At 45.1% G+C, this 144179-nt stretch overlaps 2 protein-coding genes across 3 annotated transcripts; both read right to left on the bottom strand.

Moving 5' to 3' along the window:
• Nucleotides 1-3747: 3747 nt before the first annotated feature.
• On the bottom strand, nt 3748-5505 carry GARIN4 (golgi associated RAB2 interactor family member 4). The gene has a single exon (XM_052654224.1). It carries the CDS (start codon nt 5503-5505, stop codon nt 3748-3750), a length of 1758 nt encoding a protein of 585 aa, XP_052510184.1.
• A 5624-nt stretch (nt 5506-11129) lies between these two features.
• On the bottom strand, nt 11130-69552 carry ATF3 (activating transcription factor 3). Of its 2 annotated transcripts, none has more exons than XM_052653820.1 (4): nt 69424-69552; nt 17395-17638; nt 13973-14080; nt 11130-12570 (listed from the first exon to the last, which is right to left on the bottom strand). In XM_052653820.1, the coding sequence occupies exons 1-4, from the start codon at nt 69495-69497 to the stop codon at nt 12373-12375; spliced, it is 624 nt and encodes a 207-aa protein (XP_052509780.1). In that variant the 5' UTR covers nt 69498-69552; the 3' UTR covers nt 11130-12372. The 2 variants fall into 2 exon arrangements, with proteins under 2 accessions (XP_052509780.1, XP_052509781.1); XM_052653821.1 differs by lacking the exon at nt 69424-69552 and adding an exon at nt 23803-23980.
• Between the last annotated feature and the right edge of the window lie 74627 nt (nt 69553-144179).

Consider the following 144179-nt stretch of genomic DNA (forward strand, 5'->3'; position numbering starts at 1 on the left):
GGAAGATCCCCTGGAGAAAGGGAATGGCAACCCCCTCCAGTAATCGTGCCTGCAGAATCCCATGGACATAGGACCTGGCAGGCTACAGCCCATCGGGTCACAAAGAGTCAGACATGACTAGGTGACCAAGCACCGCAGCACAGGCCCTCCACTGCCAGGGGCCTGGAGCCATGCTGCCTGGATGAGACACACCCTCATTGCCCAGGCCCCCTCACCTCCTCCAGCTCACAGCGCTGGGATTGGCATTAGGCTAATTGTGTTGTACAAAGGGAAAGGGTCCCGGTGACCCAGCCTCAGTCCTGGCTCCCCTCATTCAAGAGCCAGCCTGCAATACCAGCAAGTGGCCACAAGGGGCTCTCTGGAGGTGCCTCTTGGCCCAGGGCAGGAGGTCACTCGTGGGCAGCTCTTTCCTGATGAAGCCTTGGGGGGTCTCCAAGTGCTGACGCCCCACCATCCCTCTTGGCTGCCTCATCCTGATGTTTTACCCGTAGCCATCTGTAAGCTGTTGTTTTCTATCTTAACCCAGTACTCTCTGCGTTCCCATGAGCCTCTCTTCTGGGCACCCCCTCTACTGATCGCGGCCACAGGGGGAGGTCACCTCCGCTTTTGTCAGTTCCTCTTCCTTTAAATGAGGGCCACACCTACACCATGAGCTCCCTGTCTTTCAGGATGTGGGCTAGGAAACTGTCCCGTTCTGTCTCCTCAACACCTCCTGCCTGCCCACTTCTGCCCACACTGCCTGTTTCTGCCCCCCAAGTTCAAGGCTCCCTGACTCTGGCCAGGATCAATGCAATGGCTTCCTGGAGAATTTCCTGTCTCCAGACTGCCCCCTGCCCATCCGCTTTCCACCCTGGAGCCAGAGAGATGTAACTCTCACCAGGCACTGGCTTTTCAGTGGTCCCCCAAGTCTCGGCCACTCAGACAGTACTCCAGGGCTCCCCAAGACCCAGCGGCCCGATTCTCCAGCCTCACCGCCCTCCTCTCTTGCCCTCCAACCAGCTGCACTGAAATACTTGCGGTTGCTCAACACAAGTGACATTGCAAGCCTTTGTACTTTGCCCGCAATCTTTCCCGTGGCCTGATGGTCTACCCACCTCTCTCCCAGCCTCCCCCACCTTTACCTTTGTTCCTCATCCTTCTTCCACCTGGCAGAGCCCTGTTCATCCTCAGAGCTGCCAGTGCCCCTGCGAGGCCTGCCCTAAGCCCCAGCTCCTTCCCATGCCCCAGCACCCCTCCTCTGAATAGATCTTGTCCCCCAAACACACATCTCTTGTCTGTCGCTCAGAGTTGTGATATTTCCTTATAGCTTGTCTGGCCTCCTTCCCTGTCTCTGGACCTCCCTATGGGACCGGGGTGGCATGTTGCCCGAAAGCTGTTGCACCTAGGTAACTGGCTCTCTGCACCATCACCTCCCACCTTGAACAAGTCCTTTAAATGCTCCTGAACGTCCCCTTTGCTGATCTGCAAAATGAAGAGATGTGGGCTTCGGAAGGGGGCACATACGTGAAAGAAGCTAATAAACAGTTGAGGGCACGTGGTTTTGTTGCGTTTTCTTCCTCCAGACTAGTGTTTACCTGCACTTGCCTGTGTGGAAATCATAAGATCAAAGGAATGTGGATGTGATCTTTTTTGTAGTTTCTCCACCTTGAGTCCAGGGGAAAGCTGGTGAAGGGTAAACCATTAATTCTGTCCCCTCCAGCAGCTCCTAGTCTTCTCAGAAGCCCTGGGTTAATGATTCTGAGGTTGTTTTCCTCACAGGGTCAATTTGTATCTAATCTTTGGCATGGTGTGTCCTTTCTTTCTTAAGAAAAACTTGACTCATCCTGGGGTCAGGAAACTTGTTCTGCCAGGAAACGCAGTGCATGTGTGTAGGTCTCAGGCTGTCTCCCTTTCTCATCGGTGGCCCCACCATCACCAAGAGCCCACTATCCCCCGGCAAACAGAAGAGACCTCTCCTCTCCCCACTCCCCACGCTGCGATCTGTGGAAGTCACAGACTGAAGGTCCGGGAAGCTGTCGCCTAACAAATAATCTCCTTCATATGAGATTTAAGGATTTGGTGTTGGAACCCCAGGAATAAAAATGTCCCTGAAGCTTGTGTATGGAGAAACCCTTCTGAGCCTAGCGTTCAAGAGTTTAATTAGCAGCTCAGAAGGACTGGATTGCAGAAAGAGGAAGCTCCATTCAGGAGTGGACCCTGGAACTCCAGGCAGGAGCCTGTTCATGGCTGCAACGCAGGTCACGCCAGGGGCTAGCAGCTTGGGAGCCAGACACAGCCATGGAGTTAAGGCCAGCTGTGGGTTTACTGAAGTTCAGAAACGGATTCACAGAGTGTCCCCAGCCCCCACTTCTCAATCCGGTAAAACTGATGCTCCTCTCTGTGGTTTTGGAACGTGGTGGTACGAATGCTGGTGCCTCGGGTTCCTGTGCTGCTTCTGTCTAAGGCTTGTTTACTTGCCTCCTTGCCATCCTTCAGACAGGACTTTGCATAAAAGAGTGGGCTGGTAGATCACTATTCTGCAAAGATCCTGTTGTGCGACTGGAGCAGGTTACCTTCTCCGAGCCTCAGTGTTCTCATCTGTAAAATAGGCATATCGTTCCTTCTTTTTCTAATAACCAGAGTTCTTGTAATTTACCTTAAATAAATGCAAGGTGAAGAGACCAGGCATTTCAGACAGATCACTTTTGTGCATATATAAAAGTGAAAACATGAGGGAAAGGCATTGGCAATAATTTCACAACTGCCGCAGTGATTGTAGTGATCCAACTTCAGAGATAGTACAATGTGAAAAACACACCTATGTACCCACTCTCTTGCTTAAGACAGAACAGTTCCCAGCAACACTGATAGACTTGGACCCACCTCCTTGATCTAGCCTGTCCATCCTAGAGAACACTGTCCTGAATTTTGCGTTTATTATTCCCTCACTTTTGGTACAGTTTTATGAAACCTACCCCTTATGCAATACATTGATCTTATTTCTGAATGGTTCTGTAAGTAGATTACATCCCATTCTTTGATGTCTTTAAAAATCATGAGAAGTTATCTGTGATAATGTGTATAGCTCCATTTCTCACTATTGAATATCCCACTCTCTTCCTATCCTACTGTATTAATCCTGTTGATGGAAATTTGGGCTGTTTCCAGTGTTTTGCTATTAAATTATTTTGCTATAAACATGCTCATAGTTGTTTCTTAGAACACGTGTGTTCCTCCTGGGTATATACCTGGGAGGGGAATGGCTAAGTCTAGATGAGAGTCCTCGCTGTTCTGACTGCCAGCAAACACTGCTGCACCTTATTTCTGTGCACTGAACAGCCAGAGGGGATGGGAGTTCTGTTCTCAATTTGTTTACAGACCTGCAGGGGTAATAAACATTTATAGAAAAGATAGGGAGACAGTGAAGAAGAGTTTCCCAGGCCACAGTCTGACTTTCAGCCACGGCCCTGAGCAGCAAAGCCAGAAAGGAATGGAGGCCGGACGGGGCACCGCTGTTGGCACTGGGCATGTGTGTGAGGTGGGGCTGTCCTCGAGTGGACCAGTCTCAGGCTCCGGCTCAGCTGACATCACAGAATCCACTGTGACGTCACAGTCGGGCTTCGGGACCTGGAAATGCAGAGAGAACGCTGCAGGCCACTTTCAGGTTGTATGGTTCTTTTATTTAACCTGCAGTAAGGAAGCTGGCATACGCTCGCCAGGGATATTTCCCTGAGCTCTGGTCCCCTTTGCAGCTTCCAGCTCTGGGTCCTATTGATGAGCTGCAACGGTCACTGTCTCCGTGGCCTCAGATGTCACACTCCCAGCGATTTCCAGCCCCTGGCCACTCTCTGCCGTCTCCACAATGGCCTCCATTCTTTTCCTTTCCACCGCCTTCGCCAAGATGTCCACATCTTTATTGTGTGACAAGGCCACTGTCTTCGTAGTGAGATTGGCTCGGACATTCCTCAAGAAAGAGCTGATCCTGCTGAGTCTCTTGTTGGTGGAAAGTGAACTCCCGGTAGACAAGCTCCTGGCCGATTTGTGCGAGGTCCTGGACTCCTTGGTGATGGGAGCGTGGCTGACGCCTTTGTGCACAGTGCCCCGCTTGCTGTCCCCCGGGCTGCCGTGGCCTTTCTCCTTTTTGTCATCCCTCGTGGCTCTCTGGCCACCTGAGGACCGGCTGGCTGTCTTCCGGATTGCCTTGTCCCCCACGGTCTTGTGGCGGCCTTCGGCTGACCCGCGGGGATGCGAGCCCCTGAGAGCGCGCTCCTTCTCGCGGCGTTCCCTCCTCTCCCTTCTTCCCCTGCGGGCCTGGGACACTCTCCGGGGCCTCTCTTCCTGTTCACTCTCTTGGTCTTCCTGCGGCAAGGCTGAGATGAGGGTCCCCTCATCCTCCTGAACGGCTTTTCCTTTGGCAGTCTTCCTGGTGGCCTCCGCTCCAAACATAGTCATGCTGGCTTCTGGGGAGAGGCTGGTGGATGTGCTGGAAGGGTACTCCAAGTTTTTGGCACCATGAGCCAAGGCCGTTTTCCTGGTCCTCAGGGAGGTTTTGGCAGCACCTGCCATGGCTATGTTGCTTTTGCTTCCTTCTGGGCCCTTGGTGACGGTGACTTCAATGGCCATGCTCCGCTCTTCAGAGGCATGGGACTTGGTCACGTTCAGATTGCCCTCTGTGGCATCTGCTGCGGCCACCTGCGTCATCACCCCCGCTGCTGACTCTTCATCAAGCTCCCTGGGTTTGGTGTTTGCCATGGCCCCATCGGGCATAGGATCGGGACTGTAGAAGTCCAGTGGGAGGCCCTCCCCGCCGGCAAAAGCTGCAGAGGTGGCCCCAGACACCTCGGAGCCCACGTGGAGGCTCCTGACGCTTACCTGGTCCTGATCGCCCCGGCCTTGGAAATCCATGGCCGTCGGGCTCCTCCTGTCCTCCTCGAACACGGGCATGCAGATCATGTCCCCGGCTGGAATGGCATAGGTGCTGCTCTGACTGTCCACTGGCGGCCGCAGGAGGTAGATGAGCTTCTCCCAGTAGGCGAAGAGGTCTTCCCGCGAGTCCAGCGGGGGGCACAGATGCAGGTAGCAGGAGCGGCCGGTGGCGAACTTCAGGCGCAGCTGTTGTTTCTCGCGGTCGTGAATGGAGATCCTCACGAACTTCAAGGGAAGGAGCCTGGTGAGCTCTAAGGTCTTTGCAGCCTTGCGGCTCTTGGCCTTGGTGGTCTGGCCACGGCCTGCGTGGTCGTCGCAGCCGGTGGCCGGCCGGGCCAGTAGCATAACGTCTGGGAGGGGGAGGAGGGGGCTGGTGGATGCGATGCCCACGGTCACCATGCGGACGCGGTTGTGCACGTCGATCACTTCTCCCCTCTTGGTGATTTGGATAAAGTCGCTCTCGAAGATTGGGGCATACTTAAATATGTCGTACTCACCCTTGTGCAGTTGCCGCTGCAGTTTGCCCATGGTGGTGTTGAACAGGCCTGCTCCGGCGCCGCTCTGGGCCGTGTGATACGGTAGCAGAGACTCCCGGCTCATGGCTGGCTGTGATCACGACAAGCTGCTCTGGCGAGACGGGCCCCTGGGTCTTCCTTTCCTTGGCCTCCTTGGCAGAAGAGGGAGCCGCGGTTTCCTGTGTCACGCAGACGGCTCCACGGCAGGTCCCCCAACCCCACCACACCCCACAGAGCCTCCCAGAGGCAGGAGTGGGGGTAAGGGTGTGGGTAATCGCCGTGAGGATGCTGCAGGGCGCCTGGACCCCAGGCTGAGTCTCTTCAAGTGTGTTGCAGAGATATGGTAGGCCCCACTCAGCCTCACCTCGCTTCTGCTTCTGGCTTTTTGTCTCTGCGAGAGGCTGTGAAACTGCAGTCCTAGTGAAAGAAGTGACCACTTTCTCAGCCGAAACTCCCTGTGCAGCCATATTTATCCTGGCTATCCTTTGTGACCTGTCACTGTCTCATATGCCTTTGTCCCATCCCTCAGCCACCCCCTCCAGGCAGGGCCACCCCATTGCCCTGCATAGAGGACAGGTCCACCCTGCCAGGGGCTCAGGCATGTACCAAAATAAAAATGTCTACAAATGGGAAAGTTTTGTCTGGTTCTCTTTTACTCTCCCCCAAATTCGGCAACTGGATGAAGCCTATAGGTATGTCAGAGGATGGGATGCACTTGAGGCATTCGAGCTCATGGTTTAATTGTATCGAACAATGTAGAATTGGCAGTCTCAGTCCTTAGTCTGTCCATTTATAAAATCTCAGTAAATGTTGATGGTGATTTTAATAATAACATTAAAAATTGCTTCTCCAAGCCCATGCAGTGTTCTTCACGTATGCTCGTAAGAGTCCATTGAGTTTGGTACTGTTGCTACTGTTCCCAGCTCACAGGTAAAGAAACTGAGGTGCCTTCTCTTAGATCTGATGGTAGCAGAGGCAGTATTTGAATGCAGGTCTACCTGATTCTAAATGTTGTTTAGAATCTTTGTTCTGAATGCTATAGTACTTAGCCTCACAAACAATGCTTGGGCCCACCAAAAGTATTCACACTGGACTGATTTAACTACCTTTACGAGAAGATCTGTTTTTAGAATTTGCATAATTCTATGTGTGTATATATATTATGGAGAGAACCCAAGGCATCACATGGGCTGGTTTGGCGATTGAATTACCTGAGAGATCGCCTCAGATCCTCCCCACTTTCAGTTCAGTCACTCAGTCGTTTCTGACTCTTTGCGACCCCATGGACTGCAGCACGCCAGGCTTCCCTATCCATCACCAACTCCCAGAGCTTACTCAAACTCATGCCCATAGAGTCAATGATGCCATCCAACCATCTCATCCTCTGTCATCCCCTTATCCTCCTGCCTTCAATCTTTCCCAGCATCAGGGTCTTTCCCAGTGAGTCAGTTCTTCACATCAAGTGGCCAAAGTATTGAGTTTTCAGCTTCAACATCAGACCTTCCAATGAATATTCAGGACTGATTTCCTTGAGAATTGACCGGTTTGATCTCCGTGAAGGCCAAGGGACTCTCAAGAGTCTTTTCCAACACCACAGTTCAAAAGCATCAATTCTTCTGCACTCAGCTTTCTTTATAGTCCAACTCTCACACCCATACATGACTACATGACTACTACTACATAGCCTTGACTATGGTTTTTTAGGCAATGTCCCTGCTTTTTAAAATACTGTCTAGCTTGGTCATAGCTTTTCTTCCAGGGAGCAAGTGTCTTTTAATTTCATGGCTGCAGTCCCCTCTGCAGTGATTTTGGAGCCCAAGAAAATAAAGCCTGTCACTGTTTCCATGGTTTCCCCATTTACTTGCCATGAACTGATGGGACCAGATGCCATGACCTTAGTTATTTGAATGTTGAGTTTTAAGCCAGATTTTTCACTCTCCTCTTTCACTTTTATCAAGAGGCTCTTTAGTTCCTCTTCACTTTCTGCCATAAGGGTGGTGTTATCTGCGTATCTGAGGTTATTGATATTTCTCCCAGCAATCTTGATTCCAGTCTGTGCTTCATCCAGCCCAGAATTTCACATGATGTACTCTGCATATAAGTCAATAAGCAGGGTGACAATATACAGCATAATGTACTTCTTTCCCGATTTGGAACCAGTCTGTTGTTCCATGTCCAATTCTAACTGTTGCTTCTTGACCTGCATGCAGATTTCTCAGGAGGCAGGAAAGGTGGTCTGGAATTCCCATCTCTTGAAAAATTTTCCACAGTTTGTTGTGATCTACACAGTTATGGGTTTTGGCTAATCAATAAAGCAGAAGTAGGTGTTTTTCTGGAACTCTTGCTTTTTTGATGATCCAAAGGATGTTGGCAATTTGATCTCTGGTTCCTCTGCCTTTTCTAAATCCAGCTTGAACATCAGGAAGTTCACGGTTCAAGTACTGTTGAAGCCTGGCTTGGAGAATTTTGAGCATTACTTTGCTAGTGTGTGAGATGAGTGCAATTGTGCAGGAATTTGAACATTCTTTGGCATTGCCCTTCTTCTTTATGCTTGTGCAAAGAGCTCCTGCATGGAAATCTACCTCTTCGCTCTCAGCACATGTCCTCCTGTGGTGAATTGGGGGATGGGTAGCCTGAAATGTAAGCTCCAGTTCTAAGAGTCTGCTAGGTGCCCTCCTGCAGGGTAATATCTCTCTACTGGGCAGAAATGGTTTGGAAGCCTTGACACCTACAGGGAACATGTACTATTAGACACCCTGTCTCACTGCCACTCTCACAGAGCTAATCACAGAATAAGTAATTTCTAAATTGTGACTTGAAAGTTCTGAGAAAGGCCCCTGCTCCCAATTCTCTTATCCGAAGTTTGATACAATGCCTGAACTCCCACCTTAGGGAGTCATACCTTGAGGATAAGGGCTATCTTTCCATTAAAATACACACAGATGCCCATCAACAGATGATTGGATAAACAAAATGTAGTCTATCTATGCTGTGGAATACTATTCAGACAAAGAAAGGAATGAAGTACTGATACATTTTATGACATGGATGAACGTTGAAAGAGACATGGATCTCTCAGTGAAAGAGATCACGTATTATAATGATTCTATTTCTACAAGATATCCGGGAGAGACAAATCCATAGAGACAGATACTAGGTCAGTGGTTCCCTAGGGCTGGAAAGAGGGGAGAATGAGAAGTATTGGATTTTTGGGGGGGGGGTGATGAAAAGTTCTGGAGCTTGATAGTGGTGATGGTTACATGGTATTGTGAATGCCACTGAACTGTACACTTTAAAATTGCAGTTGTGAATTTCATGTGTATTTTACCACATACACACACACACTTCTGCTCAGAAGCTTTATAGTTAAAAAACATAGCTTTCAGCTTTAGAAAGGTCACCTGTGTGACCTTGGGCACACTACTTAACTCTCCACTTCCTCATCTGTAAAATGGGGATAATAGTTGCTGTGAGGATTAAATGAGATAATGTAAAGTATTGAGTAGCATTTCTCAGTAAATGTCAGCTATTATTAACATCAGTCTCAGCTGGCCCTTTAAGCCTTGGTGTGAATTCCTTCCTGACAGCAGGTTTCGGTAAGACAGAGAAGATTCTGTGGTTAGAGCCATGGTGAGAACTGAGAAGGATCCTCACTGGGCAAAGCTGGCCTCCTCGGAGGTTTTTCCTCTGGCAAATCCATGAAAACACTACTCCACTGAGGAACTGCTTGAACCCCACCGAAGAGCATGGGATGCAGAAGACAGGAAAAGCTCACTGTAAGTTTGGATTTCAGGTTTATTCAAAGCCCGTGGGAGAAATTAGGATAAAGATGGAAAACAGTTAGCATTTTAGCTTCTGGCAGAAAGTGGAAGCTTTGATCCCAGAAACCCTGTCCTGGGCCAGACCTCTTATGGCTCTTATACTCGGAAGCAAGTGTCAGGCCAGATCTCAGGGAATGACACGGGGACAGGATGAGGGCAAGAGACAGGGCAGGGTGGGCTCTCCATGCCTGGCCAGTGTGACATTACCACCCCTGCAGATGACGGCCCGAGGAAACGGCCTTGTTAACCAGGCGTCTGACTCCAGCAGAGGTCCCATCCCAATTTATCCTCTCAGAACCCTCACCTCCCCTAGCTGCTGAGTGTGAAACAAGATGAACTAAGCAACTTGATGGTAAATACATATTAACCCTTTTTTTTAAAGTGGAAACATAAACTTGGTGACAGACAACAAAACTATTTTTAATGCATTTGTTCAAAGAACTTACAGTTCCACTGATGATTTACAGTGCGCTTCTCAGATCACTTTTTCTTGCAACAGCCGCCTCCCCCTTCCTTCCGCTCTAATTCATTGCTGTCCGTGGCAACTTTAAAACTGTCTTGAGTTTCCTAACAGCTGATTGGTGGCACAGGCAGGAGGTTAATGCAAGGAAATTCTTCCCCCTCCACCAAAATAAAGAAAACAGACTATCTCCTGAAAGAAGCGGTGAATGGTACTTCCACCAGATGCTCTGTACAGATTAGGAGCTGCCCCTGAGATGTAGCTAAAACAGCAAAATTAGGATACCTGTGTCTCAGGTGATAGTTTAAAGAAAACAAACATGAGTTCAAAGGAGCAGGCTCCATCCACATGTATGAACAGTCAACAAAGTCAGGATCGCTCTGTAAAACGGCACTGATGACAGAGGAGCCAATTTTTATTGCCAGCCTGTGAGTGTCGGGTGTGTGCACAGGGCAAGAGCAAGGCACCGTGATTCTGTTGGAGACCTAAAGGAATCACATGCTCCAGAGATTCCAGAAAATTAGGTGGACTATTTCCTCTGAATTATCACACCTATCAGAAGACTCTTGAGAGTCACTTGGGCTGCAAGGAGATCCAACCAGTCCATTCTAAAGGAGATTAGCCCTGGGATTTCTTTGGAAGGAATGATGCTAAAGCTGAAACTCCAATACTTTGGCTACCTCATGCGAAGAGTTGACTCACTGGAAAAGACTGTGATGCTGAGAGGGATTGGGGGCAGGAGGAGAAGGGGACGACCCAGGATGAGATGGCTGGATGGTATCACGGACTCGATGGACGTGAGTCTGAGTGAACTCCGGGAGTTGGTGATGGACAGGGAGGCCTGGCGTGCTGCGATTCATGGGGTTGCAAAAAGTCGGACACGACTGAGTGACTGAACTGAACTAATCCTGTCTGAAATTATACTCTCTCTTCCTCCCCACCGTCCTTTTCCAAAATTTGAAATGCTTATTTGCAACAGTGAGACACATATTTGGACATTACAAGAAATGTAATTCGAGTGAAGCCTTTACGAAGAGTTCTACCACAGATTGTAAGGTTCAAGTTGAACAACAGGTGTACATTTTAGGCCTTTGAATATAGAGAAACAGGAAGTTCAGGTATTCAGATTTTGTATAAAATTTCTATCCTAGTACCCAAAGTCTAAAGGATATACTTGCTGCTGTGTCCTAGTGTTTGTCAATGAGAGATTGAGCATTAAAAGCCAGAAATTGAGGAATAGGATTGAAAGTCAAAAAGCCCACCAAGTGGCACCCCAGAGAACAAAGAAGAACATTTGAAGAATAGTCAAAGCTCAAATCACCCCCTACATCACCGTCTCCAAAGGGGAGGGGAGGAGAATGGTCAGAGCTCAAGGACCAACTGCTTTAAAAGAACAGAAACCAGCACCACACTTTAGTTCACCATGTCTTGGTTCCAATATTTATTATATTGACAAGTTAAGAATACTAGGATAAATAAGTAATATTTTCTCTTACAGAAAATTGTAATGATACTACTGAGTAGGATTAAACACTCTGAGGATTTCACAGAAACGTCAGAATTTAAACAGACAGTAGCCAGAGACCTCCTGGCCAGTGTGAGTCGACTTTCTCACAGCTATCAGTGCTCTGGGCCAGATTTCCACAAACATCTGCATGACAGAAACAATGCCATTAACATCTGATAATGCTAAAGCCTAGGCATCACCTGGCTTCAAATGCGTGTCCACTGAATGTGGTTTTCAGTTGCAAGAACAGGAAAAGTGGAATATTCTTTGGCTCTTCCCGCCTAGAAAAAAATTCCTGACCTAAGTCACTGAGCAGAGACTCCTAAGCCTTTGGAAGCTGGACTCGTGTTTCTGCTTTCTTCCTGTGACCTTATAACTGAGTTTGCAATAGAGGGCCCGCATTAATGCCTGAGAGCCAAGCGGAAGAGGTCTTTTCTGTTGGCACAAAACTGCACTCAGCACTGCCCAGCCCAGTTCTCTCCTGCCAGAGCTGGCAAGCCCTTCTGGCCACCTGAACACTTAGCAAGACACTGCACGTGGCGACAGCCCCCCAGACTCTCAGAAACCAGGTCTGAGCTAAGTCACGAAAAAGTCACAGCGGTGTCGTGCGGCACGAACATCAGTAGAGCACAACGCCTAGTTTTGAAACAAACGCCTTGCACACAGCAACTCCTGTACAGAACAGCGTATTTGCTAGAAAGCACAACCCTGGCCATTGCACAACTTCACGAGATGCCATTCTCACTCCATGTCCCCTACAAGTGACAGTGGCGGCAGCAGCGGAGGAGGTGGCCCCACCCCACCCACCCAAGGTTACAGACACTTCTGCATGGATGCTAATGGTGGAGTCCTGAATTTTGCAGAATCCAGATGCGAGGGAGGCAGGACCCTAACTGGGGGTCATCTGGAGAATCCAAGGATGGCCGGGATGTTAAGGCTTAAATCCTGGAGTGGAGGCAAAAGATGCCCTTGCCCCGGTCCAAAGTCCACTCTGGAGTAGAGTGGAAAGGCCTGGCTGAGTCACGGAGGGCACTCCCACCTTGATGGTTCTTGCCTGCTGGGATTCAAGAGGTGCATAGGAAGTCAGATCTCCAATGGCTTCAGGGTTTCGGATGTAAAAGGAGGATCGATGAGGACTCCCCAGTCGCCCCATACCACGGCTGCTTAGCCCTGCAATGTTCCCTCCTTTATCTGTTGGATAAAAAGGTTCCTCTCATCTTCCGGAGTCCGCCCGTTCTGAGCCCGAACAATACACGTGGGCCGGTGCAGGTTGAGCATGTATATCAAATGCTGCTTCTCATTCTTGAGCTCCTCAATTTGCGCCTTCAGCTCAGCATTCACGCTCTCCAGCTTCTCCGACTCCTGGGGCACAAGCAACAGAGGTATTAGGAAAGGAGCCAAGGGAACTTTCCCAGTGGTCCAGTGGTTAGGACTCTGCTTCCACTGCTGGGGCCCGGGTTCGATCCCTAGGTGGGGAACAAAAGTCCCACAAGCTGCCTGGTGCAGCCAAAAAAATAAAACAAGGAAAGGAACCAAGGTCCAGTGAGGAAGGGGTGGCCTGCTGGTGGCCCCTGGATGGCAGAGGCAACGGCTGGAACACATCGGGGCTCATCAAGTAGGGAATGGCCTGCAGAGGAATGCCGTTGGCGCCCTGTTATGAAGCCCCACAAAGCTGGGAGAGCAGCATTAGCTTTGAAAGAGTCCAGAGCTTGGAGAAGCCTTTGAACTCAGAGCTCCTTCAGAGATATACTTGAGTTTCCACTCAAGGTGGAGGCAGGTTGTGATCCTAATAGTAATGGAACAGCAGTAGAACCAACCACAGAGACCTCCTTTCTAAGAATCAAATAGGCCATAGGCAGGTCATCTGGACCTGAAAGGACCTTGGGGGCTGGAAAGAAATCCAGACTCAATGGTGTTTATAGTCTTATACGTTTATAGTCTGATTTCACTGAGAAGCTCATCTCCACAGAAAGAATGTACGTAGAAATAAACAAAATGTCTTAATTTTCATTGACACCCCCTGATGCAACCTGTGGAACCTGAGACATGTGGAACCCAAGTGAAGACTCTGCCCTGGCCTGTCCTCACTTGGGGAAGTGGACACGGCCGCTGCAAGGACTGCACCAGAGCCCCGCTCCACCTGCCCGGAGACACCCCTCCCACGGGTGTTTCTCCCTTCTGGAAGGGGAGCCTGTTGAACGCAGCTGGGAGCACAGACTCTCAGCTGCACCGAGAAGGGCTGCAGAGTTAAGAACCAGATAAGAATGCAAAGAAATGTAGCCTCTGCCTGCGGGGCAAGGAGATAACTTGTTTGAAGAGGTTAATTAAAGGCTTTTCACAGTGAGCCAAATGAAAGCTGGCAGCTTCCTTTTCTCAGGAAAAATGGGCGAGCGAAGCCCCTTGAACTGGACGGACATATCCGACAGCTTGGAAGTGTCTGGACATGTATGGACTGACTGAGGATGAGTGCGGGCATCAGATGACCCTGTCGTTTTCAATTCACACACCTGCATCTTATACATCCAGAGACATTTATCTTACTAACAGCTTTACTACTTCCTTGTTCTGCAATTGGCATTTCTGCCACCAGCTACAATGTCCTTCCTGGGAGAGCACTTCTGGGTGGAGTCTTTCAAACTCCTCTCTGCATGGGACTGTGAGGTCAGAGGGGGCCAGGTGTGAGAGAGGAGACAGGAAGGGTGGGGCGTGAGGTCAGAGGGGCCAGGTGAGACTGACGGGAGGGGCGAGGCAAACAGGCACTCACTTTCTGCAGGCACTCTGTCTTCTCCTTCTTCTTGTTTCGGCACTTGGCGGCTGCAATCTTATTTCTTTCCCGTCGCCTCTTTTTCCTTTCATCTTCTTCAGGGGCTACCTGTAAAATTCAAGAGGCGCAAGCTTAAAGGGAGGCCAGAAATTCAACCCACCTCAAATACACTGCCTTTTATTTCCGGCTAAAACTGACAAACCAGGACAGCCTTGAAGAATCTAGAAGTAAAGCTCTAGACTTTTGCACGAAACCTTAACACACTGCACATACTCACACATGCATGCACACGCACACACTCACACTTAAGAATGAATAACGGAAATCAAAGAACTGTTGAAACTATATTGGCAATACTAGTAAACTAAAATTTTACCTTTTAAAAGCATTTGGATTTTAAAATAGGAGTTTGATACTCAAAGTGATAACTACTGGTAGTAACTGTAATCAACTAGAGCAAGAAACAGATTTTGTTCAGTAAGTACGGCCTTTCCTCTAGAATGACCTCAGGAGCATCACCTCGCCACTCACTCCCCTGCCTCTCTTATTCATATTCTATCCATCTCTATCATCACCTGGAGCATCATCATAGCACCTCCTTCCTAAATTCAGAGGAAGCCCACGCAACTCCTAGAGAACAGGAACCCAAGCCTATTCCTCAATCAAAGAGGCATCATCAGCCCATGGCTTGGTGCCACCTGTGGGTGGAGAACTAGAACCATCCATTGACTCATCCAACAAGTATTGATGATATTGATCTCTCCCTCTGAGCCCCACCCTGAGTCAGCCCTGGGATCCTCGGAGATCCGGCCTGGGTCCGGCTTTAGGATCTGGTCATCCATGGACGATCACTCTGACTTTGTCTGAGGACTGATGGGGAATCAGCAAAGTCCAGTTGCTGGACTGACTCAAAGACTGGAGTCCAGCTGGAGTGAACTCACAGAGGGCAGAGTGGGTGACGGTTTAGGCCACTAATGTCAGGCCTCCATGTCACTTGTCACTGCTCCAGACAGCTGGAAAGGGCATGGGAGCCCCACCTCAAACGGAAGAGATCTTGGACCACCATGATCACCTCATATCTGACTCTCGGTTAGATGACGCTGACTTAGCTTAGGCTGAGATGAAGGCTTCAGAACATAGGGAAACCAAGCCCAAGGGGGAAACACAATGAGAGGCACTTCTACCCTTTATGTCTTAGATCCTAGAACCACAGGCAGACGCTGGGTTTAGACTAAACTGCCTGTGAATCTCAGCTCCACCACCTATCAGGTGTGAGCCCTTGTGCAAATTATTACGCTCTTCTGAGCTTCGGTTTCCTCACTTGTAAAATGGGATCAATCATCTTACCTACCTCATAGGGTTGTGATGAGGGTCAAATTAATGTCAATAAAGTCCCCTGCATAAGGTTTAACTTATGGTCAGTGGTATGGAAGGCTTCAGTTATCATCAGTAACTTCATCACAGATTTCTTCATCAAGAAATCAGCAACTCTAGTGTCTCCTTTGCAACTAGCTCTGCAGATATTTTTGTAGAGGAAGGATTCAAAGTTTTCTCATAAGAGGAAGTACTTGAAAGTAGAGCAAATCTCAAGAGTCACGCACTGTCAGGCACGGAGAAGCCTTTCTAAGGGCCATGTAGTTCAACCCCTTCACTTTTTAAAAAGAATTTATTTATTAAATTTATTTTTGGCTGTGCTGGGTCTTTGTTGCTGCAGGCGGGCTTTCTCTAGTTGCAGAGAGCAGGGGTTACTGTCTGTTGCAGTGTGTGGGCTACTCTTGTTGCAGAGCAGGGGCTCCAGGCACTCAGCTTACGAGTCTAGTTGCTCCACGGCAAGTGGGATCCTCCCAGGCCAGGGATCGAACTCGTGTCCCCTGCATTGGCAGGTGACTTCCTAACCACTAGACCACCAGGCAAGTCCCAATCCCCTCACTTTATGGACATGGAACTAAGGCAAAGAGTGGCCAAGAGTATTGTGCTCAAGGAGGACCAGGAGTCACTAGCTCATGGCGACCAGACTAGCAGGCTGCAAAACTGGATGTAAACCCAGGCGTGTGTCTCCTTATCCCACATCCTCTCTGGGTCACAGCTGCCTCGTCACCCCAGGCTGCCTTCTCAGAGGGGGCCGAGACCTGGGGAGGAGGCTCGCACTGCCCAGACACACAGGATGCCCACAGGGTTGTGAATTACAGTCACCACTAAGGAGACCAGACCACTCAATTAGACCATTAGGTGCATCCTCTTCCCTATAGAAAAGTCTACTTGTTAAACTGATCAAAGATCAGAAGATCACTGGATGAACACAGAAGCAGAGTGGATGAGTGGCTTTAAGGAATGTTTCCGTAAGCAAGAGGCCTGCTTCTTCCTCAGAAGAGCCCTCCACACATCCTTCTGAAATGCTTTCCTTCTTTCCATGGGCCCCACTACTTCCAGGCTATCCTGTTATCTCAAGGTATTTTTCTAAATTAATTTTTGTTGGAGTATAGCTGCTTCTGTTATTTCAAGATATTTAATTAGAAAAAAATTGTTTTTAAATTTTTTCCTTGAGGGTCCCATGTTTCACCGTACACTGTTCAGTGTTGGACTGGGCACCAATGACTTCCTCTGAGGTTAATTAGGGTACAGCCAATGTCCCTAATGATGTCTTATGAATACATCATCATATAGCATCATCCTGCCTACCATTCACTGGATGCTAACTCTCAGCCGGGCCCTCTGTTAGACTCTTAACAAATGCCATCTTATTTAACCCCTTGGATCATTTCTACGGAGGACATTATTACCCCTTCCACCTTTCTTTTTAGAATCATAAGAGACCCCCCCTCCCCAACTTCCTTTTAAACTCAGTTCTTTTCTGGCTAGGTCTACTACCGCTTGCCCAAAGGCAGTGATCATGCCAGGTAAGTGAGTCAGAAACACTCCCATCTTGCATCCAGCAGGGCAAGGCCAACAGAGCAATGGAGAACTCAGCTCTGAAGTCCTTGAGAGCCCCCCCAGCATCGCCAGCAACCACCTCTCAAACTTCTCAGCATGCCTATTACTCCAGGCATCTTATAAAAGGTTGCCAAGTGGAGAACTGCACAGGTGCCAGAGACAGAAGTGAATGTCGGTCAGAATCTGTACCAAGGCAGTGAGCATGGCTGGCTGGTCCTTGCTCCACAGTCTGGGTTCTTACGGTGTTGAAAACCATCACCGCACTCTCTGCTTCTTCAGAACAACTGGGCACAGAAGGTAATCTCGTACGGATTCATGGCTTTCCATACCCTCCACATTCTGGTGGCTTCCAACACTATCTCTATCCCTGACTCTCCTCTAAACTCCAGACCCAATATCCAACCGTTACCCCCTGCCTACAGCATGCCTGGCGCAGGCGAGCTGTGCGACAAGTAAGGACAGGAAGAACGGCCACCGCTGGGAGGACCCACCTCGGCTTTGGTGACTGACATCTCGAGGGGCCTGCCGCTGACGGTGACGGAGTCCAGCGCCGAGGACATCCGGTGGCAGAGGTGCTTGTTCTGGATGGCGAACCTCAGCTCTTCCTTGACAAAGGGTGTCAGGTTAGCAAAATCCTCAAACACCAGTGACCCAGGAGGGGACAGGCAGGGGACGATGGCAGAGGCACTGACTTCCGAGGCAGAGACCTGGCCTGGGTGTTGAAGCATCATTTTGCTGAAAAGACACATGGAAACCCAAACTACTTCAGGGATCTGGGGGCTTGGGATCAAGTCCTCCCACCCTCACCCCCGCACCTGAGACCTCCAATACCCAAGTCCCACCTCCCCACCTCCAGAGGAAGATCCCATCAGCCCTTGGGCTTCTGCTTTGTTTTCATTTTGTGCCATCCTGTCTTAAGTAAAACAGGTTCTTAAAAAACCCAGCTGTGATGTGGATAAAATGCTTGGTTGAAGTTTATAAAGGGTGGTGTTTCAGGCTATTCTGAATTCACAGGAGCTATTAGTGTTGGCTGGTGTGCATATATGCAAATATAGCCTCAAACAGTCCTGAAAGAGGAAGAGCATTAAAAAAAAATCAGAGACTCTTATGTAACCCCATCTGCAGTCTCTTTTATAAAAGAAACTCGGAGGGTATTTGAAACCAAGTAGAATCTATCTGTGAGTGCTAAGTAAAAGCAAGGAGCGGGGACCCTTGAGTTTAGGAAATCTATCTCTGAAGCCTCTCCCTTGGGAAGTCGGATCCAAGTCAGTGAGAGTAAGGACAGTCACGGTCGGAGGTGGGTTTCTTCACCCTAGTTTAAGAGGAACTGGGTGTGGGAATTCAGGTCACCCCTCAAGGTTAAGGTTGGTGAAGCAAAAGACCTCAAAGAAAAGTGAGGCGCGCAGAATGTGGATTTTTTTTTTGAGGAAGTGTTCAGCCCTGTGATGGTTGGAGGGGAGTGGACTGGGGACACAGGGGGCTGGGACTGGATCTGGCATTAGGGAGAGGTGTGAGACCCAAGCTCAGCCTCCATCTGACAATCATCAGGGAGCTCCTGCCGCACCAGCGCAGAGTCCCGCTGTGGATCTTTTCAGAACCTGACCCTGGCTCTGGCTGCTCCCAATGCCTGCCGATCGCTGGAGACCATCTGATTGAATACATGAAATTGGTGAGAGGCGGTCAAATCAAATGGCCTCTGAGGTCCCATCTATCTCCATTATTCTACAGCCCAGGGAACCCCAAGGGAAAAGGTGTGGGGAGTGGGCAGAAATAATAATGGTTCCATGGTTCCAGTTTGGAACAGCCCTCTGTAAATCTCTCCCTGCCGTATACTCCCTCCAGGAGTGGCCAAGCCCCTCATCCCTGCAGTCACTTCTCCAGGGGCAATGAATGTGGGAACTGTCAGGGTGGGCGGTCCTCTTGGAGTACGCCTCTCTGTGTGGGAAGCTGCGGTCAGTAGCTACATCCCACCAGATGAGAAGCCCTTTGGCAAGCTGCTAACGTTTCACAAGTGCCTCCCTCATACCAGAAACCTCACTTCACCTTCATGAGAACCCACTTAGGTCCCAGTCCCACTGCAGAGATGAGGTGACTAACATTTAGACAAGCTAAATGATTTGGCCAAAGTCACAGAGCTAGTAGGCGGCAGCATCAGGATTTAGAATGAAGTCTGACTCCAAGACTCATGCCCCCACTTTATAGAATATAGAATATGATTCTCTATGTTACAAAAGCAAACAAAAAGCCAGAGCACAGTTTTCTTGGTGGTTAGGAGCAGGTGTGGGGAGGGGGTGAGGGCCCTGGAGCTGAACGGACAGACAAGGAGACGAAACAAAGGGCTATGGAAAGCTTGAGATGAATTGCTGAGCTTTCTCTGCCTGGGTGCACACTTGGGCTGCCCCCACATTCAGGGAGTATGTGTTAGGGCATCTTTTATCCACAAAATTCCCAGACTGGGGTCAGAATGTCAAGACTAGAGGCCCATTTCCTCCTCTGTCATCATCATACCTCCCAGAGTCTTCTCTCTCCCCTGTGAGAAAGAAGGCTAATAACAATCACCCTATTTTCCCAGAGAATTGGGCAAGGCGTTGACGAAAGAATACCTGAATATGCCCTGGAAAAACATAATGCAACTAGGAAATATGTTATTACCAGGCCTCCCAGGGATCTTTCCAGCCCAGGGCTGACTCTGAGGGGGTCCAGGTAGATGGGTGGCTCGTCACTCTCTGATCTCAAACACTTAATGAATAGAACGCTCTGACCTCTACATCCCCCAGTGGATCCAAGATCCACTGATGGAGGCAAGAATTCCAGGTCAACAAACACCACCATTGCCGACTATTCAAAGAAACCCAGGAAATGTATGAATTGACTAATTCTCTCCCCAAAGCCATATGTCATGAATCAGAACTGATGCTTTCCTATCAATTTAATCCCATAATCTTAGGATGTTGGGAGGAGACTTTTCTGGCAGGTGTTAAACTCTCTGAGAAGCCAGCTTTCCAAAGCCAGAAAGACTTAAGAGCCTCCCAGGCAATTGTGTTTTCCCTACCTTTCCAACTTTATTAAAAGCCCAATAGTTCAGGAATGGAATTCAGAGCTACCACTGGGCTGGCCTTTGTCTGGAGGACTGCACGGCTCGCACGGAGGCAGTTTGAATTCCACTGCAGTTGAGTGTAGTTCCATTTCACCTCCCAAGTTTATTAATGAGCTTTCAGGGCTTGGCATCTGCTCTTTGGGATTTTTTCTCCCCTTCTTAGTGTAAAGTCAGCAGTCCTGATGAAAGAAATGGAAGAATGCCAATGGTATGCAATGTTTTTATGAAAAGCATTGGGTGGGCTTACTTGAAGATGCAGACTGGTTGTGAAAATGTTTAAAAGCTTTTCAGAAAGTAAAGCAATGGTATCTGTAGAGATTTGGGCTATTCCTGCACTCGGCTCATCTTCAGTTTCTTGAGATACTTTCTTTCAGTGTCCTATCTTCTGCCTTTTCATACTGTTCACAGGGTTCTCAAGGCGAGAATATTGACGTGGTTTGCCATTCCCTTCTCCAGTGGACCACGTTTTGTCAGAACTCTCCACCATGACCTGTCCGTCTAGGGTGGCCCTGAGGCTGGGAAAGACTGAAGGTGGGAGGAGAAGGGGATGACAGAGGATGAGATGGTCGGATGGCATCACCGACATGAGTTTGAGTGAACTCTGAGAGTCGGTGATGGACAGGGAAGCCTGGCGTGCTGCAGTCCATGGGGGTCACAAAGAGTCGGACACGACTGAGCGACTGACCTGAACTGAGATACTTTCTCGTTATTTATTGCCTCGTTCTCTTAAAAGTGTGATAAGCCTAGACTCAAGGCTGTGTCCCTGAGAAGAAAAATGAAGGTAAAGCTTTGGTTTTTCAGAAAGTTGAGACCCTTGAATATCTCCATTTGGAGAAAAACATTTCAGAGGATTTTCTGAGCTGACTTTCTATATTGATCTTAAAATTGTCCAGACTTGTTACAAAGAACCTGCATTTGGCTTCTGCATCATTATCTCTAGTCAAAAATCGTGTCATATCATCAGTAGTTTCATCATTTTCAAGAAAGTGAAACTTTACTCATCTATGTCTCTAACTGGAAATCCAGCTCCCAGATTTTATTTCCTAGTAGCTGCTACTACATTGAATTTTCACTTTTAATTTTCATCTTTTTTCCACTAAGCACTACTTGTAAAACAAGTAGAGAGCCAGTTCTTCCACTGACTTCCGATCTTGGTCTTTCTCCGAGCCCACTGGAAGTAGGTACACACACACTCCAGTTGTAGGTGGAAGACTAGGCATCAGGACAGAGACGATGCTTGCAGGCCTACGTACTACCACTCACGCGCTGTGCTCTCAGGGATATGCTTCCTGGGCCTCAGTCACCTTGTCTGTAAAAGAGAGACCAGTACTGCCTGCCCCAGTCCCTTCACAGGGCTGTCAGGAAGATCAAACACGAAGGTGGATTTACACACATCCTGGAAAGCCATTGTTACTGTGATGTGATCCACGTTCCCTCATTTCAGGGGGGTGGGGGTGTGGGTTCGTAAAGTTCCTGTTAATGAAATTAGGTCCTATTAACCAGAAGTTATCCGGAGCCCTCAAGACACTCAGCTCAGTCACAGCTTCTTTCGCACTCTGATTGACCTCAGGGCTCTTGACAGATCATTTACACCCCACTCTTTGCTGGCACCAGCTCGTCTCCACTGGTCTTAAGTACTTGAGAAATAGCCAGCTCTCACACATGAAGCCATTTCTGGTTTCTGTGGTGTCCTGGCTGCATACTTCCTCCTTCCCAGGTCGAGTAACACTTGGAACCACGGACCCTGTCCCCTGCCCAGCCCTACTGAAAAAGGAGGAAATCATGACCTCTGTACAAAGGGATAGAACACCCAAAACCAGAGTCATTTAGGTCAGATCTTCATTTTGCAACTGAGTAAAATGGGGTCCAGAAAGGTAAAGTGACTTGCCCAAGGTCACCATAAAGCTGGTGAATGGCCCAGCCCAGGCCAAGCTGTTGACCACACACCTGCTGTTCATTTTGCTCCATTCCCAAGAAGGCAAACGGAGAAGAGAGCCAATGGCCAGGTAGATGAATGGTCAACAGTCCAGGGAGCCTGTGCCCACCAGAGAGGAGGCTTTGATAGGATTAAGACAGGGAAGGAGTATGGGGGGGGGGGAGGGGAAAGAATAATGGAGGGAAAAGACCAAGGGGAGAGAGAGAATGGTGGGGTTCAGACAAGAAGAATCCAGAGGCTGCCACAGGTGCTGGGTGCTGTATTTTATTTACACCGCGTGCCTGGAGTGCTTCCTGCAGTGCTGTCTCTGAAACCATTTAGACAGTAACAACTGCAACCCACCCGGGTCTTCATTCAGATAATCCTTACAGCAACAGCTTACCTGTTGCAGTGTTATTCTACAACAAATGGGAACTGCCAAACAAGGGGACAGTCATACCAATTTCTCCTTCATTCAAACTGAAAGACTGGGAGGCCCCCAAACAGATGCGACTGTCACCCACACTGAAATAGATGCATTCAGAGGGCACCCACATTTTCTAGTGCCCAGTTTATTTTTTTTCTGGCTCTATTAAGGGGTGAGCAGCTCCTTCATAGGAAAGGCAGCCTACTGTGATTTGGTAATTAAATTAGGGGAAAGGAAACGGTTAGGAGGAAAGGAAGTAATTTGATGAGATGAAAATGGCGGGGAGTGGGGGGGCGGTGGGAGCAGAGAAGGAGAACCATCCACTGGAAAGCACCTTGGGAAGGGAAGAGATGCCCCGTACAGAAGTCCCTTTCCCCTCACTGCCTCAGAGGTCGGCCAGCGACATCCAAGCCCCCTCATTCAAGTCCCCTCCTAGGTCGCTTTTCTTTTAGTTAACACCACTCTAGAATCTGAAAACCTTTGTCCAGAAAGGACCGTAATGGTTATCCGGTCCAACCAGCGTCTTGTGCTTGCAAACAGGCGGAGCGGCCAGGGATGCTGAGGCTCCAAGCCACTAAGGGCAGTGAAAGTTTCAGGGTGCCGGCTCCCTGGATCACAGATCCTGTCGCTCAAAGATCTCAACTGGCTTCGCACTCTCGCTCCTCCCCTCCCACCCCCCGCCACAGCGGTGGGTCTCTCAGGATGAAAAGCAGAGAAATCCCCGAGCCGCCCGCCAGAGGAAGAGCCCAGAACTGGAGTCACAGGTACGAGAGAAAAGCGTGTGAGAAACTTGGGACAAGTAGTCTCCGGCACCTGTCCCCGGTGCTCTCTCTCCGCCTTCTGCCCCAGGGCAGCGATAGAAGCGCGCGCCACCGCTTAAAACTTCTCCTAACTTTAGCCGCGGGCTACCCGCGCAGTCCTGCCGCCCCGCGCTCCGGGGTGGGCAGGGCGACCCCCAGCGGCCGCGGCCGCGACCCCGGCTCGCCCATTCCTTCCCCATTCATTCCGTTCCGCCCCTGCGGCAGCCGCTCCGCGAGCCCCGGCCTCCGTGCGTCTCGGGAAAGCTGGGCTCGGGAGTAGCAAGTGCCGGCGCACCGAGCCAGGGATGGAGCCGGCTGGCGAGCCTGATTGGCTCGGCCACTCTGAGCACCCAACGATCTGAGCACCTCGATCGCCCCCGGGGAGTAAGTAAACGAGAGGGCGGCGAGGAGCTGTGCTCCGACGCCAGCGGACGACCTCTCAGTTGCCAGGAACGTTTCGCGCCCCAAATCAAAAGAGAAAGTTCTTTGCGAGAAAGTTTCTAAAGCGCGGAAGAGCAGCGGTGGTTGGGAGAGAGATTCAGCCAGAGTTCTTTCTAAGCTGGAGGCTGCGGGGCAAGTGCCGGGGGAGTGGGCGCGGGGGTCGGGGACTGGTTACTAGATGGGCGCAAAGATAAAGCAAGCCACCCTCGCCGCGCTCACCTCCTGTATCCACTCGCGGCGGCCAGGGTCCGGAGGGCGGGCAGGGTCGGGGTGGGGTCGGGCTGGCTGGCTGGCTGCGGGGTCGGATGGCGAGCACAGAGGGGCTCACGACCGGCGCGCGGGCTGGCGGGTCCGCTGGGGCGGCGGCGCAGGGTGAGCGCTGTGCAGTGCGCGCCTCTCTGCGTGCGACTGTGGCTGGCAGCGCGTTGCATCACCCGTTTTATAGCCCTCGGGCTGGCGGCGCGCCCAATACTCTGGGTTACCAATCCCAGGCTGACGTAATGCTATTAATAGCTTCCCCGGCGAACCAGCAGAACTAGGCTGGGCCGGAGGACAGGAGGGGTGAGCGGGGGACGGGGGGGAGGGGCCAACGAGGAGGAGGGGAGAAGGGGGACCGGTGATGCAAGCTCGGGGAGGAGCCTGCCGCGGTGAGTTCTCCAGGGACGCACGCACCCGCCCGCCCTCTCGCTCCATATCAGGACCGGAGCCGCCCGGGCTGGCCGCCAGATGTGCGTACTCCAGGCATGAGCCAATGGTGCCCAAGCCAGCGGCATGACTCCACCGCGCTGGCATCTCTCCCTCAGCTAGGCTGGGGAGGTGGGGGGTGGGGGGGCGGTGAGGTTGGAGAGGTGGGTCCTGGACGCTGCCCAGACTAGGTGAGACTGGGAAGCTAGAAACGACCTTTCTCTAAAATGCGTGGTCATTTTCTGGAGCTTCGGGAAAGTACACCCACCCTCCTCTTCCGCTTCCTCGTCAAAAGCCTCCTTTTCAAGTAGGGGACGGGGTACGAAGAGGAGTGTCATTTCCCCAGTGTGGAAGAAGAGCTCAGAGGCACCCTACGGTGAATCCACACCGTTACCGCCGGGGGTGACCTCTGCGGCCGGGACCGTGAGAAGACTTGTCAGCAATCGGCGGGCACGGTGCGCCCACGCCCGGGGCTCGCGCACACCCCACGTGGGCGCACACGCGGAACCGCCTCCCGGCGGCTTGGGAACCCGACGCTGAGGCCAGGGCGAGCGGCAGGGAGATGATTTTTTTTTTAACAGCCACAAAGCGTTTGAAATTGACAGTGAAACGAGCAAGCCAGTGAAAAGATGAGCGACCTGGAAAAATCAGAGTCAACTCAGAGAAGGGCTAAAAGTAAGGTTGAAGCCTAGAGACTAGAAGGAGAAGTAAAGAGAAGGTGCTTTGGTCTCCGCGGGCCGGGCCGGGCGGGGGTCGCCCGGCTTTCTGGCAATGTTGCTGGAAAATACACCTTCGGCTTTCGCGTGTTTTACTGCGCCCAGAGAGGATCGCGCGGGGACCGGACCGCCGGGGCTGGAGACGCATTAACCGCATAGCAAATTAGGCCCCGTAGCAGAAATCCTTTTCTCCCTAAAGTCGGGGCGGGGGGCGGGATCTCGCGGCCCAGACTCGAGCCGAGTCTTCATCAGAACTGGATCTGAATCTTAAAATCGAGCTTCCAGTTCTGATTCCCCGAGCCCAGCTGTCTAGGACCAGAGACCTTCTCAACTGCTCATGGACGAATGTGGGTGGACGCGACTGTGGCCAGCTCTGTTTGGCACCTGTGGGAGAGGGAGACCCGCGCGCCCGTGGGGTTGAGGGGTACCTGCTTCCACCTGCCTTTAGAGAGAGAGACGGTCCAGGGTTCTCGTGTGGCAATTTGGGCTAGGAACTAAAAGGCTCTGGGAGCCCAGATCTCTCCCACAGCCCCGCCCCACTCGGCTGTTAACAGCCGTCAAGGAAGGGCCTCTCTGTGTCTGTCTCCCTCCCTTACACACACACAGTCCCGCACCCTCGAGGGCTCGGCCCGTCTCCCCAGCCTCTCCGATTGCCCAGCGGCCTGGGATAGATACCCTCAGAGCTATAGGTAAAGGTGAGTCCCCAGCACCCTGATTCCCCTCCCCAGAACCCTAGCCTCATCGGGACACACACCCGCCCCACAAGCTTCGGGGCCCAGGACCCCGCGGAGAGCGGCCTTGGAAGTCATCCCGAACCCAACTCCCACCCCACCCTCACCCCCGGCCCGTCGGGTAGCCTGGAGGTCCTACGCAGGGTCCTAGAGGATGCCGCCGAGGACCTCAGCGAATCTCCAGCGAAGTCGCGCGGGAACCGTGGGGCCGTTGTTTTTGCTTTACTTTTCACCCTGGTAACGGACTTCCGGGCCCCACCTCCACGTCCCCACACCTCCACCCCTCTTCACCCGCCCTCCTGCCCACGCACCGGCAGGTAGACCCGGGGCAGCCAGGTAAACCCCGGGCGTGTCCTAACAACCCGTAGAACACCGCGAGAGCAGGGGGAAGGGCGTTTGCAAATTTGCATGGAAGTTATTTGAGCGTCTCTACATATCTTTTCTAGCTGCTCGTCCACTGCCCTCGAGTAAACGCCACCCTTATAAAGCGAAACAAGGAGATGGGGGAGAACACGTGAAGGCTACCCGCTCCCCCCGTCCCCCACCACTAGTTTTTTTTCCCCTTTGTGAAATGCCTACAGGAATCTTTAACCGGTTTACATTTTAAACTAGGAATCCATTAATACACCCCAGCCAGATTTGTGGAGGTTTATGTCCTGTTGTTAAAAGGAAATTCAGCTTGGAGCGTAGGTAAGCAAACAGCCAGACCAGCCTCCGCAACACAATACCACAGAAAGGTAATTAAGCAAGAGAAATCCACAACCCCTGGTCGGTTTATTTTTTATCACCATGGAACCTCCCGCTTCCCTCGTTAACCTGCTTCATTCTAATAATTCTTGATTCTGAATACCCAAGTCACACCTGGGTAGAAACGCTGTCAGCTGTTCGCAGAAGTCTGAGCGTCGCCCTCCCACGGAAACTTGAAAAGCGATAAGAATCTTGACAGGGAAGTCAGTCCACCCCCTTGTGAATGAAGCTCTTATCCAAGGAAAACAAAAACGACTGCTGCGTGCCTCCCTGTCCCCAGCCCCCAGGAGGACTGTGAAACCTGCCCGGTCGGAGAGAGACACCGGGAAAGAGCCGGAGAAGGGGACAGCCCCAGGTTGTGTGCCCCGGTGGGGTGATCGATCCCTGAGTTCGGTGCGTCCTCAATTCACCCTAACTTTGAACCCCAACCCGTGTGTCATCTAGGGGAGGGGCAGGAGAGGATTCCCAGACCACAGGGCTTCTCTGCACAAGGCAAAGAATGCCTGTCCCCTCCCTGAGAAGGAAGCCTGGGTAGAGTTATTTCAGGGGTTAATCCTCAGTGAAAGAGGGTTAAGCAGAGACTTGAATACTGCTGAGGTTTTACGCTGGAGAAAATGCCTGGGGAATCCACATTCAGAACCAGCCCCAGTATGTTTTGCTGAGTGAGATAAGAATTGGAAACTTCATGTTGGGGCAAGTGCAAAAGGAAAGGGAAAAAGTTAAAAGGGGAGGGGATGGAACTAGGCAGCTAAAAACAGCCCACTGTGGCAACCGAATCTAAACATCAAAACATTTGCAGGGAGCCAAAAGAGAGGGGGGAATAAAAGTTCAAGAGATATTTAAAGGTTTTAGCCCTTTCTTTAGTCCAGGGAATAGTCCCTTCCCACTCCTTCCCCCACCCTCCATTATTCTTCTTCAAACCTCCGGATTATATCTGCTCGCAGCTCTAGAGAGCCAAGTGAAACGCCAGGGAAAGAGCACTTGGAGCCCGCTCCTGCTGGCCCAGCCCACTTCTGCACCTCAGGAAGGGAATTCTGTTCTTCTCTCTTCTGCTTTCCAAAAACCTACACTTTTTATCAAGTGGATTTGCATGGGGGATTACTAATATGAGTCTTCTCCCTCAGGAAACACGAGGAGGCAGCATATCGTGGGCTCTGAAATGTGGCAGGCGGCGCTTTGATTCAGGATTCAGCCTATTATCTTGTGACATTTCTTCGGCTGTGTCATCTTGGATAAGTCATTTCACTCTCTGCCTAAGTTTCCTCAGCTGAAAAATGGCCCTCATAATGGCATTTAACATGTAAGGATTCCCTGAGGATGGGACACACAGCCAGTCTTCAGTAGGGGTATCATTAATTACCAATCAAGGGAGGCATTCTGGGGAAACCCCTGAGTCCCAGAGCCCATTCTGTCTCCCTGTGTGTACTCAGTCGCTTCACTCATGTCCGAGTCTTTGCGGCCCTGTGGGCTGTAGCCCGCCAGGTTCCTCTGTCCATGGGATTCTGCAGGTAAGAGGACTGGAGTGGGTGGCCATACCCTCCTCCAGGAGATCTTCCCGACCCAGGGATCGAACCCAGGTCTCAACATTGCAGGTGGATTCTTTCACCATCTGAGCCACCAGAGAAGCTCAAGAATTCTGGAGAGGGTAGCCTATGCTATGCCTTCTCCAGGGTATCTTCCCGACCCAGGAATTGAAGTGGGGTCTCCTGCCTTGCAGGCAGATTCTTTACCAGTTGAGCTACTAGGGAAGCCCTTCTGTCTGCCTAGTCAGTGGCAGAATTGTGGATGAAGTTGAGCTACATCCAGGAAATGACCATCTTCAGGGGAGCGGGGATAGGACACTACAAAGAAAACAATGAGAGCAATCCCCATTTTCCATCCACACATTTTCCTTCCTTTCTCCTCCTCTTCCTTCTTCTCTCTCTTAACATTTCTAAGGAGTATTTCCAAAGAGTTTTACCCATGAGCTTGGTGCCTTGCTAGGTAGGAGGGGCTGTGAGAGGAGTACCCAAGGCAGAGATTGCCTCTTTGGGGACCTTCTGGTGTGCCATAGACACCCACTTTGGACCACAGGACCAAAGCCTAGGTAGCAGCTTTTTGCACCTGAGTAGGGATCCTGGAGCCCCAGAACACCTGAGTCCCCGAAGTCAAGGGATTATCAGGACTCGGGAGACCTGGGACCCAGTCGAAATTTCCCCTCCAGCCAATGGCGTGACTTTGTGCAAGCCATAAACACTTCCTCCATGTTCTGGTCTATAAAATTTATTTCATATTTATTATCAGCTGAAGGAGGAAATGGCAACCCGCTGCAGTATTCTTGCCTGGAGAATCCCAGGGACAGAGGAGCCTGGTGGGTTACAGTCTATGGGGTAGCACAGAGTCGGACACGACTGAAGCGACTTAACACACACTCATTGACTCTTTAATATTGACTCCCTCCAAACTGTTGCAAGAAGCAGTGAGATAGGGCTTCTCTGGTGACACAGTGGTAAAGAATCCTCTTGCCAATGCAGGAGACATGGATTTGACCCCTGGGCCAGGAAGATCCCACGTGCCGCAGGACAGCTGAGCCCATGTGCTGCGGCTACTGAAGCCCGGATGCTCTAGAGCCTGTGCTTCGCAATCACAGGAGGCATCGCAATGAGAAACCCTTGCACCTCAACTAGAGAACAGCCCCTCTTGCCACAACTAGAGAGAAGCCCACACAGCAATGAAGACCCAGCACAGCCAAGAGTAAATAAATACACATTTTACAAAAGAAGCAGTGAGATAATAGCTGTGAAAGTCATTTGAAAACAATTTTAAAAATCGTACTTTTAAAGATTCCTTTGGAGGATTTAGTATAATTTTTTTTAATCATTATGAAAATTTGGGAAATGAGCAACAGAAAAAGATTACCCATCATCTCAGCATTATTAGCATTTTGGTGTGTTTCTGGTCTTCTTTCTCATGCCTATGATTTTTAAAAACAGAATTGTGATTGGGATTGCAAGCAATGTTGAAATTTGCTCTTTTGCTTATTACTCTGAATTGAATATGGTCCTTATTACCATAATTATTTCTTTTCAAAAGTGTTGTTCATTTTATTGTGAAATGTAGCACACATACAGATGATTATAGAACATATGTACTCATTTTAATAGTAAAACTTCAAGGACCTATCATTTGAGTAAAGAAGTAGCCCACCAGATCAAGTCCTTAGAAGCCCCCATGCCACCATTCCTGATTACACCTGCCTCTCTCTACCTCCCAGAGGCCACTGCTGTCTTATTACCATAATGGTAACTCTTGTTACTATAATTTTTAATGGCTGGTAGTGGTGATATGATTTATTTAGTCATTCCTCTACCTTTAGCAGAGTGCTGCTAGAGTGCTATACACATTTAGCAGTAGATTTAAATCTTTATTACGGGGAGAGGTGTCCGATTCCATCATTGTCCAGGTTGCTTGCACGGAGTTAGAGAAGGGTCTTCATTTCTATCTTTAAGTGCTACACGGGACATAGTGGAAGATGGGAAGATACCGAATGATCGTGATTACCAGTGCCTTTTTCTTGGTTCTTAAGTATTCAAACAAAAAACTCCCACAGGAACTTTTCCCATGAAGCATCTCCTTTAATCCTTCCATTCACTACTTTGGGCTTCCCAGGTGGTACTTGTGGTAAAGAACCCAGCTGCCAATGCAGGAGACGTAAGAGACGCCGGTTCAATCCCTGGGTTGGGAAGATCCCTTGGAGGATGGCATGGCAACCCACTCCAGTATTCTTGCCTGGAGAATCCCAAGGACAGAGGAGCCTGGCAGGCTATGGTCCATGGGGTCATAAAGAGGCAGACACGACTGAAACAACTTGACATGCACGCACGCTCTCTTCTTTGCCAGCCTCCTTTATTTTCTGTGTATCCCCCTTAAAATAGACAATCGGGTCTGTGGCACGGGTGAGTGGCACAGAGGCAGAACAGCTGGAGCAACTGTGCCTTCCAGGCAGTTGTTCCCTATGGCACAGATCGCACCTCAGCTCTGGTGTAAAATCTATGCCAGTGCGGCAGCATGGGAGACATGGGTGATGCCAGGTAGGCAGCCACTGGAGCAGGTCCCTTGAGTCTGGTGGCGCTGATTTTCCAAACTACTAAACACCAGAGCCAAAAAGACTTTGGAAATCATATGCTTGCATCAAACTGGGCATGAACTTGTTCGTGGCTTCGCTGTTGGGCGCCAGAGCCAAGCAGTAGACAGAGGGCATCTTGCTGGAGGGCATCTGTCTTAATTAATACGTGCCTTAAATATTGTTTTATATCAAACAAATGTGGGTATATTGAATTTAAATACATCACACAAGAATTTTTAAGGAAAGGAAGAAGACATCAAATACATTTTGGGCTTGGGATAGGCTACCAAAAGTTAAACTCCGAGGACCCTGGGAGGGATTTGTTCCCTCTCTTCAGTTCAGTTCAGTCGCTCAGTCATGTCCGACTCTTTGCGACCCCATGAATCGCAGCCCACCAGGCCCCCTGTCCATCACCAACCCCCGGAGTTTACTCAAACTCATGTCCATCGAGTCGGTGATGCTATCCAGCCATCTCGTCCTCTGTCATCCCCTTCTCCTCCTGCCCCCAGTCTCTCCCAGCATCAGAGTCTTTTTCCAATGAGTCAAGTCTTCGTATGAGGTGGCCAAAGTATTGGAGTTTCAGCTTTTAGCATCAGTCCTTCCAATGAACACCCAGGACTGATCTTTAGGATGGACTGGTTGGATCTCCTTGCAGTCAAAGGGACTCTCAAGAGTCTTCTTCAACACCACAGTTCAAAAGCATCAGTTCTTCAGCGCTCAGCTTTCTTCACCGTCCAACTCTCACATCCATACATGACTACTGGAAAAACCATAGCCTTGACTAGATGGACCTTTGTTGGCAAAGTAATGTCTCTGCTTTTGAATATGCTCTCTAGGTTGGTCATAACTTTCCTTCCAAGGAGTAACCATCTTTTAATTACATGGCTGCAATCACCATCTGCAGTGATTTTGAAGCCCCCCAAAAATAAAGTCAGCCACTGTTTCCCCATCTATTTGCCATGAAGTGATGGGACCAGATGCCATGATCTTAGTTTTCTGAATGTTGAGCTTTAAGCCAACTTTTTCACTCTCCTCTTTCACTTTCAACAAGAGGCTTTTTAGTTCCTCTTCACTTTCTGTCATAAGGGTGGTGTCATCTGCATATCTGCTGCTGCTGCTAAGTCGCTTCAGTCGTGTCCGACTCTGTGCGCCCCCATAGATGGCAGCCCACCAGGCTCCCAAGTCCCTGGGATTCTCCAGGCAAGAACACTGGAGTGGGTTGCCATTTCCTTCTCCAATGCATGAAAATGAAAAGTGAAAGTGAAGTCACTCAGTTGTGTCCGACTCTTAGCGACCCCATGGACTGCAGCCCACCAGGCTCCTCCATCCATGGGATTTTCCAGGCTAGAGTACTGGAATGGGTTGCCATTGCCTTCTCCCATCTGCATATCTGAGGTTATTGAGATTTCTCCCAGCAATCTTGATTCCAGCTTGTGCTTCTTCCAGCCCAGCATTTCTCATGATGTACTCTGCATATAAGTTAAATAAGCAGGGTGACAATATACTGCTGCTGCTGCTGCTAAGTCGCTTCAGTCGTGTCCAACTTTGCGACCCCATATACAGCCTTGATATACTCCTTTTCCTATTTGGAACCAATCTGTTGTTCCATGTCCAGTTCTAACTGTTGCTTCCTGACCTGCATGTAGGTTTCTCAAGAGGCAGGTCAGGTGGTCTGGTATTCCCATTTCTTTCAGAATTTTCCACAGTTTATTGTGATCCACACAGTTAAAGGCTTTGGCATAGTCAATAAAGCAGAAATAGATGTTTTTCTGGAACTCTCTTGCTTTTTCTATGATCCAGCGGATGTTGGCAATTTGATCTCTGGTTCCTCTGCCTTTTCTGAAACCAGCTTGAACATCTGGAAGTTCATGGTTCATGTATTGCTGAAGCCTGGCTTGGAGAATTTTGAGCTTTACTTTACTAGCGTGTGAGAGGAGTGCAATTGTGCGGTAGTTTGAGCATTCTTTGTGGTCCACTGGAGAAGGGAATGGCAAATCACTTCAGTATTCTTGCCTTGAGAACCCCATGAACAGTATGAACAGTTCCCTCTCTTAAGTGCCTTTAAATATAAAGTAATATGAGCAAAGGCTGTTGTGTAGCACTCACAGTGTTCCAGACAATGGGCTGAACCCTTTACATGTAGTTAGTGACTGTCATCCTCATAACAGCCCTATTAGGTAATTACTATGGACATCTCTGTTTTGTAGATGAGGAAACTGAAGCACAGAGAGGGTAAATAATTGACAGGTTGCACAGCTATTGAGTGGTAGAGCAAGATTTGAGCTCAAGTAGGCTGGCTCCCAAGTGGGCTTCCCTTGTGGCTCAGCTGGTAAAGAGTCTGCCTGCAATGCAGGAGACCTGGGTTCGACCCCTGGGTTGGGAAGATCCCCTGGAGAAGGGAAAGGCTCCTCACTCCAGTGTGGAGAATTTGGTGGACTGTATAGTCCGTGAGTCTCAAAGAGTCGGACATGACTGAGCAACTTTCACTTAACTTAGGCTGGCTCCCAAGTCGGGGTGCTTGACCATGACACCTACTGCCTCTCAGCAAATGCTCACAGGAACACTTGGGGAGCTCTGACAAGGTTCAGTGTCCTGACTGGATGCGGTGGGATGTTGGACTCACAGAGGAAAAGTGGCGCTCGTACAAACCATAAGTTGTTTTTATTTTATTGAAATATAGTTGACTTACAGTGTTTGAATATCTGCTGGACAGTTGTGATCCAGTTATGCATGTTCTTTTTCATATTCTTTTCCATTAGGGTTTATCACAGGACATTGAGTGTAGTTCCACTCTGCTATACAGTGAAGGGAAAGTGAAAGTCCCTGAGTCGTGTCCGACTCTTTGCAACCCCATGGACTTTACAGTCCACGGGATTCTCCAGGCCAGAGCACTGGAGTGGGGAGCCATTCCCTTCTCCAGGGGATCTTCCCAACCCAGGGATCGAACCCTGGTCTCCCACACTGCAGGAAGATTCTTTTACCAGCTGAGCCACCATACGGTAGGACCTTGTTTATCCACCCTATATATGATAGTTTGACTCTGCTCATCCCAAACACCTCATCCTTCCCCCCCCACCCCCCACCTTGGCAACCATAAGTCCATTCTCTGTGTCTGTGAGTCTATTTCTGTTCCATAGACATGTTCATTTGTGTTGTATTTTAGATTCCACATATAAGTGATGCCACGTGGCATTTGTCTTTCTCTGAATTATTTCACTTAGTGTGCAGAATCATAAATTCTTACACTGAAAGGAAGCTTAACAGAAGACTTCTGAGCTCCCTGCTTGCCCTTTGCCCCCAGAAGATGCTCCATTGCTAAGATGGGGTCAAGGTAAAGAACAGCCGCTTGTGAGAGGGATGGGCAACCTTTTGGGGGCATCCTGACTGACCATGTGCAACAACCCCGGAGCTGAAAGGTGAGTGGCAGAGGGGTGGGAGGCAGGGATGGTGGAAAGAACCTTGGACCTACACTGTTTTCCTTCCCTTGCCTTATTCTTGAAGCCTACACATCATAAAGAACCCTGATACATCAGAAATGTCTAGAGCCCGATGAAAAATGCCATCTGTCAGGTCGACTTACCGACTGATTTTAAAAGAAATTAAAAAATCAATGGGAGGCTAGGTCATATTTAGCAATTACTATATACTGAGCACACACTACATGCCAGACACAATAGTAAGCACTTTAAAAAATATCCAGTATCTTATTTTGATCCTTGTGCCAACCCTGTGAGGCAGGTATTATTGCTTCAGCTTTATCGATGAGGAAACCAAAGCTCAGAAAGGTTGAATCTTAGGCACTTGACTCAAACACAGGTCTAATTCCCTTCAAAACTTCTAATAACTTCCACTACCCCCCAAATATTAAAGAGTTTTAAAATGTGCTCATTTTCCTTTAGCCTTGCCTCTCTTGTTGAAAAGCCTCCCCCCCCACCCCCCCCCCACCCACCCAAGTCTTGTTGAATGCCTGGAACCTTCTAGTGTTGACCTTACCGTACTCCTAAAGTCTCAGAAGTCTCCCATGTGACAAATTCCAGATCCCTGTGCCCTCGTGATACTATCCTGTCTGCCAAATTTGCAATTATTCCATAATTTGCTTTAACCACAAACATAAGCCCGGCTATTGACTGAGTAAACTGAGTAGGGCTTTTCGGACTTTTGTTCAGTTTCCCAAAATACGATGAACTGAAATCATCTGATGATGAACTTGTACTTGAAACTGGAGTGGCTGAGGGTGGGGTGAGTCACTCCGGTGAGTTGTATACCTACCAGTCAATCCTTCAGATTCTGTGCTATTGCCAGATCATGTGCTCGGCAGTATGTGTAGACATCTTGGGATTACAAGGGCAATGCCAGAGTATCCTTTGCCCTTGAAGAGTTTAAAATCTTGTTTAGGTGGCAGATGAAGATGCCTGAAACAGTATCCAGCACATAGCGGTTGTTTATTTCAGCAGACGTTTAATGGGTACTTAACGATGTGCTGGGTGGTACGATGAGATGCAGATACACGGTGCTGCTGCCCTCCATGGAAGATGCTCACAGCTCGTGGAGAGACAGACTTTGACAACAGGTAAAGCTGATGTCATAAGGGCTAAAGTGGGGCAGGAAAGCTCTCCCTGGGAGAGCTGGCAAAGGCTGATGGACAAAGTGACTTTTGAGCTCAGATGTTGAAGCTGAGCATTTTCTGGGCAGGGAAGGAGGGCAGCATTCCAGGCACAGAGAGAAGCAGAGGCAGAGGCAGCGGGTGCCAGGAAGTCAGAGACTGTGCTCTGCTCATCTGTCTATTCATCCCCAGCTCCTTGCACTGTTGCAGACACTGACTTGGCACACAGTAGGTGTGCATGCCATGAGTGAGAACACAGAATTGTGAAAGCCCACAGCAGGTCTGGAGAATGGTGAAGCAGCTGTTGAGCAGGCATGTGTGTGGAAGGGAAGGGGATTGGGAGCTAGTGGGTGGGGAACAGACTGACCAGCCTTGAAGGTTGTAATAATCAGTTCAGATTGTGTCCCAGGACAAAGAGGGGAGCGGTGGGTCACAGGGTCTTTCGGCAGTGTATGGACACGGCAAATGCTGTTTAGGAAAACTGCTGGTACAGAACTGAGGGGGGACTGGATGGGAGAGGAGGCTGCAGGCGGAGGCATCAGAAAGCCGCAACTGGTCAGGATGGAAGACCAGATGAACTGAGGAGATGGCGGTACCCCACTCTCATGTGTTGTTCATCTGAAATAAAAATTATCCATGAACCATATGCTCTTATGTGTACTGAAAGTGAAGTCACTGCTTGTCCCCTCTTTCCATCGCAAAGTTGAAATTCCTTCATTAATGCAGAACTTATCCCATCTGGAGGGCTGTCCCTCACTTGCTTGTGTCCGACTTTTTGCGACCCCATGGACTACATGTAGCTGCCAGGCTCCTCTGTCCAGGGGACTCTCCAGGCAAAAATACTGGAGGGAGTTGCCATTTCCTTCTCCAGGGGATCTTCCTCACCCAGGGACTGAACCCAGGTCTCTTACCTCACTTATATAAATATAGTGGTATAAATTCTGAATTTTTTAAACTATTCTTCAATTCCCTGATCTTAAGCTCTATGTTTAAAGTCAATGAAGATGACGATGACCACGATGAGGATGTGACGCTTTAAAAGCCCCTTTTCTCTTGATGTCATTTTCTGTTGACTGAGGATTCTACAGAAGAGATACCTACCTGGTTGCATAAAAGTTAATCAGCAAGGAAGCCCCATGTTATCTCTGCCAGCCTGGGAAACACCCCCTGCCCAGACACATTATCTCTTTCCCTCAATTTCTAGCTCATATCTTGGCCTCCGTTTTCTGATCTGAAAAGTTGCCACAGCCACATAAGATTACTGTGGGCAATAAATTCATTGACTTATCCATCAAATATTTCTTAAATGCCTGCTTCATACCATATATTGTTCAAGGTGCTAGGAAGACAAGAAAGAACAAGGCAGGCAAAGGCACCACATTTGGCACTTAGCAGTACCTGAACATTGATTGATCTTCTTACATTTAATTTAAATTAAAATAAAGCTGGTGTGGAAACTCAAAAGGATTCTCAACTCAGAAGAACCAATGTTGTCTCCGTCACACTTTTTAAAAAATAATTAGGCAACAAAATACTGACCTTTACCAGCTCATTGTCTATGTGCTGGAAGGAAGCCAACACCTTTTTCTCCCCTTTCATTTTGGCCTCGAAAAGGGAGAGGCTGGGCGAACGGGGGCCATGTACTTTCATTCTTCCACAGAAAGCTTTGGCTTTAATTTTCACATTCCCCACAGCGCACCTCTGCTTTGGCTCTGCTACATGTCCTGACATGTAGAACTAAGGGAAACACGAAATGAAAACGAAACAAGTGTTCTACCTGAGTCATTGTCTGTGTTTCTCCTTTATCACCAAAGCAATGCACTCCCACACAATTGAGACTGGTTCTATTTAGATTTAAAAACGTCATCGTTGTAATTAAAGCACACTATTATTGCTATAAAGTAAACAATTGGAAAACACGTTCTTAGAAACATCTCTCTGATTCATAAATACTTGGATCGTGAAGTCACAGAGGTGGAATGCTAACCTTGCTAACACGCTGATGATAAGGATCAGTAGATACTAATATTACACAGTGAAAAGTTAGCTTTAGTCTGGAGCAGAAGAAAAGTGGAAAATTGGGCAGTTATTTTGTAAGGATCATTTAGAATAATATAGGTTCCAAAAATACTTTTTCTCTAAGGTTGCAATTCACTTGGCTTGTATGTATTAATTCATTTAAGGAATACTTATTGAATGCCAACCTCCTGACTTGCCACTCCAGGTCCTTCTCTGCCCCTCTTCCCAGCTCAGCTGGGGTCACTCCCACCAGCACTATCCGTCCCAACCACTTGAGGTGCTAGTAGTTCCAGCTTTTCACTGAGCCTTTCACATCACTTTTGCTTCTGCTGCTAAGTCGCTTCAGTGTGTCGGACTCTGTGCGACCCCATAGACGGCAGCCCATCAGGCTCCCCCGTCCCTGGGATTCTCCAGGCAAGAACACTGGAGTGGGTTGCCATTTCCTTCTCCAATGCATGAAAGTGAAAAGTGAAAGTGAAGTCGCTCAGTCTTCGTGACCCCATGGACTGCAGCCCACCAGGCTCCTCCGTCCATGGGATTTTCCAGGCAGGAGTACTGGAGTGGGGTGCGATTGCCTTCACATCACTACGTCGTTGCATATGCTGACCCTTCTGCCTGAAATTCCCTCCTTTTTCCCACAACCCAGCCCTCTCTGCCCGGAAAATTGCTATTGTGTTTTATCTTTCAAAATCCAGTTCCAAAGTCACTTTCTCACGTATGCATTTTCAGTCCCAACCAGGATGAGCTATGAATTTGTAATTTAAATGAAAGCATGAATCTCTTTGTTCAAAAATGATTAAGAATTTCAAACTGTGACAGCGGAGCTTTAAGCGTGGGACCTTTAAAGAGTGGGATGGCAGATCACATATTCACCGAGCCAGCCCTGGTAACATTTATTCTGTGTTCCCATAATTCTTAGTCGATATGGTTGTTTCTTGGCCATTCAACATCCATCCACCCCAATTTAGGTTTCCCAGTTTCCCTCTGGGAAAGCCACGCCCCTTGCCAAGGGCCACGGTGATTGATCCAGGAACCAGCTCAGGACCCAATCAGAGCTAAGGAGCTGTTGGGACCAGTTGACTGAGGCAACTCACTCCCTTTCCTGCCAGACTTGAATGTGTCAGTGAGGGGCGTGGGGGACTGCTGTGAGCCAGAGGTTGCTGGGGTTGTCACATGGAGCAGGAGATAGAGAATGTGAGAGGCTCTGCAGCAAGGTGGGCCTCCAGGCACAGGTACTGAGCACTTTTCAGTTATCTGAGCCAGTAAATCCCTCCTTTTTGCATAAGCTATTTGGAATTGGGTTTTCTGACACCTGCAAACAAGAATTGCAGGGAAACACATCTATTTGGTTCTTATACATTTTTGTATGTGTTCCCTCACTGTTTATGAGTTCCTTGGGAGCAAGAAGCTCGTTTGTTTCATCTTACCATCCCTGGATGCTTGGGATAGTCTTGAAATATCCTTTCAACTTGAAAACACAGAACGATTGTGATAGTGGATGGAGAAACCACAGTTGGTCACCTCATCTTTATTATTCTGATTTTTTTTCTTTGTGAAATCTAAGTGAAGTGAAAGTTGCTTGGTTGTGTCTGACTCTTTTCGACTCCATGGACCATATAGTTCAAGGAATTCTCCAGGCCAAATACTGGAGTGGGTAGCCATTCCCTTGTCCAGAGGATCTTCCCAACCCAGGGATCGAATCCAGGTCTCCTGCATTGCAGGCCAATTCTTCACTAGCTGAGCCACAAGGGAAGCCCAAGAATACTGGAGTGGGTAGCCTATCCCTTCTCCAGGGCATCTTCCCGACCCAGAAATTGAACTAGGGTCTCCTGCACTGCAGGCAGATTCTTTACCAACTGAGCTATCAGGGAAGCCTATGTTAGTGGTGCTGCCATACCTCCACTTCGTTTAGAGCGTGCTGAGTCCAGATGACCCAGTGATAAGTTGATGGGTTAATTCTGCTCACAGGGGCTGACAACACTGTCTTCTCTCTCCTCAGGTGGGGGCCTGTGAAGGACCTACACCCATTAGCCCCTGTGTGTCCCATACAACCCTGGGAAGGAATCTGAACAGGGAGAGTTATCTCTGTTGTACAGACTAGAAGTTGAAGGAAGAGTCTGGGCAGTTTTGTCAAAATCTAGAGCACCGCTGTCCAACACGATAGCCGCCTGCTGCAGGTGGCCAGTGACCACTAATTCAAATAAAGAAGTGCTGAAAGTGTAAAATGCACACTGGGTTTTGAGGACTTAGGACCAAAAAAAAATGTAGAATACCACATTAATTTTTATGTTAATTGCACATCAAAATGATACTTTAAATACATTGAGTGAAATAAGATGCATTGTTGAAATGAATGCCACTCATCTAATTTACTTTTATTAATGTGCCTACTAAAAAATTAAAAATCATCTATGCGGCTCACATTCATGGTTCGTATTTTATTTCTTTTGGATAGCTGATCTAGAGCTAGCGTCCTGGCTCCTGCTCTGTTTCTATCTATAGACTCAAGCTCTCCTCTTCCTCTGGCCACCCTTATCTGAGGCTGGTCTGCCCCACTGTCTCTGCTCTGCCTTCTCCCTCCTTGATCTTCCATCCTTCCTCCCTAATGGGACAGAATGTGTAAGAGGCAGACTGACTTTTAAGCCTGATGCTTGTTGCTTTCTACTAATTTTTAAGGGCACCGAATAAGCACTACATCAACTTTGAAAAGTTATCAAGGTTTGTTTTGGGTTTTTTTTTTTAGTTTAAGAATATTCTCTGGATATTTACTTTGAAAAAATAACTTAACCTGTATTTAATTTTAAAAGAAAAATAACAAATGCAAGCTGGGAAGTTATAATAAAACGTATTCTAATCCTTGCCATTCTTTCCTTAAATTCGTGAACTGTGTAGATGCTTCATGTACCTGGGATCGGTCTTAGCCCGGGGCATCATTTCCCCAGCTCCCGTCTGCAAGGTCTGCTGGCCACCTGCTCTTCAGTGCCACTGAGCCCTAAACTAGAGGAAACAGGATTCAACTCCGGGAAGAGGGCTAGAATAGACAGGAGGAACATTTACTCTCATGAGAGCGTAGCCATTAGAACAGGCTATCAAGACAGTTGAGAGAGGACTTCTTTCAGGTAGGTCTGTGTGGCTCTGAGTGGGTACTCATTTGTAGGCAATTCAGGGACTGACGGGAAACTGAAAGCTGTCTTGGGTGTAATCAGAGAGCTCAAGAGTTCCAGGAGTGGCTATTAGGTATCATAGAGTGAGCAGGACTATGGGGAGCTTTCAGAATCTACGGAACAAGTAAATGACTAGGCTGAGCCTGGTGACTAAAACCACATACTTGGAGAGACATAAATACGCATGCCTAAGATCACTTACAAAGACTTGAGAACATTAACTTTTTTGAGGGGGAAACACTAATTTTTAAAAGCCATATTATCAATGAGTGGGTCAGGCTGGCAGCACCTGAACCCACTGATCTTAGGGGTATCCCTAAAAGTGGGACCGCTTGCTCTGGTGTACTAGGAAGCAAACACCACATCAAGGGAACTGAACTGGAATCTAATAATACCCTAGATCTGACCACTGGTTTTCAGGATAGGGGACAGAGGAAATGATTAAATGATGCTATGAGGATGCAATCAGCAAAATTCAGAATGGAGGAAATTCTGTGAGTCAAATGACCTTGTTTCTTCAACAAATAAATAGCATGAAAAAAAAAAACAAAGGAGGAATTATCATAGATTAAAAGAGACTGAAAAGACTTAACAGCAACACATTGACTTTTGACACCTGATTCAAACTGTAAATAACAGTTCAAGCGATAATTTTGGAACCAGGAACATAGCACAGCCTACCTCATCAGATGACTGTTAAAATCAGTGTTCATTTTATTAGGTATGTTGTGATTATTATTTTAAAAGTCCTCATCAGTCTGAAAAAGTAATGAAATTCTGATATGCATTACAGCATGGATGAACCCTGAAAACATTATGCTAGGTGAAATGAGCCAGATACAAACGGATGAATATTGTTTGACTTCAATCATATGAGCTGTGTGGCATGGGTAAATTCACAGGGACAAAAAGTAGAACAGAAGTTACCAGAGGCTCTGGAGACGGGAGGATGAGGTGTTGTTTAGTGGATGTGAAATTTCAGTGTAGGACGATAGTGTTCTGCAGATGGATGGTGGTGATGTTTCCACAGCAATGTGAATGCCAGTGGATTGTGTGCTTAAAAGGGATAAAATGGCAAAGTTATGTTTGTGTACTTTACCACATTTTTTTAAAGTACTTATTTATTAAAGATATATACCCTGAGGGATTTCCTTAGTGGTCTAATGTTTAAGACCCAGTGCTTCTGCTGCAGGGGGCATGGGTTTGATCCCTGGTCAGGGAACCAAGATCCCACATGCCATGTAGCATGGCTAAAAGATTAAAAAAAAAAAGATATACCCTGATATACCCATGATTTGCTTTAAGATGCTCCTACTCTCCCTTCCCCTCCCCCATTAAAAAAAAAAAAAACACGTGGAAGGACAGATAATAACACTGGCAAAATACTAATCATTGTTAAGGCTGGGTAATCTGTAAGTACATGTTTGAAAAAATCCCACCATTAAATTTTTTTTTTTAATGACTAGCTCTCAAGAGTAAAAACATACAGTGCAAATCTGTCAGCAAATGTAACTGGGCCCAGCTTGATTGGAAAGGGCCCGCCATGGACTGGGAGCAGAGCTGTGGAGACCCTCTTCTGCCAAATCCCCTGTGATGCTCCATAGGCCATCCGTGTCTCAGGAGTGCTGGCTTTTTCAAGGCTGCATCCCTCAGTGACAGTGTTTTCCTGTTTACCTTTCTCAACCTTTCTCAACCAGATTGATGAGCTTCTAGATTATGTTTTTTCCACAAGCATAAGCCAAGATATTGCTTTAGATTTTTCCTTGTCATAGTGGCCTGGTGATAATTGCTGAGTATAAAGAACCTCTATTGAGCAACAGGATGATACCAGTTGTTAAAAACACTTGGGAGGAACCCTTGTTGCCTAAGGTCCCTGAAGAGGCTTCATGGGAGAGGTTGCCTTAAAGAAAGTGAGTCTTGTAGACATACCCTTAAGACAATGGAGAAAGACATTCCCGATAGAGGAATCAGGATCTACCAAGGCCTGGGGCCCAAAGGGGAATGTCTCCAGGTGCAGGGACCCAGGAGGGAAGAAGAGGCTGGAAAAGCTAGCTGGCATCAGGTGGTGGATGCTTTGATATGTCTTGCTAGGAATTTCATCCTTTCAACAAACTGAGCCTACTAAGGGGCACATTCTTCACAAAGGTGAGCAGTGCCCCTTTCCTCCAAAGAAGTTTAAGAAGAAAGATGATGAAGGGAAGTGATCACCCACTGTACCACCTGGGACATGCGGCTGTAGGGTCCAGAGTGATATGTTACACACTGACTCTCTAATCCCCCTTCACCCAGCTTTGCAGGTATGAAGTGGGACCAGGGCAAGTAAGAGACACCTGCTGAGGACTTAAAAGAAGATTCCAGACTATAAATAGAGCTTGATACAAGGAACCAGGTTCATAATAAAGAGAAGTTTCTCACTCCGTGCAGCCTCTCCTCCTTATATAAGTGGTTAGCTCCTGTAGCCAGAAGTAAGAGCAATGAAAATCATTATCTTGCTCCCTCAGTGCTGCCTGTAGCCAATGGCAACTTCCTATATCTCTCAACAAGAGACCCATTAAGCTTATATTACCATTTAAAGAAGTGCCTGGAAAGTGTGTGGTTTTTGAAGGAATAGTGACACATGACCATTGCAAAATAAACATTTGTAGTTTGGGGTCCTGTATTCACACTGAATTCAACTTTTAAAAATGTATGCTTCTTCCACTAAAAAGGATGAAATAATGTCATTTGCAGCAACACGGATGGAAAGCCATGCTGTCGTGCTGAATGAAGTGAGACAGAGAAGAAGAAATATCACATGACATCCCTGATAGGTGGAATCTAAAAAGAAATGATACAAATGAACTTACAAAACAGAAACAGACTCACAGACTTAGAGGAGGAACTTCTGGTTGCCTGAAGGGGCAGGATGGAGGGAAGAGATAGGGAGTTTGGGATGGATATGTACACACTGCTGTATTTAAAACAGATAACCATCGAGAACCTACTGTACAGCATGTGGAACTCTGCTAGATATTATGTGGTAGCCTGGATGGGAGGGGAGTTTGGGGGAGAATAGATACATGTAAATATATGGCTGAGTCCCTTCGCTGTTCAGCTGAACCTGTTACAACGTTGTTAATCAGCTATACCCCAATATAAAAGAAAAAGTTAAAAAACCTTAAAAAAGCTGTGCTTCTTCAAGGCATTTCCCTCTCTTACATTTTTAACATTGAAGCAACATATGCACAAGATGAAAAACTTTTCCAGTAGTTTGGAAGTGTTTTTAAAGAAAAGCAACAGTATTCACCCTGATACTCATGCCATTTTTCAGACACTACTATTTTCACTTGCCTGTCTTAAAAATTATTTTAAAAAATCATTCAGATTTTTTAAAAGCCAATTTCTTGGTCAGTTTAAGACAATGACTCTTCTGGACTCATCTCCATAAAATATGAGGACGTAAGCTTCCTACTCCCTGCCCCCAGCTTTCTGATTTATAATTTAATTCTCTTGGTCCCCTTTGCACACTGATACATGCTTATTCCTCCAGTTTCTCTCCCACCTATGCAGTACCTTTGAACTCTCTGCAGCGTAAGCTGAGGATATTAGCCCAGTTTCCTTCTTTCAATCTCTCTCTTTTCCTTCCCATTATCTGCTATCTGTGCCTTTACTTTTACATCCGGAAGGAAAGCATCTTTAGTCAGCTCTGTCACCACCATAAGTTGTCCTTGCCTGTGGGTAGTTTGACTTTAAGGGTGAAAAGCTAATAGACAGGGTTTGCATCATTGCAACTACGTAAATTGGGATTACAGATCTTCCTCAATTTATGCTGGGGTTACATCCCGATAAACCCCATCATTAGTGGAAAATATCCTAAGTCAAAAATGCATTTAACACACCTAACCTACCAAACATTGAAGCTTAGCCTCGCCACCCTTAAACATGATCAGAACGCATACATTAGCTTTCAGTTGGGCAATATCATCTAACACAAAGCCAATTTTATAATCAAGGGTTGAATATCTCATGTCATACAGTGAACACTGCACTGAAAGTGAAAAACGGAATGGTTTTAAGTGTATCAGCCGTTTACCGCAGTGATCACGTGGCTGAATGGGAGCTGTGGCTCAATGCCCCTCCCCAGCATTCGGACAGAGTATACGCTGTGTATCACTAGCTGGAGAAAAGATCACAATTTAAACTTTGAAGTATGGTTTCTATGGAATGCATATTACTGTCAAACCATCATCAAGTTGAACAGTTGCATTATAAGCAACTGAACAGAAGCATCATAAGCCGACACTGTCTGTACTGTTCCCTGGGACCAGCTAGTATTACATTTCCTTCTCTGCTAACTCAGAATCGCTACCTCTCTGCCACTAAACGGAAAACATACGTAGTCAAACCAGTCAATTGGATTGTTTCTTTTGCTCAAAGTGATGCTATGTTTATCTGGCTTCAAGGTCAGACAATCACTTTCTTTTTTAAAAAATATAACTATGTCTACACGTTTTTTAAAAGGAAGCTATCGATCAACTTTGAAGACAACTAAAATGCGGCATTATTTTGAGCATTTTGAGGAGAGATTATGTGGATGGTGGAAGAAGGGAGCTGCATCCAAAATCTCCATAGTTGGAATCAATACGTAGCATTCGAAAATGGGAAACTAGGGGAGTTAGCAGAATAAGCATATTATTCATACATACAGAGAAGAAATGGCTAAAAGAATGGAAAATAATTGCCTCTGGGGAATAGAAGTCAGGAATGGGGCTGCCGGAGCTGGGATACTTGCATTTTTCATTTTGGAGCCTTGTAGTATTGTTGGGCTTTTAAAACTTTGTACACGTATCACTTTGATAAGAATTACAATTAAATTTGAAAAAAGAGTAATTATCCCTCTCATCTCACTTTCAAGATACTCACCGCTGACCCAATCTGGCAGGTGAGAGTGAGGTGCTAAAAAAAGGATGTAGGGGCTCTTTTGCGTGGGGGTGAGCCGCATGAAAGCATCACTGCGAACAAAGCTAGTGGAGGTGATGGAATTCCAGTTGAGCTGTTTCAAATCCTGAAAGATGATGCTGTGAAAGTGCTGCACTCAATATGCCAGCAAATTTGGAAAACTCAGCAGTGGCCACAGGACTGGAAAAGATCAGTTTTCATTCCAATCCCAAAGAAAGGCAATGCCAAAGAATGTTCAAACTATCACACAATTGCACTCATCTCAGTTCAGTTCAGCTGAGTTCAGTTGCTCAGTCGTGTCTGACTCTTTGCGACCCCATGAATTGCAGCAAACCAGGCCTCCCTGTCCATCACCAACTCCCGGAGTTCACTCAAACTCATGTCCATTGAGTCGGTGATGCCATCCAACCATCTCAGCCTCTGTCGTCCCCTTCTCCTCCTGCCCCCAATCCCTCCCAGCATCAGAGTCTCTTCCAATGAGTCAACTCTTCACATAAGGTGGCCAAAGTACTGGACTTTCAGCTTCAGCATCATTCCTTCCAAAGAACACCCAGGACATATCTCCTTTAGAATGGACTGGTTGGATCTCCTTGCAGTTCAAGGGACTCTCACGAGTCTTCTCCAACACCACAGTTCAAAAGCATCAATTCTTGAGTGCTCAGCTTTCTTCACAGTCCAACTCTCACATCCATACATGACTACTGGAAAAACCATAGCCTTGACTAGATGGACCTTTGTTGGCAAAGTAATGTCTCTGCTTTTGAATATGATATCTAGGTTGGTCATAACTTTCCTTCCAATTGCTGCTGCTGCTGCTAAGTCACTTCAGTCGTGTCCAACTCTGTGCGACCCCATAGACAGCAAGCCACCAGGCTCCCCCGTCCCTGGGATTCTCCAAGCAATACACTGGAGTGGGTTGCCATTTCCTTCTCCAATGCATGAAAATGAAAAGTGAAAGTGAAGTCGCTTACTCGTGTCCGACTCTTAGTGACCCCATGGATTGCAGCCCACCAGGCTCCTGCGTCCATGGGATTTTCCAGGCAAGAGCACAGGAGTGGGTTGCCATTGCCTTCTCCATCCTTCCAATTAGTAAGTGTCTTTTAATTTCATGGCTGCAATCACCATCTGCAGTGATTTTGGAGCCCCCAAAGATAAAGTCTGACACTGTTTACACACTAGTAAAGTAATGCTCAAAATTCTCCAAGCCAGGCTTCAACAATACGTGAACCGTGAACTTTCTGATGTTCAAGCTGGTTTTAGAAAAGGCAGAGAACCAGAGACCAAATTGCCAACATCCGCTGGATCATGGAAAAAGCAAGAAAGTTCCAGAAAAACATCTATTTCTGCTTTATTGACTATGCCAAAGCCTTTGACTGTGTGGATCACAATAAACTGTGGAAAATTCTGAAAGAGATGGGAATACCGAACCACCTGACCTGCCTCTTGAGAAACCTATATGCAGGTCAGGAAGCAACAGTTAGAAGTGGACATGGAGCAACAGACTGGTTCCAAGTAGGAAAAGGAATACATTGTCAAGGCTGTATATTGTCACCCTGCTTATTTAACTTATATGCAGAGTACGTCATGAGAAACACTGGGCTGGAAGAAGCACAAGCTGGAATCAAGATTGCTGAGAGAAATATCAATAACCTCAGATATGCAGATGACACCACCCTTATGGCAGAAAGTGAAGAGGAACTAAAAAGCCTCTTGATGAAAGTGAAAGAGGAGAGTGAAAAAGTTGGCTTAAAGCTCAACATTCAGAAAACGAAGATCATGGCACCTGGTCCCATCACTTCATGGCAGATAGATGAAGAAACAGTGTTAGACTTTATTTTCGGGGGCTCCAACATCACTGCAGATGATGATTGCACCCATGAAATTAAAAGATGCTTACTAATTGGAAGGAAAGTTATGACCAACCTAGATAGCATATTCAAAAGCAGAGATATTACTTTGTCAACAAAGGTCCGTCCATACTTTGTCAACTATGTTAAACATAGTCAAGGCTATGATTTTTCCAGTAGTCATGTATGGATGTGAGAGTTGGACTGTGAAGAAAGCTGAGCACCGAAGAATTGATGCTTTTGAACTGTGGTGTTGGAGAAGACTCTTGAGAGTCCCTTGGACTGCAAGGAGATCCAACCAGTCCATTCTAAAGGAGATTGGTCCTGGGTGTTCATTGGAAGGACTGATGCTAAAGCTGAAACTCCAATACTTTGGGCCACCTCATGTGAAGAGCTGACTCATTGGAAAAGACTCTGATGCTGGGAGGGATTGGGGGCAGGAGGAGAAGGGGATGACAGAGGCTGAGATGGCTGGATGGCATCACTGAGTCGATGGACATGAGTTTGAGTGAACTCTGGGAGTTGGTGATGGACGGGGAGGCCTGGCATGCTGCAATTCATAGGGTCACAAAGAGTCGGACACAACTGAGCGACTGAAATGAACTGAACTGAACTGAGCCATATGGCCTGGTGATGATGCCCCAGGGTGATGCGATGGATTCTTCACTGGAAAACCAGGGATGTCAGCATCCCTGTCTTTTCTCCAACTTCCCTGTGTTGGGGGCTGTCTGTGAGTAGGATAGGAAGTGGTACTGAGCATCCCAAAGTTTAGAATGCACAGAGCCTCATTGAACCTGCTAGTTTTCATCCAAGTCCATGCCCTGCCTGGAATCTTCATGTCCTAAACCTCCCCAGTTTCATTTTTCCTTTAAAAGAACCTTCTCAGGGTGGGAGGGTAGCCACCTGGCTGTTGGGGGTCGGATAAGCTACTTAGGGGGTGATCCTCTTGATTTAGATTTGTAAGTTACCTCCCTGGTTTCAGCCTCACCCCTCACTCTTACTCCAGCTAACTGGTGCCCCCAGATGCTGAGCCTCACAGGGATCTGTAGAAAGACCTACACCCCCACACCTGCCACCCTGCCCCGTAACCCTCTCCAATAAGCACCTCACTTGGGCTCCTTCTGCTCTGCTAATTACATGTGCCCCATCCCACGCCCACTTTCTGTCTTCCACAAGTCTGCTGATATCTCTCATTATCTATTATCCTGTCCTTTCTGTCCGTATAAGTTAATGCAATTTAAAAAAATCCCTGTGGTGTTATTTTCAGAGCATTTGTGGAGAGAGAAAATGGAGAGTACCCAGTTAATTTTGAATGAGCAATGAGTGAATGAATGGTTAATGGTTAACTAATTTGCAATTGACTTTAAAGCAGAAAGGCTGAGTTTTATTTACCATTTTCCTGCTCTCTGTTGTGAGTTTACATCCTAGGGTATCACCCTGTAAGCAATACTTTGTCCCTCAGCCAATGGCTACTTCCCTGAGCTGACCCCGTAGGCTTCTAAATGTGTGGGTTGGTCACAAGAGGCCCAGGCTAAAGACTGTGGTTTGTGTCATGTAACCCACCCCCATGGCAGCAAACCCAACTTCTGCAAAAATCCAGTTAAAGTCAGTTGTTTGGAATGCAAAACACATTTTTCTATAGAAACAATATAATAAAGGAATATTTTAGCTCCCAGGCCAGCTTTCTTAAGCTCATAGATATGAATTCAGTTCAGTTCAGTTCAGTCGCTCAGTCGTGTCCGACTCTTTGCGACCCCATGAATTGCAGCACGCCAGGCCTCCCTGTATTTATTAATGTACCCATGCCCCAAATTTATTGAACACAAGTTATGTGTGACTTGAGAACTATATTATCATCATCAGATCTTTTAAATACATCAGATCTTTTAAATACATCACTTTGCTCAGTTTTTGGCTCTCACTGTTTTTAACTTCCAGATGGTCACCCCTTTCCCAAACATAACCCTCTTCCTCTGTCCTTCCCCCAACTCACCCACCTCACCTTAAGAGAAAGAAGCGAAGCCGGAGTCAGAGTCAGTGCAAACATTCATTTGTCAGAGGGAAGGTCCCCAACGATGCTCGCTACACCTAGAGGGCTCCTGTGCTCAGGCAGGGCCCTTCTAGAAAGTAATCATCATGCTTTCTCCAGGGTATTGCAGGGACTTGGGTAAAACTGGGAATAAGCTTTTTTTCAGCTATCTTTGAGATTTCTGAGTCTTTAGCACTGACATGAACAAAGAGTCCATTTTTTAAAGGCTTGTGGCTGATAACCGATGGTTATTTTTTGCCTTCCCGTAAAATTCAAAGGTGATTGGAGCTTGTGGCCAGTGGGACACTTTGTGTGTTTATTTCACTCCTGGCTCACAGAGAGCAGCGCTCTCACTCAGGAGGAGAGGGGACGACTACTTCACAGGGGACATTTGAAACTCTCACCAAACTAAGTTCTTTGGCTCTTTCTCCAAGGTTATTCTGGGCAGGAGTTATCCTCCAAGATAGAAAACTCATACTGATATGAGTACCATCTGAAACCCTGTACCACCAACTCTGTATCATCAGCTCTGCACCATCAACTATGTACCGTGGTCCAAGAAGAGTATTCCCACCCACTCACCTCCCGCTACCCCAGATAAAACTCTGCCGGCTTGGGACAGAAGAATCAGGAGAGCCAGAAGTGGGGATCCTGCCTTGTTGGTCTCCCTCCATCTCCAGTCAGGTTCCAGACTCAGCAAATCAGAGAAACCCAATGAAAAACTGGGTAACCTCAGAAGAGAGGAGACCTGCACCCCCTACCATAAGTAACTTCCCTGAGAAGACTATGTGTGAGGGTAAAGAGGTGTGGCTGAGTGATGCATACGGGATGGGCCCAGAACAGACTCACGGCGTGGTGCACAAAGAGTAGCCAAGACCCCCCTCCCCCCCACCTCCCCCGCCCACAGGCAGGACCCAGGAGAGTCGAGAGAGGCTGGAGAACCAGGAAGTTTGGGGAAAGGAAGATGCCAGAGACCATGGGAGGCCACAACAAGACCTGGATCATTTGCGAGGAAGCCAGGACAATGAATGGCAGTGATCAGTATTTTGAGAAAGAGACACAAGGGCAGAATGCAAAACTTGACTGAACGGATAATCTGAAATCATTCCATAATCATTAAGCTGAGCAACTTTATCCCAAGAAGACTAGATTGTTTTTCTTATGACAAAGAATAATTATGAAATATAATTGACTACATTTTACACCTATAAGTATGTAGCCTATAAAATTTGCTCCTGCTTCACTTAACATTTTAAAATTCACACATCTTCATAGATTCTCTGGGGGAAACAAGCAGGTGGAACAACAGAGGCTGAGAGGGAGCATCCGTGTGGAACGGGGTGGGATGCTGAGGGCCCTTTAAGGAAGGCTCTCCTTAAGGTGAAGCATGAAGGATGAGAAGGAGCCAGCCACACAGAAAGGTGTAAGAGTGCTCTAGGCAGAGGGAAGAGCATAAGCCAAGGTCCTGAGGCAGGAAAGAGGTCGGCTATTTTAGGAACCGCAGGAAGTTCAGTGTGAGCAGTATCATGAGCAAGGGAGGGAGCAAGGTGGGTTTGGAGTAGTGGAGAAGTAGGCGGGTCCACCTGGGCCTTCAAGCACTTCTGTCATTAGCAGCCCCAAAGCCACCACAAATAGAAGTCCTCCTTCAATCCATGGCTTCATTCAGAAGCCTCCTTCTTTCCCCACTCTGCTTGCAGTTCTGCCTCACTACAGAGGGCCTTCTCCCTGTGCCTTTGGAGGCCTCCCTGGTCCTCAGAATAGACCTTCCCCTGGAGAGTTTTCTTCACCTCCTCTTCTTGGTATCTGGCAGGTCAGAGAGGGGACACTATTAGATGGTCAAAGAGCTTAAAAATGGGCCGCTTCCTCAGTCTACCTCCAGGCATTCTCATGCGGGAGGCCTGGCTGGGCCCTGCAATCTGTACAATCAGCAAACTCCTACAAGAGTTTGAGGCAGGTGACCTGGAAGCTGCAACTGGAGAAACTCCAGGAGAAAGACAGAGGTCAGATGTAGGCAGGAAGAAGACAGAGGGGCAACTTAAAGAATTTTTGACTCTAGAGCAGTGAGATAGTTAATTTTCTGTGTCAACGTGCCTGGGCTACACACTGCCCAGATATTTGGTCAAAACATTATTCTGGATGTTGTTGGATGAACTCAACATTTTAATCAACAGACTCAGTAAAGCAGATTGCTCTACTTACTTGGGTGGGCCTTATCCAATCAGTTGAAGTCCTTTGCATTAAGACTTGCACAGAAACATCAGCTCTTCCTGGGTCTCAAGCCTGTTGGCCTTCAGACTGGAACCATACCATCAGTTTTCCTCAGTCTTCAGCTTGTTGACTGCTGACCTGAGAACTTGCCAGTGTCCATGATTGCATGAGTCAATTCCTTATAATAAATCTCTCTCTCTTGCTCCCTCTCTCTCCCTCCTATAGGTTCTGTTTCACTAGCGAACCCCAACTAATACAGATAGTAACAGCTGTTTTCTCTTTTCAGGGTGCTCAGAACTTTGTAATACAGTGGGGAAAACTAGCCTGATGGTAAAAGTTGTTAATAAATTTTGTTGTGCGAAATTGAAAAGTATAATGTGAATGAGACTTGAAAAAATAATTACAGCTACTATTTGTGAGTACCCTCTGGCAGTGTTTTATCTCCTTCCCCTTGTATTTATGTAACATCTGCCTTTCTTGTATGTATAATCGCCACGAGGGCAGAGATACTGTTTCGGTCACCACTGCGTCTGTGAGAGAGAGCCTGGCACACAGTAGGTGCTTGCTAAGTACTTGTTGACCCTGTCAGTCAATTTATTCCTCATCTTCACAACAACGCCACATGCTCAGGACTGCAATTTCCATTTTTAAAAAAAGCAAACCGATGCTCAGCTTGAGCTCTCTGATTACAACACCCCACCCCCACCCCTTCCATCCATGTCCGCCTGCTCCGGGCCCAGCGAAGATGACCTCTACAGAGAGATAACCTGGGCTTCTGGCCAGAGAAGGAGAGGCCAAGGTTAAGACCTCTGTTCCAGCATATGGTTCCGACAGTGACTGTGTCCTCCGGGGCTGTGGCTCGTCAGGCAGCCCCCCTATTTTATGGTCTCGACTTTCAACAGGATCCAATAAAATCTTCCCTCCCTTGCCCTGCAGGCCTGGGTAGGGGGAGGGCCGATCCGGCTTCCTGCTAGCACCATTTATCTGTCCTTCGGCCTCCCCGTTGGCTGCTTTAATGCTGCCAGTGCCTCAGGTAATATTCCCTCCATTAAACTCTCTTCAGTTAAATCCCTGGTCTGTGCATTCATTTTCCTGCTGGGATCCTGACTGATGAAGAAAACTTAGGTAACAAAACTAAAAGGCGGTGGAGGCAGGATTTGAACCCAGGTGTGTCTAGTTCAGAAGTCTGTTTTCATTTTGTTTTACCTCACTACCCCTACTGCCCTCTCAGAAATGGATTAGGGATGAGCCTTCCCCGTGACATCCTGTAATCTCTTGTAGAACAGTCTACGAACCTGACATTCTTTAGACCTCCCTCTTCCCAGAGAGGAACGCTGGTGGTGTGGAAGTAGGGCTTAGCCTTAGCCTTCTGTGGCCCCAGAAGCCTGAATTTGAATCCAAGCTCTGCTAGGAGCTATGTGAGACTGAGCAAGGGGGCTTCACTTCTCTGAGCCTCTGTTTCCCGATTTGCAAAGTGGGGCCATGCACAGCAGGAGGGAGTGAGGAGTGAATCGACCTGTGTGTTTACACCACCAGTTCAGTAAAGCAGGTGTCTCCTACCTCTCTGCAGTCCTGGTCTTGTGGCAGTGCCTGAACACGTCCCTGAAATCACTGAGTCTCTTTTTTAGGTCAAAAAAAAAAAAAATGCTGTTAAATCTCTATGCAGGGAAGCTGTCAGGGGTTTTGACTGCCAACAAAATACAGGCCTGTTTCAGAAGGAGGAGTCCAGAGACTCCGGCTCAGGAGACAGATCTTTTCTCCCAAGCTTCCTTTCAGGCATTTAGTTTTGACTCTCTTGCGACATGGCCTAAGGTGAATCTCATGACCAGTGTGTTTCTTCTCCAGCGCTAATGACAGTGACTAAAATAGGGTGTTATGGGGCCAGCCCACACAGCCCTCCCCCTGGAGAAGTTCTAGAGGCTGCGTTGCTTTACAAGGGTGCAGTGGGTTTGAGACCCATTGGTTGGTGATCCTGTTCTCTTTATAAGCCTCACAACATGTAATTGAAAACACATTCATGCAAGCTTACTAGTATCGAGTTTGGGGCAGAGGCTGGCCAGCTTCTTTCCAGTGCAAAGTGAGGCTTAAAAAAGTGAGATGAGGTGAGGTGGGTAAGGGCTGCCAGGTAAAGTACAGGATGCCCAGGTAAACCTGAATTTCAGATAAACAGCAAAAAGTTTTTAGTATAAGTATATCTGATATGCTATGGCAACCCACTTCAGTATTCTTGCCTGGATAATCCCCATGGACACAGGAGCCTGGCGGGCTGCAGTCCATGGGGTTGCAAAGAGTCGGATATGACTAAGCAACTCAGCACGCATGCCTGCGCTATGTGGGATACACTAAAAAGTCTTCATTTGTATCTCAAATTCCCATTCACGTGGGCGTTCTGTATTTTTATTCACTAAATCAGGAAGCCCTATGGGGTGGGGAAGAGAGATGTTTCACTGGCCTAAGAGAACACTATTTTCTGGCTCCTCATACACATTCTAGAAGCTCTCTTTTATTCAAAAATCACTGTGCTTTTTATAACTTGCTCCATTGAAAGATGACTCTATATAACATTTTATTAGCTGAGTATCTCAAATTCCCACTTGAATATCTCAAAATTCCATAGAATTTTCCAGGCAAGAATACTGGAGTGGGTTGCCATTTCCTTCTCCAGGGGATCTTCCCAACCCAGGGATGGAACCCCCATCTCTGGTGTCTTCTGCATTAGCAGGCAGATTCTTTACCACTGAGCCATTTAGGAAGCCCATATAAGCAGAGAATCACAGTGAGGAAGACTTTTGTGACTTGAACAGGAAAGCAGGCCATATTTTGTTTATGTCGGTTATTTCCCTTAAGTCATTAACAATTATATCATGAAGTTTAATATTTATAGCAGGGCAAACATCTATGGAATCACAAGTACTTTTTACTTTTTAAATTCAATGAAGCATGCTTCCAGTGGTAAAAACAACAACAGCGATAACAAAAAAGAAACAAAAGTCCACACCCAGAAGAGATGCCTTGGGCCATATACACTTTCCTCAAACTGAAACCGAAGTCGCTCAGTCATGTCCTTCTCTTTGGGATCCCATGGACTGTAGCCTACCAGGCTCCTCAGTCCATGGAATTTTCCAGGCAAGAGTACTGGAGTGGGTTGCCATTTCCTTCTCCAGGGGATCCTCCCAACCCAGGGATTGAACCCCGGTCTCCTACACTGCAGGCAGATGCTTTACCGTCTGAGCCACCAGGGAAGCACTTTTCTCAGGGCACTGCTAAACCTTTTGTAGATATCAGCTCAGAACTGAATTGTGTCATCATTGTTCTGCACTCTTAGTTTTCTTGTTTTTCACCTTGAGGGAACATTGGGGAACAAGTTAGGAAGGTGTCTGGATTCTCCACCCCAGGCCGCACACCACCATCAGCAGGTCAGCTCCCCAGAAACCCAGGACCAAGCATCACCCTCAGAGGGCATTTCCTGTCGGGGCATCACTGAGTCACTGAGGCATGTGATAATGTTGCATGTCATCATGCAAAAATTAAATTATGTTCAGGTCAAAAGTTTGGTCTTCCCGTTTCCATGAAGAGCACCATGACACTTCTGAAAATAGTGTTAGTGTCCTAAGGATTCTAGACAAATGTCACAGTTTTCTCAGAATGTTGGAAGACTGCAACTGTGGGATAATTACTGGCTTTTAATGTGCCTGTCCTTAGTAGTGAAAATAAAGTACAATGATCATATTTACATACTAAACTGAATATTGGGGAACAGTTCGGCAAAAAAGAAGACCCCCCCCCCCAATAGTTCAAACTCTGTGCAGAGGAGTGATACAGGTAAGTAATTGTGTCATTGGGATAGCCTGGGTTACGTAGGTAACAAACAGGTCTGAACATCTTGGTGCCTTAAAAACAATTAATTTGTTTCTTGTTCATACCACATACCCATCAGCTGCAGATCTGCTCTATTATCCTCACTCTGAAATCCAGGCTGACAAAGCTGGACACCATCTGCACAGAGTGCTGCCGTCCAACCATGGATGTTCATTTTATAAAAGAGGAATTCTGGCCTTAGGATGATTAACTGATTTAGCTAGGCAAGGAGCAGAGGCATCCTGAAAACAAGGTCTTTAAACTCTTACACCAGTGTCCCTTCTCTTCTACAGATGCCAGTTATCCTCTGTATTAGATTGACCATGCTCCAGGGGGACCGGGAGTAAACAAAGTCCCAGGTTCAACTCCAAAATTTTTGTCATGTTTACAGTATACTGGGGCTTCCCCAGTGGCTAAGGGGTAAAGAATCTGTCTGTAATGCAGGAGCCACAGGCATACGTGGGTTCGATCCCTGGGTTGGGAAGTTCCCTTGGAGAAGGACATGACAATCCACTTGAGTGTTCTTGCCGGGAGAATCCCATGGACAGAGGAGCTACAGTGCATAGGGTCGCAAAGAATCGGACACAACTGAAGTGAGTTAGCATGCACATATGCACGACATGTTCGTCATCATTCATTCATTCAGCTTACTATATGTTGGCATTATCTCATGCACTGGGTATACAGTGGTGATCAAAATATATACAGTCCCTCCCCTTATGGAGCTTATGATTTTATGATGGGAAATACATGGAGTCCCTGATGCTGGGAAAGATTGAGGGCAGAAGGAGAAGAGGGCGTCAGAGGATGAGATGACTGGATGGCATCACTGATGCAATGGCCATGAACTTGGGCAAACACCCAGAGATGGTGAGGGACAAGGAGACCTGGCATACATGAGGCAGCAAAGAGTTGGACACAACTGGCAACTGAACAACAAGAAGTACATGGAATTCAGTTTCCCAAACTTGGGAAGAGAGGCTGAGGTTGCAGGGAGTTGCCTGGGCTCTAACTGCTAGAAGCTCCAGCCTTAGGAGTGTAGGATGCAGACATGGCCTGGTACTTGGGAATGAGTCAGTGATTGGATCTGCAGTGTCCTTGTCATTGCCATATAGCAGTGACCCTGAAATGCCATCAGAAACTCGGGTTTGAAGTTGAGAAGTGAAAGACTGAGTGGGAGAATGAGATAGTGGAAGAAAACGGAGAGATGAGTGAAGAACAGAGAGAAGGAACATAGAAACAAATCAAATATGACTTCCACCTGAAATGAGCCTGCACATTCAATTCCAAAATACATGAGAAACTTAATGCTCAGAGAGACAGTCTTTATGAAGTCGATAATCAGGACAAGATTTTATTCCACATTGAAACTAACTTTATAAATCAGCCTAACAAAGACTTTAGAATAAGTACATCTAAGGTATCTAAAGAGAGGGATAAAAAAATATTAGGAAATTATAAAACAAACTAGATAAAAACAATACCAGGTTTATTATTATTTTTAAAGACTCAACTAGAAATCTCAGAAATGAATAATGCAATCATTGCAATTTAAGATGCCCTGGATGAGGAAATTTATGGTCTGAGTAAAGTTGAAGAGTGCAGTAGTAAGGTGCAGAGGGTGCCAGGAACACACCCAGGGTCCAGGCAGAGAAAGAGAAAATATTCAGAGGTGTGGAGGATTGATTTAGAGACACGCACTGACCATTATCTAAGGGGAATTCTGAAGGAAGAGCAAGGAGAGGACACTCAAGCAGTATTTAAAGAGATCGTTCTGAGACATTTTCAGACTCCAAGATTTCAAATCAAAATTACATTTGAGTACCAAGCATGGAAATAAGAATAAATTCATACCTAAACACATGGTAGCAAAATTTCAGAACATTAAGGAAAAAGATAGTCTGAAGTTAATAGAGATAAAAGATGAATTACCTGCAAAGGAATGAAAATTAGTTTGATGGCAGCCTTCTCATGACAACAATAGATACTAGGAGACAAGGGGTATGTTCCAAGTGAAGAGAGAAAGTAATCATCAATCCAGAATTCAATATCCTGAGAAAGACATTTCAGGCATGCCAAGACCAAGGGTTTACCAATTACTGACCGTCACTAAAAGAACTACTAAACTAAACTTTAGTAAATATAGCCAGCTATTGACTGCAAAAAAAAAAAAAAAAAAACACACACAAAAAACAAAAACCTTTTTTTAATATTTAAAAAGAGTGAAATACAACTCTGAAACAAAAATAACAAGATAGGAAGCAGGATTCACCTGCTTAGGATTTACTAAAAAGTGCTGGGATATGAATGGAAATCTAGAAAGATGGTACAGATGAGCCTGTTTGCTGGGCAGGAAAGAGACACAGACTCAGCGAAGGGACCTGTGGACACAGAGAGGGAACAGGAGGGTGAGACAAATTGGGAGAATAAGATTGACATATACACACTACCATCTGCAACACAGTGGCAAGCTGCTGTATAGCACAAGAGCTCAGCTCGTCCCACCTAAAGGGGTGGGATGGTGTGGGGATGGGTTCAAACGGAGGGGCTCTGTGCATACATACAGCTGATTCATGTTGTTGTGCAGCAGAAACTAACACACTATTGTAAAGCAATTGTCCTCCAATAAAAAAAATAAAGAGGAAAAAAAAAGTGCTGGGGCCTTTGCTGTAATCAAAAGAACAATGGATACATAATACCTTAAAAATATATTCAGTAAATAAAGTGATCAACTTAAGAAAACAGGAACAGCAGAAAAATCTAAACAGAAATATGAAAATCATAAATATAACAGGAAAAATTAAATAAACATTATTTAGGGAGAATGAGTAAAACCCAAAGTTGATTTCTTGAAACAACTTAACAGAAATAGACAAACCTTGAGCAAAACTGAAAAATGGGGAAAAAAAAAAATCAAACCCCACAAACAGAAAATTAGAATAAAAAGAGGTTAGAAATAGATTCAACGGAGATAGAGAAATATGTAAAAGAATGCTATTAAAAACTTAATGTCAATAAATATGGAAATGTGGAAGAAATGGGTAATTTTTAAGAAAGAACAAATAAATTTTGGTAATTTATTCAGATGAAATCAGAATAAAGCCTTAGCTAATAAAAAAATTGTTAATCAAAAGTCTCCATCTTTCAAAGAAACAAGGCCCAAATAGTTTTACTAGATCTTCAAAAATATAAACACTGTTTAGAAACAAACAAACAAAAGAAACCTCAGTTCAGAGAATGAGGGAGAAAAAAGGAAGAGCATTATTTAACTTATTTTTTGAGATACTAAAGTCAGACAAGTAAAGTACAAGTAAAGAAAAATTTATTTACTCTCACTTTTCATGTAGAGATAAAATCTTAAGGAAGACATCATGACCAAATAGGACTTAGTCTGAAATTGAAAGTATAATTGGTTACAAACCCTACTAAAGGTTAAAAGAGACATAAAGCCTTTTCCTTGATTTTTATATTTTAGTGTCGTTTTGATAAATGCAGAAAAGACATTTCATGGAATGCAGAATTCATTTGTGGAGAAAAATGTTTGCAAACTAGGTATAGAAGTTAATTTTCTTTAACTGACAAAGGCTATATATGAAAATTTTACAAATGTTATACCAACTCATTATGTTTTAGAGGCATGTCCACTAAGTCAGGAATAACATAAGGATAGCAGTTATAAGCCTGTATTCAGCGTAGTACTAAGGGTCTTGACTGGTCTTCTTTGCACTAGCAAAGAAAGGAGGGAGACAGAGACCAAAAGAGAAAGAAAATTGTTCTTGTTTGTAGAAAATGTAATTGTCTACATAAAGAATTCAAGAAGATTCACAGAGAAATTCTTAAAGTTAAAAGGTGTTCAGTGAGGATGCTAGATAAAAAGATCACACAAAATTAATATCATTCTTAGCAGTAGTCACTAATTAGAAAATATAATAGGAAAAAAAGAATTTTTTCCACCATAGTAGAAATTATGTGACACTTAGTATTAAATTTATTAAAACAAGTGCAAGACCTCTGTGAAAAAAATTATAAAAGCATTATTGAACAATATAAAGACCTAAATAAATTTAGAGAAATACCATGTTCATTAGAGTATTCAGTAACATAAAAATGTCAACTTTCTCCATATAGATTTATGGGTTTACAGCAATTTTAATTTGAAAAATCCTCAAAATGTGTGTGTATTTGTGTGTGATTCTTAATAAGATAATTCTGAAATTCTTGTGAAAGGGACAAGAAGAGTCAAGACAACTTTGAAGAAGAAGGTAGATTTGTCTTATTAGATATTTTGTTATTTTAAAAGACCGTGATGGTATTGAGTCAGGGGACGGATAAATAGATGAATGGAACAGAACAAAATCCCGGGAATGACCTAGACACATGAGGAAACTCTCTGTACATCACAGAACAGTGGGGGAAACAGAGGGACTGAGAAAACTAGTTACCCAGGTGGGAAACAGGAGAAAACAGCCTCCTACTCCCCCAGCCATAAAGACTAAAGACCTAAATGTGAAAGCGAGCTTGCAACTTTGAGAAGAAAATGTAGGAAAATATATTTATTATCACCAAGAAGGGAAAGATTTCTTATATAATATACAAACATATAAATAACCAAATAAGAGGGATATATCTGATTACATTAAATCAAAAGATTATGCACAAGAAAAAAAGACATACAAACACAATAGAAAGAAATTATAAAACAGGAGAAGGTATTTGCAATGCATACAATCATAAATAGGAGATAGTCTAAGAAGCAGTAATTACACAAGCTGAATACTTTGATCACAGGGCAATAACACTATTAATAAATAGAAATTAAAACAAAATAACAATTAAAGTATAAGATCATGGCAGTTAGGAGATAACTAAAGTAAGAACACACCATATCAAAATTTATGAAATGCTATTAAAGTATCCTGAAAGAGGAAATCATGGTCTTCAAGTTTTCATTATCTTTAACGAAAGGTAAAATGAAAGCTTTCAGCCCAAGGATTTAATAACAAAAACAACAAAAATAAAATCCCTCAAAAGTCAAGAGAAAGAAAAAAATAAAGGCAACAACAAGATTAAATGAGTTAGAATATAGGAGAATTTATAAAATTAATTTGAGGGCTTATTTAAAAACAATAAGATAGACAAAGTTTAGAGAAAGTAAAGAAAGGAAAAACTTGCAAATAATAAAATAGAAATATAAAGAAGGGATTCAATGTCAGATGAGGATATAGTTTAAACATAAGATAACACTTAGCAAAATTGTAAGTTATGAATTTTAACTTAAATGAAATCATCTTCTGTAAATACACATATTGCAAAAATTGGAAATATTAAGCCTAAATACATTAATCACACTGAAGAAACTAAGGGAAGAAAAGATGGAGAGAATTCCCTCCTGGGAAAAAATGTCTAGGCCTAGAAAACTGTATAGGGAAAATCTTTCAGATCTTTAGAATTAGGTAATTATTATGCTTCAATAATTATTTAAAAACACTGAAAGACTTGGAACATGTACCTAATTTACTTCACAAAGATAACCTTGATGTCAAAACCTAAAAAAAAAAGCTCAAAAAAAGAAAATAATGAATCTATCTAAATTATGAACATAGAGAACAAATCCAAACACAGACAACAGAGTATCAAGAGAATAACCCCAAAAGGATTTAACCTAGAGTGAAAAGGTTTTATGTCTTAATATTTGAAAAATCCAACAGTATAATATATCGCATCCACCAGTTTAAAAAGAAAATCCAAATGAGATTCTCAACAGATGCAGAAAAGTCAACTAGTCCTTATTTTAAAATGACCAGAAATTTAAGAACTCCTTAACAATAACAAAATATTTATTTCAAAACTACCTGTGAGAATGAAATACTAAGGTAATAGTATTAAAATCAGGAAACAAGCAGGGATACAGTTCATTGCCAATTTTATTTGATTTTTAACTGGAAGGAATTCTCACCAATTAAACAGTATACATCCTAGCAGAAAACTGCTCTATGTAAAAAAGAGATACAAAAGCCAGTAGATTTTCTACATAGAAATACTATCCAGTTAGAAGGTATAACTTTAAAAACTCAAACTACAGTAGTAAAAATGAGCAATGATGACATTGAAAACCTCTATTAAATTCCCTGGGATAGTTTTAATGAGAAAGTAAAGGATCTATATAATAAAAACTACAAAATGTTACTGACAAATCCAGAAGAGAATTTGGATATTGTTCCATGGCAACAATGTCGGTATTTTTCAAATTAGTTTGTATCTCAATATACTTTCAATAAAAATTTCATAAGATTCTTTTCAGAACTTGATATTATCACAATAATGTTTACTGAAAGAATAACAAGGTATAAACAGCAAAGAAAATGTTGAACATGGAAAGGAATGAAGAGAAAGTGGCCCTGCCCAGAATTAAACAATTTTAGGAAGCAGGTGTAAATAAAATGGTGTGGAACTGACGAAAGAACAAATATATAAATGTACAAATCAGTTGCACAGAATAGATATTCTGAAACTATATTAACCACAAGAGCTTAATCTATAATAAACACAGCATTGCAAGTCAGTAGGGAAAAATTATTACTTAATAAACTATGCTGGGTTAACTATTAAGAAAATATAAATTTAAAGATTCAGATGGCTCAGTGGTTAAGAATCCACCTGCAAAGCAGAAGACATGGCAGAAGCCATGGGTTTGATCCCTGGATCAGGAAGATCCCCTGGAGAAGGTAATAGCAACCCACTCCTGTATTCTTGCCTGGGAAATCCCATGGACAGAGGAGCCTGGTGGGCTACAGTCCATGGAGCTTCAAAGAGTAGGGCACGACTTAGCAACTGAGCATATAATAAAAATAACATTAGATGGATAAATAGGTGTAAATATATAAATATAAAATCATTAAAACTAAAAAGACTAGAAATACATTTTTTAAAGTTTAGTAAAAATAAATAAATAAATAAAGTAAAAGTTTAGTAGTTTAAGTCATCAAGGGAATGTAAATTATAACTATAATAAGCCACCACTGCACACCCAACAGAAAATGGCTAAAATGAAAAAGACTGACAACATCAAAAGTTGACGAGAATACGGAGCAACTGAAACTCTGATGCATTGTTGGTGGGAGTATAAAATGATACAACTACTTTGGAAAAAAGTCTGGCAGTTTCTTATAAAACTGAGTCTATATATACCTCCTCTGACTCAGCCATTCCACCCCTAGGTATTTCCCTCAAAGAAATGAAAGCATATATTCACACCGTGCGCTGTGTTTAGTCACTCAGTTGTGTCCAACTCTTTGTGACCCCATTGATTATAATCTCCCAGGCTCCTCTGTCCATGGAATTCTCCAGGCAAGATACTAGAGTGGGTTGCCCTGCCCTCCTCCAGGGGATCTTCCCAACCCAGGAATTGAACCCAGGTCTCCTGCATCACAGGCTTTACCGTCTGAGCTACCAGGGAAGCTCATATTCACACTGCTGCTGCTGCTGCTGCTGCTAAGGCGCTTCAGTCGTGTCCGGCTCTGTGTGACCCCAGAGACGGCAGCCCACCAGGCTCCCCCGTCCCTGGGATTCTCCAGGCAAGAACACTGGAGTGGGATGCCGTTTCCTTCTCCAAAGCATGAAAGTGAAAAGTGAATGTGAAGTCGCTCAGTCGTGTTCGACTCCTAGTGACCCCATGGACTGCACCCCACCAGGCTCCTCCATCCATGGGATTTTCGAGGCAAGAGTACTGGAGTGAGGTGCCATTGCCTTCTCCGAATATTCACACTATGACTCAGCAATTCCACCTCTAGGTATTTCCCCAAAGGAAAGGAAAGCATACGCCCATAAAAGTGCATGTACAAGAATGTTCATAATGGCCCCAAACTGGAAATAGTTCAGATGTCCATCAGTAGAGGATGGACATGCAACTGTAATATAGACACATAATGAACTATTACTCTTGACAACCAAAAGAAAGTCTTGGAACACATCAACACAGATGAATTTTTTAAATATCGTGTTGAGTGAAACAAACTGTACACAAAAGAGTTCATGGTGCATGATTCCATTTATATCAAGTTCTAAAGCAGGCAAAACTAACTGACAGAGAAGAAACTAAAGGCTGCAGTTGCCTTTGGTGTAAAGTGAGAGTAAGGACCTCTGGGGGAAGGATACTGGGGAACTTTCTGGGATGATATTAATTTCTTTCTATACATATTTTAATAGTTTTATTTGGACAAAATTCACATGCTATACAATTCACCCATTTAAAGTGTAGAATCCACTGATTAATACATTATGTGAATATATTAATGATTAACATCTATTCTTCAATATGTGCAACCACCAGCTTAAAGAGAAATCGTACCCTTTGAATTTTTAAATCTTTGTAGATTTATGCATTTTCATTTATCAAAACTCAATGAATAATCGACTTGAGATTTGAGAATTTCACTGTAAATATGTATGTAAACTTTATCTTTAAAACTTTTTTACTAGAGGGAAATATGAAATAAATTTCAAAGTTCTATGTGGAAAGGGTCATTCTTCAGAAAAGAAAATATTGATAGATCTGAGCCACTAGGGAAGCCCTAGTTACTTTAAACCCCCAAATCTTTGTGTGTCAAAAACATATAAATATAACCAACACTAAATGCAAATATCAAGCCAGAGATTATGTTTTTAAAAAATATTAGAAAAGGAGGGTTTTGTCTATATATTTGTTATATGTGTAAAACATTCTAAATCATTGCAAATATTAAGCTACCAACAGATATGAGGGCAAAGACTCCAAACACAAAGTTCATAAATTGTAAATAAAATTTAACAAACATGAAGGAAATTTCCTCTTGTTTACAGAAATTTTAAATTATATCAGGAGCAATATACACATCAAAGGTGCTAGGAGTTGTATGCCTTTTGATTTATTTTCCTTTGAGAAATATATTTATTCTCCTTTGAGAAGAGATATTTAATGAGAATAAGAACAGTTATGCACAAGGATTTAGCTACAAAAATGTTTATTGCAGCATCATTTGAAACACTGACAAATCTGGTGTTAACACAAATGCTTAATACAGAGAGTGTTAATGAAATAAGTTACAGTACAAGATATTAATATAACTTAGCACTCCTGCACAACCATGTGAAATGATATCGTAAAATAATTAATGGTGTGGAAATATGTTTACATCTTGAGTTAGAAAAAAAAGGAAAAAAGGCCAAAAATTCCTTCATCCTGTTAGGCTAACCCATTCCCTTGTATCAATGCTGTGGACACACGGGCATTTGGTTCCTATCAACTTTCCTTGTTTCCCATTTCCCTTTGGAAGCTGCTCTGGGAAGAACAAATAGGCTAGCCTCAAAACTGGGCGGGGGAAAGACATGTAAAAAAATAAAAAGAGAAAGTGTAAAATACTGTTTCAGTTAACCTTTTTTTTTTTTTTTAACTGGGAAAAAGTATATAGGCACATGATCAGAAATTGAAACAGTCAAAAAATGCATGATGAAAATAATCCGTCCAGACCCAGGAGACTTAATTAGCTTTTCTTATCTTCTTCAAGATTTATTTTTTTAGGAAGACATCTACTAAAAGGAACAAACAAAGCATAAGAAAGAGAAAAGAAGGAAGAGAGGGAAGGAAAGAAGGGGAAAAGATATAAAAGGAGAATATGGGGGAAAATTAGAATGAGTTTAGTCTATGAGGGGTCTAAACAGCCCAAATTTATTTTAGAATATATGTTAAACATTTGGACCTCAAATATTCAGCAACTTGCTACTACCTTAACAACAGTACTACATGAACATTTGGAGAAGGAAATGGCAACCCACTCCAGTACTCTTGCCAGGAGAATCCCATGGACAGAGGAGCCTGGTGGGCTACAGTCCATGGGGTCACAAAGAGTCGGACACGACTGAGTGACTAAACACACATGAGCATTAAATCATTGACAAATATTTATAAAATATATCAAGATCAAAATCGAAGAGTCTTTTTACTTAAGAAGCCTTAATGTACAGGGATTGTGTCTTCCAACCCACATTAGGGTTCCCAGCCTGGCAAGCATTAGTGTACCAAACAATGGAGTAGGAGGTGTGAAATGAAGACTGTCCTGGACGTGTGGCTCTGATTGAAACACCAGTGGGGGTTCAGAACCTTAGAAGCACCGGGCAACCTGGGTTTACCCTGTTGGAGAGCATGCGTAGGGCAGCAAGCACCAAATGACAGCCACTGGGAGCCCACAGGTTTTCTTTCTTGGCATCATCTTCGGATGTTCGGGACAGGACCATATGTCCTGATCCTCTTTTACAACCATTTTTGGATTGATTAGTCATGAATAAACTGGTTTATATTTACTGCTTGAAGTAAGCCTAAGAATATTATTTCCATGGGTGGGGAGAGGAGAAATCAGTTAATGCAGATAGTCCACAAAAAACACAGCTGGGCCTCTCAGTCGAGGGCAGGTTAGGGTTCTTAGTGTGAGTTCTTTGCTGGGGGCCACTCCCTTTTTTTCCATGATGCAAATATAGAATATTCAAAGGTAGGGTAGTCAAGGGATGAGATTTGATAGAATTGATTTTTACTGGTTCATCAAAGACATTCCAAAGTGAACAGGAGCATTTCTGTGTATGATTAAGCTTGCTAGCTTAAAAATAATTAACAATTTATTTGCAAACAGTTTATTTATATGTGAGCTTATAATTAAAGACGTGTTCTTTTTTACATTAAAAACAACAACAGCTTTTATTGACTGCTCACCATGTGAATGACAATTGGTTAGAAACCCTTAGACATTTTACAGGATGAGACGAAATGCTTTGGAGAGAAAGCAACATGGGAGCCAGAACAAAAGGAAACAATTTATTGAGGGATGGCGGCAAGGGGGTAAAGAAGGAGACAAGGCCAAGAAGCTGAAGCAGGAGTGGAAAGAACAAGAGAACGAGCTATCCTTGAAGCCCTAACAGAATCTGGAAATCTGCTCTTGCCTGTATGAACAGGAAAGTGAATGTTTTTCCCACTGGGGGCGGGGGAGGGGGAATAGCAGAATTAATCTTTTCTAAAAATTTCTTTTATACCTTCAAGCATGTATCTGAGTGGAACTTGTGTTTTCCAAGAGTTTATGTAGTCCAACTACATATCTTTCACCTGCCATCACAATGCCTCAGACTAAGTTGGCCCCATTGTTCTTATACCTGCAGTGATGACCTCAGTTCAAGATTCAGCAAGCGAAATTAAACCTAACAGTTCTCCTGATGCACCTCTAACACAGAAACAAAATGACTGCCGTGTTTTGGAGAGCCTTTTCCAAAAGAGTTTCTGAGTGCAGTGTTGCACTTCCATCTGATTTTAGTGGGTAGCCCAGGGGATGCTAGCGGTTACTTTTCCTTAGTAGTGGCTGGTGCCTCAGTAGACGAGTCTATTTGCTGAGCCCCGCAGCCCTGGGCAGAAGGAACTCAAGGCAGGAAGATCAAGGCAAGAAGCCCAAATAAACAGAAGAGCAGAGCTCTGAAGTTGAAAGCTCTTATTCATTAATTCTGCAAACACTTACTGAGCACTTACTATGGGCAAGTTCCAGGTCAGACACGGGGCGGGGGGGTACCGTAAACAGACGCTGATCCTGCCCTCCCAGAGCTCAAGGTGCATCCTCTCTGGCAGGCAGAACAAGTGTTATTAACTTTCCCATTATGAGACCAGGAAACTGAGGCAGAGGACAGACATAGCTCTGGATCACAACTGGAGCTCAGCTTTTCTCTCCAGAGGCCTAAAGAGTTGGCTAACGGAACTCAACTGGCTGTCAAACGTTTCTCTTACTAACTACACAAAGCTGCTTTAAGAAAGGACTCACTTCACCGCGGGCTTCTGCTCTGCATCTTTAATATTCAGGAACTGATTTGTGCCCCTCTTCCTTTCTTAGAAGAACTAGCCTATTTTTCACACAATTTTAAAATTGTTATTATTATTAATGCTGGTAATAAATCAGCTTTAAGAAATAATTCGCTGAAATCTTTAAATCCATCTTTCCCTAGAGTCGGTCATATGAAAACTAAGACCGTGAAAAAGCTTAACAATTTTTTTTTAATACAAAATGATCAGGCATCCAGGTATTCGGCTAAAAAATGCTCCATCTGGACCCTTCTTCCTGGAACTCTGCATTCACCTGCCTTTCAAGAAATCTGAATCCTTTTCGAGGAAGAGGAACCCAAAAAGAAAGGTTCTCTTTCCTGAGAGCATTTCCCTTATTCCTTTACTTCTTTCAGCTGTTAGCAGCAGCTGGCGCCCTCAGTGTGCTGAACTGCTGCCTTGTAAACATTCTCTCTAATACCGCGCATTACTCATAGTTTGAAAATCACTTTGACTCCTGAAACATAATTATGTTAATGTCAGATGAGTCAGCAGGGGGACCACACGCTGCTCCTATGGCAGTCACGCCTCCGGCCAGCCTCTCAGCTCCTGAGGCTTCGAGGGGGGGCGGGGAACGGGGGGGGGGCAGAATTTAAAAAGAGAGAAACCCCCTCTCGGGGAGGAGAGAAGAGAAATGAATGCTTATGGCTCAAAGAACGGCTTCAAAGAGTGGCTGATTTCATTTTAGCTGCAACATGAAAGGGAGAGTCAGAACGAAATCGCTAACCCTAGGTTAATCCGTTTACGTGAAGAATAAACAAGAATTTGGCGAGTTTCCTCTAGACAGCTGTGATTTTTCCCGCCGAGATGGGTTGAGACAGGTCACTCGTGAATACACAGTCGTGATGGTATTTCCCGGGCTCCCCTGGGACCTGTTATCACACCCGTAGGAGGTGATGCGGGGCAGCCCAGGAGGAGCACGGAGGAACATCAACCCGGGACAGCCAGAGGAAATCGGCGGCGGGGGCTCGTTCGCACGGGGACCCCAGACGGTGCCCGGCTCCCCTGGGCTTTTTAGCTTTGGCGCTGTGCCCACTGGGCAAGCGCGACCCCCCTCGGCCTAAAGTTTGCAGCCACTCTCTTGGGCTGTGCTCAGCATCACTTACAAGCTCTGGATTGTTTCCTAGATGCTGGGAAATGAAGAGGAACCGAGTAGCACAGGGTTGGAGGTTTTCGGCATCTCGGTAACCACACTGCTACCGCCCCCTGCTCTAGTCCTCGTCGCAGACCAGCCCCCCAGCAACCCCAGCGTCCCCTCTCAGCCTGCCTTCCCCCTCTGAACTCAGGAAACCATTTAAATACATGGTTATGGTGCCTCCCTCCCGAGAAGGCTTCCAGGTTCCTTATCTCACTCGTGTCTCATGATAATGCCTATTTTATAAGTGGGGAAACAGAGGTCAGGGAAGGGGTGTCCTTGTGCAAGGTCACACAGTGAGGGACAGAGTCACACACTCAGACCGTGGGGCCCTTCCTGCTCTGCCAACAGAGAGCTGGGAGTCCATACCTAGAGGACTGAACAATGCCAGTTGGGGTTAAAGGACCCCAAGAGTATATATATTTTTTACAGCCAGGTAAGATTCTTAGTTGGCTGTAATCTACAGGGAGGCAGTGACCTGCCCAAGGTCACAGGCTCAGAAAGTGACAGGAGAAGCTGCCAGACAGGGTCTCCTGACCCCTGATCCAGGGCTTTTTCCCTTTGGCCTCATTATTTCCTCACTCTGGACTTACCCCAGGTTAGACCTGGGAAGAGTCTGTTTTCCATAGTTAATCTAGGCATCTACACTGCTGATTTTTTTTAAAAAAGCATTCTATTCCCAAAGCACAAGGCCCCACAGGAGGCAGAGATGTCAAGGAGGAAAATTCACTGGAAGGAAAGGGTTAACCGCATCCAGTGGCTTCCCAAGATGGTATGACTGATCAATACCCCAGATTAACTATGGCAATGATCGGTGGTACCCTCAAACCATGGCTTCATCCAGGCTCATTTCCAAGGCAATTCAACATTGCCTTCATTTGACCCCACTGTAGTTATGTAACCTATGAGGGGTAAAATGCCCAATCCAACCTAGAGATTCTTCAGCACCCTCACTCTAGGCCTTCTGATCACCTACCCTTGGACCACTCCTTTGGGTGATGTAGAGGTTTCACGGGGCTGGTGCATGGAACTCACTTTCCCACTTCTCTCCAGGGTGAGGCTGACCTTGGCCATGCTGGGTATGTCCCCCTAGCTGGAGGTTTCCTGACCAAATAACTTTCTGCCATGGCATTTCCCCCGCTTGGCCCCAAAGATAAAGAAAAGTCAAGACTCACATTTTGAGGTGGGTGCCGAAAATCCTTAGGGAGCTGCGGAACACCCTGTTTAGAGGAGGATTTCTCCTCGGCATGTCTCCCCTTCTGGTGCCATCCAATTTATCCTTGAGGCATGGTTGGTAGAGAAGAGCTGACTCCGCCCCCTGCCCCCCAAAGCAACCAACAGCTGTTACTATATTGAGTGGCAATATGATGTCATATCATAGGTGACTAACTCATCGAGCCTTCTCTGCGAGCCATCAGCTAAATATGACAGACTTCCATCATCCTGACCTTTTCACAGGAGAAAGCTGAGTGAGGGGCTTGAGGCTGCCTCTCGGGGCTTAAGTTCATGCCTGGCACTCTGTGGTCAGCATCTGTGACCGAGCATGTGAGCACACACATGTCCAGTCCCATACTGACTTTCCTCCACTGGCCTGACTTTGAAATTAGTAGCCATCAGGATGTTTAATAATCAGAGTCATTAGTGAGGAATTGGGGAGGGGGTTGTATATATTTACTTGCATAACCTAAGTACTGTTAGACATTTTACATATGGCTTTTTATTTAATTTTCCAAATGCCCTGAGGAAGACAACACAATCCTGTGGAGTTAGAGAAACTGAGGTCAGCGGGGTTAAGGACTTTCCCAAAGTTGCAGAGCTGATCATGGTGGGGCTCAGACGCCAGCCCAAGTCTCTGTGACCCCAGGATGGACTGAACTCTACATACAGAAGCGTGTCATCACCTCACATGAATTTTTTTAAAAAGAGACTTTATTTTGTAGAGCAGTTATAGATTTACAGCAAAACTGAGCAGAAAGTACAGTTTTTCCCATGTGCCCCTACCCATCCTCACCTCCACTCTCCTCAACTTAGATGTACCAGAATGGTATATTTGTTACAACAGAAGAGCCTACACTGACATATCATAATCCCCAAAGTCCAGTTTACATGACAGTTCACTCTTGGGGATGCACATTCTGTGGGTTTGGACAAATGTATGATGAATGTATACATCACTGAATATCACAGAGTAGGTTCACTGTCCTAAAAATCCCCTGTGCTTCCCCAATTCATCCCTCTCTCCCTTCTAACCCTTTGCAAGCACTCACATCTTTACTGTCTTCATAGCCTTGTCTTTCCCAGAATGTTATATGATTGGAATCACACAGGATGTAGCCTTTGCAGGTTGGCTCCTTTGACTTAGTGATATGCATTTACTGTTCCTCTGTGCCTTTTCATGGCTCTCTTTATTTTTGGTGCTGAATAATATTCCATTGTCTGGAAGTACCACCATTTATCTGTCCGTTCACCTGCTGAATCACCTAGCTTTTAAAATTTCATTCTACTATGTGTGCGTGCTTAGTTGCTCAGACTCTTTGCAACCCTTTGGACTATAGCCCACCAGGCTCCTCTGTCCATGGGATTCTCCAGGCAAGAATGCTACCGTGGCTTGCCATTTCCTTCTCCATGGGATCATCCCGACCTAAAGATCGAACCTGAGTCTCCTGTGTCTCCTGCACTGCAGGTGGATTCTTTACTCGCTGAACCATTCATTCTATCGTGGTTCACATTAAAAACAGAGATAGCCACAGGAACTGGTCTTTCTCTCCTGGACCTCATACCTACCTCCTCACTACTGCCACCCACATGGCACCTGTCAGGGGGTGCCACTTTGGTCTCTCTTGCTATGCATCATTTTGCAGCCTGGGAACCAGCTATTCCTCCAGAACAAGCACTAAGGCAATCTGAGGAGAGCTCATACATGCACATGGCCAAACCATCTCACGTTCCCTTCTTCCTTCAGCCCAATGTTTACCCTCCAGCCCCCAACACAATCATTCCTAACATGTCTCACCAGTTACCACACAGGTTTTCTTAATTCCAGCCATCCAACCACCCAAAAGTATTTACTGAGTACCTCCTCTATGTCGGTCTTAGATGGAAAGTCTCTAGAGGACACTGAACGTGTTTATGTAAATTTGCGTGCACTTACATCTATCACAGTACCCTGCTCCATGAATAAAGACTTTTTGCTGGGGTGTGTGTGGAGACAAAAACAAAGGCAAACACAGTGACTAAAAATAAGCCTGTGAGACCATCTGAATTAGCATCATCCAATTATAATTAATTACACTTAACATTATAATTAAAAAACTATTGGTATGATTACAATAAAAGTCCTTATATAGCGCTTTCTGTGTTTTGGTGTGTTTTTTTGTCGTTGTTCTTTAGTTGCTAAGTCGTGTCCAACTCATTTGTGACCCCAATGGACTGTAGCTCGCCAGGCTCCTTTGTCCATGAGATTTCCCAGGCAGGAATACTGGTGTAGGTTGCCATTTCCTTCTCCAAGGGGTATTCCCAACACACAGATTGAACCCATGTCTCCGGCATTGGCAGGCGGATTCTTTACCACTGAACCACCAGGGAACCCCTTTAGTGCTTTTACATAGATGGTAAACCTCCTTGTTGCCTGAACACGCTGTACAAGCTGAAATAAAAATAGATTAAAGAAAGCTTCAAATAAATTCCTGGAGGGCAGATCTGTAACACATTATTAAAGTGGAGTTAGGAATAACCAGGGTGCATTCTTAACCAATGATAATGACATCACGAAGGGCAAGTGCCATAATCGCACCCAACCATCTTAGTGGCTCCACTGGAGGCTGGTGCTCAAGCAAGACAGAGCTCAGGGTTAACCCTGCAGCCACTGCTAAGCGGTCATCGAGGACCTGGGTGTACCCAGAGACCCCTGGGCTTCTGCTATGCTGGGAGCCTGCCAACGGCTCCCTACATCACAACCTGCACTTCTGTTAGGCAAGTAGCTGTGAGTGCCATTCTCCATTTCGCCCCCACAAAAAAGAAGCACTTTGCTTTGTATCATCCAGTGAGTCACCGGCATGGTTGGGAACAGACCCAGGATCCCTGCTCCTTTCTTTGCTGGGGCTGTCTGCTGGAGATCACAGTCCTTCCAGGTTAGTGGCCAATTACACTGATGGTTCTTACCAACATTTAATGAGGTTTTGGGGGATAGGAAAATGACGGGAAGTAAAGGCTGGGAGATAAAATAATCAAAACCTGAATGACACACAGCATCTTGATTACCGAAGGTTTAAAAACAGCAGCCCAACTCATTGTTGTTCTCATTCCACTGGGAAATGCGCCTAAGTTGGCTCAGATGGTAAAGGACCTGCCTGCAGTGTGGGAGACACAGGTGTGATCCCTGGGTCGGGAAGGTCCCCGTGCACATTTATGCTCACTGTTTCACCTGAGACTCCTAACAGAGGTGTGAACCGTGAAAGGCACAGTGAGCTACTAATCAAGTGACTAGGACTCTCCGCATAAAAGGCCACGTGGCCCTGGGCAGGTCACTTCACCCGGACCTCAGTTCCCTGGTGGTAAAACAGGGGCTGGCCTGGCTGGCCTGAAGGTCCCCTACTGCTCTAAGCTTCCATGTCTACGTGTCCAGCCCCATACAGAGGGAGAGCCGCTGGCCACAGCTGGTGGTTTTCGCCATCTTCTCCCAACGCTGCCATCGGAGACACACAGGGTGTTCGGTCAGAGGCTCCAGAAAACCCGGAGAACAGGAAGAGCAGTGGCAGGGACTTCATCAGCCTGATGGGGGTGCCAGGAGCAGGGCACACAGAGAGAGCTGGGTGTTGGCTGGAGACTGGGTATTAGGGGAGAGGGGTCAGTTCTAAATGTCTCTGGGGGCTGAGCCGGGGGAGGAAGGCAGCCCTGATAGACCTGGCAGGTGTGACCTGAGGACGTGCTTGTGACGCTCAGCCAAAGATCCGTAACAACTGTCAGAGGCTACCAGTGACAGCGGCTCACGGCCCACCTCCACTTCCAGGACACAGGCAGCAGCGTTTTGCTCAAAACTGTAAGAAGCTGTTGTCTCATTTCGTCTTGGCATGATGATGCTGTTTCAATAGGAAATCGCTGCTTTACAGAGAGATTATGATGCAGCAGAAACAAGGTATTTCGTCAGCACTGGGGCAGAACTGGACGCTGGCGTGCCAGACCAGGACGCATTAAGCGGGATGCCCTCTCTCGTTTCCAGAGAGAAAACAGAACCAAGGGTAGGCGTGGCAGGGCTGGGACTAGGGTGTGGTGAGGTGCCTAGAGTGCAAACCTCAAGGAGGTGCCCGCTCTCTCTCGGGTGCCCGCAGGTACAGGAAGGACACCGAGAGGAAGCGCCTCTTCACTCAACTTACTCTCATGCGGGCCAGGCCCTGAAGTCTCGCTCTCCTGTATCCGCAGGCTGGGGTTACTATTGGGTTACCTGTTCAGAGGCACTGGAATTGCAGTTAAAGGGGAAAAACTACTCTCCAGGACTCAATACACCCAGAATAAAACGTAGTATCACAGCCCACCTTCATCACCAAAAACACTGACTTGGAGTCCAACTGACTTGGGAGTGACTTTCAGGTTGCTGTTCCTTAAGCTGTGTAACCTAGGGAAACGTGCTTAATCCTGCTGTGCCCGGATTCCCTTCCTCATCCGTAAAATGGGAACAATAACAACCATCTCAGAGAGAAGAAAGAATTAACAAGAGCGGAGAGAGTATAACGAACAAACCTGCCACACGGTAAACCTCAGGGGATTCTTAGTCCCTAGTGAGACTGTAATCGTGCTCAGTGGCGAAGCATTGGACGGTGTTCCTGCCTCCGGAACGTCCACAGGCAACATTAGCCTAAAAGGAGGCGTGGATACCAGTTCACAAAGTTCACATCCATAGAGTTTCTTGTTCCAGGTCGCACACCTAACAAGAGAATTTGGACAAGGTCAAAAAAATACTGATAAAAGGGCCAAGGGGGCCCAAGTTGATGCATTATCAGACATTCAAATCACAGCCTTTCTCTGTCAGCAGAGGTGTAAGTGAAGGAGTAGGCAGTCAAGGGCCATGGAAAACTTTTCGACTTTTGGGTCAAGAGCTGATTCTGGTTAAGCAAGGAGGGCTTCCAGGAGGAGGTTCAGGGGCTTCTGGGCGCCTCCAATGAGGCTCAGTTGCTTTCCGTTTTTTCATTCCTATCTCAGCAATCACCTTCTCTCAGTACAAAGGAATATAAAACTGGCTCCGACTCTACGGGTGGGTGAGCGGGGTCCTCGCCCCACATCTTTCACGATCCGAGGCCTGGTCCCTTTAAGGCATCGAAACTCAGTGAACATTCTAGGCTGGCCCCGCGGCCTTCCCGAGGCGCGCTGACGTCACCATTCGGGGAAGCGGCTGACGTCAGCGCGTCCTCTGCGGGTGGGGGCGGGGCCGTGAGTCACTCGGGCCGCGCCCCTGGCCCCCTTGCGCCGGGTGCACGGGAGCGCGCCCCGCGCTCGCCTAATTTTAGCTCCGGCAGCCCCCATGGGGTCGGGCGAGGTAAAGGCCAGCAGAGGGGACGCGGGGGGCTGGGGGCGCGGTTCTGCCCGTCCCTTGCTGCCCCGCCGTCGGTTCTCCTGGAGGACGGGTCCCGGCCCGAGCTGCTGGAGTGCAGGCGATTGCAAGCCCGGTCCTGAGCTTGGCGTAGGCGCTCAATAAACAGAATCGGGGTTCCCTCCTGGATGCGACGCGGGGCTTCCCAGAGAGGGCCAGGGTTCTGGAAAGTTCCCTGGGGGCTGAAGTCAGAGCAAGAGCAGGGCTCAGGCGTCAGCCCTCGGTGACCTCCCCGGGCGATCGCCTGGCCTCTCTGAGTGGACCCCGGGATTGGCCGGTGCGGCCCACAGCTGGGGGAGGTGGGGGTGTGGGCGGGGAGGGAAGGCGGCGGGGACCCTCCGTGAGCAGCCACGCCCGAGTCAGTGACAGCGGTAGGGACGGTGTCCTCAGTGGTGTGGTGGCCGTCCAGGGGGTGGGCTAAGTACAGAGGCCTCAAGTTGAGGAGACATCGGAGATGCTCAAAAACCCAGAGGCTCCATCCCGAGCACCGGGAGTTACCCAGGTGACCTTCCAGGAATCATGAAAGCTTCATTTTAAAGAAAGCAGTGCCCGACACCTTGTGAAATCGATACTCTCTTGTTCTTTGGGAGGTGGGGGACCGATGCGATGGACATGAGTTTGAGTAGGCTCTGGGAGTTGGTGATGGACGGAGAAGCCTGGCGAGCTGCAGTCCATTTGGTGGCAGAGTCGGACATGACTGAGCGTCTGTCTGAAGGAACTGGGGAGTAGTTCTGGAAAGAGGCTCTGTGATCATAAAGTGAACAGCAATTTTGACTTTACCGAGTGGTCTGCTATTCCTCGGTGGACCTGCATTCTTGTTGGCGTGGCATCCTCAGATTTCACAGGGATTGTCTCTTGTTCGATTGCCAAGTCGTATCTGACTCTGAGACCCCGTGGACTGCAGCAGGCCAGGCTTTCCTGCGTCCTTCACCATCTCCCGGAGTTTGTAGGCAGCTTGTAAAACAGTATTGAAGAAGAACGGTTCCTTTGACCTTATTAGGTGAAGGGTGTTAGATGTTACAAAATAATATTAAATAGAATGATAAACTGGGAATGCCAAATGGTGGTAGGGTAACTTTTCTAATTGTTGGACCTTTCAAATTTACATTTCAAGTTGTTGAAGGCTGGAAACTTTAAAAAAAAGCAACTTTGCATATGTCCTTTTCTTAGAAATGGTGGAAAGTTCGTTGTGGAATAAAGGTAGCCTTGAGGATTGTGACATAAATGAATGACAAATCTGTAAATCAGATACGTAATTTTCATTTTTTTCCCCAAGAAATACCGCATTGGTTTTGGTAAATTGGAGATCTTTTTCAGATATAAATATGGAAACTGCAAGAGTGTTTATTCCCCATTCAGTATCCATCTTAACAGTTTAGAAAGGACTAGCAGTTTACAGTCCTCACAACTGAATACATCCGGAGGTATGCATAGTGTTTTATATTGTTCTAGCAACAGAAGGCTCTTTGTCCTAATTTTGGATGGTTGCTACCACATATTCCTCAATGGTGCCTATTTGGGACTTCAGTTGAGCAGGTGTCAGTGTTGATGAATCATGATCTCAGACTGAGCTAATTTCCCTTTGTGTAAGGTTATTGTTGTGTGTGTATATAATATATAAGAACCTGAACGTCAAGTTTTTCACGTTCAGAAGTTAAGGTTTTTAGTCCGGAAGCTGAGTTCTTGCTTTTAAGAATGCTTCACCTTGAAATGGGCCATGTGCATCCTGAAGACAGCCTGTGAGTGTTTCTGTGAGGTCTTCCCTGCCCCCACGTTGTCCCTGCTTTCTTTGAGTCATCTGTTCTTCAGTTGTTCCCTGTGCCCTGATTGTTCACTTACTGGTTTGTTTCTCCCGCTAGACTAAACTCCTGGGCCCATGAACTAGTGTCTGTCTTTGTAGCTCTGGCATCTAGAATAGGGCTGGCATGTAGTAAGTAAGAGCTACTTTGGTGGTGTTTTGTTTCATTGAATAAACGTGAGTGTTCCAAATCAAATCACACATGTTGGGAAGGGAGGTTTGGTTTTGTTTTGTTAGTAGCTGAGAGGATGGACCTGTATTGCTGTTGTAGGGCAGTCAGTTCCTTTCTTTTCCAGATCTGCTGTAACCTGTTCCCCAGTACCACCACCACCACCCACGAGCAAGAAGCCGAGGAAAATAAAGCCAACAACCAGACTCTACCTTATTTTGGGATCTCAATAGTATACTGTACTTTTAGAGTCAAGATGATAGAACCTTGGCTCTCCCGTCCAGAACTAATCCACACACTGGCATTAGTCAGGTTCTTTTCACAGAGCAGTTGTCCAGTCTTTACTCTTAAAAAAAAATAGGAAATTCAGGACCTCTGCTGTAACTGGACAGTTAAGACTGGTTGGTGAATGGAATGTTTACATTTGAGATAGAATGGGTTTCTGCACAATGATGCTTAATGCTTACCCTGAGAAAGGATTTAAGTATATAAAATGAAGATAATGTACTTATTCTCTTCCTTAAACTGGTCAAAGGGAGGGGATTTTTACAGTAAAGTTTTACTAGCCAAAACTCTTAGCAAACTGGAATTGATGTCAGACACTGAATTTTACAGAAGGTTGACAGCAGAATAAGTTGCTATCGGAGATTTCGTTTTGAAAATACATACACAGTACATAACAGTGATTACTAATATTTTCTGTAATAACTCAGTACTTCTGCAACATTCAAAATCAGATGGTCCACATTTTTACACCCACTATGTTTAAGTCAAGAAAGGGTGATATATATTTGGAAGATTTTCTAACAAGATTTTAATTAGGTTTTAGAAAGTGGTTCAGCTGAATTTTGCCATGCAAAGAATTACATGAGAGGGATGAAACAGAAAAGTAGCTTTTTGTTGAAAACAGAAGAGAAGAAGGGACTCTTTGCTGGTGACTAGGTAAAATTTTAGCAGTTCCTACTCACTTTCCTACCATCCTTCTCACCAAGAATACATCTTCAGGCCCTGTTTTACTTGTATTTTTTTCCTCAAAAGAGAGTCTTCTGTAATAGTAATAAATAAAATGGACAACAACTTCCAGTTACTGAGCACTGTGTGTCGGACACTGTGCTCAATGCTTCATGAAGTTATTTCAGCTAATCTTTGTTACAATCCTATGCTGTACGGATGTTTAATTATTTCCATTTTATAGGCTCAGGGAGGTTAAAGGGCTTACTTAAGGTCATATAGCTATTAAGAAACAGCTGTGATTTGAACTGAGATTGTATTAGGGTTCTCTGAAGAAACAGAGCCAATAGGATGTGTGTGTGTGTGTATGTAATATATGTTGTTGGTCAATGGATAAGTCGTGTTCAACTCTTTGCAACCCTATGGACTGCAGCATGCCAGGCTTCCCTGTCCTCCACTATCTCCTGGACTTTGCTCATATTCATGTCCATTGAGATGGATGCTATCTAACCATCTCATCCTCTGCCACTCCCTTCTCCTGCCTTCAATCTTTCCCAGCATCAGGGTCTTTTCAATGAGTCAGCTCTCCGCATTAGGTGGCTGAAGTATTGGAGCTTCAGCCTCAGTCCTTCCAGTGAATATTCAGGGTTGATTTCCTTTAAGATTGACTGATTTGAACTCCTTGCAATCCAAGGGACTCTCAAGGGTCTTCTCCAAACGTGAAAGTGAAAGTGAAGTCACTCAGTCGTGTCCGACTCTTTGCGACCCCATGGACTGTAGCCCACCAGGCTCCTCCGTCCTTGGGGTTTTCCAGGCAAGAGCACTGGAGTGGATTGCCATTTCCTTCTCCAGGGGATCTTCCCAAACCAGGGATTGAACCCAGGTCTCCCTCATTGTAGACAGACACTTTACCGTCTGAGCCACTAGGGAAGTCCAAACATACATGTGTGATATATGTTCATGTGCGAGTCACTTAAATTATGTTCAACTCTTTGCAACCCTTTGGACTGTAGCCCACCAGACTCCTCTGTCCATGGGATTCTCCAGGCAAGAATACTGGTGTGGGTTGCCGTGCCCTCCTCCAGAGGATCTTCCCAAACCAGGGATCAAACCTGTGCCTCTTTATGTCTCCTGCCTTGACAGATGGGTTCTTTATTACTAGCGCCACCTGGGAAGCCCGGGTAATGTATATAACATATATTGAGAGATTTAGTATAAGGATATAAGGAATTGGCTCATGGCAAATCCCCAAATGTGCAGGGTGAATTGGCAATCTGGAGACCCAAGAAAGCCAAAAGTATTCCATTCTGGGTCCAAAAGGCAGGAAAAAGCTGATGTTGAGTTTGAAGGCCATGAGGCAGAAGAATTCCCTTTTACTCTGAGGTGAGGCAGCCTGTTTCTTCAGGCCTTCAACTGACTGAGGGCCATCTACATCACGGGCAATCTGCTTCATTCGTCTACCAATTTAAGGGTTAATCTCTTCCCAAATCCCCCTCAAGGAAACACCCGGATAATATTTGATCAAATAGCTGGTTAATAAAGTGTTATCCAGATCCATTTGATTTCCGAAGCCCTTGCTTTGAACGTTCTTTCACAATGACGCCCTCCCACTCGAGTTTTCACAAAGTTGCTTTAACCCTGAGTCTTTCCCCCCTCACCTGGAATACCTGTCACAATCCCTGCCCCTCTTTACTACATAAGCACACCTAATTATTGCAGGTGTTTGAATATCAGTCACCAACTCAGAATCCTTTTCTGAAGAGCACATGCAACACAACCATTTGCTTCCTTAGAATAACTTCCCAGCCTTCAAATTACACTCCAAGCTTTCTGATTCTCTCTGCATGTAACCTTTGAACTAATGCCCACCACACTAGCAAGTCTTACCTGACTCCGCGTTCATCCTCTTCCTTGGTGGTAGAGCCCAGCGAGCCCTCGAGCTGCTTCCCTTCTCTCAGCCACCTCCTTCGGACCAAGCTTTCTGATCGTTTACTCTTGACTACCATCACTGTTACTGTCACTTTGGTTCTCTAACCTCTCTACCCCTCCCCCCAAAACAAGGCACTGTCACCGCAGGGGTTTCACTTGGTCGAGTTCGGTCTTGTGAACCCACAGCCCACAGATTGGTTATTTAACAGTATTTCCGTGATCTGTTAATGTGCTTTTAATAAATACTGTTTATAAAATTTGTTGGTTATCATACTGAAAAGAATAGAAACATTAGTTTTTGCCTGATTGGCACTATTCTGCTACATCCTAGGACATGTTATGCAGTTTCCATGGATATCATTATGCTAGTTCTTCATCATTTTTTCATGAACAGTCTTAGAACATTCGTGTTTGGGTTTTTTTTTTTTAGTTTTGCATCAGCTTTATTCAAATATAATTCACATACCTTTCAACTTAGCAGCTTTTAAAGGGTAGGAGTTAATAGTACATTATGGACGGAGGAGCCTGGTGGGCTGCGGTCCATGGGGTCGCTAAGAGTCGGACACGGCTGAGTGACTTCACTTTCACTTTTCACTTTCATGCATTTGAGAAGGAAATGGCAACCCACTCCAGTGTTCTTGCCTGGAGAATCCCAGGGATGGGGAAGCCTGGTGGGCTACCGTCTATGGGGTCACACAGAGTTGGACACGACTGAAGTGACTTAGCAGCAGCAGCAGCAGCAGCAACAGAGTTGAGCAACAGTCACCAGGATTCATTAATTTTAGTACATTTCCATCACTGTGTCAAAATATCTTGCACCCATTCCCTCTAAACCCTCCAGCTGTGAGCAGCTGGTTTCTAAAGTGGCTGTACTAATTTATAATCCCACCAGAAGTATATGAGGTTCTAATTTCTCCGTGTCCTTACCAACACTTGCTAGTCAGAGCATTTTTTTTTAGCAAGTTAATTGTCCTTTAATATACAGAGCATGGTCATTCCTAAAAAGTAGTACTTTCTCAGAGATATTTATGCTGTTTTTTTTATTGTTATTCAAGATAAAAACATTAGAAAACATTTTTAATGGAAAAAGTCAGATTTTTATTGATATTCAAGAGGTATAGTCAAGCCTGACAAATCTTTAAAAACTGAAAATTTTAAGATAGATTTTGGAAGATGAGCTTCTTTGAGAGAGGACACTTGTTAACAGATAGTTGTCACGTATTTTCACTTAAGGGATATTTCATTCTTCGAAAAGTTAATTGACCAAGCACAATACACTTAACAGGTATTTTTATCAAAGCCACAAATAAAAATATTGATACATTCTTCTGCCATATTGGGCTTCCCTGGTGGTGCAGAGGTTAAAGCATCTGCCTGCAATGTGGGAGACCTGGGTTTGATCCCTGGGTCGGGAAGATCCCCTGGAGAAGGAAATGGCAACCCCTCCAGTATTCTTGCCTGGAGAATCCCATGGACAGAGGAGCTTGGTGGGCTACAGTCCACAGGTCGCAAAGAGTCAGACACGACTGAGCGACTTCACTTTTACTTTCTGCCATATTAGAAAAAAATCAAGTATGTGTTTTTTGATTGACAAATGACATCTGCCACAAGTATATTATTTTAATCAAGGTAAGAGAATTCCTCTTCCTGTTACAGTCTATTCTAGGGTTTCCAGAGCTTGGAATTACATTACTCCTCCTAATTTAAATTGACTTGGTGGTCTTTGGTGTGTCTGGGAGAATAAAAACAGAGGGTATTAAAGTAGGAGTCATAAAACTCTGAGAAGTCTGATGTGCAATTTTGTACTATTTCACAAGCAAATTCCAGTGGCAAGGGAGTGACTTTGGTCTCTAAAACAATTCTGAGGCTGGGTCCTTTGTAAATGGTTTCTTGGATATATTTGTTTCTACTGAAGCCTTAATAAAGAAGAAACATCACTTATTTACTCTTTCTTGTGGGTTTTAAAAAAATATTTGTTTAGTTAGTTGAGCCAAGTCTTAGTTAGGGCACAGAGGATCTTCAGTCTTCATTGCAGCATGCAGGATCTTCAGGTGCAGCGTGTGGGCTCAGGTTCCCTGACCAGGGATTGAACCCTGGTCCCCTGCCTTGGGAGCACAGTCTTAGCCACTGGACCATCAGGGAAGTCCCTCCTGTGTTCTTAATAGTGTTTTGTTTTTGTGTTTTTCTTTTTAACCCAGTTTTGTTTAGAAATAATCATTTCTTTTCTTTGCCTTGGAAAGAAGCTGAGCTACCATTACGTTTTAGAATGCAATCAAATCTATCAAGGAATGAAGCTAGCTGATAATTTTTTGTCCTTAACTATTATATGAGGGGTTTTCAGCATACTATGTAAGCAGAATTTATGGTAGTACTCTAGAAGTTTAAATCATTGAAATTTTTAACAGACTTAGATTATTATTTTCTGAGATTTTTTTAAAAATAGCATTGCTTTAACAACATTATGGTTATAATAAATGTTTTGCAATCCAAATCCTTATATTTTTAAAATATATTTTAATATCCCATTTTAAAATACTGGTACATTTATTGAATTATATTGGATTATTAGCATTATAAATAAATACCAAAGAGTTGCTAGCCCTCCTTCACTTATAAAATTGATTTTGTACCTATATTGTAAATTGTACTTTAAATTTTATTTTATTTTAACTGGCTAGTTAAGAGTTCAAACTTTTAAAAAAAAATCAGGTGTACTGAGGTAATTTACATGTAGTACAATTTATCCTTTTAGGTATAAAATTATAAGAATTTTGTAAAACACAGTCATTTAATCATTCCCACAATAAAGGCATGACATTTCCACTACTCTAGAAAGCTCACTTGTGCCTCTTTGTAGTCAATCATTTCCCTGAAAATAGAATTTTATATTAAATTAATGAAACAAGACTTAAAAAAAATACCTGGTACACTGGTTTGGGGGCCATTATTATTGTAACTGGATAATAGCTTTAGTGGGAAGGAAGATGTAATTGGAATAAACCAAATTTTGAATATATGACTCTAAAGTGATTGGCTAGAAGTGTTCAAACAAAACATAAAGCAAAAGACTGATTGTATTGTGTTTTATTCGTCTCCCTGATGTATGCTTGCTTTTTTCACCCTATGTCCACCTCCCCAAATGTCTCAATATGCCTAAATCCTTCGGATATTTTCTCTTGCTAGCTTGTGTTTTAGTCTATTCAGTGAATATTCGAAGTGGAATATTATTTCTGCTCTCCTGGAATAAACAACTTATTGGCAAGGACCGTGTCATCTTCATTTGTTTATTCCCATCTCTTCCATAGAAAAGAAGCTGAAATATTTCTTAAATGGTGAATGAAATTTTCCTTTAACTTGGATGATTTCAAGCTGAGCAGAGAGTGATCTGAGAATGACTTGGATTTTCTCAAGTAAATATTGAAAGTATTGTTAATACTAGGTTAAAATGTAAAACTCAGCTAAAAACGTAGGTGATAGAGTTGGGTCTAAATTTGAGTACTGCCTTTATGATTTAATTGTAGAACTTCCGGCAAATTCAATTCTCATAATATCAGTTTTTCTGTCTACAAAAATCACAATAAAAAATGAAACAAAATACATGTCTCATTAGAACTCTATGAAGAGGAATGTGAGATTAAAACCCTTGGCACAGCGTCTTGCTCATAGCCTGTCTTTTTAAAAGTTTTTTATGTAAATCAACTAAGAAGTACAGTTGATTTACAAAATTGTGTCAGTTTCAGGTGTATGATGAGGGATTCAGCTCTCTCTCTCTCTATATATATGTATGGATTATAGCTTTCATATATATATATATATGAAAAACTGAAAGATGCTCAGTCTTATCTGACTATTTGCACCCGCATGGACTGTAGCCTGCCAGGCTCCTCTGTCCATGGAATTCCCCAGGCAAGAACACTGGCTGCTGCTGCTGCTAAGTCACTTCAGTCGTGTCCGACTCTGTGCGACCCCATAGCCCACCAGGCTCCTCCGTCCTTGGGATTCTCAAGGCAGGAACACTGGAGTGGGTAGCTATTCCCTTCTTCAGGGTATCTTTCTGACCCAGGGATCAAACCTGGGTCTCCTGCATTGCAGGTGGATTCTTCTTTACCATCTGAACCACCAGGGAAGCCAGTATATATATACTTTTCAGGTTCTTTTTGAAATTCTTTTCCATTATAGGTTATTACAAGATATTGAATACAGTTCCCTCTGCTATACAGTAGGTCTTTGTTGATTATCTGTTTTATATGTAGTAGTATCTGTCAGTCCCAAACGCCTCTAAATTACCCCTCACCCACCTTTCGCTGTGTAACCATGTTTGTTTTCTATGTGAGTCTATTTCTGTTTTTAAAGAAGTCCACTTGTATCATATTTTGAATTCCACATATGAGTGATATCATATGGTATTTGACTTAGTATGATTATCTCTAGGTTCATCCATGTTGCTGCAAATGGCACTATTTCATGATTTTTACAGCTGAGTAATATTCCATTGTGTATGTGTGCATATAGTATTAGTCACTCAGTCATGTCTGACTCCTTGTGATCCCATGGACAGTAGCCCGTCAGGCTCCTCTGTCCATGGAATTTTCCAGGCAAGAATACTGGAGTGGGTAGTCATTCCCTTCTTCAGGGAATCTTTCCAACCCAGGGGTTGAACCCAGTTCTCCCGCATTGGAGGCAGATTCTTTACCATCTGAGCCGACAGGGAAGCCCCTATGTGCATATGTGAGTGTGTATACATATATATATATATGTATATATATATCATGTCTTCTTTATCCGTTCATCTGTTGATGGACATTTAGGTTGCTTCCATGACTTGGCTATCGACATGGCTGCTATAAACACTGGGGGTGCATGTATCTTTTCAAATTAGAGTTTTTGTCTTTTCTGGATATATGCCCAGGAGTGGGATTGCTGGATCATATAGCAACTCTATTTTTAGTTTTTAAATTAATCTCCATACTGTTTTCCATGGTGACTGTACCAATTTACATTCCCACCAACAGTGTAGGAGGGTCCCTTTTCCCCACACCCTCTCCAGGACTTATTATTTGTAAACTTTTTGATGATAGCCATTCTGACTGGTGTGAGGTGATACCACACATAGTTTTGACTTGCATTTGTCTAATAATTAGCAATGTTGGGCCCACATGTAGAAGAGATAATTGTCATTAAGAACGCAGATGCAGGTGGCTGGAGCTGGTCTATGGGCTCGAGGGAATACTTACTCTCCAGATTTGTCTTTCGCAAGCTTTAGGAGTTGGTGATGGACAGGGAAGCCTGGCGTGCTGTCCTGGTGTCCATGGGGTTGCAAAGAGTCGGACATGACTGAGCTACTAAACTGAACTGACTGAATTTTGGTTAATTACAGGCCTTCATTTTTTTTTTTCCCCCCCAGAGAGAGGAAAGCCAAGGGGAAAACGTGCTCAGCTGCAAGTTGCGTAATGTCTTTAAGATAAGAAAAAAGCAGTTGTTTCCCAAGTGACTGATTGCGGATCTTATGAAAGGATCCTTGGCTCTTAATTTTGCAATAGAGTACTGTGTTTCATGTGACTATTTCTTATAGTATACCTATGGCTCCAAACAGTTATTAAATAAAGACAATTCTGGAAGGACTAAATAATGCTTTTTGAGGTGAACCAAGGGCATGTGAACGGCTCATCAGGTTATTATTAATTGGTTCCCATTAAACTTCCTGGGAGGCTAGAAGGAAGTTGGCAGGTTAGTTCGTTAGCTCTTTTATCCTGAACAATTTAACTCTTGGCCGGCACTGCCTCCTCCATGCAAAATACATTCTTTTAACTTCACTTGCCCTCCTTCAGAGGCAGTTTAGCAAGTGTCTGGTTACTAGAGCACATTCATTTGGAGTTCATGTCCCACCTCAAATGGTTCTTCAAAGTATGCCTTCTACCTTATTTTCTGAGCAAAATTTGGTGAACACAATTTTCTCTAATGCATCACATTCCCAATAATGTCTTAGAACCTTTAGACTGGATCTTCTGGCCTTCCCATCAATCTGACTCTAAAGACAATCTAGATAGAAAATTTTCTGATGGCCCTGTTCCTGCCACAGGGAATATTCAGGTTATTATATCTCTCAAGCAATCTTCCATTTATTTATTTAAGCACGTATTTCCTGTAGCCGGGGCTTATATTAATAATTAAGATTGCATTTAGTTAGAAGCTACAAAGTTTGAACAGCTAACTAGAATTTTCAGTTAACTGTCACGTATTATCCCCTAACCGCTGATGAGAATTTACTGTACCACCTGTATTGTTCTTGATTTGGAAAACTTTAACCCTTTATCTTTTCATTTGATATATTTTCCATTAATGATCTTTCCTAATGAAAAATCAAGTGTCATTTTTATAATGCATTGAGTGATTGTATTTTTCAAACTATTTATTTGTTTATTTTATTTTTGGTTGCGCTGAGTCTTCTGTGCTCTGCCAGGGCTTTCTCTAGCTGTGGCGAGCGGGAGCTACTCTCTCTCTGGTGCACAGGCTTCTCACTGCGGTGACTTCTCTTGTTGCGGAGCACAGACTCTAGGCGCACAGGCTTTGTTGTTGTAGCTCACAGGCTCAGTAGTTGAGGCTTGTGGGCACTAGGGCGCTCAGGCTTCAGTAGTTGTGGCCCATGGGCTTAGCTGCTCCGTGGCACGTGGACTCTTCCTGGACCAGGGATCGAACAGTGTCCCCTGTGTTGGCAGTCAGATTCTTTACTGCTGAGCCACCAATTTCTTCCAATCACTGGAAGATCCAGTGATTGCCTTTCTTCAACCTATAGTTCACTAGTTGTCAACTAAACATTAGGAAGAAATATATTTCTTATTTATTTTATTTTATCTTTGTGCTCAGTCATGCCTGACTCTTTGCTCCTCCATGGACTGTGTCTCACCAAGCTCCTCTGTCCATGGAATTTTCCAGGCAAGAATATTGGACTGGCTTGCCATTTCTTACTCCGGGGGGATCTTCTCCACCCAGGGATCAAACCTGTGTCTCCTGTATTGGCAGGCAGATTCTTTACCACTGTGCCGACCGGGAAGGCCCTAAAGTATAGTTAATTTACAATGTTGTGTTAGTTTCTGGTGCACAGCAAAATGATTCCGTTATATACACACACATATTCACATATATACATGTATACATATTTTCTCTTTCATATTCTTTTCATTCATAGTTTATTATAAGATATTGAATATAGTTCCCTGTGCTATACAGTAGGACCTCATTGTTTATTTTTACATAGTACTTTACATCTGCCCATCCCAAACTCCTAATTTATCCCCTTCTTTCCCCATTGGTAACCGTAAACTTATTTTCTATGTCTATGAGTCAATTTCTGTTTTATACACAAGTTCATTTGTATCGTATTTTAGATTTCCTGTTGTGGTTGTTGTTCAGTCTCTCAGTCATTTCTGACTCTTCGCTACCCATGGACTGCAGCCCACCAGGATTCCCTGTCCTTCACTGTCTCTCAGAGTTTGTTCAAACTTATGTCCATTGAATCAATGATACCATCCAATCATCTCGTCCTCTGTTGCCCCCTTCTCCATCTGCCCTCAATCTTTCCCAGCATTAGAGTCTTTTCTAATGAGTCAACTCTTCACAGCAAATGGCCAAAGATTTGGAGCTTCAACTTCAGCATCAAGTCCTTCCAATGAATATTCAGGATTAGTTTCCTTTAGGATTGACTGGTTTGATCTCCTTGCTGTCCAAGGGACTCTCAAAAGTTTCCAGCACGGACAGGACTGAGTGACTTTCACTTTTCTTTGAGATAAGAATGAAAACTGACCTTTTCCAGTCCTGTAGCCACTGCTGAGTTTTCCAAATTTGCTGGCGTATTGAGTGCAGCACTTTAACAGCATTGTCTTTTAGGATTTCAAATAGCTCAGCTGGAATTCCATCACCTCAACTAGCTTTGTTTATAGTGATGTTTCCTAAGGCCCACTTGGCTTCACATTCTAGGATGTCTGATTCTAGATGAGTGATCACATCATTGTGGTTATCCAGGTCATTAAGACCTTTTTTGTATAGCTCTTCTGTGTATTCTTGCCACCTCTTTTTAATCTCTTCTGCTTCTGTTAGGTCCTCACTGTTTCTGTCCTTTATCGTGCCCATCTTTGCATGAAATGTTCCCTTGGTATCTCTAATTTTCTTGACGAGATCTCTAGTCTTTCCCCATTCTATTATTTTCCTCTATTTCTTTGCATTGTTCACTGAGGAAGGCTTTCTTATCCCTCCTTGCTATTCTTTCAGTTCAGCTCAGTCACTCAGTCGTGTCCAACTCTTTGTGACCCAATGGAATGCAGCATGCCAGGCTTCCCTGTCCATCACCAACTCCTGGAGCTTACTCAAACTCATGTCGCTTGCGTCAGTGATGTCATCCTCTGTTGTCCCCTTCTCCTCCTGCCTTCATTTTTTCCCAGCATCAGGGCCTTTCCAAGGAGTCACTTCTTTGCATCAGGTGGCCAAAGTATTGGAGTTTCAGCTTCAGCATCAGTCCTTCCAATGAATATTCAGGACTGATTTCCTTTAGGATGGACTGGTTGGATCTCCTTGCAGTCTAAGGGACTCTCAAGAGTCTTCTCCAACACCACAGTTCAAAAGCATCAATTCTTTGGTGCTCAGATTTCTTCACAGTCCAACTCTCACATCCATACATGACTAATAGAAAAACCATAGCCTTGACTAGATGGACCTTTATTGGCAAAGTAATGTCTCTGCTTTTTAATATGCTGTCTAGGTTGATCATAACTTTTCTTCCAAGGAGCAAGCGCCTTTTAATTTCATGGCTGCAGTCACCATTGCAGTGATTTTGGAGCCCCCCAAAATAAAGTCTGTCACTGTTTCCGCTGTTTCCCCATCTATTTGCCATGAAGTGATGGGACCAGATGCCATATCTTAGTTTTCTGAATGTTGAGTTTTAAGCCAGCTTTTTTTCCCCCCCCCACTGTTCTTTGGAATTCTGCATTCAGATGAGTATATCTTTCCCTTTTCTCCCTTGCCTTTTGCTTCTCTTTTTTTCTCAACTATTTGTAATGCCTCCTCAGACAACTGCTTTGTCTTCCTGCATTTCTTTTTCTTTGAGACGGTTTTGGTCACTACCTCCTGTACAATGTTACAAACCTCCATGCATAGTTCTTCAAGCACTCTGCCTATATAATGGCTCATTGCAGAACAAGTGCTGAATGCTATTTTTACTTTTTATCTTTTTTTTTTTTTTTGGTAAAAATGAAAATGCCCTTTGGACTTCTTTAGGTTAGTAAAAAAAAGTACTAATGTAGGTCTTTAATAAAAGCAAAATTGTGTAAAGCAAACTTTCAAAAAGTAGGGGATACCAGTATGTGGAAATTAACACAATTCTGAACATCCATTTGGCCAAAGAAGAAATCTAAAAAGGAAATTAGAAATACCCTAAGATAGAGACTTCCCTGCGGGGTCCAGTTGTTAAAACACCATGCTTCCAATGCAGGGGGCATAGGTTTGATCCCTGGCTGGAGAGCTAACGTGCTGCAGTCCATGGGGTTTCAGAGAGTTGGACACGACTGAGTGACTGGACTGAACTGAACTGGGGAGGTAAGATCCCACATGCTTCACAGCATGGCTAAAAAAGAGAGAAAGAAATACCCTAAGATAAAAATGAAAATAATATACCAAATCTTATGGGCTGCAGCAAAATCAGTACTAAGAGAGAAATTCATAGCAACAAATACTTACATTAAAAAAGCAGAAAGATCTAAAATAAATGATCTAGCTTTACACTTCAAGGAGCTAGAAAGATAACAGACTAAGCCCAAAGTTAACATAAAGAAGGGATTGACAAAAATTTTAGCAGAAATGAACAAAATAGGAAATAGGGGAAAAGAGAAAAATCATGAAAATGAGGACAGATTTTTTTTTTAAGATAAAACTGATGAATCCTTAGACTAAAGAAAAAAAGTGAAAGTGAAATTTGCTCAGTTGTGTCTGATTCTTTTTGACCCCGTGGACTATACAATCCATGGAATTCTCCAGGTCAGAATGCTGGAGTGGGTAGCTGTTCCCTTCTCCAGGAGGTCTTCCCAACCTAGGGATTGAATCAGGTCTCCCACAATGCAGGCGGATTCTTTATCATAAAAAGAAGACTCAAATAGATCTGTTTTTTAAAGAGATAAAATAAAAAATGAAAGAAATGTTACAACTCATGCTACAGAAATAAAAGAACTATGAGAGACTACTCTGGACAATTATATGCCAGCAAACTGGATTACCTAGAAGACATGGAAAAGTTCCTGGAAACGGACAATATACCAAGACTACATCATGAAGAAATAGAAAGTCTGAACAAATTTCTGAATGGTATGGAGACTGAATCAATAATCAGAAATATCCTAAAAAGTTTGATTTCACTGGTGAATTCTACCAAACATTTAAAGAAATGAGTACCAATCCTTTTCAAACTCTCCCAAAAACTGAGGGTTAGGGAACACTTCCAAACTCATTTTATGAGGTGAGCATTACCCTGATGCCAAAGCCAGATGAAGACACCACAAGAAAAACAAAACTAAATGAAAATTTCCTAATAAATATAGATGCAAAAAATCCTCAATAAAATACTAACCAATCAGATCCAGCAGCGCAAAAATACTTCGACGCATATACAGTGAACTGAACTTTGACAAGAATGTCAAGAATAGACAATAGCAAAGGGATAGTCCCTTCAATAAATGGTTCTGGGGAAACTGGATATCTACCTGTGAAAGAATGAAACTGGACCTGTCTCTTACCCCATGAACAGAAATCAACTTCAAGTTCACTTCAGTCAGTTCAATCGCTCAGTCGTGGCTGACTCTTTGCGACCCCATGAACCGCAGCACGCCAGGCCTCCCTGGCCATCACCAACTCCTGGAGTTTACCCAAATTCACATCCATTGAGTCAGTGATGCCATCCAACAATCTCATCCTTTGTCATCTCCTTCTCCTCCTGCCCTCAATCTTTCCCAGCATCAGGGTCTTTTCCAATGAGTCAGCTCTTCACATCAGGTGGCCAAAGTATTGGAGTTTTAGCTTCAACATCAGTCCTTCCAATGAACACCCAGGACTGATCTTCTTTAGGATGGACTGGTCAGATCTCCTTGCAGTCCATGGGACTCTCAAGAGTCTTCTCCAACACCACAGTTCAAAAGCATCAATTCTTTGGCGCTCAGCTTTCTTTACAGTCCAACTTGTACATCCATACATGACTACTGAAAACACCATAGCCTTGACTAGATGGACCTTTGTTGACAAAGTAATGTCTCTGCTTTTGAATATGCTGTCTAGGTTGGCCATAACTTTTCTTCCAAGGAGCAAACATCTTTTAATTTCATGGCTGCAATCACCATCTGCAGTGATTTTGGAGCCCCCAAAATAGTCAGCCACTCTTTCCCCATCTATTTGCCATGAAGTGATGGGACCAGATGCTATGATCTTAGTTCTCTGAATGTTGAGCTTTAAGCCAACTTTTTTCACTCTCCTCTTTCACTTTCATCAAGAGGCTCATTAGTTCTTTGCTTTCTGCCATAAGGGTGGTATCATCTGCATATCTGAGGTTACTGATATTTCTCCTGGCAATCTTGATTCCAGCTTGTGCTTCCTCCAGCCTAGCATTTCTCATGATGTACTCTGCATATAAGTTAAATAAGCAGGGTGACAATATACAGTTTTGATGTACTCCTTTCCCAATTTGGAACCAGTCTGTTGTTCCATGTCCAGTTCTAACTGTTGCTTCCTGACCTGCATACAGATTTCTCAAGAGTCAGGTCAGGTGGTCTGGTATTCCTATCTCTTTCAGAATTTTCCACAGTTTATTGTGATCCACACAGTCAAAGGCTTTGGCATAGTCAATAAAGCAGAAATAGATGTTTTTCTGGAACTCTCTTGCTTTTTCGATGATTCAGTGGATGTTGGCAATTTGATTTCTGGTTCCTCTGCCTTTTCTAAAAGCAGCTTAAACGTCTGGAAGTTCACGGTTCCTGTATTGTTGAAGCCTGGCTTGGAGAATTTTGAGCATTACTTTGCTAGCATGTGAAATGAGTGCAATTGTGTGGTAGTTTGAGCATTCTTTGGCATTGCCTTTCTTTGGGATTGGAATGAAAACTGACCTTTTCCAGTCCTGTGGCCACTGCTGAGTTTTCCAAATTTGCTGGCATATTGAGTGCAGCACTCTCACATCATCATCTTTTAGGATTTGAAATAGCTCGGTGGCTGCGCGGCGCTGGAGCGGGGAGCAGCTGAGAGGAGCTACCTAACATCGAAGGTCAAAAGCAGCAGTCGAGAGGAGCTGCTGCTAAGTTGCTGCTAAGTCGCTTCAGTCGTGTCTAACTCTGTGAGAACCCATAGACGGCAGCCCACCAGGCTCTGCCGTCTCTGGGATTCTCCAGGCAAGAACACTGGAGTGGGTTGCCATTTCCTTCTCCAGTGCATGAAAGTGAAAAGGGAAAGTGAAGTCGCTCAGTCGTGTCCAACTCTTCACGACCCCATGGACTGCAGCCTACAAGGCTCCTCCGTCCATGGGTTTTCCAGCTAGAGTATTGGAGTGGGGTGCCATTGTACCCCACATCAACTCCAAAGGAAATAATATGCAAACCTAAGACCCTAAACTGTAAAAAACCTAGAAGAAAACGGAGGGGGTAAGCTTCATGACATCAGTCTTGGCAGTGATTTAATGGATATGACACCAGAAGCACAGGCAGCAAAAACATACATATATATACAACTACGTCAAACTAAAAAGCTTCTTCACAGCAAAGGAAACAATCAAGAGAGTAAAAGGCAAACTGCAGCATGGGGGAAAATATCTGCAAACCATACATCTGATAAGAGGTTAATTTGTAAAGTATGTGTGATAGTTAATTGTGTCCACTTGACTGGGCTAAGAGATGCCTCGATAACTGGTATAACGTCATTTTCTGGGTGTGTCTGTGAGAGTGTTTCTGGGAGAAATTAGTATTATAATCAGTAGAGTGAGTAAAGAAAATTCTGGGCAGGCATCATCCAATCCATGGAGGGCTTGATTAGATCAAAAATATGGAAGAGTGACCTCTCTCTCTTCTTGAGCTGGGACATCCATTTTCTCCTGCCCTTCGACTTCAGAGCTCCTGGTTCTCAGACCTCTGGACTCAGAATGAATTATACACCAGCTTTATTGGTTCTCCAACTTGCAGATGGCAGATTGTGAGACTTCTTGGCTTCCATAACCATGTGAGTCAATTCACATAATAAATCTCCTCTTATATACTTATCTTTATATCTATTGGTGCTGTTTCCTTGGAGAATCCTAATGCAACATAGAAAGAATTCCTAAAACTCAATGTTGAAAAAACTAATAACCTGATTAAAAAGTAGGCTAAGGATCTGAATAAAAATTCTTCTAAAGGAGACATAAATATAGCCAACAGATATGAAAAAATGCTCAATATCACTAACCATTAAGGAAATACAAATTGAAACTACAATAAGCTATCCCCTCACGCCTTTCTGAATGGTTATTATTTTTTTAAAAAAGACAAATCTTGGTGAGGATGTGGGATAAATGGAACTTTTGCATACTGTTGGTAGGAATGCCAAATAGTACAGCTGCTATGGAAAACAGCACAAAGGTTCCTCAAAAAATTCACAGAACTACCATATGATCCAGCAATCCCACCTCTGGGTCTCCTAAGAAATCAAAATCAGGATCTCAAAGAGCTATTAGCACTCCTATGTTCACTGGAGAACTATTCACAGTAACCAAGATACGGAAACAACCTAACTTTGCTCACAGACAGATAACTGGATAAAGAAAATGTGACCCATATACAATGTAATGGGATACAGTTCAACCTTGAGAGAAATTTTCTGCAGTCTGCAACAGCTTGGATGAACCTTAAAACACCACGCTGAGTGAAATGTCAGTCGCAGAAAGACAAATACTGTACGACCTTCATTAATATGAGTTGGGGTAAGGGAAAGTGAGGAGTTATTATCAACAGGCATAAAGTGGGTTAAACAAGATTAATAGATTCCAGAGATCCGCTGTCCAATAAAAAGAACCGACTCATTGGAAAAGACCCTGATGCTGGGAAAGATTGAAGGCAGGAGGAGAAGGGGATGACAGAGGATGAGATGGTTGGATGGCATCACTAACTCAATGGACATGAGTTTGAGTAAACTCCAGGAGTTGGTGACTGACAGGGAGGCCTGGCCTGCAGTCCATGGAGTCGCAAAGAGTCAGACACGACTGAGCGACTGAACTGACTGACGGTACAGTATTGTATCTATAGTCATTAATAATGTATGTTTACATGAAACCTGTGCTCTTAACAAAAGTCTGCTGCTGCTGCTACTACACAGCAGCAGCAGACTTTTGTTAAGAGCACAGATTTCATGTTGTGTTCTGGCCACAATAAAACCTGTAAATGAGTTGTTTTTTGGCTGTGCCGGTCTTTGTTGCTGCGTGAGGGCTTTCTCCAGTTGTACTGAGAGGAGGCTCCTCTCTAGTTACAGTCTGAAGGCTGCTCACTGCGGTGGCGTCTCTTGTTGTGGCTCCCAGGCTCTAGAGCACAGACTCAACAGTTGTGGCAAACGGGCTTAGCTGCTCCGAGGCACATGGGATCCTCCCGACCCAGGGATTGAACCCGCGTCTCTTGCACTGGCAGACAAATTCTTTACCACTGAGCCACCAGGGAGGCCTGAAACGACTTTTTAAATGTAATTTTCAGTTGTTGGAATCTTGTGTTTTCTCCATCCAAAAGCTCTGAAGCTCTCTGCTATATAAGAACAGCACTTAAATCAATAGAAAAAGTAGTTAACTTGGATGTGAGGGGGAAATCTATAGCCATAGGAGCTTATAGCTAATAACTGTGACTCATTGCTCTCCCCAATGCCATCAAATTCAAAAGCATATATTAAAACTTCAGTTAAACTAGCTAAAGGCTCTCTTGTGTGTCATCTACTTATGAGCAGAACCAATAATAGTCTTTGTTGAACTGACTGAAGCTTCTCAGTGTTAAATTCATTTTGTGAATAGAGTAGAAATAAAATATTCTTAAACACTTTAGAAACTGACAAATAGAAAAGCTGTTCAAGTCCAATGCTTTTTTTAGATCTTTGCTTTCTAAAATCAACTGACCAGCTAATTGAAATGTTAGCATGTGAAACCAATTCTGCTTGCTGCTTCCACTTCTCTTCCAGATCGTGAGCTCCGTCAGTGAGAAACTGTGTCATTTCCTATCTGAAACCTTAGAGCTTACGAAACAAAGACAGCACCCAGTAAATTCTTGAGTGAATTTGAATGACTAGCAAATAGATACAAAAGTGAAGTATTATCACCAGTATTTTGGAGTCAATCAGATAAGGTTGTCTACTCCTATCCTCTCTCCTACAATCTCTACTTCACACCCTTGAATAAGCATGGTTTGATTTTGCCTATATGCTTGGGGTGTGTGTGTGTATATATAGCATGAATGATTCCGTGGGGTACCCACCTTAGAAACTCACCTTCTCTTCCATCTCTAGTTTAGGATCAGGAAGATGTAAAAGGCAGTCATAACTTTCCTGCACCTTCCATAAAGGTAGTGTTTTACATAATTTATATGTCCATTAAGTATTTTCCTCAGGATATATGATTCCTTTATATTGAATTTATAATTTCATATAATTAATTAGCAGAGGGAAAAATTAAACATGAAAGTGCTTTTAAAAGAGGGCATTGGCAGGACTCCCCTAGTGGTCCAGTGGTTAAGAATATACCTGCCAATGCAGGGGACATGGGTTCGATCCCTGGTCCAGGAAGATTCCACATTCTGCAGCGCAGTTAAGCCTGTACGCCACAACTACCGAGCGTCCACGCCCAGAGCGTGTGCTCTGCAGCGAGAGAAGCCACTGCCATGAGTTTCCCACGCACCGCGACCAGAGAGTGGCCCCGCTTAGAGGGAAAGTGTGCAGGCAGCAAAGAAGACCCGCTCAGTCAAAAATAAAGACAATAAAATGATTTCTTAAAAAACAAGAGGGCAGTGGCATAGGATGGGCAAATATCAGACCACCAACAGTAAACATTCTGTGGGAGTCGAGGCAGGAACACAACCTGAGCATGGACTTGGGAAACCTGGGTTCCAGGCCTGCTGCCCCTCTGAGTAGCTGGGAGAACTATACTGGTCCTTGGGTCCTTGTTTGTGTCCTCATCTGGAAAATGAGGGGGCTCGGTGACCTTTAAGATTCCTTCCAATTCTGTGGTTCCATGTGTCACGTGACTTTTAAATAACAGAGTACTTGAATTGCCAAAACTTAAGCCTTAAGCCTTTTTTGTTTTGTTCTATTGTGCCTTCACCACATCGTTGTGATGTAAACATGAGTTTTCAGAATTTCCATTTTTCAAATGGGAGTCTGAGCCGGGTGACTTTGGGTCATATGATAGATTGCCTAACCTCATTTTAGACAGCTTCCTTAGATCATCAGATGTTTAAGAGAAAAACAATCTAGTCTCTTCAAGACAAGAGAGCTTACTCTATACCACTGTTGCATTGGTCTCATCAGTTATCCTCTAGCTTTTCCAGTCACGTTAAACTGAGTAACCTTACTTTTCACAGTTCCCCCACCAGCCTGTTATTTGCAGTGATCTCTAGAACAACTGCCAAGTGAAAATTCCCATGCATGCTTCATAGGATGAGTTCCTATCATAATCCCCCTTTCACAAGGAACTCCCCAGTTTTGCCCCCTTGCCAATATTAGAGCACTCTTCTAGATTCTTAAAATGTACCTACTCCTTCACCCTGAATCTGCCTGCAATGCAGGAGACACTGGTTCAGTTCCTGGGTCAGGAAGATCTGCTGGAGAAGGAATAGGCTACCCATTCCAGTATTCTTGGGCTTCTCTTGTAGCTCAACTGGTAAAGAATCCACCTGCAAGGCAGGAGACTTGGGTTCCATCCCTGGATTGGGAAGATCCCCTGAAGAAGGGAAAGCCTACCTGGAGAATTCCGTGGGATGTATAGACGATGGGTATCAAAGAGTCAGACATGACTGAATGACTTTCACTTTCACTTTCGCCACCCTAAACACTGGATCACTACTCCTTCCATTAGCATTTTAAAGTTTTGAGGGATGGATCATTCATGGTGTTCTCAAGGCAAGAATACTGAAGTGGTTTGCCGTTCTCTTCTCCAGTGGACCACATTTTGTCAGAACTCTCCACCATGACCTGTCCGTCTTGGGTGGCCCTACACTGCATGTTTCATAGCTTCACTGAGTTAGACAAGGCTGTGGTCCATGTGATCAGATTGGCTAGTTTTCTGTGATTGTGGTTTTCAGTGTTTCTGCCCTGTGATGGAGAAGGATAAGAGGCTTATGGAAGCTTCCTGCTGGGAGAGACTGACTGAGGGGGAAACTGGGTCTTGTTCTGATGGGCGGGGCCATGCTCAGTAAATCTTTCATCCAATTTTCTGTTGATGGGCAGAGCTGTGTTCCCTCCCTGTTGTTTGACCTGGGGCCAAACTATGGTGGAGGTAATGAGGATAATGGCGACCTCCTTCAAAAGGTCCCATGATGCACTGCTGCACTCAGTGCCCCCAGCCCTGCAGCAGGCCACTGCTGACCCACGCCTCCCCAGAGACTCCTGGACACTCATGGGCAAGTCTGGGGCACTCTCTCGTGGGGTCACTGCTCCTTTCTCCTGGGTCCTGATGTGCACAAGGTTCTGTTTGTGCCCTCCAAGAATCTGTTTCCCAGTCCTGTATAAGTTCTGGCTGCTCTATTGTGGGGTTAATGGCGACCTCCACCAAGAGGGCTTATGCCATACCCAGGTCTGCAGCACCCAGAGCCCCTGGCCCTGCAGCAGGCCACTGCTGACCTGGACCTCCTCAGGAGACACTCACACACAGTTCTGGCTCAGTCTTTTGAGGTCTCTAGGTCCTGGTGCACACATGGTTTGTTTGAGCCCTCTGAGTGTCTCTGGCAGGTATGAGATTTGATTCTAAATGTGATTTCGCCACTCTACCATCTTGCTGGGGCTTCTCCTTTGCTTTTGGACATGAGGCCTTTTTTTTGGTGAGGTCCAACATTCTCCTGTCTATGGTTGTTCAGCAGTGAGTTGTGATTTTGGGTTCTCACAGGAGAAGATGAGCGCACATCCTTCTACTCTGCCATCTTGGAGTCAACCAAGTTGCGACAGAATGTGGTCCACTGAAAGAGGGAATGGCAAACCACTTCAGTGTTCTTGCCTTGAGAACCTCATGAGCAGTATGAAAAGGCAAAATGATAGGGTACTGAAAGGGGAACTGCCCAGGTTGGTAGGTGCCCAATATGCTACAGGAGATCAGTGGAGAAATAACTCCAGAAAGAATGAAGAGATGGAGCCAAAGCAAAAACAACACCCAGTTGTGGATGTGACTGGTGATGAAAATAAAGTCTGATGCTGTAAAGAGCAATATTGCCTAGGAACCTGGAATGTTAGGTCCATGAATCAAGGCAAATTGGAAGTGGTCAAACAGGAGATGGCAAGAGTGAACATTGATATTTTAGGAATCGCCAAACTAAAATGGACCGGAATGGGTGAATTTAACTCAGATGATCATTATATCTGCTACTGTGGACAAGAATCCCTTAGAAGAAATGGAGTAGCCATTATAGTCAACAGAAGAGTCCAAAATGCAGTCTCAAAAATGACAGAATGATCTCTGTTTGTTTCCAAGGCAAACCATTCAATATCATGGTAATTCAAGCCTATGCCCCAACCAGTAATGCTAAAGAAGCTGAAGTTGAACGGATCTATGAAGACCTATAAGACCTTCTAGAACTAAAAGCCAAAAAGATGTCCTTTTCATTATAGGAGACTGGAATGCAAAAGTAGGAAGTCAGGAAACACCTGGAGTAACAGGCCAATTTGGCCTTGGAGTACAAAACGAAGCAGGTCAAAGGCTACAGAGTTTTGCCAAGAGAATGCACTGGTGGTCATAGCAAACACCCTCTTCCAACAACACAAGAGAAGACTCTACACATGGACATCACCAGATGGTCAACACTGAAATCAGACTGATTATATTCTTTGCAGCCAAAGATGGAGAAGCACTATACAGTCAGCAAAAACAAGACCGGGAGCTGACTATGGCTCAGATCATGAACTACTTATTGTCAAATTCAGACTTAAAATGAAGAAAGTAGGGAAAACCATTAGACCATTCAGGTATGACCTAAATCAATTCCCTTATGATTATACAGTGGAAGTGACAAATAGATTCAAGGGATTAGATTTGATAGAGTGCTTGAAGAACTATGGGCAGAGATTCATGACACCATACAGGAGGCAGTGATCAAGACCATCCCCAAGAAGAAGAAATGCAAAAAGGCAAAATGGTTATCTGAGCAAGCCTTACAAATAGCTGAGAAAAGAAAAGAAGCAAAAGGCAAAGGAGAAAAGGCAAGATATACCCATTTGAATGCAGAGTTCCAAAGAATAGCAAGGAGAGATAAGCAAGTCTTCCTCAGTGATCAGTGCAAAGAAATAGAGGAAAACAATAGAATGGGAAAGATTAGCGATCTCTTCAAGAATATTAGAGATAACAAGGGAACATTTCATGAAAATATGGGCACAATAAAGGACAGAAATGATATAGACCTAACAGAAGCAGAAGATATTAAGAAGAGGTGGCAACAATACACAGAAGATCTGTACAAACAAGATCTTCATGACCCAGATAACCATGATGGTATGATCATTCACCTAGAGCCAGACATCCTGGAATTCAAAGTCAAGCGGGCCTTAGGAAGCATCACTATGAACAAAGCTAGTGGAGGTGATGGAATTCCAGTTGAGCTATTTCAAATCCTGGAAGATGATGCTGTGAAAGTGCTGCACTTAATACGCCAGCAAATTTGGAAAACTCAGCAGTGGCCACAAGACTGGAAAAGATCAGTTTTCATTCCCCAAAGAATGCTCAAACTTATACAAACTTTCACAATTCCCCCACCAACCTGTTATCTGCAGTGATCTCTAGAACAACTGCCAAGTGAAAATTCCCATGCATGCTTCATAGGATGAGTTCCTATCATAATCCCCCTTTCAACAAACTTTATGCAAACTTTTATACAAACTTTTATACAAACTTTCAACCCCAAAGAATGCTCAAACTACCACACAATTGTACTCATCTCACATGCTAGTAAAGTAATGCTCAAAATTCTCCAAGCCAGGCTTCAATAATATGTGAATGGTGAACTTCCCAGTGTTCAAGCTGGATTTAGAAAAGGCAGAGGAACCAGAGATCAAATTGCCAACATCTGCTGGATCATAGAAAAAGCAAGAGAGTTCCAGAAAAACATCTATTTCTGCTTTATTGACTATGCCAAAGCCTTTGACTGTGTGGATCACAACAAACTGTGGAAAATTCTGAAAGAGATGGGAATACCAGACCACCTGACCTGCCTCCTGAGAAATCTGTATGCAGGTCAGGCAGCAACAGTTAGAACTGGACATGGAACAACAGACTGGTTCCAAATCGGGAAAGGAGTACATCAAAACTGTATATTGTCACCCTGCTTATTTAACTTATATGCAGAGTACATCATGAGAAATGCTGGGCTGGAGGAAGCACAAGCTGGAATAAAGATTGGTGGGAGAAATATCAATAACCTCAAATATGCAGATGATACCACCCTTATGGCAGAAAGTGAAGAACTAAAGAGCTTCTTGATGAAGGTGAAGGAGGAAAGTGAAAAAGTTGGCTTAAAGCTCAACATTCAGAAAACTAAGATCATGGCATCCTGTCCCATCACTTCATGGCAAATAGATTGGGAAGCAATGGAAACAGTGAGAAATTTTACTTTTGGGGGCTCCAAAATCACTGCAGATGGTGACGGCAACCATGAAATTAAAAGATGCTTGCTCCTTGGAAGAAAAGCTATGATTAAGCTAGAAAGCATGTTAAAAAGCAGAGACATTAATTTGCTAACAAAGGTCCATCTAGTCAAAGCTATGGTTTTTCAGTAGTCATGTATGGATGTGAGAGTTGGACTATAAAGAAAGCTGAGCATCGAAGAATTGATGCTTTTGAACTATCGTGGTGGAGAAGACTCTTGAGAGTCCCTTGGACTGCAAGGAGATCTGGCCAGTCCATCCTAAAGGAGACCAGTCCTGAGTGTTCATTGGAAAGACTAGTGCTCAAGCTGAAACTCCGGTACTTTGGCCGCCTGATGCAAAGAACTGACTCATTGGAAAGGCCCTGATTCTGGGAAAGACTGAAGGCAGGAGGAGAAGGGGATGACAGAGGATGAGATGGTTGGGTGGCATCACTGACTCAATGGACACGAGTTTTAGTAAACTCTGGGAGTTGGTGATGGACAGGGAGGCCTGGCGTGCTGCAATCCATGGGGTCACAAAGAGTCGGACACAACTGAGCAACTGAACTGAACTGAACTGAAGCCAGTAATCCAAATCCAGAGCTGTCTAAGAGATGTAGTATGTTGCCACAGGTTTTGTTTTAAATAAAACGGCACTCCCCTCCTTAGTCCCAGCTAAGAGAGGCCTCCACCCTGGATCCTAGGTTTCAGTGAAAGTGAAGTCACTCAGTCTTGTCTTTGCGACCCTGTGGACAGTAGCCTGCACCAGGCTCCTCCATCCATGGGATTTTCTAGGCAAGAGTACTGGAGTGGGTTGCCACTTCCTTCTCCAGGGAATCTTCCCGACCCAGGGATCGAACCCAGGTCTCTCACGTTGTAGACAGATGCTTTACCATCTGAATCACCAGGGAAGTCAGAGGGTGTTGCAAACACACACTGTGCTGATGAACACCTGAGCACCTCTGTCTCAATATCTGGTGCTCAGCACAACCTACTGTAGCCTATAACCCTACATATCTGCTCTAGTGACCAACACAATCCCAGGGAAACACCTCATCGAATCTCCTGCTAGAAATTTTGTCAGTTACTGCCCCAAACATCAGAGTCAGGTATTCAGTTGAGTATGAGGAGATTAGAGCGCAAGCAGTAAATTCATTAGGTAATAGAAAAGAAATTCACTTGTCAAATCCTTCTTCACAAATATCATGAATACAGTAGTTTAGGGGTTTTTTGGCTGCACTGGGTCTTCGTTTCAGTACTAGGGCTTTCTCTAGTTGCAGTGCCCGGGCTCAAGAGCACACAGACTCAGTAGTTACAGCACATGCGGGCTTAGTTGCTCGGAGGCATGAGGAATCTTAGTTCCCTTACCAGGAGTTGAACCTGAAACCCCTGCTTTGGAAAGTGGATTCTTGATCATCGGACCACCAGGGAAGTCCCTACAATAGATTCTTGCAGAAAAAATACTCCTCTTTTCCACTCCAGATCCTGAATCCTTCTTTCCAGAAGCAATGCTTTTGAGTTTTTGCCACAATTCCTCTTTTTCATATAAGCCATATACAACCATTTACATAATGTTTATATTGTAGTTGTTATTATAAGTAATCTTGAGATGATGTAAAGAACATGGGAGGATATACATAGGTTGTATGCAAATACTACACCACATAATATCCATGAATTTTGGTATCTATGGGCAGCCCTGGAACCCGTCAGCGTGGATACTGAGGGATGACTGTATGTCTTTATTACTCATCCAGCATTGTTAGCTCATCAACAGAACACCTAGGTATATCCCTAATCAGGAAATTCTATTGTCTTTCCTACTTTGCCCATATGAAAACCACAGCTTTCACCTACTTTTTCAACTTGGATGTTGTATTAGTCAGCTTGGATTGTCCTAAGATACCACAGACTAGGTGACTTAGACAACGCTTATTTCCTCCTGGTTTTGGAGGCTGAAAGTCTAAGGCTAAGGTGCCATGGGGTTGGTTTCTGAGGAGCCTTCTCTTCTTGGTTTGCATGTAGCTGCCTTCTTGCTCTGTCCTCACATGGCCTTTCTTCCATGGACATGCAGAAAGATTTCGGGTGTCTCTTCCTCTTATAAGCACACCATTCTTAGATTAGGACCTCATTCTTTTGACCTGTTTAATTACCTCCTTAAAGGCCCTATCTCCAAATACAGTCATACTGAGGGTTAGTGCTTCAAAATGTGTATTTAGTAGGGGATACAATTCAGTCCATCAGAGGTGCGATATATGAAGGTGTATTTGTTGAGGTAGAAACATAGAACATGCTTTACTTAACAGTTTTTTAGCTTAATTTAGATACTTAGACATATGGCTTGTGGTTCTCCATTTATACTTCTGACCTTGACCATACAAACATAAGAAACATGCCTGCAACAAAAATATGCTACAATTTGTGGCTAAGAGTGGCTTTCATCAAACCCAAGGGGTATTTCCAGAAGAATTTGTCAATGAATAATGCTGTCTTTCAATGGGATGAGCTATGTGACACAGCAAACTCCCTGTTGGGGCTTCCTGGTAGCTCAGATTTTGGTAAAGAATCCGCCTGCAATGTTGGAGACCTGGGTTCAGTCCCTGGATGGGAAGATCCCCGGAAAAGGGAATGGCAACTTTTTCCAGTATTCTTGCCTGGAGAATTTCCATGGACAGAGGAGCCTGGCGAGTTATAGCCCATGGGTGGCAAAGAGTCTAACATGACTGAGCAACTAACAACCTTCACTTTCTAACTCCTTGTCACAGGACCTTTTAAAGCAGACGGTGGATGACTAAATGGCAGAAATACTGGGAATTGATGCCCATGCAGAGTAGAAGGTTAACTAGTTGATTGCCAAGACCCCTCCCAACTTTAAAATCCTGCACAGACTCTTTTTTCTATAAATACAGGCTCTCTTCCTTAGCTATATCTTTTCAAAAACATTAGCTTTTTAATGCTGAAATCAGAGAAGTTTTTCTATGGTTGTTAGTTTCTTCAGAACATTTGGCTTAATGTCAGCCACAGTTTTTGGGTTGCATGCGCTTTCAAAGACAAGATTTTTGGCATCAAATATTTCAGGTTAAGTAGTAAAACCGTGGCTTAATAAAAACAAAACAAAGTGCATTGCTTTCTATAAGGGTAACTCAGATATCTAACATCTAAATAAGGTATTTGCTTCTGATAAAGTCACCCATCATGAGAGGACATTACAACAGAAAATACTCTTCTCCAGAAAATAGCTCTTAAACACATGTGGGGAACTTGAATGTATTATTTAGCAAGAACTAACAATGGAAAGGCTGGAATTACTGATGGTCTTCACTACCCCAGAGAGCTTTTTTCGTAATGAGAATTTTCCTGATTTGTACAGGAAAGGGGAAACAACTGTGTTGTACGAAGTATGAAAAGACCTTAATGGTAGGTCCCCTAATCCTTTCAACTCATTGTACTAGTAAGGAAACATACCTGGAGAGGAGTCACACAGCTAGTTACTAGTGAAACCAAGACTGGATCATTGCTCTCCTGCTCCCAGTCCAGTCTTTGTTCCATATGCTACACAGGCATGGCCAGTTCATTAAACAATTTTGGACCTGAAGTGAAAGTGTTCGTCTCTTTGTCATGTCCGACTCTTTGTGACCCCATGGACTGTAGCCCACCAGGCTCCTCTGTCCATGGCATTCTCCAGGCAAGAATACTGGAGTGGGCTGCCATTTCCTTCTGTGGATCTTCCCAACCCAGGGATCGAACCGGGGTCTCCTGTACTGCAGCCAGATTATTTACCACTGAGCCACCAGGAAAGCCTATTTTGAACCCAGACTCCCAATATTAAGGATCAAAAGCACACTGGATAGAAAAATGGCCTTTTTCCTAAGCAAAATAAAACAAAATTTACCTAACAAAGTACCTAATGTTGTGGTGATCATTTCTGTTTCTGAGTTCTATTATTCTAGGTATTGAATCATATGAATAGTTCAGAATTCTCTGACTAGAGGACCGTCAATTTCTCTCTCTCTTTCAACAAGTTGACATTCAAATTCTTCCATCCCTCTTCTTTCAGTCACTGTTTATTCTTTCTTTATTAAAAAAACAAAAGCAAACAAAAAACCTGTAGACATATAGAACCCTTTTCAACAAAATGTTCTAATACATCACAGCACTTAGATCAGAAAATTATGTTTGAAGGTTAATATAGAGGGCTCCAAAGGAAATCCCTTGAAGATAAACATATACATATCCAAAAATATAGGAAAACTACAAAACTTCCAGTGAAAAAAAAGAGAGTTGGAAACCATAAAAGGTAACTTCATTTGCGAAACAGACTGTGGAGGGAACTGAAACACAAAGGAAAAAGCACCAAAAACTGGAACTTCAGTTAAATCCTCCTAGAAGGGGAGTGGGGCAGACCAATGCTGAAGGCTCAGAGTGGTAAAAGCGGGAAACCCAAAACAGGAAATGAAAGTCAAGTGACCAAAGACAAAGGGAAATTAAGCATTCTTTATATAAGGAGCTAGGGGGATGAAAAGGAGAATATTACCTTATTCGGTGTTAGAGGCGGAAAACGCACACTCACTAGCCCATCCATGCAGATTCCGAGGGAGTCAGCGCTGCTCCCTGGGAACAGGCTGGCCGCTGGCTCCCAAGAGGCCTCCGGCCTGGCATTTGTTGCTGAAGGGGAATTATCTCCAAAAGCCCCAATTTCCTGAATTGTGAGTTGAAGTTGGTAACAGTGGTTCCTAAAAGATTAATTCAGACAATGTTCATAAAGCACTAAGCATAATACTGCTGCTGCTGCTGCTGCTGCTGCTAAGTCGCTTCAGTCGTGTCCGACTCTGTGTGACACCATAGACGGCAGCCTACCAGGCTCCCCCGTCCCTGGGATTCTCCAGGCAAGAACACTGGAGTGGGTTGCCATTTCCTTCTCCAATGCATGAAAGTGAAAAGTGAAAGTGAAGTCGCTCAGTCGTGTCCGACCCTCAGCGACCCCATGGACTGCAACCCTCAGGGCTCCTCCATCCATGGGATTTTCCAGGCGAGAGTACTGGAGTGGGGTGCCATTGCCTTCTCCAAGCATAATACTGGTTCCTAGTAAATACTGGCTGTGTGGTAGCTGTTATTAACATCATTCCAAACTTACTTCTCCAAATGTTACTCTTTCTTTATATGATTATTTATTACAGATAATAGTCTGGTAGTTATATGACCTTGAAATATATAGGTAACTACCCTCCCAGGTCATCATTTGTAATATGTTTTCATCAGCGCCCTTGACAATGGACCATTAGCGACAAATTTTACTAACTCAAATTTATAATAACAAAACAAAAGCAGCTTAAGCAGTATTACCAACGTGATAACAGTAAACAAGTGGCTTATCTGAAGACAAGACCTACACTTCTGAGTCCTGTACTCTACCCAGGATGTCCTACTAAGACAAAAATAGCTACTTAGTTATTTTACATTCTTATTTATAACTAATATCAAGAAGCATAATCTCAACAATGATTTAGACTGATTTAATTTGTAGAAAGAAATCTACATTTGCTTGTCAGTATTAAATACTTCTTAAAAGGAATGCCTAAAGCACCATTTATATTTTCAAACTGAGGACAGCAAACACTGAATATACAGAAGCCTTTAATAAATTATTACTACACATTATAACAAAAACATTACTATAAAAATTTCACAAGTTGACACACTCATTAGAAAAACCTCCTGATCTTCCATACCCTAGAAATGTATATGTTTTATTTATTTGGTCTTATTTTCTGCCCCTCCAATATACTAATATAAATACTAGTGATGTTAATAGCTAATCTTCTTCCTTTTTCCTTACACTTTCCCTCCCTTGCAAATCTCTGACTTTCAGTTATTACATAGAAGAAGGATGTAAACTGATGTTTGGTCTGCTGAGTGAGCATTTATCTATCCCAAACACTATAGTGGACACCAGAAAAGCCAGACAACTGAAGGTGGTATATATCCAGAATTGGGGTTCCCAGATTTAGAGTTCTGGGCTCAGTAAATTTTCAAAAAATTGAAGGGATGGGCATCAAGATGCTACCATCTAATTTGCCAAGTAAGAACATTTAAAACCGTTACTACCATTCTTTACTAAAAAATGTGAACTTTAAGAAAAGCCTAGTAGGCAGGACAAAAACACCAGACTAAAGGCAATCAACAAGAAATGATAAATGACAACCTTAAAACTTTTCCTCATTTTGTTGGAGACCAGTGAAAATGGACTGGTATAGTTCTATGGCCTGGTCTCTGAGAGAGGCTCCAGAGACTTCCCAAGAATCATTTTGGCGCCAAATAAATGTAAAATAGCTTCCCTGGTGACTCAGCGGTAAAAGAATCCAGCTGCAATACAGGAGACGAAGGAGACATGGGTTCGATCCCTGGGTCAGGAAGATCCCCCTGGAGGAGGAAAAGGCACTCTACTCCACTATTCTTGCCTGGAGAATCCCATGACAGAGGAGCCTGGTGGGCTACAGTCCATGGGGTTGCGAAGTTGGACACGACCTAAGTGACTGAGCACGTGCGTACGTGCACACACACGTAAAATACAAACCTAATCAGATGACATTTATTGAGAGGTCACTGCGCCCCAGACCCTATGCTAAGGAGCGATGACCTTCTGATGACTGAGTAGACGAGGGTGCCCCTGCTGCTTTCTCATTCTAATCACCATGAAAGCCAGGAAGACCAGAAAGAACTCGCTGGTGAGCTGCTCTTTCCAAAAACATGACCTCCATATGAAATTTTAAAATTCCAACGTAACAAACACTTGAGCAGCTCTTGGGAGGCCTTTGTAGCGGGATCTAGCCACAACTAGGATTGTAAGTTCTTTCACAAAGGGACAGAAAGTTACCCCTATTTTGCCACAAGCGTCTGTGCTGTGATAAAGCACTGCTTTGACGAGAGTACCGGGCCTGGTCTGAGACCACAACAGCCAGACCGTTATGACAAACCAAAAATAGCCCCATAATCTAAATCAAGATACATGGCGAGTGACCCACCCTGAGTCACCCAGACCCATTTGTTACATACTTTATTTTTGGATAAATTCAGTGGGTACTGAAAGTGTTTCGTTTGCTGCTTTTTCCTCTCCAAATAAGAGGACGAAGAAAGGAACTAAGTCATGTGGTTTTGTTTAACTTAGCATGAAGGTTGCAACCAGTATAGATGATGTGAGTCCTCAGGTTTGCAAAGCCCACGGCTAATTTGTTGGGATGATGTGTCTCTCTGGCCTTAGCAAACTGCCAAAAAAGAGCTCACAATCTGTTGCATAAAAAATTTTTTCTCCCAGGAATACGTGTTTATCAGTCCAAGATTTTTGTTGCCACTTGGTGAGAAAGTACAAGTAAATGAGACTGTCAGTGTGGAACAGAATGTAGTGGAGAGCTTATTTGCCTTATTTAGGCTTATTTCAGATTTAGGATGTGGATTAGTTGTCTAAGTGTTTATAATTTGTCTTGTAAATCTTCTAAATGTTTCATGTTAGTGAATGTGTTATATTAATCTCTCAGATTGTAAAGTGTCTGCCTGCATACAGGAGACCCGGGTTCAATCCCTGGATCAGGAAGATCCCCTGGAGAATGAAATGGCAGCCCACTCCAGTACTCTTTCCTCCATGGCTGGAGGAGCCTGGTAGGCTACAGTCCATGGGGTCGCAAAGAGTCAGACATGACTGAGCAACTTCACTTTCATCCTTTAAAGTGATTTCCCTGATTCTTCACCATCGTCTGGTCCTCCTATCACTGCAGATATATATCCTAGCGTTCTCCTTCCATTCACTGCCTTCTCTTTGCTCTTCCAAAACATCAAGGTCCTTCTCACCTCAAAAACTTTGCATTTGCTATTTCCTGCACCAGCAGTACCCTCAGTATCATCCGTACATAGATGGCTCCTTGTTTCTTAAATCTCTATTCAATATCATTCCTTGGAGCAGCCTTCCCTGGCCACCTTGGCTAAATAAACCCATCCCTAAGAGTCCCTCTCTAGTGCCTCACCTTGTTTTGCTATCTTTACAGAATATCTAAGAAGATCTTGCTCACTTATTTGTTAACGTACAATTTACCTTCTCTATCATGAAAGCCCTATGAGAACCAGGAGTCTGTCTTGTTCATCCCTATAGCCCAGCACTGAAACAGCGTCTGGCATGTAGCAGCGCTCAACAAATATTTGTTGAGCAAATGGTTGAATGAAAGGATAGAAGCATTCCCCAGCGTTTTCATGTTTTGTGACCCTTATCCCACAGAGTTCATGACAAGATGGCGCAAAGGCTAAAGTACTTTCCTTGATTCTCGATAATTGTATCAATAAGTATAGGCCAAATGACTCATGATGTAAGTTTTCTGGCATGGCTTCCTGTGATTGCCACATCTCTACTTCACTGAAGTTATATTGCTCAGTCGGAGACAGCAATCAGATAAGAACACAAATAAAATTTTAATATAAAAAGGAGAGGTTAGATGTAGTGATTTAGAACAGTATAAAGACTTCTTTTTTCCTTCTTCTTTGTGGCACGTAGGATCTTTGTTCCCTGACCAGGGACCGAATCCATGCCTCCTGCAGTGGAGACTTGAAGTCCTAACCACTGGACCACCAGGGAATTCCCAAAACTTCTTAAAGTACAAATATCTAATTTAAATCAACAACTAGCTTGATTATTATCTGTAGGGAAAAAAAACCCACTAAAAACAAGAGGCCCATCTTTCTTCATTTCTAAAATATTGATATGGAAATTCCAACCAATTGGAAAGATAAGAAAAGGAAATAAATGATACAGCTATTTTAAAGTAAAGACAAACTATCTTTATAGATAATAATTATCTACCAGGAAAACTTAAGGTAGTTTTGTAAAGGGAATAATAATGGAGTTTAGTGAGGTACAGTTAAGAAATTATAATCAGAAATAGTATTTAGAAAACATGGAGAAAAAAATAGCTAAAGAATATTATAGGTGCTAATAGACTAGAGTTTTTTTCCTTTTCCTAGTGTCCAAACATGATATTAATCTTAGACTGTAGAATATGCTGTGGGTTTTAATATAATATTGTGTTTTCCTATGAAAAAGCATAACATCACTTGTTCATTCTGCTATCATTTATCAGTTCAGTTCAGTTCAGTTGCTCAGTCGTGTCCAACTCTTTGCGACCCCATGAATTGCAGCACACCAGGCCTCCCTGTTCATCACCATCTCCCGGAGTTCACTCAGACTCATGTCCATCGAGTCCGTGATGCCATCCAACCATCTCATCCTCAGTCATCCCCTTCTCCTCCTGCCCCCAATCCCTCCCAGCATCAGAGTCTTTTCCAACGCGTCAACTCTTCACATGAGGTGGCCAAAGTACTGGAGTTTCAGCTTTAGCATCATTCCTTCCAAAGAAATCCCAGGGCTGATCTCCTTCAGAATGGACTGGTTGGATCTCCTTGCAGTCCAAGGGACTCTCAAGAGTCTTCTCCAACACCAGAGTTCAAAAGCATCAATTCTTCAGTGCTCAGCCTTCTTCACAGTCCAACTCTCAAATCCATATATGACCACAGGAAAAACCATAGCCTTGACTAGCCAGACCTTAGTCGGCAAAGTAATGTCTCTGTTTTTGAATATGCTATCTAGGTTGGTCATAACTTTTCTTCCAAGGAGTAAGCGTCTTTTAATTTCATGGCTGCAGTCACCATCTGCAGTGATTTCGGAGCCCCCCAAAATAAAGTCTGACACTGTTTCCACTGTTTCCCCATCTATTTCCCATGAAGTGATGGGACCAGATGCCATGATCTTCGTTTTCTGAATGTTGAGCTTTAAGCCAACTTTTTCACTCTCCTCTTTCATTTTCATCAAGAGGCTTTTTAGCTCCTCTTCACTTTCTTCCATAAGGGTGGTGTCATCTGCATATCTGAGGTTATTGATATTTCTCCCGGCAATCTTGATTCCAACTTGTGTTTCTTCCAGTCCAGTGTTTCTCATGATGTACTCTGCATATAAGTTAAATAAGCAGGGTGCCAATATACAGCCTTGGCGTACTCCTTTTCCTATTTGGAACCAATCTGTTGTTCCATGTCCAGTTCTAACTGTTGCTTCCTGACCTGCATACAGATTTCTCAAGAGGCAGGTCAGGTGGTTCAGTATTCCCATCTCTTTCAGAATTTTCCACAGTTTCTTGTGATCCACACAGTCAAAGGCTTTGGCATAGTCAATAAAGCAGAAATAGATGTTTTTCTGGAACTCTCTTGCTTTTTCCATGATCCAGCGGATGTTGGCAATTTGATCTCTGGTTCCTCTGCCTTTTCTAAAACCAGCCTGAACATCAGGGAGTTCACGGTTCATGTATTGCTGAAACCTGGCTTGGAGAATTTTGAGCATTACTTTACTAGCATGTGAGATGAGTGCAATTGTGTGGTAGTTTGAGCATTCTTTGGGATTGCCTTTCTTTGAAATTGGAATGAAAACTGACCTTTTCCAGTCCTGTGGCCACTGCTGAGTTTTCCAAATTTGCTGGCATATTGAGTGCAGCACTTTCACAGCATCATCTTTCAGGATTTGAAACAGCTCAACTGGAATTCCATCACCTCCACTAGCTTTGTTTGTAGTGATGCTTTCTAAGGCCCACTTAACTTCACTTTCCAAGATGTCTGGCTCTAGATTAGTGATCACATTATCATGATTATCTGGGTCGTGAGGATCTTTTTTGTACAGTTCTTCCGTGTATTCTTGCCACCTCTTCTTAATATCTTCTGCTTCTGTTAAGTCCATACTATTTCTGTCCTTTATCGAGCCCATCCTTGCATGAAATGTTCCCTTAGTATCTCTAATTTTCTTGAAGAGATCTCTAGTCTTTCCCATTCTGTTCCTCTATTTCTTTGCATTGATCGCTGAAGAAGGCTTTCTTATCTCTTCTTGCTATTCTTTGGAACTCTGCATTCAGACTCTTATATCTTTCCTTTTCTCCTTTGCTTTTCGCCTCTCTTCTTTCCACAGCTATTTGTAAGGCCTCCCCAGACAGCCATTTTGCTTTTTTGCATTTCTTTTCCATGGGGATGGTCTTGATTCCTGTCTCCTGTACAGTGTCACGAACCTCATTCCATAGCTCATCAGGCACTCTATCTATCAGATCTAGGCCCTTAAACCTATTTCTCACTTCTACTGTATAATCATAAGGGATTTGATTTAGGTCATACCTGAATGTTCTAGCGGTTTTCCCTACTTTCTTCAATTTCAGTCTGAATTTGGTAATAAGGAGTTCATGATCTGAGCCACAGTCAGCTCCTGGTCTTGTTTTTGTTGACTGTATAGAGCTTCTCCATCTTTGGCTGCATAGAATATAATCAATCTGATTTCAGTGTTGACCATCTGGTGATGTCCATGTGTAGAGTCTTCTCTTGTGTTGTTGGAAGAGGGAGTTTGCTATGACCAGTGCATTTTCTTGGCAAAACTCTATTGGCCTTTGCCCTGCTTCATTCCGCATTCCAAGGCCAAATTTGCCTGTTACTCCAGGTGTTTCTTGACTTCCTACTTTTGCATTTCAGTCCCCTATAATGCAAAGGACATCTTTTTTGGGTGTTAGTTCTAAAAGGTCTTGTAGGTCATCATAAAACCATTCAACTTCAGCTTCTTCAGCGTTACTGGTTGGGGCATAGACTTGGATAACTGTGATATTGAATGGTTTGCCTTGGAGACAAACAGAGATCATTCTGTCGTTTTTGAGATTGCATCCAAGTACTGCATTTAGGACTCTTTTGTTGACCATGATGGCTACTCCATTTCTTCTGAGGGATTCCTGCCCACAGTAGTAGATATGATGGTCATCTGAGTTAAATTCACCCATTCCAGTCCATTTTAGTTTGCTGTTTCCTAGAATGTTGACGTTCACACTTGCCATCTCTTGTTTGACCACTTCCAATTTGCCTTGATTCATGGACCTGACATTCCAGGTTCCTATGCAATATTGCTCTTTACAGCATCGGATATTGCTTCTATCACCAGTCACATCCACAACTGGGTATTGTTTTTGCTTTGGCTCCATCCCTTCATTCTTTCTGGAGTTACTTCTCCACTGATCTCCAGTAGCATGTTGGGCACCTAATGACCTGGGGAGTTCCTCTTTTGGTATCCTATCATTTTGTCTTTTCATACTGCTAATATTTATACTCCTACTCTATTTATAATTTTGTAAATAAGAGCTTAAGAACTCTGTAGAAAACAAAAGAAAAGGAAGAAAATATGGTCCCTGCTATTGAAGACTTTATAATCATGTTGGAAAGAAATAATGTATGCATGTGAAATTATTAGAAAATTGCTTCTGATAACATTTATTTAGTAAATACTCATTCAGCATCTATAATGAAAAGATCTTTTTGCAAGTTGTATGTGGAATAGTGGGAAGACTTATCATAAATATGATTAGAACTCAATCATTGCCATCTTGCAAGCCATTAGGGGGAATAAGGCATAAATCTTTATATTGATAAAGCAATTAAGCTGAACCTGGAAAGAGAAAGGAAGGCTTTCAGTGAATAGAGATAGAACGGATGGCATTCCAAGTGGAGGGCATGACTTTGGGTAAGAAGAGAACGTTTAGGACATGTTTGTGAATGCTGAGTAGTCCTGCTTGACTGGAAGACATATATACAAGAAAGGGACTGGAAGGTAAGACCAGAAGGAGAGATTGGAGCCTGGGTTTCAGGATGGGGGCCAAGGGGGTCTTGCATTCACAATTGCAGAGTTTAGATTATAATTTTTGAGCCTTCAAACATTTCAAAATAAGGGAGGATTGGGACTTCCCTGGTGGTCCAGTGGTTAAGAATCCACCATGCAATACAGGGGACGCAGGTTCAGCTCCTGGTCAGGGAAGTGAGATCTCACAGTTCATGGAGCAACTACATCCGTGAGGTGCAGCTTCTGAGACTGCATAGTCTGAAGCCCATGTGTTGCAGCTACTGAAGCCCATTTACTCTGGAGCCTGCGCATCGCAGCTATAGAGCCTGCATGCCACAGCTAGAGAGTCTGTGCTCCACAACGAAGATCCTGCATGCTGCAACTAAGACCTGATACATAAAGAAACATTTTAAAAATGAGAAAGGACCTTATAGCTTAGTTTTAGCAATATTTGTCTGATGGCAGCATATGGGTTGAGTCAAAGCATGAACAGACAGAAGATGGAGGGTCTGTTAGGAAGCTTTGGAAAAATAAAAGAACAAACGAAATGTTCACATATGAAGGGAAAGTTAGTCATATGATTTAAGTTAGGCAAACCTGCAAGTTAGTCATATGATTTAAGTTAGGCAACCAGTCCATCCTAAAGGAAATCAGTCCTGGGTGTTCATTGGAAGGACTGATGTTGAAGCTGAAACTCCAATATTTTGGCCACCTGATGTGAACAGCTGACTCATTTGAAAAGACTTTCCTCAGTGAAAGTCACTTCATTGGGTGTGGGATTGAGAGAAAGAGAGGAGTGCAGAATTATTCACATTTGAACTTTTTCCAGTGTAAGAGGCATGTTTTCTTCCACAGATATTCATAGGGAAGTTAGGAGACAGACCTGGTTTGGGGGAGATGATTCACTTTTGAACTGAAGTACGATGGTGCGATAACTCCCCTAGAGCCAGACATCCTGGAATGTGAAGTCAAGTGGGCCTTAGGAAGCATCACTATGAACAAAGCTAGTGGAGGAGATGGAATTCCAGTTGAGCTGTTTCAAATCCTAAAACATGATGCTGCGAAAGTGCTCAATATGCCACCAAATCTGGAAAACTCATTAGTGGCCAGGACTCTGCTGGACTCATGACTGGAAAAAGTCAGTTTTCATTCCAATCCCGAAGAAAGGCAATGCTAAAGAATGCTCAAACTACCGCACAATTGTACTCCTCTTACACGCTAGCAAAGTAATGCTCAAAATTCTCCAGGACAGGCTGCAACAGTACATAAACCATGAACTTCCTGATGTTCAAGCTGGATTTAGAAAAGGCAGAGGAACCAGAGAATAAATTGCCAACATCTGTTAGATCATCGAAAAAGCAAGAGAGTTCCAGAAAAACATCTATTTCTGCTTTGTTGACTATGCCAAAGCCTTTGACTATATGGATCTTCAAGAGATGGAATACCAGACCACCTGACCTGCCTCTTGAGAAATCTGTATGCAGGTCAAGAAGCAAAAGTTAGGACTGGACATGGAACAACAGACTGGTTCCAAATCGGGAAAGGAGTCCGTCAAGGCTGTATATTGTCACCCTGCTTATTTAGCTTATATGCAGAGTACATCATGAGAAACGCTGGGCTGGATAAAGCACAAGCTGGAATCAAGATTGGTGGGAGAAACATCAATAACCTCAGATATGCAGATGACACCACCCTTATGGCAGAAAGTGAAGAAGAACTAAAGAGCCTCTTGATGACATTGAAAGAGGAGAGTGAAAAAGGTGGCTTTAAACTCAACATTCAGAAAACGAAGATCATGGCATCTGGTCCCATCACTTATGGCAAATAGATGGGAAAGCAATGGAAACAGTGAGAAACTTCATTTTTGGGGCTCCAAAAATCATTGCAGATGGTGACTGCAGCCATGAAATTAAAAGATGTTTGCCTCTTGGAAGAAAAGCTATGACCAAGCTAGACAGTATGCTAAAAAGCAGAGACATTAATTTGCTGACAAAGGTCCGTCTAGTCAAAGCTATGGTTTTTCCAGTAGTCATGTACGGTAGTGAGAATGAGACTATACAGAAAGCTGAGCACTGAAGAATTGATGTTTTTGAACTGTGGTGTTGGAGAAGACTCTTGAGAGTCCCTTGGACTGCAAGGAGATGTAACCAACCAGTCCATCCTAAAGGAAATCAGTCCTGAATATTCATTGGAAGGACTGACTTTGAAGCCAAAACGCCAATACTTTGGCCATCTGATGTGAAGAACTGACTCATTTGAAAAGGCCCTGATGCTGGGAAGGATTGAAGGAGGGAGGAGAAGGGGATAACAGAGGATGAGATGGCTGGATGGCATCACTGACTCAATGGCCATGAGTCTGAGTGAACTCCGGGAGGTGGTGATGGACAGGGAGGCCTGGCATGCTGCAGTCCACGGGGTCGCAAGGAGTCGGATATGACTGAGTGACTGAACTGAACTGAACTGAACCAATACATTTGAAAGACTAGGAGAATTATCTGCATGATGAGACCCAGAAGATGGTTGAAAATATGAAGATAGAGCTCTTAGGGAAGTTGGACTAGGGGTGAAGATCTGGGACTATCTGCATAGAGATGTTAGTTGAAACACTAGGATAATTTGAGGCCACCAGAAAGGAAGAATAGAAAATGAAGACAAACTGAATTGAGGAGAAATTTTGGGACATACTTGTGTTTTAAATGAGACAAAAAAGGAGCCAACTGAGGAGACAGAAGTAAGTTAGAGTTGGGAGGCAAAGTATTCCAGTCACTCCAAAGGGAAGGGAAGAAAATTTGCAAGGAAGTAGTGCACAGCTGCATCAAATTCATTAGGAAGATAAGCGAGGCTAGAATTCAAGAGAAGCTATTACTGGGTTCACCAATGAGTTCCTTCTTATTAAGTAAAAATAAAAAAAGCATTTTTAAAATTTTCACCAAGAACTTTATTGAACAGTGTATTCATCATTTTGTTCTGCTACCTTCTGCAATTTTTCAGGCAACCTCATAATTTATTCCTAAAACTTTTTATCTTTTTGAGCAAAAGTCTGTTTCAGGTGTTTTTTATAGTCTTCCATGGAATTGAAATGTTTTCCATTAAGAGAATTTTGTAAAGACCCAAGTAAATGGAAATCTGAAGCTGAAATGTCTGGTAAATATGGGGGATGAATCAGAACTTCCCAGCCAAGCTGTGACAATTTTTGCCTAGTCATCAAAGAAACATGCAGTCTTGCATCATTCTGATAGAAGATTTTTCTGTTGACTGATTTTTCTGTTTTCCATTGACTAATTTTGGATGCTTTTTGTCAAGTGGTACTTTTAGTTGGTCTAACTGAAAGTAATACTATTGGAATTAATCGTTTGGTTTTCTAAAAGGACCTCATAATAGAGGACTCCCTTCCAATCGCACCATATGCACAATCTCACCTTCTTTGGATGAAGACCGGCCTTTGGTGTGGTTGGTGGTGGTTCATTTCATTTGCCCAGTGATCTCTTCCATTCCACGTTACTCTACAGTATCCAGTTTTCATTGCTTGTCACAATTTGTTTTAAAAACAGAATATTTTTGTTATGTTTAAGTAGAGAATCACCCGCAGAAATACAGTCAAGCAGGTTTTTTTTTTCACTTCTGTGGAACCCAAATGTCAAAGTGATTAACATAACCAAGCTGGTGCAAGTGATTGTCAGTGTTTGATTTGGATATTCTGAGTATGTTGGTTATCTCCCATGTGGTATAACATTGGTCGTTCTCTATTCATGTCTTGATTTGATTGCTGTCAACTTCAACAAATCTACCCAGCTGTGGAGCATCGTCCATTTAGAAACCTTCAGCCTGAAACTTCATAAACCACTTTTGACACATTCGATCAGTCATAGCACCTTCTCTATACACTGCACAAAACATTTTTTGCATTTCAGTTGAGTTGTTACCTTTCCTGAATAATAAAGCATAATATGCCAAAAAGTTTGCTTTTTTCTTCTATCGTCAACATCCAAATGGCTACACAAAAATTCATCCCTTTTGAGTTTTTAAAAAATGCAATGTGAAAATTGTCACAATATGGTCTAACAAAAATTGTTTCAAATGAAGTTAAAGACAATAAAGTGCTACTAGAGCCATCTTATGGAAAAAAACTGATCGAACTTACTGGCCAACCCAAAGCATCTGGCAGTTAGAGTGAGCATTTCAGTTTGCATATGTGTGGAGGGAGTGTAGGAAGGGAAGTCAGATTTGAATGGACAAGGTATGAGATAAAGGAAATAAAGGTTATTCTCCCAAGAAATTCAGTGGGAAAGGGAGGGAGGACCAACCTAGACAGCATATTAAGAAGCAGAGACGTTACTTTGCCAACAAAGGTCCGTCTAGTCAAAGCTATAGTTTTTCCAGTAGTCATGAATGGATGTGAGAGTTGGACTATAAAGAAAGCTGAGCACCGAAGAACTGATGCTTTTGAACTGTGGTGTTGGAGAAGATGCTTGAAAGTCCCTTGGACTGCAAGGAGATCCAACCACTCCATCCTGAAGGAAATCAGTCCTGAATATTCATTGGAAGGACTGATGCCGAAGCTGAAACTTCAGTAGTTTGGCCACTTGATGCGAAGAACTGACTCCTTGGAAAAGACCCTGATCCTGGAAAAGATTGAAGGGAGGAGGAGAAGGGGACGACAGAGGATGAGATGGTTGGATGGCATCACCGACTTGATGACATGAGTTTGAGCAAGCTCCAGGAGTTGGTGATGGACAGGGAAGCCTGGTGTGCTACAGTCCATGGGGTTGCAAAGAGTCGGACACGACCGGGTGACTGAACTGAACTGAACTGAACTGGGAGGGAGGAAAGAGAAAAGACAGAGGTGTCTGACTAGTTTCTTTGTAGATGTCTCACCGCTAAGTGGATAACTTGTCCAAATTTTCAAATTACACACCGGTGCTATTTAGGGTCTGTCTATAAAGACTCACGATATATTACATTGCCAACAATTAGTCCCTGCTGACCTTGTGGAGCAGCATGGACTGGGTTCTAAGGAAGAATATGCAGAAGTGTAAATAGAGGGGCAGCAAGAGACAGGTTGAGAGAAACTACTGTGAAGCAGCAAAGAACCACACAAAGTGCAGAGCCGGAAGTAATCAGCTTGGTTCCTTGACATCAATGACCCCCTGTTCTGTGCCAGCCACTGGGATCTGGTAGAGGGATGACTGTGGAGGGTCAGTATGGCCTCTGCTTCATGGTGAGATGTCTACTAATAGCTTCCAACCTGGAATATTGTGGGGCTGGAACAGCAGGAGAGGTGTCCCCAAATGGCTGGCTTTTATGAGTCAGAGTGGGAAGAGAAGGCAACCTTCAACCTGTGTGGCACCAGCACAAGGATTGCTTGCCTGTGCGTGCGTGCCAAGTTGGCTCAGTTGTGTCCGACTCTCGGCGATCCTATGGGCTGTATCCTTGTCTGTCCATGGGATTCTCCAGGCAAGAAGACTGGAGTGGGTTGCCATGCCCTCCTCCAGGGGATCTTCCCCACCCAGGGATTAAACCTGTGTCTCTTATGTCTCCCGCATTAGCAGGAAGCTTCTTTTACCACTAGCATCACCTGGGAAGCCTCCCTGTGAGCCAGCATAATTCCCTCCTAACTACAGTGGATGTGGAGGGTTTAAGGGCGAACAAGATCACAAAGGTGATCCTGAAAGCTATTCATAAATCTTGCAGGTAGCTACCCCTCCTTAAAACCTGAAGGAAAAAAAAAAGGTTTTTTTTTCTGCTTGATTTTTGGTCAGTTTGGTTCAGTCTCTCAGTCATGTCCGACTCTTTGCAAACCCATGAACCGCAGCACGCCAGGCCTCCCTGTCCATCACCAACTCCCGGAGTTCACTCAGACTCATGCCCATCGAGTCAGTGATGCCATCCAGCCATCTCAGCCTCTGTCGTCCCCTTCTCCTCCTGCCCCCAATCCCTCCCAGCATCAGAGTCGTTTCTAATGAGTCAACTCTTCGCATGAGGTGGCCAAAGTACTGGACTTTCAACTTTAGCATCATTCCTTCCAAAGAACACCCAGGGCTGATCTCCTTCAGAATGGACTGGTTGGATCTCCTTGCAGTCCAAGGGACTCTCAAGAGTCTTCTCCAACACCACAGTTCAAAAGCATCAATTCTTCAGCGTTCAGCCTTTTTCACACTCCAACTCTCACATCCATACATGACCACTGGAAAAACCATAGCCTTGACTAGGTCACTCCACCACTATTTCTCTGAGTTGAAAGCAGAACTATTCCTCTGTGTCATGATCACACCACTGATTAGGAAAAACATTTTCTGCCAAAATAAAAAATAAATACATGTTCCCGATCTCTGATTTTCACATGAAAGTCCCTCTCAAGACCAGGCAATGACTGGCTACTCACCTTTCTGGAATAGGAAGGAGGAAGAGCTCACCGTAGTCATCAGAACCAACCCACTCTTTACCCACAGACGGCAAGGAAGACACAGCAGCCTCCCCAGATGCCTTGTCATCTTGTCGTCTTTGTCATGAGACCAAGACTGTGCTTCTGGAAGAATCCATGTGATTCAAAAAAGCTGGTTGAACTTTACCCTGCTTAATACCACTTGATATCTGGCCTTTTTCTTAAAAGCCATTTCATTTTTCATATCAGGGTTAATTAAGCAAACTAACCCTTAAGATCCCTTCTAAGTTTAAAAGACAGTATAGGGTGGGAGTTAGCCGGTAAACTCTCTTGGGGGTGGGGGGCACTATTAGCTCGTTTATTTCACTAAGGAAAGTCTCAAATACAGGGACATGGGGCTTCCAAAATTCAGGAGAACATGGTTGTAAGGAAGTAACTGTATAATGTTCCACCAGGCCCCTGTTTCCTCAGGATAAATGGGAAACAGAGACGTCCACTGAAGACTTAAGACTGCGGGTTTAAGCAGTAATAGAGTGGATTCATGGGAGTTCTTCCATCTCTGGTAGTCCAGAATGACATCCTTGAGCTTAATGCAATATTGTACACATCTTCTTTGGTTAAAAGTTTACCAATAAACCCAAATATTCTGGAAAGTTCTGAAGGCTTGCAAACTGTGGAATTAGTATGAGATACTCAGTGAAGAGTGGCCAAGAATCCTGTCATCCAATGAGTCTTTAATATCATGGATGTACTAACAACTGTTGTCAAGAAAATCACAGCCATCCCCACAAAGGTACTGGGTTAATGAGTTTGGAAGAATCCACGGTATGACATTTCTATTCAATATGGATCAGATAACTAACTTTTAGAATTTCTTTGGGGTCACCTGGGGCTTTTAGTATATAAACTCAAGGGGGTGAATTTAGGAAAAGACCTACTGCCCAGGAGCAAAAACAACACAGTCTTCTTAGGCATCTGAGCTTAATCATTTCAACTCTGGAGAAGGGACCAGCTAGGTGAGCGTATGTTTCTGGTCTTCAAGGTTGACCTAAAACTTTGTATCAAAGACTCAAAAGCAAATGGTGCCATTGTGCTATGGTGATGAGCACCCCAGAGACAGACACAGGGAGAGATTTCTTTTGACATTGCTGTTTCTGGCAGCTCTGGGCTCATGGCTCAGGTATTCAGGTTGTTGTCAACGAGATTAACCAAAACCGTACACTTTGTGAAAAGCAGGCTCTGTTTCTGAGTAGCATCTAGATTCCCTTAGCAGAGGCTGAAGCCAGGAAGAATCCTCACTTTCATTTACAGCGGGGCATTTCCTGATTCCTTTACTTTTTTTTCTTTCTTCTTTTATGTCCTTTGGCCACCTGATGTGAAGAGCCGACTCACTGGGAAAAAACCCTGATGCTGGGAAAGATGGGGGGGCAAGGGGAGAAGCAGGTGATAATGGATGAGAAGGTTGGATGGCATCATCGACTCACTGGACATGAGTCTGAGCAAACTCCAGGCAATGGTGAAGGACAGGGAAGACAGGAGTGCTGCAGTCCATGGGGTCGCAAAGAGTCGGACACAACTTAGAGAGTGAACTGCAAGAAGAGCAAAGCCCCAGTGTAGAGACTCAGAGCTCTCCCTCACCACGTGTTACGGGCTTCTCGCCAGCTCTCCATCCATGCTTCACAGAGCAAGCAGTCACCGCTGCAGACATCACCCCTCCCTTTCCAGACTTCCTGCTGGCCTTTGTGTTGTTTATTTTCTCCTCCAAATTGGTGTGTGAAGCTTATTTTAATTCAGTTTCACCTGGATACAAATATCAATGGGACTAAAGCCCTGTTTCTGGACTTGAGGATGTGGGTCTTTCCCTCCATCCAGATCTAGAACATGAGGACTTTGCTTTGCTCTGACTGAGCTTTCCCTAGCAACTCCCGACTTTTCTCCAGCCAACTGATCAAGTCTGGAGTCCCAGGGTTTCACCTTGCCATCTATTTCAGCGTGAGCTTGATAAATCTGCATGAATTCTGAGAGATGACCGTGTGTCTCAGGTATTCAGTTACTACCAGAGTGAGACCAGGGAATAATGCTCCTCTTCTCTTAGGGTTGTTATGAGAATCTCGAGCTAAGATATTGGAAAGTGCCTGACACAGTGCTTCTCAAGAGTTTGGCTTTTGTCAGCTTTCCTTTGAGCTGCTGAAAGCACTCTTTCTCCAGAAAAGTGCCCGAGGATACAAGTTAGAGTGACACATTCTCCTAGTATCATGAGGAACACGATTAATGGGAAATGACTTCAGTTCACTGCATCTTCTAGTAATGCTGTGATGCCATCGCAAAACAAAAAGCACATGACTACTCGTAAGCCCGTGCTACCTGAAAAAGAAATTGGATTTGACTCAGAAAATCAGGCCGTACAGCTAATCGCTCTGATCCAATAATGCTGCCCTGCAGAATGGCATCATCAGCCCTGGGGCACGGGGATAGGGGAGGAGGACGAGCAGGGAGAGTGAGCTCTCGGGGAGGCGGCTGCCCAGACACTCAAGCCAATGAAAAATTCATGAGGAGATGTTTTATAGCCAATGTCTGATCCCACTGCTGGGTCACAAGCTGGTCTGAGCCAATCAATAGTGTCAATCCTCCCGAAGGGAACTAGTGATTGTGTGTTTATGAGAACTGGGAGGTTTCCCAAGGCAAGACCAGTTTCTGGTTACTTCGTATGTGTCACCCTTAAAAATATAGAACTTATTTTGAAAATGGAACCCTAGACCTTTAAGAAATTATACAGAGAGAAGGCAGAGAGGTACTTCTCAAATCTGCGTGGGGGAAATGCTTGAATTTTCTTATAAGTCGAACTAAGGACTGGTTTTTAAGCTGAAGCTACTTTTTTGGGTTACCAGTCTGTGTATACAGTTTCTTTATACTTAGATCTAGAATTCTGAAAATAATACTGAAAATATGTGTTAAACTCAAATACACATGGAAATGTATGAAAATGAAATCATAAAAAGAAAAATAAGTGGAGTCAACTTTATCCTTACACATCACTAAGTTCCAGGTTGTTTTGATTTTAAAACAATTTTAAGGATCATAGAAACTTAACTTCAGTTTGAGGATTTGCTTTTTACACAGGCAATGGTGTAAAGGCAGAAGTGTAAAGGTGCAGAGACAGCAAGAGGAGTCTTAAAGGTTATGTGCTCACAAGTCTGCTGAGGATTTCAGGGGAACCATAACACAGTCTCGTTAGATGAGAAATGCTCTAAGAAAAGCAGGGGTTCCAGGTGTGGCTAGATTAGAGCCAGATGCCATAATCTTCATTTTCTGAATGTTGAGCTTTAAGCCAACTTTTTCACTCTCCTCTTTCACTTTCGTCAAGAGGCTTTTTAGCTCCTCTTCACTTTCTGCCATAAGGGTGGTGTCATCTGCATATCTGAGGTTATTGATATTTCTCCCGGCAATCTTGATTCCAGCTTGTGCTTCTTCCAGCCCAGCATTTTTCATGATGTACTCTGCATATAAGTTAAATAAGCAGGGCGACAATATACAGCCTTGATGTACTCCTTTTCCTATTTGGAACCAGTCTGTTGCTATCACTTCTTGGGAAATAGATGGGGGAACAGTGGAAACAGTGTCAGACTTTATTTTTTGGGGCTCCAAAATCACTGCAGATGGTGACTGCAGCCATGAAATTAAAAGATGATTACTCCTTGGAAGAAAAGTTATGATCAACCTAGATAGCATATTCAAAAGCAGAGACATACTTTGCCAACAAAGGTCCATCTAGTCAAGGCTATGGTTTTCCCAGTAGTCATGTATGGATGTGAGAGTTGGACTGTGAAGAAAGCTGAGCGCCGAAGAATTGATGCTTTTGAACTGTGGTGTTGGAGAAGACTCTTGAGAGTCCCTTGGACTGCAAGGAGATCCAACCAGTCCATTCTAAAGGAGATCAGTCCTGGGTGTTCTTTGGAAGGAATGATGCTGAAGCTGAAGCTCCAGTACTTTGGCCACCTGATGAGAAGAGTTGACTCATTAGAAAAGACCCTGACTCTAGGAGGGATTGGGGATAGGAGGAGAAGGGGACGACAGAGGATGAGATGGCTAGATGGCCTCACCGACTCGATGTACATGAGTTTGGGTGAACTCTGGGAGTTGGTGATGGACAGGGAGGCCTGGTGTGCTGCAATTCATGGGGTCGCAAACAGCTGGACACGACTGAGCGACTGAACTGAACTGAACTGAACTGAACTGACGTCTTCAAAGCAGAGCCCATTGAATACCATCTTGCCCACCCTCACTCACAGGTGCATGAGACATCAAGCGCTCACAAAGGAAAAGTCTTGGAAAATCAACCTGTGAAGTAGGAAGGCAGGAGAGGGAGAGGATCAGAATGGGATAAGGAGTTTCCTCCACTCCCTGGTGATGGTGTCAGGAGAGAAGCTGCGCCCTTGCATCCGTATAAAGAAAAAAATATTTATTTTAATGGTCGTGAAAGTAGCACCACATCATTGTAAAGCACACAAAGTAAAAAATAAGAAAATAAAAATCATCCATAATCCTGCCATCCTAAAGTGTCCGTTTAACAAGATGGAGTATTTTCTTCTGGGGTGTTATATCTCTCTAGATATAGACGTAAAGATACAGCATGTTGGAATCTTACTGTAAAGCGTTTCACATCCTGAGTTTTCAGTGTATGTTTGTTTTGTAATCATTTTCACTTGTCAGAATTTCCAAATGTGGTATCTTCTTGTTCTGTTGTTTAGTTGCTCAGTCATATCTGACTCTTTTCTTTGCAACCCCGTGGACTGTAGCCCACCAGTCTCCCCAGTCCATGGGATTCTCCAGGCAAGAACACTGGAGTGGGCTGTCATTTCCTTCTCTAATTGTTCTGTTAGAAATCTGTTCAAAGTATGTGCCATTCTTCTGTTTTTTAATTTGATTTTTTTAATTGGAGTGTAATTGCTTTACAATGTTGTATTTGTTTCTGCTGTGCAACAATGTGAATTAGCTATATGTGTACGAAAGAATGATACTGAAGCTGAAACTCCAGTACCTTGGCCACCTCATGCGAAGAGTTGACTCATTGGAAAAGACTCTGATGCTGGGAGGGATTGGGGGCAGGAAGAGAAGGGGACGACAGAGGCTGAGATGGCTGGATGGCATCACTGACTCGATGGGCATGAGTCTGAGTGAACTCCGGGAGTTGGTGATGGACAGGGAGGCCTGGCGTGCTGAGATTCATGGGGTCGCAAAGAGTCGGACACGACTGAGTGACTGAACTGAACTGAACTGAACTGATACATATACCTGCTCCCTGTTGAGCTTTCCTTCCACCCCCGCTCCACTCTACCCCTCAGTCATTGCTCTATTGACAGATGGGTCATGTACTCTCAAGTCTTAGTTCCTGCAGGTGTATGCAGCCTGCCCATCGATGTGCCCTGAGCCCTTACATTACTGTTTAGTTCCGATACCACCTATGCTGAAGCCAGCCCCTTTCCCCACCTATCCTCACTCCCTCCCAGGGAGGCAGAGTGGCAGGGTGGGAAGAGTTTGGGCTTTGGGGACTGCCAGCCTGGGCTCCATCTGTGGGCTATGACCCAGTACTGCTTACCAGTCGTGCGACCTTGGGAAGCTTGTTAACTAAGCTTCAGTCTCCTCACCTATAAAATGAGAATAACTTTATGGAGTGTTAAGATAATGATCCAATATAAGAGTGTATGTGTCAGTTTCCTGCCCTCTGCCCTTTTTCAGTTATCAAGCTTCTCCCAGAAGCAGCTATAGAGCAGTGTTAAGAGCTTGAGCACTAAGTAATCTCGGCGCTCTGTGCCTCCACTTCTTCATAGTGTTTTGGAAATAGTGGTACCGATTGCTGCAGCTGTAGGGTTTTAGGGAGGATTCAGTCAGGTGATCCGCAGGAGGCCCTTGCTGCCTGCACAAGTAGGAGCACAATATATGTTGGTTCTTCTTCCATTATAATCCCATAGGACCTGCCACGAACGTCACTTCACTGTTTTCACAGAGCGTGAGCTCCCCTGTGGCATCAGAGCGGATGATAAGTTGGCCCGGTTAGCTGCCTCTTGGAGTCACTGTCTGGTGAGCCTCCCAACAACCCAGCACCAGGCCCTGGCCCCGCCTCAGTGCAGCCACACCCTGCAGCAGGCTCTGGCCCCAGACACCCCTCGCAATCTCTGCCTGACCAGTACTGGAACCGAGGAGCCTTTGGAATGAGTGGCCTGAGAGGGAGAGAATACCTCAGCCACAGCTTGGCATGCAGGTATCAGCCAGAGGGAAGAGAGTTGGGCTGTGAGAGAACTTCCTCAGAACTGAGTCAATTTTCAGAAAAAAGGCCCTGAGGGGGAGAGAGCCTCAGGGAAAGGCCAACACAACCTTGTTCACATCTTGGGCCTTTCTTGGGGAGGCCTCTTCTTTTTACAGGAAGTGGTAACATTCTTGCCCTGGCACCACCATGCAGGATTACAATGAGAGGAGAGAATTCACCCAGAAACCGGGGCGTGGTAGCCATCTTAGAGGGTGTCTGCCCTGCCCCCACCAGCCCATTGTACTCCAGCAGAGGGTCTCAAAGCGTGGTCCCTGGATCAGCATCACCTGGGAACACAGGAGGAATGCAAGCTCTCGGTCCCACCCCAGATTTACTCAGTCAGAATCCGGGGGATGGGCTTCCCAGACATCAGCATTCTCATGTGTGGTTTGTCCCTCAGAATTCAGCCCAATGAAAAGATCGAGTATGGGCACAAATATTTATGTATTATTACAAAGATGCTCATCTCAGTATTATTTATATAGGACAAAACAGAAGAGTGGAACAACCCAAATAGCCAAGAGTATAGGTTGAGCAAATTACGGTATATCCATATAATGAAATATTATACAGCCACAGAAAATGACATTTTAATAAAACACTCGGTGTCAAGGGGGAAATGGTACCAAATAATGTTATGCGATAAAAGATGAATATAAAACAGTACGTACAGATTAAACCCATATGTGTGCATAGAAAAAAAATCTAGAAGGAAACACAAAATGTTAGCAGTGGTTATCATCTCTGGGTAATAGTACTGGAGAGTGTTTTTATTTTTTATTTTTCTTTGTACTATTTGGTATTTTCAAATTTTCCACAATGAACATGTATTACTTTCACAAAAAGAAAAAAAAAAAAAAACGTAATGACAGTATGAGAACTTGGTTGGTCACTTTACTTCTCCAAGTCTCCATTTCTTGTACCTCCAATGGCACCTGCGTAGGCCCCCTTCCTCCAAGCCCAGTGGAGAGAGTGCCCTCCTCCCCGACAAAATATATTCTCCTGTGATCTCCACTTTCACCACATTGTTTATCACGAATCAGAAGGAGCTAAGGGCTGTTTCATTTCTTTCCCATCCTCTGACAGCCTGACTTTGGGCACAGCAGTGACTAAGATGTCATAAATGGAACAGGCTCAGAGGTGACCAGGCCAGTCTCAAACTGAAAACAGATCTGGCAGAAGAAGACAAGAAGCAGGGCATGAGGGGCCATTAACTTGCAGGGGGAATGGAGACGGGTTCAGCTGTGCACTGGGGCTGGTCTGCCATGGTGCCCTGAGGACAGAGCGGGCTCTGGCGGCCAGTGATCCTTGGAGGTCTGGCTGTGGGCTGTGGGCAGATTCAGGAAACCAGAAAACAACACCACAACCCAGTGGAATGCCTGGCAGATACGGGATACTCAGTAAATGTCTGTTGAGTGGAGGAATAAATGAAACTTCATCATGGTCTCTGGAGATCAAGACCCTCCATCAGAGGATGCCTTCAGGGCCTGGGGTCCAGGCACAGAAGAGTTTGCAGGGAGAGGGGCTTGGGGAGAGAGCTCAGCTGCGTGCAGAGAAATGGGGTCAGTGGGGAAGGCAGGAGCCTTGGAGTCCAACCCAGGTTTGAATCCCACCTCCATCACTAAGTGACGAGGTGATCCAGGGGAGTTTGCCTAACCTACCTGGCCTCACTTCATCCCTGGCACCCTGGGGAGAACTCCCATGCCTTGAAGGGCTGTTTTCAGATGTTTCCATGAGATGATGGAAAGCCTGTGAAAGACAGTTACAGGTCTGCTCCCGTGCCTGGTGGTACCCTGAACACAGATAAAAGTGGGAGCTGGGACCCAGGCTAGCACCGGCCGGGCAGGGCATGCTGCCACTCGCCCAGGAACCGAGACAGGTCTCCGGCACCGGCATCAGCTCTGGTTGGAAGCGGAGGCCTCAGCCTCTGCACCGCCTGGCTCAGAGGCTGGTCAGTGCAGTCTGGAGAAGGATCCAGCGATGGGCTGGGGGAGACAGAAGCTGGGGAGTCAGAAGCTGGCCCAAGGGTTAGGAAGCTGGAGTAAGGTGAGGGTGTGGCCACCCAACAGGATCCCCAAGGCAGAGGATATAAATTTGGGTTTCTCCTTCTCAAGGGCGGGTTCAGGATCTCATTTGCTTGAGGTGACCCGTCTCCGTGAGGAGTTGGTGCAGCTCTTTGCTGGGTGCGCTCAAAGGCTCCTCAGACCTCCTCCTCCACACACACTGTTTTCAGAATGGCTTCCTAATGGCGTCACAATGACCTGAGGCAACTCATCTTCAGAGATGAGAGGCCCTTACCCCTACACAGGCATGCCTCCTTCTCATACCTTCTGGCTCTTCTTCCTGGAGCTTTCTGTGGCCAAGCCCTGCCCTCACGTCTCTGGGTTTACCTTTACTTGGAAAACACACCGTACTCACTGTTACGTGGATAACCCACCACCCTGTCATTCCCACCAGCGTCTTGGGCAAGATTTGCTGGCAAAGCACTCTCCACCCTCTCCTAACTGCCACTGACATAATCGCCTCTGTGTCATGTCAGCCCAGGGCCACCCCATGAGCTTACCTGGCGTGGGGATTGCGTCTCACCATCCATCTGCCGTCTGCAGACCCTAGCATGGGCGCTTGATAGCTGCTGGGTGAAAATAAGGAGGGAGGGGGCGTAGCAGACACTGTGGATTGGCCGCCCACATGCCCTTCGTGATCTTCTCCCCTTGTGTTCATGTACTGAGGAGTTGGAAATAAAATACATACTCAATTTTCCCAGATACTCTGACAGCTAGGGGTGGCCAAGTGAAACAGTTCAATGAGGTATAAGGGCAAGTCTTCAAGGAAGACTTTCCCGGATAAGAGGCACACCTGTCTCAGAGAAAGTCTTTTGATCCTTTTGCCCTTCCGTTTTCTTCCTACCTGGAATGAAGACATGATGCCTGGAGGCTCAGTAGCCATCTTGCAACCATGATGCAACAAGTAACAGTCAGAATAGCCAAGTGACAAAGAATAAAGTACTGTGTGGTTCTTGAGGGTATTGTTATGGGAAACACGTTGACTGAAACCACCCACCCTGGCCAGGCACCATTGTAACCATTTGCGTGAGTTATTTTACAACAGGAGGTCCTGAGCAGGAACATGGAACTAAGAAGCCACCACTAACTAGGAGAGTTTAGGAAACATCAAAAAGGAGATGCCAGGTGTCCTTCCACCTCCCAAAATCCTCCTCACTGGCATTCATCTTGGCTGAGCAATGCGTGCACCACCACCAGGAAGGACCCTGAGTCAGAAGGATTGGCCAAAGACAACCCAGAAACTAATCCCATCACCATAAAACCTGAGACTGCAAAGCCACGTGGCAGAGCAGTTCTCCTGGGTTCCCTTACCCTCCTGCTCTCCACTTGGGTGCCCCTTCCCAATAAAGTCTCTTGCTTTGTCAGCACATGTGTCTCCTTGTACAATTCATTTCCACATGTTCGACAAAAGCCCATCCTTGGGTCTTGAAAGGGGTCCCCTTTCCTGCAACACCAGCTTCACTGATGACCATTATTCCTAGGCGGACCAACCTCATGGCTTGTTTGGGACCGAGAGGTATCTAGAAATGCAGGACTTTTGACGCCGAAACAGAAATGGTCCAGGACAAATAGGGACTTTGGTCACCTATCCTAGGCTATCTGAGCCCTTGTTAGGTAGATAGAATAGGGAAAAGGAGTCCAACATGGCGATGGCCAAAAGACAAGGAAGGGAAAAGCCCGCAAAATAGAACAGAGGAAGGTCAAAGGAAGGTCCGAGGACCGGAGTGAGGACTTCAGGTAGAACAGCACTCCTGACTAGGCCCAATATGCATAGGGCAGGCCTAGGGGGAAGGAAAAAAACATATAAAAAGAGGAGCCAAAGGTCTCTCTCGCTCTCTCTCTCCCGAGCGCTGGGGCGCTCTTCTCTTCCCGTCTGTGGATCAACGTGCCCTCACGCCTCAAAGATGGATTTTCCTGCTACCTTCTAAATAAAATAGAGCTGTAACACTGATTTGTCTAAGAGCTATAACATGGTCTGTTCGAGACCTGAGAGCTATAACACAGTCTGTCTAAGACTCGAGAGCTGTGACACGCCGAGGGGGCTTTAATGTCCATCACTCCAAAGCTTTGTTGTGACGAGACAAAAACCGAGGAACATACACTTGCCTGACACCCTGAACTGCTTATTTCCAGAGATTTCTTATTATACAGTGAGAAAAATAAGTCCTATTTGCCTCAGACATTGTAGGCAAGTTTTTCTTCATTTGAGTGTGTTAGTCACTTGGTCATGTCTGACTCTTTACGACCCCACGGACTGTAGCCCTCCAGGCTTCTCCGTCCGTGAGATTTTCCAGGCAAGCATACTGGAGTGGGTTGCCATTTCCTTCTCCAGGGGATCTTCCTGACCCAGGGATTGAACCTGGGTCTCACGAATTGTGGGCAGACTCTTTACTGTGGCCACCATTTGTAGCTGAAAGCATTCCTGTGGATGCACATAAAAGTTGGTATTTCTAAGATTCAGCAAGCAGACATACAGAGTTGCAGGTCATTGAGTGCTAGTGTTACAGCAGGCGGGTAGCTAGGCATGAGCAGAGAAATGGGGCAAGGACCAGATGGCAGGAAATCAGGCATCTTGTAAACAGCAGGGGTCCATAGCAGACAAAGGAAAGCAGGCACCTTCAGACCAGCAGGAAACTACACATTCTGAGTGATAAGAGTCTGGGTAGCAGACAAAGAAAGTTGGGGGAAGGAGGCAATCTCCTGTGTCCGAAGTAACCTTTTGCTCTCTGTGCTCTCCTTAGATAAGATTAGTCTTACAGATAAGAAGTACTCCACCATGCTCAGATGCGGAGACACTTCTGATCTAAGCTAAATGGGGACAGAAATCCCTCCTCCCCTTGGGAAAATGCAGCTGGGATGAAAATCAGGAAAGTGGACCCCCAGAATCCTCCTTCCCCAGTGAATATTCCAGCCCTTCATTTGTTATTCAGTCGCTCAGTCATGTCCCAGTCTTTGTGACCCTGTGGACTGCAGCACATCAGCTTCCCTGTCCTTCACCATCTCCCATAGTTTGCTCAAACTCATGTCCATTGAATCAGCGATGCATATCCCTCATACCCGGCTAGCCAAAGAAGCTCAGCAGGGCAACTCTTCACCTGTCTGCCGCCCGCTCTCCCTCCCTCTGAGAGTGTGTCCTTGCTTAAATAAACGTTCACTTTATTTTCTTAACCTCTCTGCTTTGTCTCTGAATTTTTTTGCATTGAAGGAAAAAACCTCAAATTCACGGGCAACACTACCTGCCTTCACAGAGCTTATCTCAATTGAGTTTTACAATGATCTTTCATGGTAGGTTTTGTTATACCCATTTTACAGATGAAAAAACTGAGGCACCTGGTAGCTCAGATGGTAAACTGTCTGCCTGCAATGCAGGAGACCCGGGTTTGATCCCTGGGTTTGGAAGATCCCCTGGAGAAGGAACTGGCAACCCACTGCAGTATTCTTGCCTGGAAAATCCCATGGACAGAGGAGCCTGGCAGGCTAGAGTCAATGGGGTTGCAAGGAGTTGGACACGACTGAGCAACAGACACAACTAACACCGAGAAGTTTAGCCCGACTGGAATCCACGTCCTGTACATCAATGTCATATTCCCTTTCCCCCATAGCCACTCTAGCTCATTTTCTTTTAACTCAATTTGTGGTCATGTAATGTTATTCAGGAGTTGGCAACACTCTTTTCGAATGAATGAAGTCACTGTGAGATGCAGCCTTGCCTTCTCTTTATGGTTTCTCTCTGGACAAGTCAAAAAATCCTGGCGATTTGACTTATTTCTCCATCACTACTGTTAATGGATGAGAGAATTGGTTCACATAGATTAAAAGATGTTGTTTAAATTATTGTTGATTAATGATTAATTAATGATTCAAAAGGTACAAAGGGGAATGTCGTAATAAATCTCCTTTCCACCCCTGTTGCTTTATAGATGAATATTAGAAAAGCTTCCATCAGTTTTAAATTGATGGTTTTCAATGTGGACCATAATGAATAGCCCCTTAAATTTGTATTCAGCTTTAGAAATTACAAAATACTTTCAAAGACACAGTCTCTCTCTCTCTTTTTCTTTCCAGCTGATTGGGGGAGTTTTCTTTAGAGTCCGTTCAGAGTCACAGCTTTCGGCAGATCTTACTTCCCCCTCATGCCCTCAACCCTACCCACGCCCTTCCCCTTTCCCAGAGGCCAAGACTTCCCTCTGGGTCCCTCACACCCTGGCTGGTCTCTTGAGTCCTCCTGGGTACAACCATAGGCTCTTCATATATTCTTTGTATCACTCGCTGCACCAGGAACAAGTCTCTCCCAGAAAGATGCTCTGAAGATGCTGTTGATGGGCCCAGAGGCTGGCCAAACTATTCTTGCACATGTGCGGCCTATGAAATACCCTCTTCAACCAGCACATTTGACTCATTTTCTCTGATGGTTTGCATATCTATTTATAGTTTGTCCCTTACTAAAAGTTTTGCCTACAAAGAGTCTGTAATATAAAGGCAAGATATCATATTCATTGGAAAAACATATCTACATCTATGTATACCTACACCTATGTGTACCATATAATTAAGACTCATTACAAAATCTATGTACAGAGCAATTTCTGGAAATAACTCAGTATTTCCTTTCTCTCTTAGCTCAATTGCACCTCTCCCCCAAGGTTTCTTCATCGCAGTTCGGATGCGCCAGTTTCCCAAGCCAGGTTCCTCCGCGTTCTTGTCCTCCACTCTTTTTGCTCCAGCCCCACCACCAACACAGCTGGCTGCCTGTCAATCCCAGCTCTCGGTGAATCCCGTCTATTCTTCTCTTTAGCTCTCTCACATCTCCTTGCTTTTCTCCATTCCCTCAGCCACCTCCCTGGTTTAGCCCCCACCGTCTCATACCCAGGTGGCGCTAGTGGTAAAGAACCCACTTGCAGGAGAGACCTAGGAGACCTGGATTCGATCCCTGGGTCTGGAAGAGCCCCTGGAGGAGGGCACGTGCGCCTGTCTTTGATCCCTGGCAGGGCAGTGCTTCCTCTTCATGGAACTGGCCATGTGACATGATGATGTGTTTGTGAGTCTATGTTCTCCACCCCATCACAACCCTTGAGGACAGGGTCCAGAATACTCACTCCAGTATCCTTGCCTGAAGAATCCCACAGACAGAGGAGCCTGGTGGGCTACAGTCCATAGAGTCGCACGGAGTCAGACACGACTGAAGTGACTTACCGCATTCCGCTGCACAGCTCATGCCCCAATTTTGGTAAGATCCTTACAAACAGGCTCCCGCCTTCTCAGTCTCACTCTACCTTAATTCATTCTCTAAATTTCAGTCAGGGTCCTTTTGCTTTAAATAAGGGAAAAAAAACACAAAACAACAAACAGTCTTGCAACATACCCCGCTTACAGGTCCACTTGTGTTCCATTATTCTCAGGAAGTTGTTGAATCCCCTTCTCAGCCCGGCTCTGGCTGCTCTGCAGCCCCTCGCTCACCTTTGCACACACTGCCCATCACCCACGAGCTGTTCCTGAGCTCCTCACCTCCTGCGCCCGCCCTCCAGGCCTCACGGGGCTCTTCTGGACTCCAGGTGCCCTCCCCTGCCCTGATTCCTTCAGGTCTCAGCCTCACCAGTGTTCAACAAATAAGGTTAAGATGTAAAAAGTCAACCTAGTTAGCTATATAATGATCCTGGGTTTTCCTCGTCATGTACATAGTGACCTGGTCACTCCATCAAACATTCATCCATCGAAGAGTCATTCATTCTGCTCAGATTTATGAGACACAGAACATCTAGAGGCCCAGGGCAGCCCCGGTTCTAGGTGTCAGGATATGTCTAGGTGCCAGCATATGTCTCTTTCCGCAGATTGGTTCGGGCAGTCAGTCTGCATTCCCATCTCTCATTTGTCTTTACTCAACGGATGGCCATGAAACAATGAACAGAAGGGAAGCCCTGTCCTCAAGGGCCGTGATGGGGTGGAGAATATAGACTGACGAACACATCGTCATGTCACATGGCCTGTGCCCTGAGGAGGAAGGTCTGCCCTGCTGGGAATCAAAGACAGGCTCACAGCAGAAGTGAGGCTGAACCGACAGGTGTTGACAGGTAGACGGGGCACCAGAGATCAGGGGACACGGAAGCAGGAAAGGGAGGTTCTTTCCGGAAGAGGAAATAGTGCATACAAGTCTTTGAGAGTCACTAAAACCTGGCTATACCAGGACTCAGGGAATGTGCCCAGAATGACCAGCGTGCTGGGAAACACGCACCCCACATCCTGCCTGCTGCTCGTACCTCCTCCTCCACCAGAAGTACACTCTTTCCCCTTTCTCCTTCTCTGAGTCCTACCCATTCTCAGCCCACTCGAGACCTGCTTCCTTCACAAAGCCTTCCGGGATTATACACTGAACAGACAGGCACTTAATTCCCTTCTGTTTTTGTACATTGCCATTCAAAGATTCCATAACAGATCTCGGCTTCCTACCAAATTGTAAAGTTCTAGAAGACAGGGACTATGATTTACACTTACTTTGAAATTTCTCTGCATATCTGGGCAAGAGACCTGGGGCTGCTCCATGAATGCTGGTTGAAGCAACCCTGGAGGCCTGGAAAGGCAGTGCCCGTATCCCTAACCTCAAATCATCCCCAGTGAGCCTCTTAATATATCTCTTCCATCTTCATTCATCATCTGCTATGATATCAGCTTACAGTCTTGTGCTGAGAACAGATTAGATGCTGTTAGCCTGGGTTTATGATTCTCAGAGAAGAGGTAAATAATGATGCTACCAGGAATGTAAGGGGATTCCCATTAGAAGTCTCTAGTTCTAATCAACCTTTGAATTTACTGTTAATTAACATCTCACCCATGGAAAGTAAAAAATGTCATCTGTGAAGCCCCCTGAACTTGCAGATAGAAGAAGCGGGTCTTTGTTCCATCTCTACCATGTATCAGCCTTATGACATTGGACAAGTCACCTACACATTTTTTAAACCTCAGTTTCCGCATCTTTAAAGTAGGAATGATAATACCTCACAGGATCACAACTGCTCTCAAAGGGCTATTGTAAGGATTAAAGGGGGTCATGAATGTGAACTTGACTGGTAATATGTGAAGTGTCACTTAAAACTCAGAGAGCACTTTTAACTTTATTACAGATGAAAGTTCTCGCCCCTCTGTTTCATTCTCAGCATTCACAATCCAGACACAAGCTCTCCACAGGGAGGTGAACTGTACTGATTTTTAGGAGAGAGAGTGTCCTTCATCTCCTATCTGGGAGATCTACTGCAACCACCTTCTCAGACCCCCGTAGATGTTGGGATAGTCGTGTCTACCTCCCTCAGAACTGCAGGTCCTCAGGCAGGCATGCTGCAACCATGGGAGCTGCCCCACCATGCTCAGACTTCTGAAACACTAGCTCTTTCCGGGGAGAATTCCCTATTGCCAGCTGTCCTCTTCAGAGAGCTCTGCTTAGATTTGTCAGCGAATATGGATACAAAATGCAAACAACAAAAGCGGGCCCCAAACCTAAGATCCTAAAAGAGAAAGGGAGAAGGGGACTCTGGAAGGAGAGACAGTCATGTCTACACAACCGGAAAGAATCCAACCAGTTATCAGCGTCCATGCGTGCTCAGTTCAGTTCTGTTTAGTCACTCAGTCATGTCTGACTCTTTGCAACCCCATGAACTGCAGCATGCCAGGCCTCCCTGTCCATCACCAACTCCTGGAGTTCACTCAAAAACTCATGTCCACTGAGTGGGTGATGCCATCTAACCACCTCATGCTCTGTCGTCCCCTTCTCCTGCCCTCAATCTTTCCCAGCATCAGGGTCTTTTAAAATGAGTCAGCTCTTCACATCAGGTGGCCGAAGTATTGGTGTTTCAGCTTCAACATCAGTCCTTCCAGTGAACACCCAGGACTGATCTCCTTTAGGATGGACTGGTTGGATCTCCTTGCAGTCCAAGGGACTCTCAGAAGTCTTCTCTCCAACACCACAGTTCAAAAGCATCAATTCTTCGGCACAAGGCTTCCTTTACAGTCCAACTCTCACATCCATACATGACTACTGGAAAAACCATAGCCTTGACTAGATGGACCTTTGGTAGCAAAGTAATGTCTCTGCTTTTTAATATGCTGCCTAGGTTGGTCGTAACTTTCCTTCCAAGGAGTAAGCGTCTTTTAATTTCATGGCTGCAGTCACCATCTGCAGTGATTTTGGAGACCCAAAATATAAAGTCAGCCACTGTTTCCACTGTTTCCCCATCTATTTGCCATGAAGTGATGGGACCAGATGCCATGATCTTAGTTTTCTGAATGTTGAGCTTTAAGCTAGCTTTTTCACTCTCCTCCTTCACCTTCATCAAGAGGCTCTTTAGTTCTTCCTCACTTTCTGCCATAAGGGTGGTGTCATCTGCATATCTGAGGTTATTGATATTTCTCCCGGCAATCTTGATTCCAGCTTGTGCTTCTTCTAGCCCAGCATTTCTCATGATGTACTCTGCATAGAAGTTAAATAAGCAGGGTGACAATATACAGCCTTGACATACTCCTTTTCCTATTTGGAACCAGTCTGTTGTTCCATGTCCAGTTCTAACTGTTGCTTCCTGACCTGCATATAGGTTTCTTAAGAGGCAAGTCAGGTGGTCTGTCATTCACATCTCTTTCAGAATTTTCCATGGTTTGTCATGATCCACACAGGCAAAGGCTTTGGCATAGTCAATAAAGCAGAAATAGATGTTTTTCTGGAACTCTTGCTTTCTCGATGATCCAGCGGATGTTGGCAATTTGATCTCTGGTTCCTCTGCCTTTTCTAAAACCAGCCTGAACATTGGGAAGTTCATGGTTCACGTATTGCTGAAGCCTGGCTTGGAGAATTTTGAGCATTACTTTGCTAGCATGTGAGATGAGTGCAATTGTGTGGTAGTTTGAGCATTCTTTGGCATTGCCTTTCTTTGGGATTGGAATGAAAACTGACATTTTCCAATCCTGTGGCCACTGCTGAGTTTTCCAAATTTGCTGGCATATTCAGTGCAGCACTTTCACAGCATCATCTTTCAGGATTTGAAATAGCTCAACTGGAATTCCATCACCTCCACTAGCTTTGTTCGTAGTGATGCTTTCTAAGGCCCACTTGACTTCACATTCCAGGATATCTGGCTCTAGGTGAGTGATCACACCATTGTGATTATCTGGGTTGTGAAGATCTTTTTTGTACAGTTCTGAGTATTCTGCCACCTGGTCTTAATGTCTTCTGCTTCTGTTAGGTCCGTACCATTTCTGTCCTTTATTGAGCCCATCTCTGCATGAAATGTTCCCTTGATATCTGTAATTTTCTTGAAGAGATCTCTAGTCTTTCCCATTCTAATATTTTCCTCTATTTCTTTTTGCACTGATCACTGAGGAAAGCTTTCTTATCTCTCTTTGCTATTCTTTGGAACTCTGCATTCAAATGGGTATATCTTTCCTTTTCTCCTGTCCTTTTCACTTCTTTTCACAGCTATCTGTAAGGCCTCCTCAGACAGCCATTTTGTTTTTTTGCATTTCTTTTTCTTGGAGATGGTCTTGCTCCCTGTCTCCTGTACAATGTCACGAATCTCTGTCCTTAGTTCATCAGATCTATCAAATCTAGTCTATCAGATCTAGTCCCTTAAATCTATTTCTCACTTCCACTGTATAATCATAAGAGATTTGATTTAGGTCATACCTGAATGGTCTAGTGGTTTTCCCTACTTTCTTCTTTCTTCATTTTAAGTCTGAATTTTGCAATAAGGAGTTCAAGATCTGAGCAACAGTCAGCTCCCAGTCTTGTTTTTGCTGACTGAATAGAGCTCCTCCATCTTTGGCTGCAAAGAATATAATCAATCTGATATCGGTGTTGGCCATCTGGTGATGTCCATGTGTAGAGTCTTCTCTTGTGTTGTTGGAAGAAGGTGTTTGCTATGACCAGTGTGTTCTCTTGGCAAAACTCTATTAGCCTTTGCCCTGCCTCATTCTGTACTCCAGGGCCAAATTGGCCTGTTACTCCAGGTGTTTCTTGACTTCCTACTTTTGCATTCCAGTCCCCTATAATGAAAAGGACATCTTTTTTGGGTGTTAGTTCTATGCTAAGTCGCTTCAGTTGTGTCCAAATCTGTGACTCTGTGGACCGTAGCCTGGCAGGCTCCTCTGCCCATGGGCTTCTCCAGGCAAGAATACTGGAGTGGGTTGCTGTGCCCTCCTCCAGAGGATCTTCCTGACCCAGGGATCAAACCCACGTCTCTTACATTTCCTGCATTAGCAGGCAGTTTCTTTACCACTAGTGCCACCTGGGAAGCCCAGTAATCAGAGCCCTTGATTCAAAGCCTGTCTTTGCTACAAATGGGCTGTGTGACCTGGAGAAATTCACCCAACCTCTCTGAGTCTCTAAAATTACATCCTGTAAAATGAGTATAGTAACGTCTGTCTTTTGGTGTTATTTAAGGATTAAGTTTATATGAACTTTCCCAAAAGGAGAGTGCCATGTGACTATGAGCCAACCGTAAATGTATCTGTCTAAAAGAATTGTTCACAATAGCCTAGATGAATCGTACATCTCTAGACCTCCATGGGGTTGTCCATTAAGAGACTTTAAAAGCGATTGCAAGAATCACCTCAAGGTGTGAGAAGGCATCTCCTGCAGGTGAGGGGTGTGCCTTATGAACAGCAGTTGGTTTCCACAGGTACCCAAAAGCCACCTACCCCCACCTTGGTTCCCTATGTCCCCGCTGTCCCTGAGAGGGCCCAGTGGCATCCCCCACGCCTAGATGCATTCCAGGCTTTATGGTTCCCAAGGCCCTTCTTCTCATTTATTCTCCCAGTAAACCTGTTCGCTTTTTATGGATGACTTGCCTGAGGTCTAGTCAAGGCTATGGTTTTTCCAGTGGTCATGTATGGATGTGAGTTGGACTGTGAAGAAAGCTGAGCACCAAAGAATTGATGCTTTTGAACTGTGGTGTTGGAGGAGAAAGCTGAGCACCAAAGAACTGATGCTTTTGAACTGTGGTGTTGGAGAAGAAAGCTGAGCACCAAAGAATTGATGCTTTTGAACTGTGGTGTTGGAGAAGACTCTTGAGAGTCCCTTGGACTGCAAGGAGATCCAATCAGTCCATTCTAAAGGAGATCTGTCCTGGGTGTTCTTTGGACTGATGCTAAAGCTGAAACTCCAATACTTTAGCCACCTCATGCGAAGAGTTGATTCATTGGAAAAGACCCTGATGCTGGGGGGGATTGGGGGCGGGAGGAGAAGGGAACAACAGAGGATGAGATGGCTGGATGGCATCACCGCCTCAATGGACATGAGTTTGAGTGAACTCCGGGAGTTGGTGTTGGACAGGGAGGCCTGGTGTGCTGCGATTCATGAGGTTGAAAAGAGTTGGACACAACTGAGCAACTGAACTGAACTGAACTGCCTGAGGCCACAAAGCTCAGAACAGCTCAGGCTGTTCCTCTGCAGCCTGGAACCACCAGCCTGAAGGGTCAGCTGGGATTTGAATCCAGGTTTCTGACATCCTTGCTGCCCACAGCCCGGGCCATGAGCCCAAGCTTAACGAAAGCCCTCTGGGCTGCAGTCTTGTGAGTACACAGACCCTCCTCCCCTGCATTGACACAAAACTCCTTGGCAACCCCAGCTAGACCTGAGCACCTGTTTCGACCCATGGGTTTTTATGTTCTTGCATTTGTTTCCAAGGGGGCCAGTAGGCACTTGCACTCCCCTCTTTGGTCCCTCGCCCCGTGGAATTGGTAGCGTCCTGTTGGCCTTGCACTGTGATGAATGGGCTTCCTCTGGCAAGCAGGCAGTGACTGAAGGCCTGCCAGCCTGTGGGCCCTCGTCTGCAACAGTGCACTCAGATGCGATTAGCCCAAGTGTCACAGTGCTTGGCAATGGTTCCGGGAGGCAGCGAGGGAGGGCCTTTGTTCATGTCACCATCATGTCAGCTGGCTACAGTTCATTTGGCTGCCAGCCTGCTTGGCTTTTTGCATCATCCCCACTCCCTCCTCCCTCAGCTAGTGGTTAGTCCATCATCCCAGATTTTTCAGGGAAGATTCGGGGTGTGTGGGTCAAGTTGCTGTGTCTTTTGCTAAAGCAGCTCTGGCACTACCTAGACAATGAACAAATGCTGCATGGTTTAGGAGGGCGGCTCCTGGGGGAACCTCTCCTGTTAGTTGGTGCAGAGGAGAAGGACCAAGTGTGGCAAAATTTGACCTAGCACCCAGGCACTTGGGACTGTCCCAGAAAATGTTGTATTTGGGGTGGGGGGTAGGTTTCAGCATTTGTTGCTTCAACGCATTATAATGAAACACATATTACACCCCTGCACTGTTCTCAGTTCAGTTCAGTCACTCAGTGGTGCCTGACTCTTTGCGACCCCATGGACTGCAGCACACCAGGCTTCCCTGTCCATCACCAACTCCCGGAGCTTGCTCAGACTCATGTCCATTGAGTTGGTGATGCCATCCAACCATCTCATCCTCTGTCATCCCCTTCTCCTCCTGCCTTCAATCTTTCCCAGCATCAGGGTCTTTTCCAATGAGTCAGTTCTTTGCATCAGGTGGATAAAGTATTGGAGTTTGAGCTTCAGCATCAGTCCTTCCAATGAACACCCAGGACTGATTTCCTTTAGAATGGACTGGTTGGATCTCCTTGCAGTCCAAGGGACTCTCAGGAGTCTTCTCCAGCACCACAGTTCAAAAGCATCGATTCTAGCACCGTTCTAGACCCTGGGAATAAAGCAGTGAACAATACAGATGAAAGCCCCTGCCTTATGGGGCCAACATTCTGGGTTGGGAAGGGGAGTGAACAGGAGAGCCAGGCAAACAAGCCTAAAAATAGCTGTTAAAGGATGCTAGCAGAAAATTAAAACAGCCAAGAAGAACCTGGCCACAGGGGATGCTCTTGTCAGCTCCCATAGTGCGTTCAGCACGCAGTGGGTCCCTGACTGATCCACCCAGCTCTGCTGGGCTGGGTCTGACTCCCACACCCCCTAGCAGCAGTCAATGGGGGCTGCTAGGATGGAAGAACCTCCTAGAATGACCTCCTGCTGGCAGGAGTATCCCCCAGGAGACAGACTCCACCCAGTGCGGCCCTCTCCACCCACCCCAGCCAGGATGTCCTCTTCCGGAATTTTTGCTCTTCCCTCCCCCAAATGTAACCTGGTGAGCAGAGAGAGCTTCAACTTGGTAACACAGATACCGGCTCTCTGAACACAGCCATTCAGACATGCGTAACCTAGAGGAGATCTCGTGCAGGCAGGAACTAGTGGAGAGACTATTGCTAACAAACAGAGGACAGCCATCTAGAGAGCCGCAGATCCAGCCTAGGCAGGGCCAGGGCAGAGCTTTCTGTAAAGGGCTGTCCTGTGTGTTATAGCATGGCCAGCAGCGTCCCAGGCCTCAAAAATAGCTCCAGAAAAGGAAAGAAATGTTCCCCCTTGCCAATCGCCCTTCACTTGAGAACCACTAGCTTAACTCAACATCACTCAACTTAGTGGACCTAGAAGAACCTTTTATCTGGGGAGGACTCTGAACACCACACAAAATTATTTGTGGGTTATTCCGAACACTCCGGAAAGTGGTGCATCCAGCTGAAGCCCACTTTCCCTACTACAGAGTCAGGGTCTTGGGATCTGGGCCCTGTATGGCCCTCTGGCCATACTCCACACCGCCGCAGTCTCTACCTTTCACTTCAGTCAAGCCCAACAGCTTGCACCAGCCTATATCCACTCTGCATTGAATGTCCTGGGCCTTTGCTTGCGCTACTCCAAATGTCTGGAATGCCCTCCCCACTGTCCTCGCTGTTACTGCGTCCAAGCTCACTCTGCTTGCCACAAGACAAGTCAATGAATCCAAGGTACTGGGATCAGGAAGGGACTTTATTCAGGAGCTGGCAGATGGAGAAGATGGCAGGCTAGTGCCTCGAAATAACCACATTGTCAGGGCCTGGTTGCCAGGTTCTTGCATGGATCCGAGATGGGGTCGGGTGCGGGGGAAGGTGAGGAAATCAACTACAAAGACTATTCAGTCCTTGCAAGTGTCCCTTAGAAGGGCGAGCCTCAGGCAGGGGGATGTATCAGTTTCCCCTCCTTACAGTCCTTCACAGGTGAGTGGCTCAGGTTATCTCCCTGAGGCGGGCCGTTAGGTATGTTTATAAAAACAAAAAAGGGTGAAAGGCACAGAAGCAGATCCAATGTAAATTGAAAATGAACCCTTCCTGGTTTCAGTGCCTGGCTCACTGAGTCCTTCTTCAAGGTGCGCTTAAAGGGGCTTCCCTGGTCGCTCAGATGGTAAAGACTGCACTTGGGGGTCACCCCCTGCAGGAAGCCTTCCCTGATGTCCGGAGAGGACTGAGGACCCACTTTGATCATGAGCTCCCTTTGCACCTGACACTTGGGCCTTCCCTCCTCTGAGAGCAGAGACGGGACCTGAAGCCCTCTAGCCCAACCAGTCCTATAGTATCAGTAGTTTGGGGTTATGGGCCCATTTCTCCCACTTGACATTCAAGGCAGAGACTCTGTGTTTTCATCTCCAGAACCTAGCAAAGTGTCTGATACAGAGTCGATGCTCCTTAGATGGCAAAACGAATGGACAAGTGAACAGAGCATAGAGATGGATGAGATTCAGAGCATGCACAAGAGAACACTGGCTTGCAGGAGGGACAGAATCAAAGGGGAATCGTGTTTCTGCAACAGAGGTGGGAATGATTAAGCGGCCTGCCCTTCATTCCTCTTCCCTTCAGGCTCAATACTTCAATTGCCTTAACCTTTCATCCCACATCCAGCTCATTTCCCAGCCCTCTAATCATCTTTGTCGTTCACATTCCTCGGGGCCTTCCCCGTGATTTCCAGGGGCCGCTTTTGTGTTTGATGTGCTGTGTTCAGAGCGGCAGGAACGCGAGCCTGGGAGTATCACTTCCACTTAATTAGCGCGGGATTCCACAATTCCCAGACCTCACCACCGCTGGGCCTGCTGGCTGCGGGAGAAGCCCTGCCTCCAGGCACCAGCAAATGGTTTTCACAGAGAAGTGAGGAGACAGAATTGAACTGGTGATTATTCTAACAATTTCCTTTTCTGTGTCAGGACTGCTCCATGGGGAGGCCGGGCTTCTAGGACAGGAGGGTGGGCCAGGCCAGGTGCAGAATGCGGAGGAGCAGGTACCAGGCTTGGAGAGGCTCGGTGCTCTGGGCTGGGATGTGGATAGTTCACACTAGAGGAGGCACCCAAGGGACGTGGTGCCTTGGCAGGGTAACTGCCTTCACCTGTGACGGATGGGGGCAAAGCGGGGTCCAGGGCCTTCTCAGATTCAAGCCTCTTGGCTCCACCGCTGTCCTGGGGAGCTACGATGGACAGACGGAGGGACAGGCTCGCTGTGTAGCTCCCAGTCCGGAGGGCTTCTGGGACCCCACAGCCCCTTCTCCTGGGTCAGAGACAGAGGAGGCAGTGCTGGGGACAGGAGTCCTTTAGCAGCCTGATGTCTCATGACACAGGCCCAGTGCGTGGCCAGGTAGCCCTTGGCTCCCAGACTGCCGCCCCCTGGCCAGGCTGTCGACCCCGCCCATTGACAGCGGCCTCGGCCAGTTTGAAGCCATGCTTTCTGGAGTCCCCCTCACGCTCCTTCCGTCCAGCCTGCCTCAGCTCTCCACACCGCGGCTGCCCAGGGAGCCCTGTGAACCCCGTCAGCCTTCAGTGGCCCAGCAAGTTCCTGCCATGCTGGCTCCTGTTTATCACTGGGGCTGGCTGCTTTTCATCCATCAGATCATCATCGATCAGCCCATCATCAGTCCGTCAGCAAAGGCCTGTCGGGGGCCGGGCACTGTTCTGATGCAGAGGTGAAGGAGGCAGGGTTCTGCTCTCGGGGGGCTCGCTCCCGTCCTCATGGGAAGGCCTGGGCAGTTTACTGCAGAAAGAGGCAGAGGACCCGTGGGCTCCATGGGTGCCTCGCTGTTTCATCAAGTCCAGCTCCACCGCAGATACCCCACCGCAGTCCAGCTTCAAGGGAGCAGTCCTGAGGAGGCTGCCTGGCCAGTGCCCCCTCTGGCCCCTGCTGCCCCCCAGGAGGCATGGAAACAGCAGGAGTTTGCCCCTCACTCACACTCACACATCCATCCACACTCCATCCATCCACACATACACACTCACACAACCATCCACACACACATCCATATGTACACATCCATATACACACATCCGTCCATACACATCCATCCACACACACATCCATCCACACTCCATCCATCCATACTCCATCCATCCACACGCATCCATCCACACATCCACATATACACT

The sequence above is a fragment of the Budorcas taxicolor genome, chromosome 16, assembly GCF_023091745.1.
Source record: "Budorcas taxicolor isolate Tak-1 chromosome 16, Takin1.1, whole genome shotgun sequence".
In the NCBI taxonomy this organism is placed as follows: Eukaryota; Metazoa; Chordata; class Mammalia; order Artiodactyla; family Bovidae; genus Budorcas; species Budorcas taxicolor.

Excerpts from the sequence above, each read along its gene's own strand:
- GARIN4 (XM_052654224.1), bottom strand. The coding sequence starts at position 5,505 with ATGAGCCGGGAGTCTCTGCTACCGTATCACACGGCCCAGAGCGGCGCC.
- ATF3 (XM_052653820.1), bottom strand. The coding sequence starts at position 69,497 with ATGCCGAGGAGAAATCCTCCTCTAAACAGGGTGTTCCGCAGCTCCCTA. Across the intron at positions 17,639-69,423 it reads TTCGGCACCCACCTCAAAAT|CAAAATGATGCTTCAACACC; the intron begins GTGAGTCTTGAC and ends GTGTCTTTTCAG. Across the intron at positions 12,571-13,972 it reads AGACAGAGTGCCTGCAGAAA|GAGTCGGAGAAGCTGGAGAG; the intron begins GTGAGTGCCTGT and ends CTTGTGCCCCAG.